This window comes from Mustelus asterias, chromosome 16 (assembly GCF_964213995.1).
Source record: "Mustelus asterias chromosome 16, sMusAst1.hap1.1, whole genome shotgun sequence".
Taxonomy (NCBI): Eukaryota; Metazoa; Chordata; class Chondrichthyes; order Carcharhiniformes; family Triakidae; genus Mustelus; species Mustelus asterias.
Window position 1 is genome coordinate 47,497,034 of NC_135816.1, and position 144,179 is coordinate 47,641,212.

The window sequence follows — 144,179 nt, forward strand, 5'->3', positions numbered from 1 at the left end:
GTTGGATAGGTTTGCTACTGGTCCTTGCCACTCAGCTGTAAGGTTGCATCTACTTTGTCCCATCAACTTTCCTTTCCCTGATTTACTAAAACATAGGGAACATCGCACATCATTCGAGGGGACGGTAAGGGAGGGTGGAAGCAAAGCATGATTATAAGCAGGCTGGGACCAAGCCGAAAACCTAGTCATTTCATAGCCAGGCGATTTCCAGTCTCTCATGTCTCCCCCCCCACCCTGTTCGATTTTGACGTAGAATCCATTCAACTGTCTCTTCTATAGGGAATGGGAGGGACTGGAGAGGTATTCCTTCCCTAGAATGGACAGGGATGTGGGTGCAAACCCAACATTGGCTCACATTCAACTTTTCAGCATAAATATATGACATATATAGATAGGTATTGGCATGCAGTCCTCGGGTAGTGCGTTTTTTCACTACCGAGTGGCCATTAAGGCCAAATAGTCCAGAAAGTCCAAAAATTATAATGACGATCTTCATCCTGTGTCTGTATCTTGATTGGAGACAACCTTTTTGAAGTCGGACAAATGAATCCAACTTGAACGTCCTTCAAGCTTGATGGAAGTCGGTGTAGTCAGCAATACTTGAAAGGGTCCACTCCAGCGGTGTCCCAACTTCTTTCTGTCCCAGTTCTTCAACAATACGTAGTCTCCGGGTTCGATCACCGGATATCGAGGGGTGGCTGTCCCTGCTGGTACTGGGAGATGGGCTTGTTTCACCTGTGAGTGGAGAAACTTCAGAGAAAGTGTTAATTGCTTCAAATAATTCTGCATCTGTTCCCCCATCACATGGATGTCTACTCCATCCAGGGGTTTTTCATGGGCATCCCAAGGAGTCCTCATTGGCCGACCATAGACTATCTCTGCAGGTGACAGTCTGGTCCGTGAATGTGGAGTCACCCGCATGTGAAACAGTGCCAAGGGCAATACCTTTAGCCAATTTAACCCAGTTTCTTCAGTCAACTTAGATAATTTTTCTTTTAAAGTCCCGTCGGTTCTTTCCACAATTCCTGCTGCCTGCAGGTGATACGCGCAGTGCAGTTGTTGTTTAATTACGAATGCTTCGCACAATTCAGTATTGATCCGAGCCACAAAATGTGGTCCATTATCTGAGCTCACCATTTTGGGTACCCCAAAACGGGGAATAACTTCTGTCAACAATAACTTCACCACTGTATGTGCAGTACAATTTGTGGTGGGGAAGGCTTCAATCCATTTACTAAACACATCGATTATTACTAAACAATATTTATAGCAATTTACTTTTGGTAATTCAATAAAATCAAGCTGTAAACAACCAAAAGGGCCATTTGGCAAGGGAGTGGTTCCGGGAGGGCATTTCATGCCTTTACCCTTATTATTTCTCATGCAAATGAGGCATCGATTGAGCTGCGTTTGTGCTGTTGTATTCAAATCTGGGTGCCACCAACTCTTTAGAAGTAGCTGTATCAGTCCCTCCTTGCCGAGATGGGTACAAGAATGCAAATAGTCAATAAGTACCGGCAATAAAGAATCCGGGATACAAACTTGACCAACTGGGGTAAGCCAGAAGTCCCGTGTCAAGGAGTGCCAACACCCCATTGACTTCCATAGCGTGCGCTCAGAATCAGAGGCGTCCCTCTGTAAATGTTGAACCTCAGTTATCTCTGGCATTCCCTTCGTCCCTAATGCAGGTATCCAATTTAGAGCCTGATTACCCCCAGTGGGAACAATCACAAACACCTTTTACTGCTGCCTTAGCAGCTGAATCAGCACGGGCATTCCCTAATTGCACGGGAGTGCCCCCCTTCGTATGCGCAGCACATTTAATAATAGCCAATTGACGAGGAGGCTGAACAGCATCCAGGAGATTTTTAACTCCTCCTCTTCCTCCGTATTGCCTGAATAGGGAAACAGCCGCATGCCAGAGCAACTGGGAGGATCCTCCTGTTGTTTAACGTGATGGGCTAGCCCAACCTGCCTATCACCCGATGATTTCGTACCCCAAAGTTCACATTCCAATTTTAAAGTTTCCCAATTCTTTGATTTCCCATCCACACATTCATCAATCCCTTTTTTGCAGGCGTTATCCCTCCAACTCATTAATAGCGATTGTTCGTGGCGCCTAGTCGACTCTTTTTTCCATTTTGAAATTAAAGTTTTCCATTTGCAACCTGCATTTTTTGTCCAAATAGCTTTTTCTGCCGAAGCACAATTATCCAAGTTCCATGTGCTGCCTAGTGGCCAAATATCGGTACCTAATTTACTATTTAGTGCGGCAGATAAGCGACGTAAATTACGTTCCTGAGTAGGGGACTCAGAACACATAAAAAGCAACGGAGAATTGCCCCCCGTTTTGTCTAAACTCTGTCCCATAACGTCAGTATACTGTGCCCCTGGCAAAAAACGTTAAGAAAAATAATTCCTGGTACCAAATTCAAATCACAGGATCCCTGACCCAAAGTAATCAAATCACAGGGTCCCTGACCCAAACTATTCAAATCACAGGGTCCCCGACCCAAACTATTCAAATCACAGGGTCCCTGACCCAAACTATTCAAATCACAGGGTCCCTGACCCAAACTAAGCCTGTGTAACCCTGATCCAGATGCAACACGAGATCAAGGGGTCCCTGACCTTAGGCTCGACACAATCGGGTCCCTGATCCTAAACACTCTATCGGGTCCCTGACCCTAAATACTCCACTCACAGTCACAATCGGGTCCCTGACCCAAAATACTCTACACACAGTCCAATTTAGGTTCGAATACCATCACCTGTTAGTGTCCTCTGCCAGGGATGAGGGGTCGTAGCACCGATCCGAGAGAGAGAGAGAGACCAAGGCGAATCTTACCTTGTGCCGGCGTCCGTCTCTTCCCTCTGGGTCGTGGCTCGATCACTTCTTCAGCCCCCCACGGAATTCACTCAGGGTATTGGTTTCTGCTCACAGCGCCAAATGTTGAAGTGGAAACTTTCCTGCTTCTTGACTGTGATTTAAAGACTCAAGCAAAATTCGTTCCGACAATATAACAAGCATTTATTTACGAATAACTGCATGCAGTATTTGGCTGAAACTTGGGGGTCAGAGAGCAGTTGGTACAACTGCTGATTCTTTCACAAGTCCGCAATTACACAGAGAAACAGTTCAGTATTTATACATAATCATTATCAGTTTTCGTGATCAGAGCATATTCAGGAATTCGATTAGTAATAGAATCATAAACAATATCATTAATCATATTTTAACTTGCTGACCTCCAAGAACTCTTTGTCTCATTATTATCTTGTCCTTATCTTGTCCTTTGATGGAACAGAAGAAGGTCGGTGACTCCTTCCTCCCTGACCTTATCTTGTTTTATTTACTCATACAGCCTTATTAACTCTTACAGGGGTCTGGCATTTTGAAATAGCTTTGGTCAGCCGCTCTTTATATTGTAACAACTAGTTTCCCATCATGCCCTTACTTAGTTCGTACAACTTCACACCTCACTACAACAATCTTTACATATCACCTACTAGTTTTCACTTGTACCCATCTCCTTAAAAAGGAATTCATAGCTATTAAACCCATTAACCGAATTTCATGAAAAGGTTAAATGTAACCGACCCCATACCTGCCACATAGCCTCGCCAGAAACTTTGATCCCTTGTTACCGACCTCATCCTTCTTCATATCAACTGTCTAAGGATGTACCGGACCATTTGCAACCTTTGCATCCTACCTGACCCCAAGATGAGTTTCTAACCTAATTGTCACTACCGCTGCATCAAGATTGTCTCTGTAACGTTGCCTGTTTCCACCCCCGCTGCAACTCATCTGCTGCTGAACCATTCATCCACATCTTTGTTATTTGTAGACTTGACTTTTCCAACATGAGGTTGGCCTCTTGGAGTATGAAGTCCCTGACTGAATCCCTACACCTTGGCGGGCCTTGTTGCCACTGGGTGGCAGAGGTCCCCAGTGGAGGTCCCTTTACGGAGGGATCTCCCCCAATTATCTTGGGGACCTGGGGTGGAGGGTGCTGCATGCAGCGGTCCCATACAACCGTAGGTTCTTTCGGTTCACGGGCTCCCAAGCTTGCCACTTCTGCGGTCTCGTGGAGTCCGTGGACCATGTCTACGTTTTGTGTCTTAGGTTGCACTCCCTTTTTGTTTACCTGAAAAACCTTTTACTGCTGTTTTGTTTGCACTTCAGTCCCACGCTCCTGATCTACGGGCACCTGGTGCGGAGAGGGGCGGGTCGGGATGGCGACCTCCTCGTGAACCTGCTCCTGGGCCTGGCGAGGTGAGCCATCAACAGGTCCAGGCAGCGGGCGATTGACGGGGTCATCCATCCTGACTGTCTGCCCCTCTACCGCGGCTATATTCATGGCCAGGTGTCCCTGGAGAAGGAGCATGCGGTGTCCATGGACGCAGTTGATGCCTTACGCGCCCCCTGGGCACCGCAGGGACTGGGGTGTATTATAAACCCCGAAAATCACATTATGATTTAAGTTTCCTTTTGACTTTGTTTTTTGTTCGGGCTATTCGCCCTCCTTTTGGGGAGCTGCCCCTTTTAATTTGTCCCTAAATTAATTTGAGTTAGTTTATTTGGTTGGGGAGAAAAAGAGTTCCCTGATTGAAGCCCTCCTCGCCTGTCGCCCGGATACACCTTGGCGGGCCTTGTTGCCGCCGGGCGGCGGAGGTCCCCAGTGGAGGTCCCTCTACGGAGGGATCTCCCCCAATTATCTTGGGGACCTAGGGTGGAGAGTGCTGCACGCAGCAGTGCCGTACAACCGTAGGTTTTTCCGGTACATGGGCTCCCGAGACTGCCCTTTCTGTGGCCTTGTGGAGTCCGTGGACCATGTCTACGTTCTGTGTTTTAGGCTGCACACCCTTTTTGGTTTCCTCAAACACCTTTTATTGCTGTTTTGTTTGCACTTCAGTCCCACGCTCCTGATCTATGGGCACCTGGTGCGGAGAGGGGCGGGTCGGGATGGCGACCTCCTCGTGAACCTGCTCCTGGGCCTGGCGAGGTGAGCCATCAACAGGTCCAGGCAGCGGGCGATCGACGGGTCCGTCCATCCCGACTGTCTGCCCCTCTACCGCGGCTACATTCGCGGCCAGGTGTCTCTGGAGAGGGAGCATGCGGTGTCCACGGGCGCGGTTGATGCCTTCCGCGACCGCTGGGCACCACAGGGGCTGGGGTGTATTATCGACCCCGATAATCACCTTTTGGTTTCACGTTTTAAGTTTCCTTTCGACTTTGTTTTTGGTTCGGGCTGTTCCCCCTTCCTTTTGGGGAGCTGCCCCTTTTACTTTGTCCCTAAGTTTGTTTGAGTTTGTTTATTATGTTGGTACCCGAAAGAGCTCCCTGATTGAAGCCCTCCTCGCCTGTCGCCCGGATACACCTTGGCGGGCCTTGTTGCCGCCGGGCGGCGGAGGTCCCCAGTGGAGGTCCCTCTACGGAGGGATCTCCCCCAATTATCTCGGGGACCTGGGGTGGAGAGTGCTGCACGCAGCAGTGCCGTGCAACCGTAGGTTTTTCCGGTACACGGGTCCCGAGACTGCCCTTTCTGTGGCCTCGTGGAGTCCGTGGACCATGTCTACGTTCTGTGTTTTAGGCTGCACACCCTTTTTGGTTTCCTCAAACACCTCTTACTGATGTTTTGTTTGCACTTCAGTCCCACGCTCCTGATCTACGGGCACCTGGTGCGGAGAAGGGCGGGTCGGGATGCCGACCTCCTCGTGAACCTGCTCCTGGGCCTGGCGAGACGCGCCATCAAGAGGTCCAGGCAGCGGGCGATCGACGGGGCCGTCCATCCCGACTGTCTGCCCCTCTACCGCGGCTACATTCGCGGCCAGGTGTCTCTGGAGAGGGAGCATGCGGTGTCCACGGGCGCGGTTGACGCCTTCCGCGACCGCTGGGCGCCGCAGGGGCTGGGGTGTATTATCGACCCCGATAATCACCTTTTGGTTTCACGTTTTAAGTTTCCTTTCGACTTTGTTTTTGGTTCGGGCTGTTCCCCCCTTCCTTTTGGGGAGCCGCCCCTTTTACTTTGTCCCTAAGTTAATTTGAGTTCGTTTACTTGATTGGTGTCGAAAGAAATACTTGATTGAAGTCATAATTGGCTGCCAATCAGGGAGCCTCACCTGTGTATAAAAATGGGAGTGTCAGGTCTTCTGACATTCTGGATTCTGACTGTGCACAAAAAGCACTCTAGGAGCGGAATAGAGTTTGTAAATAAAGAGAATCTGGTGAAGTAACACTGGCTTCTGAGGAGTTATTTCACTTTTTTTCCCTAACTATGTTTTGCTTTTGTTTTCTAGCATTTGCACACTTACAGTTCTTGTTGCTTTGCTCCCAAGGTGGCACAGTGCTGCCTCACAGTACCAGGGACCCAGGTTTAATTTCTGCCTTGGGTGACTGTTTGGAGTCTGCACATTCTTGTCTGCGTGGGTTTCCTCTGGGTGCTCGGGTTTCCTCCCACAGTCTGAAAGATGTACTGGTTAGGTGCATTAGTCATGCTAAATTCTCCTTCAATGTTCCCGAACAGGTGCCAGAGTGTGGCAACTTGGGGATTTTCATAGTAACTTTGCTGTAATGTTAGTGTAAACCTACTTGTGACAATAATAAATAAACTTTAAACTTAAGGAAGAGGTGAGGTGGCAGTAATTGTGTTTTAAGCAAGAAGTGGTGATCCAGCAAAGGCTGTGGAGTGGGGATGCTGATTGGCTGTTGTGGGGGAAATTTGCATAGGTACAGTCATTCCTTCCAGAAAGTGGTTTGTGGAGGAGTTGTTACAAAGAGACAGTTAAACCTCAAATACTACTTCAGTGTTTCCCTTCTTACCTCCTACTCCAACCCAAAAAAAAGTCCGGTGAGGACCACAAGCAAGGGAATGTTGCCAGGGAGCAGTTGGAGGGCAGAGGAGCAACACTGCGAGTATAAATCTAACTGACCTTGGATCCGTGGCTGAGCCTCCAGGGAGAAGGCTGGGGACGGAGCAGCAGCAGCACTGTGAGTATATATCGAACTTCTGGAAAAAAAACCTGAAAAGTGATGCTGTGGCCTGATTGGAAATCTGTGCTAAATTTGAAAAAGAACACTGCAAAACTAAAAAAACCCAAAACTAATTAATTTTAATCCCATTGTGAACTGTAGTGACCATATCTGCAGCAAGTGTTGGTTGCTTGAAGAACTTCGGCTCAGAATTGATGAGCTGGAGTCTGAGCTTCAGATGCTGCGGCACATCTGGGAGGGGGAAGAGCTATCTGGACACTTCGTTTCAGTAGGTGGTCACACCCAGTAGATTAGGTATTTCTAATTCGGTCAGGGATAGCAGGGTGTGACTGCAAGTGAGGCAGGTTGGGGGATCCTGAAGAGCCTCAACTCTTGACCTGGTCCAACAGGTACGAGGTACTTACTCCCTGTGTGGATGAGGAAAAGGGCTGGAGGGAAGATGAGCTAGCCGACCACTGCACTGTGGTACAGGAGGCCATTCAAGAGGGGGGAGCAAAAAGTAAACTAGCAAGTTGGGGGGAAGGGAAGAGTGAAACTACGGGAAATATTAACAGTTAATAGAAAGCAAAGCAGCAGGTTAGCATGTGGGGAGAAACTTCCAACTACACTGAAAATCAGGAAAAAAAGTTAAAAGGAAGGAGAACTCAGGAGATGTTACTGATCGAGGTGTCAGGATTCAAAAAGGTACAAAAACTAGCCTAAAGGCACTTTATCTGAATGCTCAAAGCATTTGAAACAAGGTAAATGAGTTGACGGCACAAATCATCGTGAATATGATTTGGTGGCCATTAGAGACATGGTTGCAGGATGGTCACGACTGGGAGTTAAATATCCAGGGGTATCAGACTGTTTGGAAGGACAGACAGGAAGGTAAGGGAGATGATGTAGCTCAGATATTTAAGGATAATATCAGGGCGGTAGTGAGATGATATAGGTTCTATTGAAAAAAAAGGTTGAATCCATTTAGGTGGAAATTAGAAATAGGAAGGACAAAAAGTCACTGACAGGCATAGTCTATAGGCCACCAAATAATGAAAGGATATGCTGGCACTGGAGGGGGTACAGAGGAGATTCACTAGGTTGATTCCGGAGTTGAGTTGGCTTATGAGGAGAGACTGAGGCTATACTCATTGGAATTCAGAAGAATGAGGGGATATCTTATAGAAACATACAAGATTATGAAGGGAATAGATAAAATAGAAGCAGGGAAGTTGTTTCCACTGGCAGGTGAAACCAGAACTGGGGGCATTGCCTCAAAATAAGGGGGTGCAGGTTTAGGATTGAGTTGAGGAGGAACTTCTTCACCCAAAGGGTTGTGAATCTGTGGAATTTCCTGCCCAGTGAAGCAGTTGAGGCTACCTCGTTGAATGTTTTTAAGGCAAGGATATATTTTTGAACAGCAAAGGAATTGAAAGTTATGGTGAGTGGGTGGGTAAGTGGAGCTGAGTCCACAAAGATCAGCCATGATCTTATTGAATGGCAGAGCAGGCTCGAGGGGCCAGATGGCCTACTCCTGCTCCCAGTTCTTATGACCCACGTCAGAAAATGCCTATCCCCCAGGGTGGAAAATAGAAATAGTTGCATCATCTCTCCACTGCAACTGATGATCATCCAGACCATTGGCAATCTTAGCATGTCACCTCATGCTGAGATGAATTTCCAAACCACCTCACAGCACCCTTTACAGCCAAAGTACAGTACTTTGAAGTGTGGTCACTGTTGTAAAGGAGCAAACTGTGGGTAGGGTGACGTGCTAGACCTGCTCTTAGTGTTCCTTTAAGGATTCTGCAGTGCAGACGAGAGCTCTGAAGATAAAACGAGCATAAGACAAATAGGGTAGTGCTGGAGTTTGTTGGCATCAGTCAGAGAACCAATCCCCTTGCCTAGTCTCTGATCCCTTGCACCCCCGCCCGTGGTAAACAGTTCCACTGCGCATGCCGGCTGACAGCGTCCGACTGCGATGAGGTCACTGAATCGCGGGGGGAGGAGGCGTTGATAATACAGTTTCCCGGGCCCCCTTGTCTGCCCTCTCTCTTCAACCAGCGCCGCGCGGTTCAGCATGGAGAATGCGCTGCCTCGCGCTTTGTTACCACCCCCAGCGTTTCTGTCTGAGGATGTAACGGTTAATGGAGGGGCCTGGCTGTTTAAAATCGCTGAGCGTGCGGCGGCAGCGTTCCAAATCAACAGGCGCGTGTTCTCGATGACGTGTTTACAACGGCTCCGGTTGCTATGGCAGCCAGGGGGGTTGGGGCCCAACGCCCCATTTGATTGGATGGTCTGGGGCTCTCGAGCCTTGAGCGTCATGGTTCGGGGATAAGGGGAAGGGGGAGGCCGGACAATAAAAGGCTGCAGCAACAACAGCAGCAGCGTCACCATTACACTGTACTGCGACTGAGGGGGGAAGGGAGATATAGTTGGTTACCTGATACCGGCCTTCCTCTGCCACCCACCGAACCGGCGGCTCCTGAACCCTACCTCCCAGTTTTACAACCCGTAGCATGTTTCCGCCTTATGGACTGAAGGCCCGGGGCGGCCCGTACCCAGCGCCGCTCCTATTGCGGTAGGACTTGCGGCTTGCACATTGGCCTGTCACCATTAAGTGCATCTCGGTGAGTCCGGCCCGTTAGCAGCCACTAGCCAAGTGTGTTGGTGAGTGGCGAGCAGGGGCAGGCAATGCTGCTGCTCCATGTCATTTTATTTTTATCGTGCTGCTCCTGCTTGGGTTGGGAGGATGCTGTTCGTTCCCTTTTCCAAGGCAGCAGGGATTTAATGTATGTACTGTTTCTTTTTAAACAGGTGGGGACGTCGAAAAGCTTCCCTGTTTTTGTTCCTACCCGAGAAACTAGCAGTCATCTCATGGCTTCAAACGAACATAACGTTCCTGGTAATATGTGCTCATTTCTCTCCTTTGTTTCCATCCTTTTTTTAAAAATATTTTTAAAAACCTTTTTAGATTTATCATCTCGTTGCTAAATCATGTAATTTCTAAAATAAAACAAAATACTGTGGGTGCTGGAATTTGAAATAAATTTAGAAGCCCATCAGATCTGGCAGCATCTGTGGAGAGAGGAACTAAACATTTCGAGTTCAATATTGTTTTTCGTTCCTAATGTGCATTAAAGTTTAACAGTACAAAATGTGTGTTTGGCTGTAGAGCTTCCCATTTAATTCAAGTGCAATTGAGTATGGCTTTATTTATCATTTGACATTGCTGCAAAATTACTGTAATATGAAAGATATATTCCAATAGGCTATTGATGCTTGTACACCAGTAAAATTAAATGTATTTGATGTCCTTTGCAGCCATTGAACATTCTTCAAGCTTATTGGAAAAGATGTCCCTACCACTAGGGATGCACCGTCGGGCATTCAGCTATGATGATGCCTTGGAAGATTTAACGCCAATGACTCCTCCCCCTTCTGATATGGGCAGTAATATATTGTGGAAACAGCCTGTTATCCCAGAGCGGAAATACCAACAATTGTCTATGGTAAATTTGTATCTATAACTAATGTGAACTTTGCAGAAATGTTTATATGCCCCCATTCCTGTAAGATATTAAATATTCTCCTGAGTGTGCTTTTGGGCATAATTTTTCTGAGGTTTTTTTCAGCTTTCATTGTGTTATGCAGCTAGCTCCCATTCCTGATTGTGGAGAGCAGCTAGACACTCAGAAATTATTTTTCCATAAGACTGTTGGTCAGTTTTGTAGATTGTTGATCCAGTAGTTTAATATTTGCTTTGAGTTTCCTTTTGTATTCTGTTACAAACTGTCTATTGACTGACAGGGGTGTCAGTGTGTTAGAAGCAGGGTGGCTGGCAGGCTTGTTTAAAAACAATTTGTATATCAACTGCAATAATAAATAGAACTTGGCAACTTCTCCCAATAAAAGCTGGGGATGATTTCTCCAGTGTTGAATGACATCCAGTCACTTGTAGCAATGCATGGTATGATTTGATTGGAGCATCGCCAATCATTCCCATTCTGGCAGGGAATAGTCGTGTCACTATATGCAGCCGTGTGTCACCTCCTTCAGTTTCTATACAGTCACATACAGAAAATCACCAACAGCTGTGGTGTCCCCCAAAAGTATTTCCTTGATCCCTTACAATTTGTCACCTACATGCTGTTCCTTGCCACTGTACACAGTTACACTTCACATGTACATTGATAGCCACCAGTTCCACTTTACTATCACCTCTCTCAGCCCCTTCTGCTGTCCCCAAATTGTCAGATTGCTTGCTTGACATCCAGTGCTCGATGCGTTGGAGTTTCCTTTCCTCCTTCCCAACCCTCTCCCTGGCGAATATCACTGAAATTAACAATCCTCTGAAATGAGTATACTAATGCTAAGGCCACCAGTTTTCCAATTTCTTAGTGTCAAAAATGCCTTTGTTACTTCCAGACTTGACTGTTCAATACACTGCCTAACCTCCCACACACTACCCTCTTGTAGACTTGAGATCGTTCAAAACTGTTGTTTGAGTCCCAACTTCCATCAAGTCCCTTTCAGCACCATTCTAAGATTATTACTGAAGAAGACATGTTAAAGCTTTTTTGCTTCATCAGGGTACTAATACCAATTAAAAGGGGGAGGTGTATGAGACGAAGGTATTGATTGGTTGGTATGGAGAATGTCCTAGGTGACTGACATTACTTGCTAAGCATTGTTGGAAATTTAAAATCGGGCAATTTGACCCTAACTGGTCAAGACATTGCCCTGAGGAATGAGTCAGTGAATGGCCGTCACTTATTTTGTTTGGCTGAAATGTGTACATGTGTTCTTTCTGTCTGCATTCTCTATGGCAACACCTCTACCAATTTGAGTTTACTTACCAACCAATCATCTCTTCTACAGTATAAATTGTTGTTTTGCCCTCGTATTGGTATTCTTTCCAAGTGTTTGGATGAGAACAAGATCAAAAGCTTCTCCATGTCTCTTTTCCAGTGTTTTGTACTATCAAATGACATCCTGTGATTGTTGGCTCTTGGCGAAGCTTGATTCTTAAAATTTTAATATTTGTTTACAAATCCCACTGGCTTTATCCCTCCCTTTTTCTGTAATCTCTCTGGCCTGGCATTTTCAGATATATGTTTTGCTCCTCTAATGTTGGCCTCTTGCAAATCTCTCGTTTTAATCAGCTGCTAAGGCCCTAAGCTGTGGAATTGCTACTCTTTCTCTTTGGTCATCTACCTTAATGTCTTGTTATGTGGCTTGGTGATATTTTGTCTTGTTGTCCTCTGAAGCATGTTGGAGGAAATTTTACCACATGAGAGCATGATATAAAGACATCTATGTTGTCATCTGAAAAATGGCTCCACAAAGGTCTTTGACTATTGTGCTACCAAGCAGTATCATGTATACTGGCTGGAGATAGTGTCCTGATTAACATACTCTGATGCCTTGTTAGTGAAAATTTCTTGCCCATGATATGGCATGCATCGATTGCAGTTCCAGTTTTTCCTTTGTCTTTCTCTCAAACAAATTCCCTGATACCCATAATTAATGGTATGTGGTCAGGTCTTTTATAGTGGCTGTAGCAAATCATACATACTCTGCTACTTACCTGAGGTTACTTCCTGGAAAGCAATTTGGATGCTGTGGGATTGTGAGAGATGATATGTAAATGAAAATAGTTCCTTTTGGGTTGAACAATTTCATGAATAGCTTTTCACAGGATTGTTAACTACGGTGATGTTCCGAACAACTGATCTATTGGGTTATAAAAGCTGAGGTCTAGGTGATTTGAGGGGCATATAATTCTACTGAATACTAATTGATGGATTGGTCAACATTGGTCCATGAGGTTATGTATCATTATTCTTTTGGAGATGTTTTGCGCGTTGAATTATGCAGTATCGTTTATCGTACAATTTTCTTTACCAGATTAGGCCTTTTAACCTATAATGTGAAGGATGACTTATTTCTTGAATTGTTCAATCTGTTTGTAACAGCTTAAATATAACAATTATGCTGCATGAGCACTTATTTAAGTTGATGCTCCTATATTTGGAATATGAACAGAACATTTGGGGGCAAATGCATTTTAATCAGTGACCTACTAAAATAATTCACAGTACAAATGTATGCATTATGTATAACATTTTGTAATAATTTGGGCAAAATTTTACCAAATTTGAGCTAACCCTACCATTTTTGTAACAAATGCAAATTTGTGTTGCCAATAATTGCTCAAATACCTGTGCATACTTTCTGACATTCAAAGCCGAAGAAATCACATTGATTATTCCCTTCTTCATCTCCAGGTGGAAGATGGAGAAAATGGTGTTCAGCCTTCAATCATGGCTCCATCGGTTGAAAGTCTGAACAAAATACATGTGGTGAAAGCCAAAGCAACTTCTGTCATCATGAATTCACTTATGACAAGTAAGAAGTCAGTTTAAATCACTGCATTAACATTGGTTGATTTAACAGTGATTATAATATTTTTTTTCAAGATGCTGCATAAAGCAACTAGACCAATAGCATAGTCTAGATACTTATTAGTTGTAGCTAAACTGTTTCCTTTTCAGACCCTAATCATGTAGTCTCAACTTTATTGGGATCACCTTGGGTTATGTTTTTGACATCCTTTTATGGACTGTACGACTGTATTATATTCTGCTGTTGTTTTCCTGGAGACGTCTAACATCCCCTGTCCCAGATAATATTGTTTCATCTAAATGCAAAGAATTTACGGATTTCATTAGAGCAGCATCTGCCATTACTTCCTCTGTCGGTCATGACTCATCTTGTCCAAGAAGCTCAACACCTGCTCCCTTGTGTCTCATCTCGTGCTTGCTAATGTAAAACTATCCCTATCTCCCTCAAAACAACACCATTTCCTCAATGTTAATTTGTTCCTTTGGTTTCAATTATCACTCTTGCATATCATCTTTGCCTTCAAACTCCAAGAATACTTTCATGCCTGGCAACTGCAGGCCCACCTTGCGCACACCTTCCTTTTATCCTCCTTGCTTGCACTGGCAATGTTGATTATCGTATCCTATCTTTTGTGCCACTGCTCTCTGGACTTGTCAACATCACTCTTTGTTTCTTCCCAGATCTCTATTCCCTAATCTTCAATGCATCCACATTTCCTGCAGCTTAATATAAACAAAATTAAAACTAGCCATTTCATATTTTATTTGTACACCATCAACTTCCTCAGCAGCTGAAGTCTGCTAGTGTTTTGCTTGATCCTGAGCTACATCCCAATGAAGGCCCTTGCCTTGGCCACTGCATTATCATCTTCCAGTAAGAGTTTTAACAACACCAGGTTAAAGTCCAACAGGTTTATTTGTAGCAAATGCCATTAGCTTTCGGAGCGCTGCTCCTTCGTCAGATGGAGTGGAAATCTGCTCTCAAACAGGGCACAGAGACACACAATCAAGTTACAGAATACTGATTAGAATGCGAATCTCTACAACCAACCAGGTCTTAAAGATACAGACAATGTGAGTGGAGGGAGCATTAAGCACAGGTTAAAGAGATGTGTATTGTCTCCAGACAGGACAGCCAGTGAGATTCTGCAAGTCCAGGAGGCAAGCTGTGGGGGTTACTGATAGTGTGACATAAACCCAACATCCCGGTTTAGGCCGTCCTCATGTGTGTGGAACTTATCAGTTATCAGTTCCGCACACAGCCTAAACCGGGATGTTGGGTTTATGTCACACTATCACCTCCTGGACTTGCAGAATCTCACTGGCTGTCCTGTCTGGAGACAATACGCATCTCTTTAACCTGTGCTTAATGCTCCCTCCATTCACATTGTCTGTATCTTTAAGACCTGGTTGGCTGTAGAGATTTGCATTTTATTCAGTATTCTGTAACTTGATTTTGTGTCTCTGTATGCCCTGTTTGAGAGCAGAAACTCACTCTATCTGACGAAGGAGCAGCGCTCCGAAAGCTGATGGCATTTGCTACCAAATAAACCTGTTGGACTTCAACCTGGTGTTGTTAAAACCCTTACTGTGTTTACCCCAGTCCAACGCCGGCATCTCCACATCATGATTATCATCTTCCACCAGCCTTTCTTGCCTCCACCAAGTTTTTAGCAATGCAAATATAGGTGACATTTCCTGTTAGACAAGCTGGATATTGAAAATCTGAAATAAAAACAAAATGTTGGAAACACTGCAGCTCAAGCAGAGAGAAACACTGGGGGTAATGTTTCGGGTTGATGACTTTTCATCAGAATTAGGAAATGTTATAGATTTTAAACAGGTGAAAAGGGGAGCTTGGAAAAAGAACAAAAAGGAAAAGTCTGGAAAACAGAAGAGATTAAACAGAGTTGATGGTGCAAGGCAAAGGACTGGTAATGGGACAAGTAAAGAAACAAAGGAGGTGTAAATGACCAAGTGGACAGCTGCATCTGGAAGCAGGAGCAAATGGAAAATGAGACTGAAATCTGCAAAACGCCAAACCAATTGAGGCAAAGATAATAATCTGAAATTGTTGAACTGGATGAGTCTGGAAGGCTGTAAAATGCCTGATTGAAAAAAATCAGTGTTCCTTTGAGCTGGCAGTGCACTCTATTGTAAACTTCAGGAGGCTGAGGAGAAGTCAGTGCAAGAATTAGGTAGAGAATTATAATGTGATTGGGAGCAATATCTTGCCTGTGGTCTGAATGGAGGTGTTCTGCAAAATTGTCACCTTTTGTGTTTGGATCCACAAAGTAGAGCATAATGCAATCTGAGCAGCAAATGCTGTAGACTAAATTGAAAGAAATAGATGTAAATTGCTGTTTCACCTGGAAAGAGTGTTTGTGTAAAAGAGCATGTGTTGCTCTGTGCTTGTGTGGCAGAGTGCCTTGAGGAGGGATTGAATGGAAGGTGGGGGAACCAGGGTGTCATGGAGTGTTTTGGAATGCTGAAAGGGGAGCGGGTGGGAAGATGAGGTTGGTGTTTTGCATCTGGTGTTGTGACACTTCTTACGGTGTTTGTACAGGCCTTCCCTTTTGTCCTTTCATCCTTCGACCTTCCGTTTCTGATGAAAGATCATTAACTTGATGTTAACAGGTATTTCCAGTTCTCTAAGATAAAAGCAAAATACTGCAGGAAATCTGGAACAAAAACAAAATGTTGGTCAAACTCTGATTTGGCAGCATCTGTGGAGAGAGAAACAGTTGAAGTTTAGAATCCATATGTCTCTTCTTCGGAGCTAAAGAGATGTGATGGATTTTATGCTGTATAAGGGGGTTGTTGTGAAGGAACTGGTGCAGTGATAGGTGTGAGCTGGGAGAGATTGCACAAATCTTTAGGGCACGTGACATGTTAATTGAAGTGTTAAGGATTGTAGAAGATGCAGATCATAGCATAAAGTTAAGAGCAGAATGTGTTGATAGGAGAACAAAGGTCAGTGCTCAGTGAAAGCAAAATGTGGGTGGATTAGGGGGTGTTGCATACAAACAAAGAAAATTTGAATTTTTTTATAAGATCAAGATGGAGGAGAGAGTTCAGTCTAAAGTTGTTGAATCCAGAAGGCTGTAAAATGCCTGATTGGAATGTTCCTCCAGTTCGCTTTGGGCTTCACTGGGACATTGCAGCAGTGATGTGGAGATCCTGGCGTTGGACTGGGGTGAACACAGTAAGAGTTTTAACAACACCAGGTTAAAGTCTAACAGGTTTATTCTCCACTTCGAGCCGGCAGTTTGCGGTGACGAAGGAGCAGCGCTCTGAAAGCTAATGGTGTTTGCTACCAAATAAATCTGTTGGACTTTAACCTGGTGTTGTTAAAACTCTTACATTGCAGCAGGCCAAGGGCAGACATACGGATTCAATGTAAACAATTTTTCTCTCTGCTGCATTTTTCCATCTTTATCTCCCGTTCTCTATTTCCATTCATTCAAAATTCTACCCCACACACCATGGCCTCCACTTACTATCTTTCAATGATTGGGCTGTTTCCTTCTCAAACTTTTGCTTTCAAATGCTGCCTGAAGAATTTTGATTCACAGCCACTCTTTTGACTCTGTCCAAGTTCATTCTACACGTTTATTCTCCTGTGTACTTTTTTCAACTTTCTGCAAAGTGCTCTTGAGGCATCATTCCAACTTGAGTGCTTTTATAAATATTGTTAGGAGTCTTCTAGTTAAATAGTTTGGGTATATTGAAATTTGTATTAAATATCAGCTGTGGTGTTAACTTGTGGTTCTGTAAAGTACATTTACCATTACCTGCTGGATACGCAGTCAAAGTATTAATGTTTTCTTAGTTTTCCTCTTTGTTTTTACATTTTAATTACCAGAGCAGACACAGGAAAGCATACAGCGATTTGAGAAGCAGGCTGGCCTGACAGATGCTGGTTACCAACCACACAAGGGCCTTGTTGCAGAAGAGGCCAGTTATCACCGAGTAGGGGAAGCTTTACAGGTGAGAATGGAACACCTTTTTCATGTATGTTTAAATGTCAGTGTGTGCCACCTTAAGTATGACAATATATCTGGTGAAGTAAATCCCTCTTGTTGGGAGTTATATCAATCATCTTAATAGATGCATTGGTGATTCCTGCTGTATTTTTCTGAAGAGCTATGCTGAAACCAGTAACCGCATTTTACTGACCATATGTACAGATGCAAAAGGAGGACTTTCATATGAAATCATGGACACATCAGCAATGGTGTATTGCTGGAAGCTTGCCTTTCTAATATGTACGAGTCTAGAGAATTGGTCTATTCAACTTTGAGAAACTCCTTGATCATGTCCTTGCCCGTTGTTCAATCATGCACTCTGCAGCAGGGTCTGCAAAAATTATTTAATTAAAATTTACTTATCTAAAATAGTAACCCTAGATATTTTCATCCCCTTTTTTTTGCTCGAGCAGCTTGTGTTTAAAATAAAAATGAAAAATGCTGGAAGCAGTCCAACAGCATCTGTGGAAAGAGAAACATTTCAGGTTGATGAGCTTCCTTGCCAAACTTCAGTAACTTGGGAATGAACTAAATACAACTTCTTGTATTGTGCCTTAACAATCCATTGCATTTTACAGCAACGTTATAAAGCAAATAGGTTGTATCGGGCTATTGACTCCCACTTTAGTATTTATGTTTGCTTTTTAAATAGAAATTGAAAGCACAGAGTGTGGATTTAACTAAAGAAGATCAACTATCCTCATCGGCTCAGTCAACTCCCTGTGGAACTCCACAGGCCTCACCAATGCCAAATCGCAGGTATAGCAATAATTGTAGAAACTGGCAAAAACATGTTCTTCCATTTAACTTGAATTGTCACATCCATTATCAACCAGTAAGTTAATTTCTAATTCAAAATAATGGAAATCATTCTGTTTAGACCTTGTATAACTAAATGTGTGCAAGATATTAATCGTAGCATACTCGCCTTCCCCAAATTTCAGTAACTAACTTCAATGGTTTCAACTACACTATTACTGCCACCAAGTGACAAAGAAATCTGAACAAGGCATGATAGATACACATGGATAAACTTCACCAAAGGAGAGCAACAATCTAAAATAGTTGGAGGACGTATTTCCTTTATTCCCCAGCTAAGATGCTGGGCTGTTGTTCAAAATGAATGATGAGCAATAGTGAATTGAAAAAGAAAACAACACAGTAGACAATAACATCCATCTGATTAGTAGCTGCATTTTCCCAAACAGAAAGCATCTGATTGTCTTGGCATGCTTCGGAGTAGCTTATGGTAAAAGTGTTCGTTGATCACATCTGGTTATGATCTTGATTCTATGCACCCCTTTTATGTTCCTTGATTGATAGTGGTTCCTGCCTCTCTAGTTCAGTTGGAACTGCTCTGATTGGTATCAGTTATGAAGGGACAGGTGTGGAAGGCTAGCAAATGTAATATATTGTATAACAACTAGCCATACAACCATCTTGTAGAAAAATGTGTTCCTGTTGATGTCATAACAAAATCATAAAACTGGTACATTCAATGTCTAGTTTACTAACTATGCAATAATGAGCCAAGCTTATTTTCTGGTTCATTAAGTTCTTCTACAAGATGGGGTAATTTTGTTCTGATTTTTATTTGTATTTGTCTTGTGATTTGAGGGGAAGAAATGTGTTTATTGCTTTTCTGGTGATGGTTTCAGATCTTTATTTGGCCAAGGAGCAGTTTCTGATTTAAGCAGTAGAAGCCTGGATGGAGATCCCACCACATTTGTCAGTGAAGCAACTGCAGCTGACAAATGGAGGCCTTTCATGCGTATACAGAATTATAGAGCAACTGAACCAGGTGGGAAGGTTAACGATCTCTTTGAATTTGTTCGGCATTAACTGAATCCTAACCTTCCAGTGTTGTCTTAATTTAATCAACAAGCCTTTTATGGAGCACTTTATCAGCTGCGTTTTGGAAATCCATATGAAATACCCAAGGCATTCCCTTTGGTACAGTTCATTATTTCCTCAATCTATTGCATTCCATTCAATCTGTCAAGCATGATGTGTCTTGTACAAATCTCTGCTGGCTGTCCTTGTCTTTTTAGCTGAGTATTAGTTTTATACTGTAAAATGAATTTTGGAACTTGCTTTCTGTCGCATGACCTTTGAAAGCTTGCTTATTATTGATTGACTCGCTCATATCAGATTTATCCCATTTTTATCTTTTGAGTTGAGGTGTTACGTTGGTAACAATTCTGTCCTCTAACACAATGGTCTGTGACTCTGAAGCCACGTACAGTTTTTTAACATCACGTTTGCAGCACCAAACCTCTTCCAGTTGGATTGCATTAGCATGTTAAATGTAAGGGTTGTGTTATTGTGGGGATAAAAAGTCAGTCGTCATGCTGCATTTAAAGTTTCAAATGATTATTTTAACATTTGAGTGGTATAGCTACACTATGATTCCTTTGGTTTGAGTAACAGGTTTTATGGTTGTGACCATTGTTTCCAATATAGCTGGTATTATAAATGATTAAGATGTGCTGTTTGAAACTTTAAAAATTTTAATTCCACAGATTTTTAATTTAAAATTTCTTTTTAAAGATAAGAACTGACAATTTTATAGTTGATCAAAAATGCAGTAATTAGAGTTGGGTCTATTTTAATTTTTTTTTTCTATTGTGTATATATGGAAATTATACATGCTACCAGAGCCAAGTATTTGGTGTAGAAGTGCTAATGTTTCATCTTGCGGCTCCCAATAGATTTTATTTTGGGGAAACTTTTTTAAAAAAAAGCTCTTGCATTTAAAAAAAAAGCCAGTGAATTGGTATCTCAAAGCTCTGAACAAAGTGACAAGTGCTGAGGAATGCTTTTCCCCCCGCACCAAGTTTTAGAATTTTTAAGTGTCTTTATTATCTGCTATTTAAGTTGACCTGATATCCCTTCAATTTTTTCTTTTAGTAAATTCATATATGGCATCTAGGGTTAACAAATTAATAATTTTTCTGCAGGTGCCTTTGCTGTTCAGAATTTCAAAGGTTTGCAGAAGCCCTCCCCTATGGACATCATGCGTACTCAGGGCACTGCTGTTCAAATGGCAGAAGATCATTCAAACTTGAAACCACCTAAAATGGACCTAACTTTGCTAGAAGAACAAAAAAAGCGCCCCATTCGTACTCACCATGTAAATTCCAGAGATCTAAATGTTTTTGCTCCCACAGGATTTTAATGCATTATATCATGGTTAAATAGTGTCAACTGTACGTCCTCTGCTTAAGCAAACTGATACATTAACTCCCTGCTCACCCATGAGATCTTTATTTACTTGTGTCTAACCACACTTAATTCTTCTAGCGATTTTTATTTTTTAAAATTGAGGGATGAAATTGAAGCCGGAAGTAGAGCAGTTTGAATTCTATTGTAGAATCAAAACAATTTTGAAGAAATTCGCAATGCTTATTTGCACCAAAAAGGATGTGCTCAAACATTTCTGTAGTCTTTTTTTACTTCCCACAGCCAAAAAAAATGCTTGTAGCAGTGTTGGAATATTAGAGTCAGTGTATGCTGAGGTTATATTCCAAATGGACCAGAAAGTTGGTTTCGAATACCCTTGTAAAACGTAACCGATAACAAGGTGTTACAGAATGATATTCTTCAGTTCACATGCAGTTAAGAGAGAGACTAATGAGGTAACAGCATAGTACTGCTGAGCCACCTGTATTCATTTATTTGTCGTATTGCCTAATATGTTAAATAAATTTGTGCACATATTTCTGTGACTATATTTCAGGCTACTTTTTATTATATATTCTGATAACGTTATTTATAATGGGTTACTGAATTGAGGTTGACAAAATGTGCTGTGGTCAAACCTTTATGCTTTTTTAAAACAAGAATGACCTAACTTTATATAAATTAGTACAGTTAATTGCAAATAGTTTTTTAAAATAGCTCTTGTTATGTAAAACTGTGGTACAAACTGATAGGAATTTCTAATGTCCAAATGTGTTTCTGAGTTTTGTCTAATATTATGCAATCTAACCTTGTTTCCTGAGATCAATAATGTGCTTCTTTCTGGGTTGACTTGAACTCTTGACAACATAACCCAATGCCAAGAAACACTTTAACTGCGTAATTGAAGCTTCTAATATGGTCCTGAAAGATTTTTTAAAATTTAGCTGTAATCTCTGGCTGTCTTAATCTGAAATACAGATTTGGATAATTAGAAGTGATAGTCATTTATTTTTAAACAGTAAAACTTGGTGTTTAAAATAAGTGGACTACTGTCAGTATTAAAATAACAATTGATTAATTTGTGCTTATTTTCTTGTTTCTTCATTGATGCACCTCTGATGGGAGGGTGACTGTTTTCAGAACTGGGTCTACAGTGTTTTTGGAATGAATCTCGTCCAACAATGACAGCTATGCCCAACACATGCAAGTCTGGTGATAAAGGCAAACTGATTTTAACAGTACCAATAGTTTTCTTTCCCATGTACAGAATTGTAAGCACAGTAAGAAGTCTCAACACCAGGTTAAAGTCCAACAGGTTTATTTGGCAGCACTAGCTTTCGGAGTCTCGAGCTCCTTCATCAGGTGAGTGAGGACTTGTGTTCACAAACAGGGTATATAAAGACACAAACTCAATTTACAAGATAATGGTTGGAATGTGAGTCTTTACAGGTAATCAAGTCTTAAATGTACAGACAATGTGAGTGGAGAGAGGGTTAAGCACAGGTTAGAGAGCTGTGTATTGTCTCCAGCCAGGACAGTTGGTGAGATTTGGCAAGCCCAGGCAAGTCGTGGGGGTTACAGATAGATAGTGTGATGTGAACCCGGTTGAGGCCATCCTCATGTGTGCGGAACTTGGCTATCAGTCTCTGTTCAGCAACTCTGCGTTGTCGTGTGTCGTGAAGGCCACCTTGGAGATGGCTTACCCTGAGATCAGGGGCTGAATGCCCGTGACTGCTGAAGTGTTCCCCGACTGGAAGGGAACACTCCTGCCTGGTGATTGTCGAGCAGTGTTCATTCATTTGTTGTCGTAGCGTCTGCATGGTCTCCCCAATGTACCATGCCTCGGGACATCCTTTCCTGCAGCGTATCAGGTAGACAACATTGGCCGAGTCGCAAGAGTATGTACCGCGTACCTGGTGGATGGTGTTCTCACGTGAGATGATGGCATCTGTGTCGATCGGCATGTCTTGCAGAGGTTGCTGTGGCATGGTTATGTGGTGTCGTGGTCACTGTTCTCCTGAAGGCTGGGTAGTTTGCTGCGGACAATGGTCTGTTTGAGGTTGTGCAGTTGTTTGAAGGTGAGGTGTGGGGATGGCCTTGTCGAGATGGTTATATTCATCGATGACATGTTGAAGGCTCCGGAGGAGATGTCGTAGCTTCTCCGCTCTGGGGAAGGACTGGACGACGAAGGGTACTCTGTCCGCTGTGTCCCGTGTTTGTTTTCTGAGGGGGTCGGTGCGGTTTTTCGCTGTGGCATGTCGGAACTGTCAATCGAGTCGAGCGCCATATCCTATTATGAGGGTGTCTTTCAGCGTCTGCAGGTGTCTGTTGCAGATCCTGTGTATACGGAGGGCTTGTCCATAGGGAATGGCTTCTTTAACGTGTTTAGGGGGGAAGCTGGCGAAGCAGAGCATCGTGAGGTTATCCGTGGGCTTGCGGTACAGTGAAGTGCTGAGGTGACCGTCCTTGATGAAGGTGCATGTGTCCAAGAATGCAACCGATACCAGAGAGTAGTCCATGGTGAGTCTGATGGTGGGATGGAACTTGTTGATATCATATAGTTGTTTCAATGATTGTTCGCCATGAATCCAAAGGAAGAAAATGTCATTGATGTATCTGGTGTATAGCATCGGTTGAAGGTCCTGTGCGGTGAAGAGGTCTTGTTCGAACCTGTGCATAAAAATGTTGGTATATTGAGGTGCGAATTTGGTCCCCATGGCTGTTCCGTGTGTCTGGATGAAGAACTAGTTGTTTAAGGCTGAAGACATTGTGGTCCAGGATGAAGCGGATGAGTTGTATAATTGCATCTGGAGATTGGTAGTTGTCGGCGTTGAGTACTGAGGCAGTTGCAGCAATGCCGTTGTCGTGGGGGTGCTGATGTAGAGTGCCGAGACATCCATTGTGACGAGGAGTGCTCCTGGTTCAATTGCTCGGTGCGTGCTAAGTTTCTGTAGGAAGTCCGTAGTGTCACAACAGAAGCTGGGGGTTCTTTGTACAATGGGTGTCAGGATGCCCTCGACATAGCAGGAGAGGTTCTCTCACAGGGTCCCCTTGCCTGAGACGATGGGACGGCCGGGAGTGTTGGCCTTGTATATCTTCAGGAGGCAGTAGAGATCTCCAACGCGGGGTGTACGTGGGATGAGAGCAAGGAGGGTGCTCTAAAGGTCTTGATCAGTCTGAGTTGACGAGTGTGTTCTTTTGTCGGATCTGGGGGTAACCGTCTGTAGTGTTCCTGGTTGTTCAGTTGTCGGTTCACTTCTTTGCAGTAATCCGTTCTATTCAGTATGATGGTGGCCCTTCCTTTGTCTGCTGGTTTGCTGACAATGTTGCGGTTGGCCTTGAGAGTGCGGATGGTGTTGCGTTGTGCTTGGGTGATATTCAGGGCTGTCTTGAGTGCAGCTAATGAATCTGGCATTGACGCACCTTCTCATGGCTTTGGCATACTAGTCGAGTCAAGGGCAACGGCCTTCCGGAGGCCGCAATTTCCACAAAATTGAATGTGTCTTTATATGCCCTGTTTGTGAACACAAGTCCTTACTCACCTAATGAAGGAGCTTGAGACTCCGAAAGCTAGTGCTGCCAAATAAACCTGTTGGATTTTAACCTGGTGTGAGACTTCTTACTGTGCTTACCGCAGTCCAATGCCAGCATCTCCACATCAGAATTGTAAGCACAGAGAAGCATGACCATTTGTCTGACATATTTCATCCTTCCATAGTATAGCATGATTTCTCCCTTTACTGCTACCACCCAAAGCATCAGTTTCTCCCTATGCATGTATAGGTGATTAGAACACTTGTCCTTTCACCACCTCCGTTCCCATTGTCCAAGTCTCGCATTTAGCTGAGTGTGGCGTCAAGTAGTCCAGCAAAACTGGAGTCATGGGAGAGGGGGGGAGAAACACTCTGCTGGTTGGAGTCATATCTGCCACAGACAAAGATGGTTGTAATTGTTGGAAGTGAATCATCTCAGTTCCAGAATATCACTGCTGGAGTTCCTTGCTGTAGTGTCCTAGGCCCAACCGTCTTTAGCTGTTTCATCAACGATCTTTCTTCCGTCATAAGGTCAGAAGTAACTCCTCAGCTGCTATATTTGGACATTGATTGCTTCGATTGGACAATATCCAAGCTAGGCTGACATTTGTGCCAAACAAGTATCAAGAAATACCCATCTCCAACACGAAGGAACCTAACTAATGCCTCGTGACATTTAATGGCAGTATCACTGCTGAATCCCTGGGGGTGACCATTGGCCAGAAATAGAACTGGACTAACCATATAAATACTGTGGCTACAAAAGCAGGCCAGAGGCTAGGAACCCTGTGGTGACTAACTCACCACCTGACTCCACAAACCTTGTCCACTATCTACAAGTTAGGAGTGTGATGGAATGCTCTCCACTTGCCTGGATGAGTGCAGCTCCAACAAGAAGCTCAAAACCATCCAGGACAAAGCAGCCTGCTTGACTGGCACCCCATCCACAAACATCCACCACTGATACAAATGGCAGCAGTATTTACCATCTACAAGATGCACTGTAGGAACTCGCCAGGAATCCTTAGGCAACACCTTCAAACCCACCAGCATCTAGAAGGGCACCAGGCACATAGGAACACCACCACCTGCGAATCTGAAATCACAAATACTCTAGATCAGGTAAGCTCTGCATATTTCCTGCCCTAAAGGACCTTGGTAAAGCAGCTAGATGTTTTTTGACAATCTTGCAATAAGTACCATGAAATTACATGTTTAGTTAGCTGACTGAATTTAAGTTCAATGTGCCCAGGCCTCTGGATTCCAGTAAAACGCCATAACAACCACTGGGCATTCACACTTCCACCTTCGGGAAAAAGATACAAAAGTCTCAGGTCACATACCAGCCAACTCAAGAACAGCTTCTTCCCTGCTGCTGTCAGACTTTTGAATGGACCTATCTCACATTAAGTTGATCTTTCTCTTCACCCTAGCTATGACTATAACACATTCTGCACTCTCTCATTTCCTTCTCCATGAATGGTATGTTTTGGCTGTATAGCATGCAAGAAACAATACTTTTCACTATGTTAATACATGTGACAATAATAAATCAACCACCACCCAGACTGGTTAGGCTTGGGGAGCTTCAGTTGCTGCTAATTGAGTTGATCTGTACAGTGAAGTACTAAATCTAACCATAATGGACAACCTTTTGGGCATATTCTTCATGTGCTTCAGTCACCTTCTGGAATGTACGTTCAGGAATGGTGCAGATAAATTCTTTCTTTGGCTATGTTATGCAGGGGTCTTGGAAAGCAGGTAACCTTGGTGTATTATGATTTGAGTCTTTACAGGCAATGGCCAAAATCGTTTCACTGTTCACACCGGTGGGATTTTCCACATCCCGCTGCAGTGAATGGAGATTTGGGTGGTCACCAAATTCTTTTGACCTTGCTGCAGGAGCATGATGTGAACAGCAGGTAAGATCGCTCCAATGCCTTTCTAGCTATTACAAATGTGACCAACAATGTCTTTGTTGGAGACATCTTTGCTAAGAGTCTGCTCTCTGGAACTTCCTCTTTATCCCTTTACCTTGCCTTCTTGCTGCTGGCCTTCTACACTGATTTAGATGATTTCTACTGTTTCAGTCCTGCATTTTACTCCATTCTGTTCCTTTCTCTCCCACTTGGTTTCATTTTCTAATCTGTGTAGCATCTGGGTTTCTAAAGACTAATGTATCTGAGGCACTAGAATGGGAATGATTAACCATCTGGCATGAGGGTACGACTATTCTTAGATGCTCACTATTTAAAGTGAGAAAACATGTAGGATTATTGAAGCTCATTTGACAGAGCTGCATAATTGGCTAACTCTTTCACTTATGCTTGTATCTAATAACTCCTGATGTCTGGTAGCTTTAACAGAAGATTTTTAATTTATTCCAAAAAGCCTACAGTATTATTCCATTATCTTAGTAGTAAATTGTGGATGTATGTTGTAGCAAGAACATCTTTATTCTTTGAATAATTAAATACTATGCAGTTTTCTACTTTGAGACAAAGCATATACTAGTTATTACTCTTAAACATATCTAGCCATCCAGATTCCATATTTGTGTTTAAATGTTTATCTATTCCACTTGGGAGAGGTAGCACAAAAATCATTTGGATAGCTAAGAAATCTAATTTTTAAATGTAATGAGGCTGGTGCTATATTTCATGGTTGTAATGTATGTTATCTGATTGCTGCAAAGATGCAGTCTTCTGGGGTTTCTACCAGTGTCACCGAGGAGTTATGCTACCAACACAAGTTACCAAAAGTTGTTTTAGATAATCTGCATGAATTGCAACCTTTAGGGTGGGAGCTTTGGAGAGACTGGTCTTGTGTCTCTTCCCTGTCAAAATTCTCTGGTCTAGAAAATATCTTGATCAAATGGGCCAGTGGGCTGACGAATGACAGATGGAGTTTAATTTAGATAAATGTGAGGTGATGCATTTATTGGACCAGGACAGGACTTGCTCAGTTAATGGTAGGGCGTTGGAGAGAGTTACAGAACAAAGAGATCTAGGGGTACAGGTTCATAGCTCCTTGAAGGTGGAGTCACAGGTAGACAGAGTGGTGAACGCATTCAGCATGCTTGGTTTCGTTGGTCAGAACATTGACTACAGGAGTTGGGACATCTTGTTGAAGTTGTACAAGACATTGGTAAGGCCACACTTGGAAGACTGTATACAGTTGGTCACCCTATTATAGAAAAGATATCATTACACTAGAAAGAGTGCAGAAGAGATTTACTGGGATGCTACCGGGACTTGATGGTTTGAGTTATAAGGAGAGGCTGGATAGACTGGAACTTTTTTCTCTGGAGTATAGGAGGCTGAAAGGTGATCTTATAGAGGTCTATAAAATAATGAGGGGCATAGATCAGCTGGATAGTCAAGATCTTTTCCCAAAGCTGGGGAGTCTAAAACTAGATGACATAGGTTTAACGGGAGAGATACAAAAGGGTCCAGAGGGGCAATTTTTTCAGTGGGTGGAACAAACTGTCAGAGGTAGCAGTAGAGGCGGATACAATTTGTCTTTTAAAAAGCATTTAGACAGTTACATGGGTAAGATGGATAAAGAAGGATATGGGCCAAACATGGGCAATTGGGACTAGCTTAGGGGTTTTAAAAAAAGACGGCATGGGCGAGTTGGGCCGAAGGGCCTGTTTCCATGCTGTAAACCTCTGACTATATAATTATGACAAACTTCAGCGAAGCAGCTTTTGAAAAATAGCCATTTAATAAATATAAAATTCCTCCTTGCAACTTGGATAGCATGACTACTGGTTTTAACATGGGTGTTCTGAAGAAGTTGGCAATTGCAGCAATTTACATTGAACCCACTCAAAGGCAAGACTTGTATTTTGGGATAACACTTTTTTTCCTCTGACTGTATCTGGTGGAATTTTGCTACAGAGATGCTTCCTCATCCATTAGTGATAAGAGGGTAGTGGCTCGCACCTCCCATATACCACTGGCATTTAACAATTTGTATTTAGCTGAGTGTCAGTAATGACTTAGCTGGATTTGTATAAATAATGCTCAGTCATTTCATATGAATATATGGAGGAAAGTCTTCCTTGTGTAGAGTGTATTATTTTTATTTTGCATTGACAATGTCAAGAGCTTTCACCTTTCAGGGGAAAGAAATGAATTAATCTCCTGGCTTTTCTAGCTGCAGTATGTTGTGCTGTACCTCCATTTTCTTCCTGTTCTTCCTTTTGGATGTTGTTGCTTTGCTGCCTTCAACTGCAATCCTCCTTGCATTGCAGGTTGTGCAAAGTACAACGTGCCACACTTTTATTCATTGATGGGATGTGGGTGTCACTTGCTAAGTCAGCATTTATTGCCAATCCTCAGTTACCCTTCAGAAAATAGTAGTGAGCTGCTGTTTTGAACTGCTGCAGTAGCTGAAGTGCAGGTACATCCACAGTGCTGTTGGGGAAGGAGTTTCAGGATTTGACCCAGTGATAGTGAAGGAATAGCAATATATTTCCAATTCAGGATGGTGAGTGGCTTGGATAGGAACTTCCGCCAGGATATATTGTACTGAGATTGCCGACTGTACATTTAATTTGATTTATTGTCACATGTATTAGTTTACAGTGAAAGTATTGTTTCTTGCATGCTATAGTCGTAGCTAGGGTGTAGAGAAAGCTTAACTTAATGCAAGGTAGGTCCATTCAAAAATCTGACAGCAACAGGGAAGAAGCTGTTCTTGAGTCGGTTGGTGTGTGACCTCAGACTTTTGTATCTCTTTCCTGACGAGAAGGTGGAAGAAGAATGTCCGGGGTGTGTGGAGTCCTTAATTATGCTGACTGCTTTGCCGAGGCAGCGGGAAGTGTAGACAAAGTCAATGGATGGGAGGCTGGTTTGCGTGATTGAACTATGTTCACGACCTTTTGTAGTTACTTGTGGTCTTGGGTAGAGCAGGAGCCATACCAAGCTGTGATACAACCAGAAAGAATGCTTTCTATGGTGCATCTGTAAAAGTTGGTGAGAGTCGTAGCTGACATGCCAAATTTCCTTAGTCTCCCGAGACAGTAGAGGCGTTGGTGGGCTTTCTTAACTATAGAGTTGGCATGGTGGGGGGGTGACCAGGACAGGTTATTGGTGATCTGGACACCTAAACTTGAAGCTCTCGACCATTTCTACTTCTACCCCATTGATGTAGACAGGGGCATGTTCTCCACTATGCTTGCTGAAGTCGATGACAAAATCTCTTTCATTTTGTTGACGTTGAGGGAGAGATTATTGTCGTCACACCAGTTCACCAGATTCTCTCATTCCTGTACTCTCTCTCGACATTGTTTGGGATCCGACCCACTATGGTGGTGTCATCAGCAAACTTGAAAATCGAGTTGGAGGGGTATTTAACTGCAGTCATAGGTGTATAAGGAGTATAATAGGGCACTGAGGACACAGCCTTGTGGGGTACCAGTGTTGAGGATGATAGTGAAGGAGCCTAAATCTTTGCCTGTCGTGTGCGGTATGTTTCAGGTGTACCCAAGGTTTTGACCATACCTGAGCTAATTGGGTGTGATGGATTACAGTGATATTATGAGGGGTTAATAACTTGTTTACAGCTGGTGAGGGGTTGGATGACTGTCACAAGCTGAAAGTATTCTGGCAGCTGCCAGTGCCGCTCACACACACTTGCATGATCTTTCTATAGTGATATCATTCTAGTTGCATTTTGATAGAAAGGAAGACTTTCTAGTTCAAAGGTTCCTAGCTTGTCTTCTCATGTCCTGATTATACCCTGGACTCCAGGGATCTCAGATTCATTCTAGATTTTAATTTTCATTGGTTAAAAAAGTGCAATGGTTGGTTCTAGCAGACAATGCATTGAGATCTGCTTAATGCAGTGTGCACTGCAGACTGGGAATTGCAACTAATATTCCCCATAGCAAATTGGAAAAAGCCTCTGGTGAAAGGTTAAATAGTAACTTTGGCAGCAACTCAGCAAGCTTTCTTTGAAAGCACCTTTCCAAACCTGTGATTTCTACCATCTAGAAAGACGAGGACTGCAGACGAATGGAAACACCACCACTGCAAGTTCCTCCCCAAGCCACATCATCCTGATTTGGAACTATGTTACTGTTCCTGATCATTAGGCCAAAAACCTGGAACTCCCTAACAGCAAAGTGGATGTACTTACACCAGATGGCCTGCAGCTGTTCAAGAGGCAGTTCACCGCCACCTTCTCGAGGGCAATTTGGGATGGGCATCCTATGGAAGACTTTTTTTAATGTGAGGGGTAGTCACTTTGGGCAGCAGACATAATACTGCTGGAGACTGCCGATGTCAATCAGTTCCTGGTGAAATGCAGTCTCCTGATACAATGCATTGGTCATATTCATAAATCAGAAATATTATTTTGGCCAATAGAGCCTGCAAGTTGAAGAAGGACTTGAAGCAACACCCAAACCCTGATAGCAGCTCCTGCAAGGGATCTCCCTCTTGGGAATTTCGTCCTGACACTGGTGGGAAGAGGACCAGTGGCATGTTTAATTCAACCTATGAGTTGAAAGAACCTGGGTCTCCAGTTTCTTTCAGCAATTTAGGTTTCCTCCCACCCTCCACTCCAAACATGTTCCGAGCCTAAATCAATAGAATGTCAGCACATAATATCTGGTGACAATCCAGAGCAGTACTGTAAGAGCACTACACACTTAAGCTGTTCGCTTGTGATTTAAACCATCCTTTGCTCCCCATTGTTACTAACCCCACCATCTCAAAGCAAGAGCCAAATTCTTTAAAAACGGGCTTGAAATGTTCATTAGTGGCTTGTTTAATGTAGGTTGGAGATCTTCACAAAACCTAGATTGAGATTATAACTGAAAAAACTTTACAATAAATTTCTTAATCCTATTTGTTCTCCAGGTGGCTAAACATCTCAGTTTGTGACAGTTCAGATGGCACAAACCTACTGCAGTGTTGTGCATTTAGCAATTTCCACTAAGTGTTAGAAAGGTTCACAGCAGCCAAGGCTTTTTTTTACACAAATAAAACTTTATGACCTCAATTGTACAGCGAAGTGTTTTTCCAGCTCTGACGAAGGGTCATATCGACTCGAAACTTTGGCTCTACTCTCTCCACAGATGCTGTCAGACCTGCTAAGATTTTCCAGCATTCTTCTGTTTTTGTTTCAGATTCCAGCATCCACAGTATTTTGCTTCTTTCTTGGTCTTTTTTCATGTTGCTAGTTCCATATTATCCTCATAAGTGTAGCAATCAGTTTTCAAAGGGTTGGGTACTGCTTTTCTTGTGTCCCTATTTTAAGATCCAGCACTTGCCCCACTACTGATCTAGTCTTGTTGCCCCAGATTGGAAATCGGGCAAGATCAGAATCTGAAATAAAAAGAGAAAATGCTAGAAAAATCCAGCAGGTCTGGTGGCATGTGTGGAGAAAAGAACAGTTAACATTCTGAGTCTGTATGGCTGTCCTTCAGAGTGGTTATTTCAGACTTCCAACATCTGCAGTATTTAGCTTTTAAGTTTAGAACCTATTTGCTTCTGGGTTCCACATTGTTCTCCAGTGGAAAACTACTCTTGCAATGTTTGAACTGGGAAATGTCACTTTTATAAGTTTTGTGAAATAATCTGCAAATACAATCAATAATCCATTTCTGCAGTGGCTTGGCAAAAAAGTATTTGGCATCTGTAACCTATTGGCCTAAAGTCTGCTGAACTGACGACAAAGCCTGTTATCTATTTACTACTGCATTTTTGAATTTACATACTTGTAAATTTCCAGGTGCTCTTTTTGAAGTTGTTTACTCCTGCATTCCCAATACTGATGTCCTTAGGACAAAGATAACATGATAACATGTTCAGTTGAAAGTCTGCTGTTTCTTTCATTTGTTGCTAAATTATCAGACTGCTTATCTGACACCCAGTACTGGCTGAGGAAAGTTCCTCCAATTGAATATTGGGAAGACTAAAGCCATTGTTTTCAATCCCCATTTCAAATTCTGTTTCCTATCGGCTGACTCCAAGCCCTGCCCCGGCAACAGTCTGAGATTAAGCCAATCTGTTAGGAACCTTAGTGTCACATGAGATCCTGAGATGAGCTTCTGACCTCGTATTCATGCCATCTCTGTCCATCTCAACTCATCTACTGTTGAAACTCATGTGTCTGCCTGGCCTCTAGATTTGATTACACTGTACTCCTGATTGCTCTCCCACATTCTACCCTTTGTAAGATAGAGGTCATCCAAATCTCTGCTGCTCATGTCTTAACTCACAGCAAGTCCTGTCAGTTCTGTTTGCTGACCTTCATTTGCTCCTGATTTAAGCAGCATGTTGATTTTAATTTTCATCTTTGTTTTCAAATCCTTCCATGGCTTTGCCCCTCCCTACCTCTGAAATCTCCTCTAACTCCACAACCCTTGAGATATCTACTCTCTAATTCTGGCCTCGTGTTCCAATATTGGTTTCAGTTGCCTAGGCTTTTGGTTATATGACCTACATCATCATATTTGGCTTGGTGTTGTATTTTATAATACTCCCTTGAAATTCTTTAGGATGTTTTGTTACAGTAAGGGCATTGTATACAGTTGCCATTGTTGAGCAGGATCTACACCAGTCTGTTAAAGTTTATTTAATAGTTAATTTAATGTCACAAGTAGGCTTATATTAACACTGCAATAAAGTTATTGTGAAAATCCCCTAGTCACCACACTCTGGCACCTGTTTCAGTACACTGGGAGAATTTAGCATGGCACACCTTTCTGACTATGGGAGGAAACCAGAGAACCTGGAGGAAACACATGCAAGGGTCCATTGACCTCCAGCAGGATTTTCTGATTTTGGGGCAAGCACAGCTAGAAAATCCCACCCAGGGCGAACAGACTTCCTGAGATCCGGAATCCTCTTGATGCAGTGTCTCCAGGTTGGAGGGACCACATACCTGCTTGGCTTCATTGGTCAGTTCCATCGATACCTGCTTGGTTGGTGATATTGTCCTCTTGCTCCCATCCTTGGGAAATTTTACCTCACTGCAATTCCTCAGACTAATTCCTGAGATGGCATGATTGTTATGGAAGGAGAGATTGGATTGACTGGGCATGTATTTGCTAGAATTTGGACGAATGAGAGGGTATCTAATTGAAATGTATAACATTCCAACATGACTGGACAGACAATGAAGGGATATTGTTTCCTCTGGCTGGGTGTTCTGGAACAATGGGCCAGTCTCATGATATGGGGTAGGCATTTAAGACTGAGATGAGGACAAACTTCTTCACCCACAGGGTGGTGAACTTGTGGAATTATCTACCACAAAAGGCTGTGGAGGCCAAGTCACTGAATATATTTAAGAGATTGACACCTTCAGAGTCTAGAAATCTGTCTAAGGGTATTGGGAGAGTGTAGGAGTGTGGTATTGAGATAAAGGATCAGCCATGATCCTATTGAATGGCTGTTCAAAGGGTTGCATTAGTCGTCCTCCTCCACCTGTTTTCTATCCTAAAGCAGCATCTACAGGTAAGAGAGACCTAAGAGGGAGCGAGCAGCTTATATCTTTTCTTCATTCCTCTGGTTGTTGCTGCCTCAAAACTCCATGTCCATTAAAACATTCTAACCCATAATGTGGTCCCTTTTAATTAAAAATCCTTCATTTGACAAATTCAGCGTGTCGTCACATCTGCTTTCCCTGATCTGTCAAGAAACCCAGAAGTGGGATGTTAATACCCACAGTTCAGTTGAAGAGCTTCAGCAAAGACCGCTGAAAAGAAAGCATCTTGCCAGAGGGTTCCTGACCCTGATAATGGTTCCTCTGTTTCAGCTTCATATATTATTTAAAGGTGAATAGAGAAGCTTTTCCAGTAATTGGCCAATATTTATCCTTTAATCCACACCACAAAAAGTTTGATCATTTTTATATTACTTTTTAGGCAATTCTGCTACTGTGTTCCTCTCCAATAGTGACTGTACAGTAACTTCTTTGAGCCCCAACAACACCAGGACATCAAGGTGGCATAGTGGTTAGCACTGCTGTCTCATAGCACCAGGGACCTGGGTTCAATTCTGGCCTTGGGTAACTGATTTGTGTGGAGTTTGCAAGTTCTCCCCAGATCTGTGTGGATTTCCTCCAGGTGCTCTGGTTTCCAAAGATATGCAAGTTAGATGAATTAGCTAAATTGCCCCTTAGGTGTATGTTAGGTGGATTTGCCATGATAGATGGGGGAGGGGTAGTCTTTTGGAGAGTCGGTGCAGACTCAATGGGCTGAATGGCCTCCTTCTGCACTGTAGGGATCCTATCGGAGGGGGAGGAGGTTGGGCTGGCGGGGGGGGATCCTCTCCTAACCACAAAAGCAGGACAAATTCAATCTGGCCAATTACCACTACAACAGTCTATTTTTAATCATCACCAAAGTGAATTAAGGTGTTGTGAACAATGCTATCAAGTGGCACTTCCTTAGTAATAACCTGATCACTGAAGCTCAGTTTGAGTTGTGCCAGGATTCTGCCATTCAGCTCTTGACTTCAGTAGTCTTGGGCCAAATATGGACAAAACAGCTGAACTCAAGACATGAAGTAACATTTATGGCCCACAAGTGCCAGGCAATGACCATCTTCTCTTGATGTTCAATGGCAACTGGGATTACCATTGATCAGAAACTTCACTGGACTCACCACAAATATTATGGCTGCAAGAGAACAGGCTGGGAATTCTGCAGCAAGTTAACTTGCTTCCTGACTCTCCAAAACCTGCCCATTATCCACTAAGCACATGTCAGGAGTGAAATGGAATGCTGCCATTTTGTCTGAACGAGTGCAGTTCCAACCACTTGAAGCTTGACACCATCCAGGACAAAGCAACCCATTTGATCGGCACCACATTCACCCACACCACTGACACATAGTGGCAGCAGCAGCATCTATAAGATGCAATTCAGTAACTTGGGTGTATTTTGACTGTGTGCTAATGTAAAATGGATGATGGCGAATTGGTTTCAAAGGAAACAAAAGTCTAGCGATGGGATACCAGCTGCTGATTCACCATTACCCGTTTTACACCATTATACACTCAAAACTACCCAGTGTGCTTATGAAACATCAAAACACCTGAACAGTAACGAAAAGTGACCTGAGATTTCCAGCAGAGCAACTTTACATTTTTTCCTAGTCAAGAAAATGAACTAAAGCTGCATTTTAACATTGTTATCTTGTATTGAGATGATCTCCCACGTGTCCATTAAGTACATTTTTAAAACAAATATTTTTCAAGTCTATTTTCTCTTCAGCAGGTTGTACCACCCAGATATTTAGAGATGCCCAGCAACTCCTTCGTATAGTGTGCTTTTCCAGATTAATGCTGGTACAATGTTAAATAGTTCAGAAAGCTTCAAACCTTTCAAAGTCCCAAATAATAAAATCCTATTTTTCTCCCACTCCCACACTGTAGACTGCAGAGACCTAGCCGTTTGGGCTCCTATGGGAATTTTGTCAGGTATCAACTTTATACCAACCAAATAAACAGCAGCAATATCTGTGTATGTGTTCCACCAAGGAAACCGAAAAAATCAAACTATTTAACAACATTTAGTTGTCATTTAAATCTGACTATAGTTGAATTAATACAGCCTTTTGTTCTTGTAGCTGCCTTTACTGTGTGCAGCACTATTGGAGATATTCAGACTGAACATTGGCTGCTGAAGAGAAAACTCAGCCTTGTAATAAAAAGTCAGTGTATTTATACATTTGACAGATTTGTTCATTGTTAACCAGCATATCTTTCACAGTGCCTATTAGAACATTTCACCAACAAAACATAGCAGGAATCCTTAGGTTTAAAATAACAAGTGCTTTTGATCAGTTTTATTTTGCTCTCTTTTAGAATCTTTGCATTCCCACCAAATCAAACTACAGTGCATTGGAGGTACAGAATGACACACCATTTTGTATAATTCTGTTTTTAAATACTGGTGGGGTATTGTTGCAAATGATTCATTTATACTGTTATTTCTGACAAATGGAACATCGGTCCCCCTACCACCAACCTTCCCCACTCATTGGTGCTCCATATGGTATATGGCCGTTACCTGCTAATTGGCACATGTTCTTTAGCATTGCCAAATAAAGTACGGTAGAAATGACAAGTTGAAAAACAGGCACAAGGTCCAAACCACATGGCCATGCAGGCACTCTCATTACATGAGTTTAGTTTGATACAAGGTGAGCTTGATAACTTATGGATATGAACAACAGCATTCTCAATGGTTTATGAAACAAGATCAATGTATGTTACTGAAATTGAATAGTTTTCTGATAGAACATTGAATTATTAGTACATACATTAAATAAACAAGTATAAAAAATACATTATTCAGCATTGTGGTAACTATTTCCTTGAATGAGTTTAGATTCAATTAATTTTAAAATGTAATAGTGCAATATTATGTTTCAGTGGAAGTACCATTATCTGCCATAGTGGGGGAACAAAGCAAAGGTGCACAGATAATGAAAGTTCCACTATTGTATATGTGTTTGCAATAAACCTGCAGAGAATAAGACCTCATTAACGTCAATTTTAAAACGTGACATGTTAAAGAAATAACAATGAAATCAATAAAATAAAATTCATAAGATCAAAAGAACACTGACAACATGAATGGGAGGCATAAAATTCTGGGTTAATTGCTCCCATTAATGTGACATTTGGTTACATTAAACTTTAAATAAAATATTTATAGAGAAACTGCTCTGACATACAGAAAGTGATTAACATGGCAAAGTGTGGATTCCAAAGCAACAGAAGGTACATGTGATGTGAGTAGCCATTTCAGCCACTGTATGAACTCAGGTCAACCTTGGACTGACTGAATGGATCACGTGATGACAAGAGACCCTCCCAATTCCATTCCAAGAAATATGGTCTTTCGCCCATATCCTTTATGGGCATTCTTCCTCTTCACACCTCACGTGGACAGAGTTTCACTTCAAAACATTTTGCTGAAGCCGAAGATCACTGAAGTCTGCATTTCAGTATCCAGTGGAAAAGTACCAAACCTAAAAGAAATACATTCAGTGGCGACCATGCTGTTGTGTGTTGTGGTGAGGAACATAGTTGAATCAGAGTACAAGTTTTCTCTGTTCACCATTAGGTTTGCATAGCTGCCTCACAATGGCAGAAATCCTAATGACATGCGTTGCACATTTGTCAAAGAACTGAGAGCTTGAAATGCTTTTCAAATTCCAGATGGTGCTTTGCTTTGTGCAAGAGATCTCTGTCAGAAGCAAGTCTTCGTCATATTATATATGAAATGATCTTTTTAAAATAAATTATAAGTTTTATGTTCCAGTTGCTGCACAAAGCAGCAGAGCTTTCAGTAGATTGATCTGTTCTTCCAGTTGTGGGTTCAATGGTGGTCCTAAATCACTGAGTACTCGATTATAGAATACCTCCATATCTGACTGAACTTCTTCAACAGTGATCTCATCATGAGTAGTGATTACTGGAGGAGTGTCCGCCAGAACACATTTGACCCGTTCTGAGATTGATTGCCTGAGGTGACCTAAAGAACATATTCAAGAGAGATAAAAGAAATAGCGAAAAATGGTCTTAGTTCAAAAAGTCAGGATGCAGAATCAGTACATGTGGAGCTAAGAAATAACAACAGTGGGACTGGGAATATTGACCCATTTACAGTATTCATAGTGCTTGACAAAATGTAAAGCAGGAAATTAAGGGGAGCACAAAACAAGAGTAATGCAATAATGCTGGGGGTCTTTAATCTTCACAGACTGGCCAAACCAAATTGACAAAAGTCACTTCATGGGCTGCATGTGAGAGTTTTCTAGAACAATATGTTGAGGAACCAACTGGAAACAGACTCAGAATTTTAACTCTGTTTCTTTCTCCACAAATGCTGCCAGACCAGCTGAGTTTTTCCAGCACATTGTTTTATTTCAGATTTCCAGCATTAGCAGTATTTTTCTTTTACCTGTGTGAATTACCTTTAGGACACTTAAAATTCTATGAAGTAACTGAAGTAACACAGACATGATAAAAATCTTTCTTCGATTACTGATTTACAAACATGACGCAACATAAATCACTCTTTACTGTTTGTAAATGGTAAATTTACTGCAAGACTGTTATATTCTCATTGCTATAGTACTTAGGTAGAATTTCTGCTCTGGGTGAAATCAGGAAGTTGTGTCGAACCGGTTAGAATAGGTTGCAAATTTTCACAAAAATCATTTGCACAAACACAGGGTGCGGAATTTTCCGGCCACGCTTGCCCCAAAGCCAGAAGATTCCTCTCGAGGTCAACGGACCTTTGCATGGTCCATGTCCCGCCCACTACAATTCCCGTGGCGAGTGGGATGGTAAAATTCAGCCCAAGATCTGCCATGAACCAGTGCAATCTGACAGCTTAATAGAAGGTAATCATTTATTTTCCTTTCCATTAAGAAGTATTCTTTTTTATATATTAAGATTTATTGAGCAGTTTTATTAACATAACTGAAACTGGTACATGTCAGTGTTTATATCTTGTCACTTTTCTTCATCTAACTCCATCAACATATCCTTCTATTCCCTTTTTCAGTTGTGTGGTAGCACGTTCCATATTCTAACCAATCTTTGGGAAAAGACCTTTCTCCTAAATCTCCTACTGGCAAATATCAAAATATCATTCCAGCTATGGCTCCTATGTTCTGGTCTCGTCCACAAAAGGAAACATCTTCTTTACATCTACCCTACTGAACATTTGCGTGATCTAAAAGACATGTCTCAGGTCACCCCTTCAGTTCTCATTCTTCACTGGTCCAGCTGATAGCACCCAAATTTGAGCTTTGGAATCTGAGCACAAACAAGTGGAAACTTTGTCTATGTTTTTCATATCTATTTCATGTTTGAAAATGGGCATAAAACCGGAGTTATATAAGAGGGCCGTGGAGAAGCAATTTTTTATCTGTAAGCATAGGCCAAGTGCACAACATTAGATTAAGCTCCCATTATGTAAAATAATACAAAAAAGAGCCTTTATGTACGAGGGCTGACCTCTAATAACAAATGTTATTGGCACGCTCGTTTCCAGTTTTACATTTGTGTGACCATTGGATATCTAGTTCTCTTGAACAGCCTATAAATTAGTAATTTACAGTATTAATAATTTTGAATGTGATCTCTGGCGCCTTGAAGGCATTATTTGATCTGTAGCGTCAACATTTATTAGGAGATAACAAGTGAAACTCTCAAAACCAGAAGTATTTTCTTGACTTACGTTTAGTCACCTCTTGGTAGCTCAGAAGCAGTAAACAAAGAAGGTTGACAAGTTCCTCCCAACATTGCCATTTGCTTGAACAGTGCTCCTGAGAAAATGAACATAATAAAGGCACTTGCACACCCTTAACAGATTCTTCCAAACCATAGGAACATTAGGAATATGAGTAATCCATTTAGTCCCTTGGCCTGATCTGCACCTCAACTCCATTTACCCATGTTTGCTCCAGGTTGCCTCAACCAACAAACGTTTCTGGGTGGAATTTAACATTTGAATGAATTTAATTCCCACTCCTTAGCTGGTGAGTGATGCCCGCTAAGTGCCAATCAACTACTTAACTGGGTAGCGTTGGGACGTAGCTGGGATCCGGGGTAGAAATCCCATCTGCTGAGAGCTGCTGGCTAATCAGAGGCTGGTAGCTTTTCCTGGAATGGATGCTGCCCTCAATGCATTCAGAGGCCCAGGTCAGAGATATGTGATGGCAGGATAAGGGGCTATGGGGTGAGAGTTAAGTAGTAAAGGCAGGGGCTGCCGCTCAGCAAGGCTTCCCCTTTCTGATGTCAGTCCTCTGATTACCTTTGAATGAAGGAACCCCCTTCCCATCTTTCTGGAAGTTCCCAAGTGACAGGGTTTGTCTTTTGGGCATCTCACAAAGCAAGATGCCCACTTAGGGGCCTCAACTGGTGACAGGCAGAGAAAGCTTTCTCCAATCTTTCCTCCCACATACTTAATCGTGACAGGGGCAGTGGGATCCCACCAGCCTGATTAAATACCCTTGCCACCAAACTTTCGGGGGGAGGGGGAGTGCATTAAATTCTGCCCAATTTATCTATATAACTTTGTACTTTGCAGCTCCCAACTGCAGTATTTACTGTCTCTCCTAATTTAGTAGAATTCAGCTTTAACAACAAGATTAATCCATTACCAACTCTTTGTTTATTCCCTGGTCTACTAAAATAGGGAACCAAATACTCTGGGCAGACTTTTATGGGTGGCAGGCTGCCTTAGGCCTCACCCTCTCCCTGTAAAATAACACATAGGTCAAGGGCAAGCTGCAGGGTGAGTGATGGGATGGCCACCCAGGGAATTTTATGCCCCCCCTCCAGCAACCACCATCCACCCCCCCCCACCCTGAAAACCACTGGTGGGGGATTGAAAAATTCTGCCCTGTACCTTCAAATTTAACTAATTAAAAAAAAATCCACAGCTTTAAATATAAAAACGTGCACATTACTAATTTAAGCATTATAAAGGATAATACATCATTTCCACTTTATAAAGGATATACAAGATAAAATTCTGTAACATGTTAATGTATAAAGTTATAACATGTTGATCTTAAAGCAGATTAAGCCATCATATGGCTGTTAGATGAAGAAAGAAAATGTACTCACATCAGTTTCTAAGGTAAATTTAGCATATTTAAGGAAATGTAGCACTTTTCCCAATGACATGGGCAGAATATTTTGTTTCTTGGTGCAATGGTGGAAGACAAGTTCTAGTAACTTGCAGCGCAAGAGTTGGCTCTCCATACTTCTTAACACTGTTAATCTTTAAAGTTGTTGGGGAAAAGAAAAGAAATGTAAGTGAGCAACCGACAGGTTCAGGCTACAGAGCACAACAATGTGCATCATTTCAAAGCATGAATTAATAATGACATTTCGCATCTCACCTCTGCGATCTTTTTGAAATGTACAGAAAAGGCTGACATATCGCTTCTGCAATTTTATTTGAACTGCACATTGGAGAACGATCCACTTCTACAGCCAAGGTCAGCATCTTCTGAAGGAGACAAACAACGCTAGAGAACAAAGCAGTGCAAGTAACAAGTATTCATTAGTTTTGTAGAATAAGTAGGGATGTGACACAACAGAAATACTTTCCTCAACGCCTCTCAGTAACACTGCTAACCACCTCCAATGCAACACTACAGAAGACAGGGTGCCCATTAAAGCGGTTTAGAATGCATAATTGACTAGTGTTAATATTTATTTTAAATTTTTAAAACGTCACTAGATCAAATGAATCCGACACACTTAAAGTAAAAGGTACAACATCTTTTTCTTCTTGGGCAGTGCCCTCTAATTAAGGATAACTTGCTTCTTCACTATAAATGAGTTCTCAGGTGAATGAGGAGTCCAATGTGTGACCTACACAGGTGGGCAGACAGTGGGAGGAGTGGATGGGTGGGGTGCCCAGGTTGCCACGTGCCCCTTTCACTGTCGTGCTTGACTTCAGCTTGCTCTCGACAATGAAACTTGAGGTGTTCAATTCCTGCCCAGATGTTTTTCTTTCACTTTGGGTTGTCTTGGACCAGGGGTCCCCAGGTGTCGGTGGGGATGTTGCATTTTTCATATAGGTTTTGAGGACTTGAAGTGCTTCCTCTGCCCTCCTGGGGTTCAGTTGCCACGTTGAAGTTCAGAGTAGAGTGCTCGCTTTGGAAGTCTTGTATCAGGCGTGCAGATGGTGTAGCTAGTCCAGTGGAGTTGACCGAGCATAGTCAATGCTTTGATGCTAGGTTGTTGCCTTGAGCGAGAACACTGACATTAGTGCGCCTATCCTGCCAATGGATTTGCAGCATTCTTCAGGGGCAGCGCTGGTGGTACTTCTCCATGGTTTTGAGGTTCCTGCTGTACGTAATCCATGCCTCTGATTCATGTAGAAGGGTGAGTATCATGACTGCTCTGCAGACCATGAACTTGGTGCCAGGTTTGAGGTCTTGGTCTTCATGCATTCTCTTCCTCAGGCGACCAAAGGCTGAACTAGCACAGTGAAGATGGTGTTGAACCGTGTTGTCAATGTCTGCCCATGTTGACAGTAGGATCCCAAGGTATGGAAATGGTCCACCACTGAGAAACTGAAAAATCTCAAAGACACTATGGTGTATGTGATTACAATTTGGAGTATTTGTTCAATCGTATGACCAGATATCGCTTGTGAATAAAATGGCACATTACTCACACACAAATACATATGCTCAGCAGCATGAATATCACACGCACATATATCACACACACATATATACAAGCTCTATATCTGCTGCCAGAAAAAATAATTTACCTTGGATACCTAGAGTCCTGTACCTGAGGACCACCAGATGATGCTGACATGGGACCATTTTTCTGCTGTATATCTTCAGAGTCCTTGGAGATGGTATCAATAAGCCACTTGATGACACTTCTGTAACAGAAATTAATTACATAAAAAATACAAAAGTGAAGAAAGTTCTTCATCTCAGTGTTATGTGGCAGCCCCTAATCCTGAGAGTAAGCACGGAATTCTCCCAAAAAATTTCGAAGTGTCATAACAGTGAGAATAATAGTGATCCGCACCGGTCTCTAAGGCACACGCCACACTGTACTTTTACTTTTCTTTTTAATGGGCTTTTCTCTTTGGAGCGGAGGAGGTTGAGAGGAGACTTGATAGAGGTTTATAAGATGATGAGGGGGATAGATAGAGTGAACGTTCAAAGACTATTTCCTCGGGTGAATGGAGTGGTAACTAGGGGGCATAACTATAGGGTTCATGGTGGGAGATATAGGAAGGATGTCCGAGGTAGGTTTTTTACTCAGAGAGTGGTTGGGGTGTGGAATGGACTGCCTGCAGTGATAGTGGAGTCAGAAACTTTAGGAAATTTAAGAAGTTATTGGATCGGCACATGGAGTACTTCGGGATGATAGGGAGGAAATAGCTTGATCTGGGTTTCAGACAAAGCTCGGCACAACAACGTGGGCCGAAGGGCCTGTTCTGTGCTGTACTGTTCTATGTTCTATGTACCACAATCCTCCCCCACACAATCACTTTCTTTGGAGAGTTGGGAGTCTCATGCCAGTACTGGGGGGGAGGGGACCTAAACTATGCCGGTAATGGGCATGTTCCCTCATCCTATCCCCATATGGGTCACCAGCATCGGGGCCTTCCCGACCCCTCACATGCCTAAGGTAAGATGGTAGAAAACCAATAGCAGGCATTTAAGAAGATATTTCATAACTCTTGACAAAGAATTAAAAAAGGAAGGCTCTACGAGAATGATGCATCATCCATGGCCAACTTGGGAAGTTAAGGACATTATCAAATTGAAAGAAAAGATGCACAGTGCTGCAAAGATTAGTGATTGGGACAATTTTAGAAACAAGCAACGGATGACTGAAAAAGAGGGAGATGTTTGGGTATGGGATAAAACTAGCAAGACAGGAAAAATAGTCTCTCTCAGCATCTTCTACGAGGAGCTTTAGTGTCATGGTATGTCACACTCATCTGTCTTGCACCATCCTCACACATCCATTGTTGCTTGTCTACAACCACTCTTGTGATGTTTATCATCCAGCTACGCCTCTGTCGACCTCTCTTTCTACAGGCCTTTAGCAGAAATCCCAGTAGCTTCTCAACTATGATCAAATCTCAAAATTGTTATGGCACAGAAGGAGGCCATTTGGCCCTCAGCAATTCACTTAGTGCTGATCCCTAGCCTTTGCCCTGTAACATTGTACCTCCTTCCTTTTTAGATAGCAACTTAATTCCCTTTGAATACCTTGATTGAACCTGCCTCCACCACACTCTGATGTCTGTATTCCAGATTTTAAACACTTGCTGTGTGAAAAGGCTTTTCCTCACGTCACTTTTGCTTATGACTTTAAATCTGTGCCCACTTGTTCTCAATCTCATCACATGTGGGAAGTTTTTTTCTTAGCTAATCTGTCCAGAGCCCTCATGACTTTGAATATCTCTATTAAATCTTCTTTTCGTCAAGGAATAGCTCCAGTTTCTCCAATCTATCTTCTTAACTGAAGTTCCTCATTCCTGGAACCTTTGTTTCTGCACTCTCTCTAATACCTTCACATCTTTCCTAAAGTGCAGTGCCCAGAACTCTAGCAATAATCCAGTTGAAGCCAAATTTGTGTCTTATATAAGTTCAACAAGACCTTCTTGCTCTTGTACTCTCTGCCTCTTTTAATAAAGCCTAGGATAGTGTATGTTTCCCATTTAAGATGAAGAGGAATTTCTTATCCCAGAGGGTTGTTAGTCTTTGGAATTTTCTTCCAGTGAACCATGAAGGCTGGGCCACTGAACATATTTGAGGCTGAGCTGGACAGATTTTTGATTGACAAAGGAGTCAAGGATTATGGGGACAGGTAAGATCTGATCCACTGTGATTTATCAAACAGCAGAGCAGACTCAATGAGCCGAATGGCCTATACCTGTTTCTATTTCTTATGATTTTTCTCAACTCCAGAGAATATAGGCCCACTCTACTCAATCTCTCTTCCTCCTCTTCAAAAATGAAGTGGGATCTTTGACATCCTCGACGTCACAAACAAGGTATAATAGAATCATAGAAACCCTACAGTGCAGAAAGAGGCCATCTGGCCCATCGAGTCTGCACCGACCACAATCCCACCCATGCCCTACCCCATATCCCTACATATTTACCTGCTAATCCCTCTAACCACGCATCTCAGGCCACTAAGGGGCAATTTTAGCATGGCCAATCAACCTAACCAACCTAAAGGTATCTTTGTAGCATTCCATCCAAAGACAGCAGCTCCCAACAATGTAGCACACTGTCTATAATGTAATGCAATGTCAACTCCCACACTAGGGCTTGAAGTCACAACCCTCAGACTCGAAGGCAAGACAAATGACAGTGAAGCAAAGTTGTTATAGTGGGGCCAATATTCTAAATGAGTTCAATCGCAATACCTACTTCCAAATGCATCACACATTATAGATCCCGTCACTAATTTAATGTACTTAAAACACTCAAATTATAAAATTCTCTCCTACTTACTGAAATAAAACACTGCAGATTCAATAAGGTTTAGGTTTCTGTACCTTACATTCGAAAACTTTTCATCACATGATAGAACTGCCTTGGCTATGGTTTGCTGGGGTGCATCACGTTTCAGTTGAAAATCATCTTCAAGCGTTTGAACAACATACTGTAGGAACAACAGCCGATCATTCTTGGTCAGAGAATGCTTCCTGTGAGGATCCTTGAAGTGCACACATACAAAAATCATGCAAGATTAGATTAGTAGAGAAGAAAAAGATACACCCAATTCAGTTCATAAGCTGTAAAATGGCACAGTACAAAGGTTTCCACTGCTGTTTACTAATTGGAAGGGTGTTATCATTGACCATGCTAAATTGCCCATTAGTGTCCCAAGATGCGTAGGTTAGAATTAGTCATGGTCGATGTGTGCGGTTACAGGGATAGGACTGGGGAGAGGGCCTGGGTAAAATACTCAGGAGAGTTGGCGCAGACTCGATAGGCCAAATGGCTTCCTTCTACACTATTGGGATTCTACGATATATGTGATTCCAGACCTACAGTGGTTGACTTTGAATGACCCTCTGAAATGGCTGAGCAATCGACTCAGTTCAAGGAAACTTAGGGATGGGCAACAAATGCTGACCTTGCCAGTGAAGCCCACATCCCAAATATTTTTTTTTTAAATCGGGAGATCAATCATTATTCAATTCCAATGATTGGGACCAAATGCTTTAGAAGGATGTATAAAAACAAACCATAGGATCCCAACAGTGCAGAAGGAGGTCATTTGGCCCATCAAGCCTGCACCGACAACAATCCCACTAAGGCCCTAACCCCTAATACCCCACATATTTACCTTGCCAATCCCTCTGGCACTGAAGGACAATTTAGCATGGCCAATCAACGCAACCTGCACATCTTTGCACTGTGGGAGGCAACCGGAGCACCCAGAGGAAACCCACGCAGACACGGGGAGAACGTGCAAACTCCACACAGATTGTCACCTGAGGCTGGAATTGAACCCAGGTCCCTGGCACTGTGAGGCAGCAGTGCTAACCACTCTGCCATCGTGCTGCCCCAAATATAAAGGAATATTTTCATTTACGGAAGTGTGCAACAAAAAAAAAACTGATTATGTATAGCAATCCTAAAAATAAGTACTCAGCTCTCATTTTTTTCGAGCATCTTTAAAAGAACTTTATGGAGACTGCATTTTTAAAAGCTCCAGATCAATGTTACCTTGTTCTCCACATGATAAGCTAATAGGTCCCAGTCCCACTGCACCGTGGAAACATTTGCAGGATGCAGCCTATTTCAATATAATAAAATATTTATTAGATTATTTAAAAATTTGTCCACAGGCCAACAGTTAAAAGCGATAATTTGCACATTATATAACACAACAGTTAGTTCATACAATAGATCACAGAATTCAAAATTGATTCTAACACATTTCTTCGAATGGTTTAATGGCTAAATATATTGCTGGTGAACTACAGCCAGAGCATCCGCACGTCCTGATTTTTTAAATCTCCTCCAACTCCATAACCTTCCAAGGTAACCATGCTCGTCTAAGTCTGCTCTCTTGAGTATCTCCAATTTGAGTTGCTATCAAGGAATAGACACCTGAGTGATGAACCAGAAGATTCTCAGTAACTTAGGAAGCATTTCCAGTGCTTTCAGGATATCAGAGGAAAAAACTGGAAGAAGAAAAAGTGACTTTTCTATCAATTTTTCTTTACAATATTCAGCCCTGGATAATGCTGAAATGATTTTTTTTTAGTCATAGAATCATAGGATCCCGACAGTGCAGGAGACCATTCGCCCCATCGAGCCTGCACCGACAACAATGCCACCCACACCTTATCCCCTTAACCTCACGGATTATCCTGCTAATCCCTCTGTCACTAAGGGACAATTTAGCATGGCCAATCAACCTGACCCGCACATCTTTGGAGTGTGGGAGGAAACTGGAGCACCCAGAGGAAACCCACGCAGACCTGGGGAGAATGTGCAAACTCCACACACAGTGACTCGAGGTTGGAACTGAACCCACGTCCCTGGCGCTGTGAAGCGGCAGTGCTAACCACTCCTCCACCATGCTGCCCGAACATTATCATACGTAAGATTATCATAAGTAATTATAATGATCATTATCATAAGTAATGTATTTAATATTATAATTAAAATGTAAAAAAAACCTCAAAGAATCAAGCAGGTTTTTAATATAATCAAGCAGCTATTTTTGCAATGATGTTCTAGTTCTATGGATATAGAAAATATTGTAAGTTAATATCAGGAAGATGTCAATGGAAATCAGGTGTGTGGAAGAGTGGCAAATGGTGCTCAAGGGGAGGCAGTGGCATAGTGATATTGTCACTGGACTAGTAATCCAGAGACCCAGGGTAATGCTCTGGCAAATCCTGTCATGGCAGATGGTGAAATTTAATTTAACTGTGATGATGATCATGAAACCATTGTCGTAAAAACCCATTTGGTTCACTAATGTACTATAGGGAAGAAAATCTGCTATTCTTACCCAGTCTGGCCTACTCAGACTCCAGATTCACAGCAATGTGGTTGGTTGACTCTTAAATGCCCTTTCAAAAGGTCTAGCAAGCTACTCAGTTCAAGGGCAATTAGAGAAGGGCAATAAATGCTGGCCTAGCCAGCGACGCCCACATCCTCCTGAACAAATTTTTAAAAAATGTATTCGGGGAAGGCTAACAAGGCAAGGGAAATGCAGAATAAATAGTAGATACTGTGAATCATAGAAGAACAGAGGGAGCATGCAGTGCATGTCCAAAGATCCCTGAAGGTGGCTAGACAGGTAGATAAAGTGGTAAAGAAGGCATGCGGGATACTTGTCTTTATTAGCCAAGGGAGAACTGGAAGGTTATCATAGAAACACTACAGTGCAGAAGAAGGCCGCTCGGCCCATCAAGTCTGCACCGACCACAATCCCACCCAGGCCCTACCCCCACATATTTACCCGCTAATCCCTCTAACCTACGCATCTCAGGACTCTAAGGGGCAATTTTTAACCTGGCCAATCAACCTAACCCACACATCTTTGGACTGTGGGAGGAAACCGGAGCATCCGGAGGAAACCCACGCAGACACGAGAATGTGCAAACTCCACACAGACAGTGACCCGAGCCAGGAATCGAACCCGGGACCCTGGAGCTGTGAAGCAGCAGTGCTAACCACTGTGCTATCGTGCCGCCCAGTTATACCAGAACTGTTGAGGACACTACTAATTAGGTTACAATTCTGGTTATGATAAAATTGGACAGGGTAGAGTTGTTTTCTGTGGAACAGAGGAGGCTGTATTGAAATGTATAAGATCATGAGGGGTCTGGGTAAAGGATGGCTCTATTCCCCATGGTTGAGGAATCCACAACCAGAAGGCATTGATTTAGGGGAAAAAGCAGGAGATTTAGAGGGCATTTAAGAGGAAATGTTTTCACCCAGAAAGTGCTGGGAATCTGGAACTCACTGCCTGAAAGAAGCAGAAACCCTCACATCTTTGATGTTGTTGCCCCACTGAGACTTTCTGTAATACATTATTAAACAAACAGTATTACACACTTTCAAACCAGACGCAACTGCAGCTCTGAAATAAACTACATATCAACTGAAAACCTTCAAAGTTACAAGTGGTCAAGGTTGTAAACTGGTATAAAGTCTACGGCTGTAGCAGTATTATTTAATAAGGTATATAATACCTCCCAACTTGGCAGAATATGTTATAAAGCACTTTTTCAACAACTAATTATTTGAGTGGATGGCTCATCGTGTCTAATCCAAATGAGCTGTGATGATAATCTATTTTTGTGAAGCTGTGGTCACACTGCTTAGCTGGAATAGATTCAGTCTGCCCACACTTCAAAAGGCAATTTTCTACCATTAACCAAATAAAAACTTACATATTTTATTTGAAAGGTGATATAAAATCTCAACAATGATAATCCTGTTTACCAACATCAAGTTGATACTTGGCTGCCTTCGAACTGAAATGTTACTTGATTTCTGAAAGCTTTTTTGAGATGCAAACTCAGAATCCTGTAATAGGAGGGGCTGTGTTAATTCTTTTAACTCATTGCAGTTTTGAGAGCCAAGATGAAATGAGGACATGTGGATTCCCTTACATTGCAAGAAACCATTGTCAAATAAAACAGCCTGGTGATTTGTGTGTGTATCTGTCAAGATGAGATATATCCTAGGATTCCTTGGGAGGCAAGGGATGAGATTGCAGAGCCTTTAGCTTTGATCTTTGTGTCCTCGCTGTCCACGGGGATAGTGCCAGAGGACTGGAAAGTGGCGAATGTTGTTCCTCTGTTCAAGAAAGGAAATAGGAATGACCCTGGTAATTATAGGCCGGTTAGACTTACTTCGGTGGTCGGTAAGTTAATGGAAAAGGTCCTGAGGGATAGGATTTACGACCATTTAGAAAGATGCAGCTTAATCCGGGATAGTCAACACGGATTCGTGAAGGGTAAGTCTTGCCTCACAAATTTGATTGAATTTTTTGAGGAGGTAACTAAGTGTGTAGATGAAGGTAGAGCAGTTGATGTCATATACATGGATTTTAGTAAGGCGTTTGATAAGGTCCCCCATGGTCGGCTCATGAAGAAAGTAAGGAGGTGTGGGATAGAGGGAAATTTGGCTGATTCGATAAGTAACTGGCCATCTCATAGAAGACAGAGGGTGGTGGTGGATGGAAAATTTTCAGACTGGAGACCAGTTACCAGCGGTGTACTACAAGGATCAGTGCTGGGTCCTCTGCTATTTGTGATTTTTATAAATGACTTGGAGGAGAGGGCTGAAGGGTGGATCAGTAAATTTGCTGATGACACCAAGATTGAGATGATTCATTTTGGTAGGACAAATTTGAATGCAGATTACAGGGTCAAAGGTAGGGTTCTGAGGAATGTGGAGGAACAGAGAGATCTTGGGGTTCATATCCACAGATCTCTGAAGGTTGCCACTCAAGTGGATAGAGCCGTGAAGAAGGCCTATAGTGAGTTAGCGTTTATTAACAGGGGGTTTGAGTTTAAGAGCCGTGGGGTTATGCTGCAACTGTACAGGACCTTGGTGAGACCACATTTGGAATATTGTGTGCAGTTCTGGTCACCTCACTATAAGAAGGATGTGGAAGCACTGGAAAGAGTGCAAAGGAGATTTACCAGGATGCTGCCTGGTTTGGAGGGTAGGTCTTATGAGGAAAGGTTGAGGGAGCTAGGGCTTTTCTCTTTAGAGCGGAGGAGGTCGAGAGGCGGGGTTAATAGAGGTTTATTAGATGATGAGGGGGATAGATAGAGTGGATGTTCAGAGACTATTTTCTCGGGTGGATGTAGCTGTTACTAGGGGGCATAACTATAAGGTTCATGGTGGGATATATAGGAGGGATGTCCGAGGTAGGTTCTTTACTCAGAGAGTGGTTGGGGTGTGGAATGGACTGCCTGCTGTGATAGTGGAGTCGGACACTTCAGGAACTTTCAAGCGGTTATTGGATAGGCACATGGAACACACTAGAATGATAGGGAGTGGAATAGCTTGATCTTGGTTTCGGACAAAGCTCGGCACAATATCGTGGGCCGAAAGGCCTGTACTGTGCTATATTCTATGTGTATGCATATGCAATTCAGGGGAGTGGAGAATTGGAGTGCATCACATTCAGGGAACAGAGCCATACTGACTCATGATTTAGTGCAGTTGCTCCTTCATAGTAATACTAACATAACAGCCTTATCCTAAAGGTTTCCTGAATACATTAGATTATTTACAAGTGATAAACTGGGTGAAAATAAGCCATCTTTGATTAATTCCTCATTTGCATGGATCAACACACTTAACTCCCAACCCAATGATCAATAAAAAAGCACTCAGCCAGCAAAAGACTGCCAGGCAACAACTTTCATCGCATTTCCTAGTGCAAGCAGCAACTGTAGAAACACAGTTTTTATGTGGTCCCTTCAATGGACGACGTTGCAATTGTTTCAGAACAATTACTGCAAGAGTGGCATCTATTCTGATAACAGAATGAGAATGTACAATACTATCATTAAGTAATTCTGACTGTTCACTTGCCCAAAGAGTGGAACAGTGTAAGATTCTGGAAGAAGTCAACAGCCATACTAATATGAAATATATCTGTCATACTATGTTATGCTATGCACCTCCTGCATCAACTTGTACATACTGTTGGATCTTCATCAGGGTCATGTAAGCAGACATAATGGTGCTGGAGGATTCATTGCCCAGCAGTATCTTCTTGATTATATACTCCACAATTTTTTGAGGTGGGTAATGTTGAGGAGATACAAAATCCATCAGAAACTGAAGGGTCCCTTGGGGAAAGTTTTCATCAATAGTGCTGTTTATCATGCTGCACTGTCTTTGGGAGATAAGTTCCTTGGGCTTATATTGGTGAGTCGTTGATGAATGAGAATGTTGATTCACCTGCTGGAACAGAAAAAATAAATAAATGAACAAATGCAAATGAAATAAAAACAAAATAAATGTTGGAAATACTTATGTCAGGCAGCATCGGTGGAGTGAAACAAAGGCTGGAATTTGCTGATCTTTCACGTGGTTGGGATTCTCCGGTCCTGCTGCAATGAAGAGAGATTTGGCTGAGCACCAAATTCTTCGTTCTCGTTGGCCGCAGTAGTGGGGTGTACGAGATCAGAGAATTCTGACTAGAGTTAACATTTCAATCAAATTTGTTAGCCATGACCTCCCTCTGATGAAGCCATGCTGACTATCCCTGATCAAGCCTTGCCTCTCCAAGTGGAGATAGATGCTCTCCTTCAGAAGTTTCTCCAATAGTTTCCTGACCACTGACATGAGACTCACTGGTCTGTAGTTTCCTGGTTTATGTCTACAGCCCTTTTTAAATTGCTGAACCACATTAGCTGTTCTTCAGTCATCTGGCACCACCCTCGTGGCCAGAGAGGAATTAAAAGTTTGGGTCAGAGTCCCTCCATTGTCTCCCACAACAGTCTGGGGCACAATTCATCGAGACCTGGAGATTTATCCACTTTTAAGCCTGCCAACATCTCCAATACTTGTTCTTCCCAATGTCAATTTGCTCAAGAACCTCAGTCTCTCTCCCTGAATTTCATACTTTCTTCCTCATTCTCTCGGGTGAAGACAGATGTGACGTATTCATTCAACACTCTACCAATGTCCTCTGGCTCCACCCACAGATTGCCCCCTACGTCCCTAATGGGCCCCACTCTTTCCCTGGTTATCCTCTTTACATCTTTGCTTTTTTAAATTCATTCATGGGATGTGGGTGTTGCAGACTAGGCTAACATTTATTGTTCAACGCTAATTGCCCTTAACAAGGTAGCGGTGAGCTGCCTTCTTGAACCATTGCAGTCCATGTGGTGTAGGTAAACCTAAAGTGCTGGTAGGGAGAGAGTTCCAGGATTTTGACCCAGCGACAGTGAAGGAATAAAGCTATATTTCTAAGTCAGGGTAGTAAGTGGCTTGGAGGGGAACTTCCAGATTGTCTGCTACTCTTGTCTGTCTAAATGATAGCAGTCATGGGTTTGAAAGGTGCTGTCTAAGGAGGCTTGGTGAGCTTTCGCAGTGCAGTGCATCTTGTAGATGGTATGCACTGCTGATATTGTGCGTCGATGGCTTTATTTCTGTCTGTCTGACTGAACTACTGTAACCTAAATGTCAGGGATGAAATGTGTCCTAGTGATTCAATCCCCTTCTTTAAGTTATTAAGTATTCAAAACACAGATGGACCTGATAGATTAGGGTGTAAGACATATGAGAGTCCATCCACGATACCTAAGCTTCATCTCAGTTGATGATTTTCTAGTGCATTCCATTATTTATGTAGCTATTCAGTTGCAGTGTGTTTAGTTTTTATTGTTGATTACTGAAATTTTACTTAGTCAGCTATGATGTTCCTGTCTACTCCTGTTGCTCATCAATGTGAGTGCAGAAAGGGGAGCTCTCCTAGCTCACGCCTATCACTGACCTCCTATTGTGCTCTGCCCGCTCCACCCCTTCCAACAGTGTAAAATCCATCACTTTTCTCACTCTCTTTAACTCTGAGTCTCTATTTCTCTCTCCAGATGCTACTAGACCTGCTCAGTTTACCCAGCATTTTATTTCAGGTTTCCAGCATCCAGAATATTTTGCTTTTATTTTATGGGAAAAATATTGTTCTTTTCCGCCTCAGTAATTTGGATAAACTCTTGCAAATAGATGTTAATACAAGTAGCAAACTTACCTGATAGGCTGCACAGTGCAAAGCTTTTTTGTACTACCAGTTTGAGTCAGTGTTAAACTATATGTTTTGATCAATAGCTGTAATTTCACTTCCCAGCAGAAAGTGACAACGTAACTTCTGAGAATTTTAAAAATGTATTATCATAGAATCCCTACAGTGCAGAAGGAGGCCATTCAGCCCATCGAGCCTGCACTGACATCAATCCCACCCTATCCCTGTAACCCCACATATTTACCCTGCTAATCCCTTCAAAACTAGGCTCAATTTAGCATGGCCAATCAACCTAACCCACACATCTTTGGACTGTGGGAGGTAACTGGAGCACTCAGAGGAAATACACGCAGACACGAGGAGAATGTGCAAACTCCGCACAGATAGTGACCCAAGCCGGGAATTGAATCTGGGTTCCTGGCGCTGTGAGGCAGGAGCGCTAACCACTGTGCCGCCCCAGTATTAAGTCATTGCAATCCGTAATACTCTGGCTGAAAGGTGCTGGAAGTAGATTCAATTGTAATTTTCAAAAGGGAATTGGAGAAAAACTTGAAGGTGAAATGTTTTCAGGGCTAGGGGAAAGAACATGGGAGAACGACAACTCATGTTCAATGAACTGAATAGCTTGCTACCATGCTTTATCAGCTGTAGAATTAATATTTTCAAAAGACCTATTCAAAGGTTATAGGATAGGAGCATTTACTCCAAAGTGTTATTGTGAGATAGGAATTAATCAGTAGCATTTAGATCTGAGCAGCATGTGTGATGACAATATAGATTCACTACAAAAGGAGTGCTGGGGCATCATCGAAATCCCATACCAATTCCAAGTCAGAGGCATCATATACATAATTTCCTATCCAAGAGCTTGGTTACAGATATTAGTAGGTTTTAATTTATTGGAGTGACAATGCTTCAAGCAATTTCTGCCTGTTCCATTTCAAAACAGGAACCAGGAATCTTATGAAGAGGCTTCGCACATAAACATTTACCAAAACATTTAGATACTGAAATGGGGAATTAAATGGTTGATGTTCATGGTGAGATGGCCTGATGTGCAGATCTATATTCGAACATGCACTTGTTTTTGACCATAAAGGAGCACAGGAGACAACACCACATGTAAGTATTGCTCATACCGAAGCATTACATGTGGGATATTCTGGCTCTGCTGTGGCAGGCTTTCCGCGGTGGGCAGTGCCGGAAACTTTTGGCTTATAGAATTGCTTGAAACTCTACCCCTTTGTGACCTGATTTGAAGGAACTTACCTTGTGCCTAGGATGATTAACAAACAGATGTTGAACCGGTGCTCCAATAAGATATTGAAAATTTTGCAATGGCTCTTTATCCACTGAGCAATTAGGGCTTGTTTCCTTAGCTTCATTGGTAAGTACCTGGTCTTCAGTCTCCTCTGATGACAGAACTTGACTTCCAGACTGATCTAATGCCAGGACAGGTTCCTGTGCTTGGTTTTTAATTGGAAAACACTTTATTTCACTTTCAATTCTCTCACTGTGACTCTGCAGCTGATCCGAAGGTTTCAGCAATGGCACGCTTATACCAGGAGGAGAGGGCTGAAAAGCATGATCCAGTTCAAACTCCTTGCAGTTCTGAGGTATCAATGATGGTATATCTTCAATATCTATATGTAAACCATCTTTAGGTTCATCAACTGTATCATCAGTTATTTCTTCAAAGTTGCTTTTAAGGTGATCTCCAAAAAAATCTGCAGCACTACTTGGTGAAGAATATGGAATGGGTGCATCCGGTGAAAATGTTTCCAGAGATTCCACGTCACTATTTATACAAGTGTCACTCACTGAATCTGAACTGCAAACAGAACTGTAACTTACTTGTTTTGATGGAACAAGCAAGTTTGGTTTTGTTTCAGTGACGTGAGAATCTTGGCTTTCATCAAGACCAATGAAGTCCAATTCCGGCAATAGCTCTTCATCAGTAAGGTCATCGGAAACGGGCTCAAGTGAATTGTCCTCAGTTGTGACTTCAACTGTCAAAACAGGTGGAGATTCGAGGTCAGGTTCATCTTTGCCCATTGTCCAATCAGACTGCAAATCAGGAATCCGGCTCACCCCATTACTATCTGACAGATCTTCCTCAGAATTGAGTACAACATTACTCAAATTACTGGAAACGGAAGCCTGTGAGCTTTTCTCTTCTTGATTACAGTTTGTTGAATTGTCCTGCATATTTCCTGTCCCTTCTTCAGCACTATTCACTTGACTCTGCACTTCATTTTCTTCAGCTGTCAAATCAATATTGTCCTGAAAGAAGAAGAGAAACATCAAGTGTTTCACTTTAGGCTTAAGAAACATTTTTGCAGGAATAAAACCAGAAAAGGCTGCAAATACTCAGCAGGGCAGACAGCATCTTCAAAGATCTAGGCTGTCATCAACCTGAAACATTAACTCTGTTTCTCTCCACAGATGCTGCCTAACCTACTGAGTTCAGATTTCTAGCATCTGCAATATTTTGCATTTGCATTACCGTTTTGTGGGGTTACGTCAGACTGAATGTTCTTGATATTGCCAATTTTCAGCCAATCTGATTCACTTCAAATGATATCAAGAAATGGGGAAGGCAGTGGATACTGCAAAAGCTACGGGCCCTGACAACATTCCAGCAATAGTACTGAATATTATTTAAATGGAGAAAGATTGCAGAAAACTGCAGCGCAGAGGGGTTTGGGGATCCCTGTGCATAAATCACAAAAAGCAAGTTCAACAGGTAATAGGGAAGGCAAGTGGAAAGTTGGCCTTCATTTCAAGGGGATTGGAGTACAGAAATAGGGAAGTCTTGTTAAAACTACACAAAGCACTAATTAGACTATACTTGGAATACTGTGAACAGTCTTGGTCCTCCTAACTAACGAAAGATATACTGGCATTGAAGACAACCCATTGAAGGTTCACTTGGTTTATCCTGGGTATGGAGGGATTTTCTGATGAGGAGAGGTTAAGTTGGTTGGGCCTGGATTCATTGGAGTTTAGAATGAAAGATGACCTAGCTGAGTCATAGGTTTTTCAGGGGGCTTAACTGGGTAATGCTGAGAGATTGTTTACTCTTGTGGGAGAGTCTAGGACCAGAGGGTATAATCTCAGAGTGAAGGGTCACCCATTTAGAACATAGAAACAATACAGCACAAACAGGCCCTTCGGCCCACAAGTTGCACCGGTCATGTCCCTACCTACCTAGGCTTATATATAGGCTTACCTATAACCCTCAATCCTATTAAGTCCCATGTACTCATCCAGAAGTCTCTTAAAAGACCCTATCGAGTTTGCCTCCACCACCACTGACGGCAGCCGATCCCACTCACCCACCACCCTCTGAGTGAAAAACTTACCCCTGACATCTCCTCTGTACCTACTCCCCAGCACCTTAAACCTGTGTCCTCTCGTAGCAGCCATTTCAGCCCTGGGAAAAAGCCTCTGAGGATCCACCCGATCGATACCTCTCAACATCTTGTACACCTTTAAGACAGAGATGAGGAGGAATTTCTTTTCTCAGAGAGTAGTGAATCTGTGGAATTCTTTACCGCAGAGAGCAGCAGAGGCTGGGTCATTAAGTATGTTCAAGGCTGAGATACACAGATTTTTTAATCAGTAAAGGAATCAAAGGTTATGGGGATTAAGCGGGAAAGTGGAGTTGAGGATTTATGTATCAGATCAGTCATGATCTCATTAAATGGCCTACTTCTTCTCCTACGTCTTTTGGATTTGTGCTCCAGAACTAGATGCACCCTTTGCCAAGCTGTTACCGTACAACTACAACACTCTCATCTGCTGGGCAATAATACTCTTTTTGTCTGCAACATTTGTGTGAACATACAGTTTCTCGCATTGTGACGATACTGCGCCTTTAAGAAATGCATTTGTGTCATGTTTCTTGTGCAGAAGCATAATTGGTCCTAATTGCTTGAATGCTTGTTTTAATCTGGGCTAATGCAGATCTACTATTTTAGTGTTTTCCCCTGGAGTCTTTCAGAATGGGGCTTGATTAGGTTGATTGACAGGAAAAGTCATGTGACTGGGCAGTGCAAGGCTCACAGAGAGAAACAAATTGAGCTGCAACAGAGAGTAGTTGTTCTTTTCCCTCTTTGAAGATTGGAGTCTGGTATCTGTCAGAAAATAGGTCTCTTTCTGAGAAGTTCTGCTGTTTGAAGTTAGATCTTTCTCTGGACACTGCTGTATGGGAGTCAGAAGATCAGTGTCTTTCTGAATCTCTGTCCAGAGGTGTTAAAAGGCTGGAAAACTAGCACCTATGTGGGCTATATGTTTTGTGCTAACTGATTCTGAAGAATGATATATATTTGTGCTTAAATTGGAACTATAGAGATAACTAGTTGTTAAGAGTCATTTCTTGTCATGTTTAAGTACTTCAATTGGTAAAAGTTATGCTAATTCTGTTTTATTTTAACTGTGTTGTTAAATAAAGTTTGTTTTAATAAAAGTTTCCTAGTGGGTTAATCGAATCATACCTGGAACAAAATACCTCACGCTAATGCCAAAATCAAAATAGTTGGGATCTAGGCTAACTTAATATACCTTGGAGTTTCTGATCTGGTCCCTAACAGCCTATACAAATGAGCCACACCGAGACTGACTGATAATCATTAATTGGTTTTCATTGTAATTCTTAACACAGTCAGGATTGTTTAGCAATGTTGTCTAATCGTGGAATCACATCTAATGTTGGACACTATATTTTATGTTTTTGCAAGCACAGGCTGGTTGGGTACAGTCTGTACATTGCCAGTAGTGAACAGCCAAAGAGACGTGCAGAAAGAAGGAACATGTCCATGCATTGTGTCTTTTTCAACGAAATAAAAGCTTGGAGGATAGCCATTCCCTAGTTCTTACTCTAGACCAGAATTGATCTGCGTGGCTTGAATCTGAATGAAGAACTTGGCAGTTAACTGTTTCCTGCTGTATTCCCCATGGCAATGCATCTAACCATCAGAACCCACTTGCCAATTAATCAGCGCACTCTTCTCATGCAACAAAAATTATTATTCCCTTTACTGTTGGCATTTGCTTGCGAGCTGTCCTAGGATAGGGACTGACTAGCCCACTTTCTTTCTTGCATCGTTGGCAGCCACACCTTCTGCTCCTAAGTCTTAAGTTCTACAATTTCATCCCCAAGCCAATTCATCTCTTGTATGTGACTTAAAACCTATCTCTGCCCAACCTTTGATTACCTAGCCAAGTGTCACTTTCTTTGGCTCACTATAAATTTCAGTCTGGTTATGCTGCTTTACATCTTTAAAACAAGCTTCATAAATGGATTTTTTTTGTAAAACAAGCAAATCATTGCATATTGTTAGGGATCTGGATATAATTTTAAGTGAGTTATATTTGTGGGTGTTAACAAGAAAATTTAAGTTTAATTTATATATTAGTATGAATATGAAACCTGGATTTGGTTTAGTTTAGAGTTTTGTGAGATGGAGTCAGCAAGCCTAAGGCCCTGTTTGTATACATCCATTTTAATGAGATTTTATGACTCTTGTAGTGAAGAGATGGGGTTAGTAGTTTAGGGAAGTTAAGACAAATGCAAGAAGTAGAAAAACAGTGCTGTTGCCTAGTAACTGGGAATCAGAAAAAGGAATTACACAGAAACGGGGAGACAAAAGTAGCAGTTTAGTTTCAGTTGACATGGATATACTAGAGAAGTCCAAGAGTCTAGCTGAATATGCTGCCAGACTGCTGAAGAAATTAGTTTCAGCAACTCATGTTGTATTCTAATGTTAAAGTAATAGTGATTTAGAATGAGTTTTCTGGATTTCAAGAGAACTGCAGAAAGACTGTTCAGAATCTGGAAAAGAAACCTCCTTGCAACTGAATCAGTTCTAGTGTGGAAATAATGGTACCTCTTCACTGGAGTGCTGAGTCTGTAAAGATATTGCTGGGATAAAAGGGATAGAGTTGAGTTTGAATCTTATTTTTTCTTGGTGTCTGTGTTGAAATCTTTCCAACCTTTTTATTGTCTAGTGTAATATAGTTAATGTTTTTTCTTTCCTAAATGCTTTATCTTTTTGTTAAAATGTCAACAGCAGACTCCAATGAATCGGTTCAGTAAATACCCTCCGTGGTTTAAAAAATCAAGCCAGGTTCCGTTCTGAGATCGGACTGTCCAATAATATCAGCTGGAACCACAACAATATTCTGGCCACACTCTTTCCAGCTGGAAAAGAGCTGATTGGCTAATTGCCCCATCAATCACACTTGGGAAGCACACCGCTGTAGATCCGGAGGATTGACTTTGCTCACAGACGTTATCATTATTCTCTACTCATTACATTTGCTGGAGAACCCAGCTTGGTTTATTGGGAGATGTTGTCGTAGTTTTGATCATGCGTTCTGTTCAATTGGTTTGTACAGACTCTTTTTATTCATATGTGTAATTCATTAGCTTCCATATATTTTGTAGTTTGCCACTATTGAGATGGATTAAGTAACCAGCTCTTCTCTCCTCGCACAGTTTAATGCTTTAAAGACTCTGTAAATTTTGTTTACTCTACAACAGGTTGTATGATGCAAGTTTAGCTGTAATTCCTGCCCATTTTCAAATTATTAGCTGATAAAGTGGAGTCAATAGACAGTGTTCACTAGCTGACACAGAAAAGTCAACAGACATTCTGTGTTCATTGGCTGTTATTGGTAAAATCAAGAGACACTCTGTACTCAGTGGTTGATACAGTGAAGATCATCTTTTCATTCTGTGTTTGACATGAGGCAGAAAAACTACATATGCGTATTTCTGTTTCCACAGCTAGCTTTTCCTGGAACAGGCTGCTAGTCAGTCATCAGAGAGTATAGCCTGAGGGGCACCACTCCATATTATGACTGACCAGGCGACACTCCCACTCTTACCACCTGCCACAGGCATATTGGAATGTTGTACAGGATGATAATCAACCTGTTTGGCCACATTGTGAATGCGTCTTGTGTGGTCATTTAGTCTTGGCGTGGGAATCAAACCTGTGGGAATATCTGGCTCAGAGGTAGGGAGGCTACACACTGCACAAGACCTTGGGGCACCCGGTGGCACAGTGGTTAGCACTGCTGCCTCACAGTGGCAGGGACCTGGGTTTAATTCCAGCCTTGGGTCACTATCTGTGTGGAGTTTGCACATTCTTCCCGTGACTGCATGGGTTTCCTCCCACTGTCCAAAAATATGCAGGTTAGGTGGATTGGCCATTGTAAATTGTCCCTTAGTGTCAAGAGGACTAGCAGGGTAAATAAGTCGGGTTACAAGAATAGGGCCTGGGTTGGATTGCAGTTGGTGCAGCTTGATGGACCAAATGGCCTCTTTCTGCACTATAGAGATTCTATGATTCCTTGTGAATTTAACAGAAACTCTGTATATCTTCCAGAGCCAGAAATTGAGAGGGTATATGCTGAGAGATTATTTCTATTAATTGGGGGATCTAAAACATTGGAGGTGGGGGCATATTCTCAGGATAAGGGGCTGATCATTTAGGATCATCCAAAGATGTGCAGGTTAGATGGATTAGCCATGTTAAAATGACCCTTAGTGTCCAAAGGTGTGTAGGTTAGGTGGATTAGTCATGGTAAATGTGTGGGATTATAGGGATCGGTTGAGGGAAGAGGGCCTGGATAAGATACTCTTGTCAGAGCGTTAGTGCAGACTTGAAGAGCCAAATGGTCTCTTCTGCACTATAGGGATTCTATGACTCAGCTGAGGAGAAATTACTTCACTCAAAGGGCGGTGAATCTTTGGATTGTGGATAGTTCCATTGCTGAAGACTATCCAATATATGAGAATTAGTTGAGTTTGTAATGCTTTATGCTTGCTAGGAGTCACAGGTGTTTATGCATGGACTCATTCTCTGTAAACAAAGGGAATATGTTCAAGTCTTGCACCTTTTTTGGTTACCAAGGAGCTTGGGGAGTCTACAGTTCCCCATTGCTTTCTCCATGACAATGCCTGAGCCAATCCGCACCCTTTTCTCCTGCAGCATAAACTGTTGCAACCGTTGGAAATTTGGAATTCTTGCAGCTGTCCTAACTGATATTGTTCAGTCCAAACATCAGAGACAATCTTACATAGGCTTACCGACTGTGACCAAATGTATTCCTGGAGTCATCACACAACTTGTCCCCACACTCCAGCCGCTCGTCTGCCAACAAATCCATCCTTCAGATGTACTGCAGTCTTATGCTAATTGGAGAGTAAAAAACACTTGGCATTGTTGATGCCTTGATGTGGAGATGCCAACGTTGGACTGAGGTGGGCACAGTAAAAAGTCTCACATCACCAGGTTAAAGTCCGGAGCGCTGCGAAAGCTCGTGATTCCAAATAAACCTGTTGGACTTTAACCTAGTGTTGTGAGACTTGTTAACGTTGATGCTTGACTGTGAGCCAAACAGCCTCCCCCCTCCACATTTTCAATATTTTTTATATATCTGACGGAAAGAAATGTTCAAGGAATATTTTTAAATATATACAGGTTTAATGTTCCTCTGATTTGTCTCCAAGCTGCAGGTTGATCTTTGATTCCTGGAGGGTTGACAACCCTATTTCCATTTATTTAGACCATGACTGCCAGCATCAAACATGGCGGCAGCACCCCGCCCATCACAACCGCCATGCACACACACAGCTACTTCCTGTTTGTATTCAAACACTGTTTTGAGTTATAAATGCTGCCCGCACTCACTCACCTGGTGCGAGTACAGCAGTTTCTTGATCCGCTGATACTGAACAGAGGCTAAGCAGGAGCGCTGGTGGCGGCAGGCTGTGCGGGCCTCGGGATCGGAGCCCGGGGCCACCGCCACCACCGTCTCCCCAATAATCTCAATGTCCGAGTCTGACTCATCGCCTGAAGTGATCTCGATCACGTCAGCCATAGCTCCCCGCTTCAGAGATGTCGCGCCCGAGGCTGGGTTCGGGCCCTGGCCGCCCGGTCCTTCTGCGGTTTTAAGGGAGGCTCACAATGGGGAGGAAAAGCGGTCCCTCGGCCGCCAGCCACCCTCGATCCGGCCGCCATTTTTAACACTGGCAAAAAGCGCCGACCGGCAGGCAGCTGCTCTGTCTCGCCCCCTGCTGCAGGAGGAGTTGCAGTGCAGTCCAGGGAGAGTGCCCAATCCTTACTGTTCACTCATTGTAGATTACACTGAGTAAATGGGTACGATGTATCTGACTTTGTTAGTCTTAGCCCTATGGTAAAATTCCCTTCACTGAGTTCCCTGCTGCCATGAGACACTTGAATGGACCTATCTTTTATTAAGTTGATCTTTCTCTACATCCTAGCTATGACTGTAACACTATGTTCTGCACCGTCTCCTTCCTTTACCCCATGTACTCTATGAACAGTATGTTTTAGCTGTATAGCACACAAATAACAATACTTTTCATTCTGTACCAATACATGCAAGGTTATAATTATAAACTTAGTATTCAGTTACACCTTGTAGTATAAAGGGTTACAGGGTTAATGTGGGACTGAGTACAGTACCTCACACAGAGTTATGTAAGACAGTACATGACCTGCACCCAGGGTCAGTCCGGTGTTGGACAGAGCTGTGAGTACCAGCAAGCACGGAGAGAGGTTCTAGCCGGTATCTCTTACTGTATATTTGTAAATAGTTCAAATAAAGACTCACAATTAACTGATGTATGACAAAGATTTCTTCAGACCAACTGAACTGTTTCCAACACTCTACAACACACATCATTTAACTGGGTGTAATATTCAAGGGTTTTACAGTGAAACTAATGGGGTTGAAGTGAAGTTCTTGCAAATTCAGTTGATCTTCCATGTGATTTGGGGGATTCAGCAGTGAACCCTCTGGAGAAGCTCTGGGTTTTCACGTTATTTTTCTGCCTGTGTCGACTCCCAAAGTTTTTGTGGAGTGAGGCCACTTTTAATCTTTTAATCTAATACTGCCTTTAATTTCCTAAATAAGCCACAGGTGGACCTTTCTCGCTGACTTTTTAAATGGGCTGCATTTTTATTGAACAGTTTGAATTATTCCTTTAAATGTTTACCACTTTTATTTAAACTACCATACCTTTTAATCTATTTACCTAGTCAACCATAGCCAACTCTCCCCTCAATCTTATATAATTGGCTTTAAAGCTGGAAATCTGAAACAAAAGAGAAACTGCTTGAAACACTCAGCAATTCTGGCAACATCTATGGAGAGAAACAGAATTAACATAATTCTCAGTTCTGATGAAAGGTGACAGACCTGAAATATTAATTCTCTTTCTCTTTCCAGACCTGATGACAGTTTCCAGCATTTTCTGTTTTTATCCCACAGTCTGATACACTTGAGGAATTTACAATTAAGAGGGAGGAGGTGTTAGAAACACTGATTTTACTTAAAACTGATAAGATACCAGGATCAGATGAGATGCATCCAAGGATATTGAGGAAGGTGAGGGTGGAACTTGTAGAGGCACTGGTGATAACCTTCCATCTTCGTTAGATGCAGGGGTGGTGCTGGAGGACTGGAGAATTGCAAATGTTACACCCCTTGTCCAGGAAGGGGTGCAAGGATAATGCCTGCAACTATCCTGACCAGTCAGTTTGATTTCAGTGGTTGTCAAATTTCTGGAACTCTAGTGCAGGGTAATTAAGGAAAGCCAGCATAGATTCATTAAGGGAAAATCAAGCTTAACTAATTTTCTGGACTTTTTTGAGGTGGTAACAAAGAAGGTTGGTAGGGTCAATGCTGTTGATGCAAAGTATATGGATTTTTAAAAGGCATTTGATGCAGTGCCACACAACAGACTTGTGAGCAAAATTCTAGCTCATGGAATAAAGGGGAAAACAGGCAGCCGAATAAGAAACTGGCTGAGTGACACGACTCACTCAACCATGATAAATGATTGCTTTTCAGACCAGAGCAAGGCTTGTCATGGAGTTCCCCAGGGGTCAGTGTCGGGATCCTTGCTCTTCGTGATATACATTAATGATCTAGACTGTGGTGTGCAAGACATGATTTCAAAATTTGAAGATGATACAAAGATTGGAAATGTTGTCAACTTTGATGAGGATAGTCTTGAACTTCAAAAGGACACACATACGGTGAGATTCTCTGGACATTCATGCCAGCGGGATTTTCTGGTCCCGCTGTAGTGAACGGAGATTTGGCTGAGCGCCAAATTCTCTGCCTTTGCTGGCAGTGTGGTGGGGCATGAACAGCTGGAGAATTCCAACTATATTGGTGGATTGGGCACACAAGCGGCAGATGAAGCTCAATGCAGAGAAGAGAAGCAATTAATAAAGCCAATAGTGTCTTAGGCTTTATTGATAAAGGCATTGAGTACAAGAGTAAGTAGGTCATGTGGAACTGGTTAGGCCTCATTAGGAGTTCTATGTTCAGTTCTGGGTGGCATTCTTGAAGAAGGATGTGAAGGAGAGAGTACAGAGGAGAGTCACAAGAATGATTTAATGGATAAACAACTGTAGCTATGCAGATGGATTGGAGAGGTTGGGCCTGTTTTCCTTGGAAAAAAGAAGGCTGTAAAATAGAGGTATTCAAATTCCTTAGTGGTACGTACAGAATAAATAGTGAAAAACTATTCCACTCAGAGGATGAGAATCAAAATAATTGGCAAAAGGAGTAAAGATGACATAAGGAAAATCTTTTTCACCCAGAGGGTGGTTGGAGTATGGAACAACCTTCCTGAGAGGGTGGTGAAAGCAAGTTCGATTGAGGTATTTGAAAGGAAATTGGGTTACAATCTGAAAAGAGAGAATGTACAATGTTATTGGGATTGGGGAGTGGGCTTAGGTCGAATGCTCTTTCAAAGAGTCACTGCAGACTTGAAGGACCAAATGGCCTCCTCCTGTACTGTAAAGATTCTGGGATTCTGACTTCATCCTTTGCATGCATTCTCCTGAAATCAAGCTCCAAATTCTAAAACCTCAGCAGGCATAATACTGAATGAAGGTAAAATAATTGAGATTTTGATAAGTATTTTTAAAACGTTGGTGAAAGCATTGCAATGTATGTGTATTTTGTATTTATAAAAAAGCGCACACTCAATCTGCTTGGAGCCCAGTACACTTGTATATATTGTGTGGTCCTAATTCTGCCCTTGGTTATGATTTTGGATTTATCCATTTTTTAGGCAACAGTACTTTCAAAAGCTCAAACCCATGAGTTTAAAACACAAAAAACCAACGAGTAACAATTGTTAGTATGATCAACTTATCTGGATTCACAGGTTAAATGACAGGATTTGATAGGCCAAATACAGTCTCCAGGTCAATGCAGGACTTGGGCCCCACACAAGATCAGATCACAGTATTTGCTTTCCTACTATATCCATGACTGAAAAGTATGAAAATAAATCTGATCAATATCGAATAATCTTGCTGATACAAATTAATTGGTTGAAAAGATTTTTGTGCCAGAAAAATGGGTGAAAAAAAAAGATATTATAGAAAATAAAGCAACAAAAACAATCTGTGGCTAGGTTAGATAAATCTTCCTAACTGTAGATAATGGAGTGCTGTATATTACCAATGGTATTACAAACTGAGCCTTCAGTATAAAATAGTCATTCAGTATTGTTATCTAAAAGGTCTATAATACGTAGACAAGGCTAAGGGTAGGTCTCGCTGGCACAGAACAGTATTTTTGACTAAAAGCAATTAGTCATCAATTTGCTATAACAATATGTAAATACACCACATGGTGTAGTAGAGAGCCATTTGACCAGGGAGGCACCCTCTTGATCCTTAGACTACGTGGCCTCACCTAATTTCATTATTTGGCAATAGTATATTTGACTTCAATATTTACATGGTAGAAAAATGATTGATGATTCCAATTCGGTATAGTACAAGTGCGTGCATGAGACTAGGATTGAGCCCAGAGTCAAGCCATTTGAGGTTGGTATGGGACAACTGGCTCTCTTGCATTCCAATCCCTCTCCTGTTCATCTCAAAATATGCAATTCTCCCCATTGTAAAACTGACATTGCTACCAATTTCTGCTGAGTAGTTCTCTTCCAATGCAGGACTTAACTCTGCCACCATTTGGTGATATATTGTGATGAATGTCCCTTTAAGGGCAATATGGTCATATGAACCTTACTTGCTGTGTTACCCTAAAGGAACAACCACCACATGTTGGGGGAGGGGAGGTGTCACTTGACTTGTCAATTGGCACTTCAGTATAGAACTCAGAATTGGAGCCCTATCCTTGGGAAGTGTGCTATGGCCACCATTCTAAGGAAATATTGTAGCTTGTCATTGGGCAGTGGTACAGTCACACCATAGCAGTCATTGAATTCGGAAGTGTGTGTGTCAAGGGTTAAATGTTGACCAGCAATCATTGGCACTAACAGACATAGGTGCTGTTTGAGTGGGCACAATTGTGTAACTAGTCCGACTCCAAACATGTCAATTGAACCGAAGCTCCACAGTCTCAGCTGCAAAGGGATCATTGAAATGTTTTTCCATTGGCCTTGTCCTTGTCTACATCCTGCCTCCATAAGCACATCCCCCCACTCCTTGTGATTGCATGAAACCTTCAGTCATTTTTGACAAGCCACCACCATCCAACACCCACTCCCTCCCCACCACACTGAAGCCATGCCCCAGTCTTCCCTTCCTTCTCTCTAGCCCTTCAAAGAAGCCCACCGCACCACACCCAAGGCTGCTGTTCAGATTTGCCTGTGACCTCCCTGTCATTGAAGGCATGGAGCTGTTCCGCGAGTATTGCTCCAGCTTGAGTATATTCATCTCTGAACTCCCCTCAGAATTTGGCTCACCAGGGCAAACCTTTTGAAACCAGTCGTACATTACAGCATCCTGACATCAAGCTGCCATGGACACTTTATTTGACATGGAGGGTATGGGCCCAATAATGATAGACAAATGTATAATAACGAGTTCCTGATGTTGAACAGGGGGAGGGGACGATCTCATCCTGCATTTACGCCACCGGGTCATGCATCTAAGATCTTCTCGCGATATGTTCTGCTCACGCTGCCAAACCCACCCACTGCAAACACGAGAGGAAAATCCTTTGAATAACATAATTTCTCTTCATTACAGTTGCAAATGATTGATCCCTTATCCTGAGAATGTGCCCCCATGTTTTAGACTACCCAACCTGTGAAAATAATCTCTTAGCATCCACTCTACCTAACCCCTTCAGAACTTTGCAGGTTTTAATGAAATCACCTCTAACTATTCTAAACTCCAGAAAATATCAGCCCAATTTACTCAGCTTCTCAACCCCCTCATCCCAGGGACTAATCTAGAGAACACACTGTACTGCCTCCAATAGCCTTTCTTAAATGTGGAAATCAAAACTGTGCACAGTATTCCAGACGTGGTCTCATCCAAACTCTGTACAATTGCAGCAAGACTTCTTTATTTCTGTACTCCAATCTCCTTGCAATAAAAGCCAAATGGAATTTGCCTTCCTAATAGCTTGCTGTACCCGCGTGTTAACTTTCAGCATTCCTTGTATGAGCACACCTGAGTATCTTTGAACATCAACACTTTCAAGTTTCACACCTTTTAAAAAATATTATGCTTTTCTATTCTTAAAACCAAAGTGTATAACTTCACACTTCCCACATTATAATCTATCTACCATCTTGTTGCCCACTCACTTAAAACATCTATATCTGTTTGCAGCCTCTCTGTGCTGTCCCCACAGCTTACCTTCCCACCTGGCTTGGTATCATCAGTGATGGCGATGGCTTTGTGGTATTATCGCTTGACTATTAAACCAGAAACTCAGCTAATGTTCTGAGACGCGGGTTCGAATCCCACCATGGCAGATGGTGGAATTTGAATTCAATAAAAAATATCTGGATTTAAGAATTTACTGATGACCATAAAACCATTGTCAATTGTCAGGAAAAGCCCATCTGGTTCATTAATATCCTTACCCGGTCTGGCCTACATGTGACTCCAGAGCCACAGCAATGTGGTTGACTTTCAACTGCCCTCGAGTAAGTAGGGATGGGCAATAAATGCTGGCCAGCCAGCTACAGTCATGTCCCACAAATGAATATAAAATAAGTTGAAGGTAAGAGAAGAGCTGTGATAGCAAACTATGGAACATGTGTATTGAGGGAGACAGTTGGAAGTGCAGCGTTCTGGATTTAAGCATGCACTGAAGGTGTGGCCAAGATAATCATGGATGACCCGAGTTTTGGATACAAATAACTCCATGGGTGAAGCCCTCACACATCCCACTCCAGGGAACTGTTGTTTCAACATGCCGATGGCTTGCTCTACAACATTCCTTGTGAAAACATACTGTCTAGGTATGGTTGGGTGGTGAAAAGATAGCCCTTGTGACAAAGCAGCTGATTATTATAAACTCTCCCCACTCCCTGGTTTGTCATGGTGGCTCAAATCTGGCCAGAATGGCTGACAAGATAAAAGCATTATACTGCTTCCAACAGTGTCGGCATTCATCAAAACAATGCTCTTTGCATAGTTGCACACCAACTGCGTGCTAAAGGAATAGCTACCACTTGTGATCAGGTACAACTCCCTGGCTCCCTGAGTCATTGGGAATCCTACTATACCCTGGAAAGGCACATGCTTACTCATCCTGCTTCTCTCTGGTTAGAGAGGAGACTATGTTGCTCCCTTCTCTTGTACACAGAGCCTCTGGTATCGAATGAGGATACAGAAACGCTTAGCTTTGCATACTTTGCCACCGAACCAAAACAATCTGATCTAACTTGTTCAGACATTCATTTGCCTTTACACAGTCAAATATTTCAGATATTCAAACGCTGAATGTTTCACAATGTAGCATTTGACACATTATAATATGAGTTGACAAAAACAGAAATAAGCTTTTAGAGATAAGGGTTGTTATGAACTAAAACAATTAGAATCATAGAGAGTCATAGAGATATACAGCACGGAAACAGGCCCTTCGGCCCAACTCGTCCATGCTGACCAGGTTCCTAAACTGAACTAGTCCCATTTGCCTGCATTTGGCCCATATGCCTCTAAACCATTCCCATCCATGTACCTGTCCAAATATCTTTTAAATGTTGCATTTGTACCAGCCTCTACCATCTCCTCTGGCAGCTCATTATTGGACTGTTCTTACTGCTAACTACAGGATTATCTGCTCAATTTCCTGATCACTGTGTGTCTGGTAGCATGAGAATGTAATGAGTAATTCTACTTTGAGTAAACACATAAGTTAATGATTGGTAGCGTGATGTAAATTATTATTTCAATGAACAACAAAGCATAGCCTTTGAAAAATTTAACAGAAAATTGCTTCATGGATTTTTTTAATTTTAAAAAGATGCACATGCTGTAGACAATACAAAAGGCACTCACCATTTGATGTTTAAAAGCTGTAATTCTAAAGTACATACTTCTTCTTCAGAGTTCTGGATATAAAATGAAGTGGTATAAATCGTGTCATTTAAATTTCAATGCCCTTCGTTATTTGTGTTAACATGTTAGTTATTGTAGCATGTATTCTAAATGAAAGTATTTTTCTCTTATAAATTTTAACACATTGTTGTTTTCTAAATATAATAGTAAATATATTCCTGCTCGCTCCTTCCATGTTGGTCAAGCATTACTGACCAAGATTACCAACCAACAAAGATTACCAACCAACAAAGATTACCAACCAACAAAGATTACCAACCTGCACAATATGGTGATGAGGCCTGAAGATTAATTTCCTTCCAACCTTGGACCTCTTGGTGCGTGAAAACTGGATACAACTCATGCAGTGCCGAGTCTGGGCTCAAAGCTGAACACAGATTAAAAAGTACCTCACAAACTCCACTTTCTAGACATTGATAGTCTGCTTTATTTATTGTTTAATGCACAATAAAGCAAGTCCTGACAGTTCATAGTGGCAGCCAGCAAGTCCTGACATGATTGTCTCTTCATTGCCAGTGAATACGACTAAGAAAAGCAGCTTGTTAAAACTTCGTGCACAGAAGCTCACACCCATGAAACATGCCAAATTGTTTACTTTTACTATTTAACATTTGCAAACATTGGTTTAAATATTTGCGCTTTTTTTTAATCAAGAAAAATGAACCCAAGAATTTGACTCACCCATAAAACTAAATGTTGTCAAGATGATAATCGTAACAGCGTTTCTTGTAAATGAACTATTGTTCCCTTCTTGGGTGCTTCTGTTTTGTTTCACGTCTCCACCTATTTAAGTGTACCTTGCACTACTCAAAGAAACTTTACATCTTTACTGATCATACAATGCCTGCAGCTTGCTGGTTCCAAAAGCTTAAAATAAAATTAATGATTTTCCTGACTAGTTTCAAAGCTTTTCACAATGTCATTGCAGCACACAACTACACCACAATTGGCACTTTCAGATGGAATAGCAAATAATATTTTCAAATATTCATCTGAGATTTTTGGTTAATATTGCATCATGATAATAATAATCCTAAATCTATATTTTAGAAGCTAAACAAAATATTTAACAAAGAATTCAAAATATTACCTCAAAGACAGCTTTTTTGTAATGTGCTGAGAGAGAACAATCCTGGAAGAGGGTAACAATTTCTGATCTACAACAGACCTCTGTGTCTATTAATGCTGCTCGCTCCTTCCATGTTGGTCAAGCATTACTGACCAGTCCTAGAAAGACAGTAGGAAATACTCACGCAGATCACAGAGGGACAGGAACTAATCTTGCCACGGATCAGTCAAAAACAAGTCATTTCCTGCACCTAATGCAATCTCGGAACTTTCTTTGCCTAACAGTAGTATATGTACATTGGTCTGGGGTAGGAAAAGGAGGAAGTTGCTATGGGATTCAAAACTTCAAAGTATCAGAGGTAAAAGCCAGTCAGACCATAAGTTTTTAAGTTTCTTATTTTCCCATATCACCAGAGAATGCCAAAAAGTTCCCTTCTCCAATTTATAATGCAAAGGCCTGGATTCGCTCTTATTCTCTATATTCCTCACTTTGTCAATTTATTCCTCTGCTTGCCTTAAGAAATTCCATATTTGATCCACCTCAATAATTCAAATTCTTTAAAATTCTTTGTTCAAATTCATTTATTGCGAATCTTCTCAAATTCCGATGTGAATATGTCTTAAAGGCTGTCTGTTAAAGCATCTTTATAATTTTAGTGTTAATATCTGGCACTGCACAATCTAACCATCTCAAATGCTATTGCCAACTAATCAATGAAACTGAAAAATTAAAATTTTAATGATTTTAAAACTCAAGTATTAACTTTATTGAAACGTTTTGTCATCGTAGATCATAGAATCCTATTGTGCAGAAGGAGGCCATTCGGCCCATCGAGTCTGCATCGACCACAATCCCACCCAAGCCCTATCCCCATAACCCCATGCATTTACCCTGGCTAATCTCCCTGACACTAAGGGGCAATTTTAGCATAGCCAATCCACCTAACTCGCACATCTTTGGACTGTGGGAGGAAACTGGAGCACCCGGAGGAAACCCACATAGACACGGGGAGAATGTGCAAACTCCACACAGACAGTGATCCAAGCTGGGAATCGCACCCAGGTCCCCGGCGCTGTGAGGCAACAGTGCTAACCACTGTCAAATGCATTTTAATTATATTCAACAATCAACTTTGTGGATACAATCCATTCAGTGAGTCACGTATTTTAATCAATTTAATTAGCCCTTTTATCTCCTTATCAGAGGGTAACTACATCTGCTGCTTCTTTTATCACAAGCACTTAGATGTGACAAAAGGTCATTAAGATGACTTATTTAATTGAGACTAATGAGTTGAGAGTTTCACATAAATTGGCTCTTAATGATTTGTGACAGTATCTTTCCAGGTGCTTTATGTAAATTGGTTGTTGAATGAGGTAAATCATTTCCTACATCTATCAATTGGCAGACTTGAAAATCAAGCCCCCATATTCCAAAAATGTGAATAAATATTAAAATTAGGTTCAACTTTTTTAATATGTGCAACTCCATAAATCTTCAAAGAATATTGGGTGGCATGGTTGCACAGTGGTTAGCACGGCTGCCTCACAGCGCCAGGGACCAGTGTTTGATTCTGGACTTGGGTGACTGTCTGTGTGGAGTTTGCATGTTCTCTCCGTATCTGCATGGGTTTCCGCCGGGTTCCCCAGTTTCCAAAGTCCAAAGATGTGCAGGTTAGTTGGATTGGCCATGCTAAGTTACCCGTTAGTGTCCAAAGAGTGTAGGTTAGGGGAATTAGTGCGATAAATACGTGGAGTTACGGAGATAGGACCAGGATAAGATGCTCTGTCGGACAGTTGTTTCTTCACATGTGGTCTTGCAGTCCTCACAGATTGATTTAACACTGAAATTAAAGCAATTTCGTGAAGCTGGGGTACTCACTCACTAGTTCCCCATTAAAGATTTGAGAAAAAGTTTTTCGCTTTATACCACCCCATTTCCACTCAAAACCTGGACAGTGGTATCTGGAAGATAATGCCCTTTGACCTAGCTTTCACTGATTTTACATTTCACCAGACTTTCTGGGAAATCTTGATATCTTGTGTGAAATTAGGCAGGAGCTTTATCACTATATTCAAATGAGGTTTAAGAGTCATAATCATAATGCAACACCAGTTCCAACTTCACCGCATGACTACAAACACTTCGGGCCCGATTTTCATTCTAAGTGCCGAATCTGGGCGTAGTACAGATCCGACTTAGAAATCTGTTTTCAGGCGCCCCCATACGCTCTCAGCCATCTCCAGTCCCATTCACACTGTGGGCGGGGCTAAGTGCGGCCGGAATGATCGGAGCTCTGAACTGTGCATACACAGTTAGAAAAAAATTGGAAAAAGCGCGACCGTGTCAGATCGCTCCCGAGCCGCAGAAAGCGGAGAAAGCGACCCGAGAGCGAAAAGCGGGAGCGAGGGTGTATCTCGGGGGTGGGGGTGGGGAGGAGGGAGGCGGGTAAGGGGGGGCAGATGGATCTCTGGTGGGGGGACAGATGGATCTCTGGTGGGGGGGCAGGGGGGTCCACTGCCACTCTGCGGGCTATCAATGGGGGGGGAGGGGGGCAGGGGTGACGATCGGTCTGGGTAGTGGGGGCGTGGATAAGGGGGGCAGTGATGTGTGTGGGTAGCGGGGGGGGTGGATAAGGGGGACACACACACATCACTGCCCCCCTTATCCACCCCCCACTACCCACCGCTGCCCCCCTTCCCCCCCACCGATCGCCCGCAGAGTGGCAGCGGACCCCCCTGCCTCCCCACCAGAGATCCATCTGCCCCCCACCAGAGATCCATCTGCCCCTCCCCCCCCGAGATACATCTTTCCCGCCTCCCTCCTCCCCCCAAGACAACGATCTGGCCTCATTCCCCCCTCCCCCGACAACTAACTTGCCTCACTCTCTCCCCCCAGAGAATGGTCTGGCCTCACTCCCCCTTCCCTCCAGAAGAACATCTGACCCGCCTCCTCCGCGAGGCAATGATCGTCCCTCCCCCCCACCATCAGACAACAATCAGCCCTCCTCCCCCACCACCAGACAATGATCGGCCCTCCCCTCCCGCCAGAGATACATCTGACCCGCCTCCTCCTCCTCCACCCCCCCAAACCAGACAAGAATCTGACCTCACTCCCCTCCTGCCCCCTCCAACTAGAGAATGATCTGACCCGCCTCCCTCCTCCCCCGCACTACTGATCTGAGCCAGAGAGCCGTTGGAAACACTGAATACGCTCTTCAGAGGCTGGAGCACCCGACTCAGACTTTTATTCAGCAGGTCCCTAAAAGCGCGGTTCCGGATTGGTAAACGCGGTGGTAAAGGGGGAAATGGATCATCCAACCAGGCTGCTTGCACCTCACTTGATCAACAGGAGGGTGCAGCTAGAAATGGTTACTGCACCGTCACATACAGAGACCATCAGAGCAGTGCAGAGGCAGCATGCATAACAAAATTCCAGGCATCAGGAGAGCAGAGGACAGCTGTGCTTGCACTCCGTGCAATCTTGTCATCACAGAGGTCTAGACTACTGCCTGGAGTCCTCATTGTCATTGGTGAGGAGTTGATACCTTGTTCACTCACTGTTACTACCTTTCAGCACAGAGTTAAGAGCATCACGCATCTCATGTTGGCGACACATGAGTTTATTAACAAAGTGAGCTTTACTAAGAGGTTACATAAACATCACACCTCAGTTTCCCACTTAGTACTAAGACTGAAGTGGTGCCGTCCACGCTCAGAAACTCCTATGTAGTGCTCCCATGTTGAGTGGGTGGAGGTGGTCTGCTTTTGTCTCTGGCTTTGTGGCTATGATGTGGCACTCATCCTCATCTTGGAGGTATCCCTTGGGACTGGTCTGCCTGCATCTCTGCAGGGACAGCCGCCGTCACCAGGGCCCTCACCACAGATGCTCCTTCAGTGAGAGGGGCTGAGGAAACAGTTTGATAAGGGTGGGACAAGGAGTTTGTACCCTCATCCTCCTCAGGCACACCCTCAGCACTTGGTTGGCACATCAGTTAGCTTGAGGGAGGCTAATGTCGGGGCGCAACTGGTGCAGCCTCTAGCTATCTTCAGGCCACGAGTGACTGAAGTGTCCAGGCTGCAAAGTGTTTCATGTATTCCACGGACATCAGTGCTTAAATTCTGAATTGACTGGTCCAGGTTGCATAAAGCATCAAGTATTTTGTGCAGGACAGTATGCTGCTCTTGCATGCACATCATGTACTGCTGCATAAGACTCTCTGTCGTGTTTGTCGTCTTCTTGTCGGAGGAAGTCGTGCACTCATGGACCCAAGACATGGTCAATCTCATCTGCTGCAGTGGACTTCTCCATTCATAATCCATGAGCCTGCACAGCCTCGGGGAACTCCTATAGATGGAAACACATCTGCTTCTCCAAGAATCGACCCCAATCTGTGATTCCTGTGGTCCCCCATCATTGCCCAGCAAAGCATCACCATGACTGTCCTCCTCCCTCTAAGGGGGACTATCTACAGATGCCTCTGCCTCAGACACCTTAAATTTGAACTTATTTCTTATCATGGTTTTTATGGTATTTTATTTTAAAACTTTTAATTTTTTAGTCTATTTCAACACTTGTTATTTTAACATAACATTTTAATTGCAATATGTTAGTCATAATTTTTTTTAGATATATTTAGTTTTTATTATATTTTATTCTTATTATGCACAATCAAATGTGATGAAATCAACTGATGATATTAAATCTAATGATGAATATTCTGGTTTTGCCCCAGTGTGTTATCTAGACTGGGGAGATTTTGCAGCTTAAATGACAGTTCCCTTATTTCCACTTAATCCCTTACTAGTTATATAATATTCTATCATATCTGACGTTGTGGATGAGCCACCTAAAAACTTATAACATACACTATATATTTTTTAGACAAAAGGTTGCGAGTCTGGAATGTATAACTGAAGTTAGTGAATGATGCAGTGGTTTCATCAAGGTTTCTCCTGTAACCTCCGACGCTACGGCGGAGGAAAGGAAGGACTCACAAGAAATTTCCTAGCACAGATCAACATTTAACATAGGCAAGTGAAGGAAAGGGGGAATATAGGGATATGGAACCTGGATGGTTATCACAGGATTGAGTCTGTAATATTAGGGTTGTCAGGGTTAATGAGAGACATATGGCTAAGAGTCAAGGGGAAGAATGTTCCTCGCTTCAGCAGAGTAACATCTAATCATGTATATCTGTATATGGTTCAGTAATATCAAATAAACAAGTTTTTTTTTAAACATACAAATGTCCTGTCAATAATATTCCTCAGCCAGAGCAACTAACATGCAATATCGTGGCAGCAGTGATGCCCCCGCCCCCCAAAACCCTGTACAATCAATTTTAAAGAAGATTTAATGTTTGACTTAGAAGTGGGGCAAAACTGCAGAGCTCTGCAAGGTACAACTGATAGATAGATTTTTGAACAGTAAAGGAATTAAGGGTGGGTGGGTAAGTGGTTAAGAGCGGGTGGGTAAGTGGAGCTGAAGCCACAAAAAGATCAGCCATGGTTGTATTGAATGGCGCAGCAGGCCCGAGGGGCCAGATTGGCTACTCCTGCTCCGAGTTCTTATGTTCTTATGATGTGCTCCAAAGCTGCTCCATGGGCAAAATGGAGGCAGAAAGGTCAGAAATTCAACTGCGCAGGTCATTCCGGGCTGAACCACAGCATGTGGTAGTCTGCAAAGAAAATCTTGGCCCAGTGATCATAGGCTTCGAGTTGGAGAACCAAACAAAGATTGTGGAACTGGTGAGTAAGTTTTAACCCCTAAAAAGGATAGAAACTTGATTTTAATGGCGCAGTAGGCAGGTTGATCTTATTGATAAATCAAAATCTGCTGGATTTTGAGGGAAACCAAGATATTGGTCAGTTGGATTCCTCAAAGCTTCCCAGCCTGCCCAAAATAATACTTCCAGGGATAGAAGTGCAGGGTGATAGGAGAGTTCAAGAATGAGAGATTGCAAGGAGTCATGCAAAAATAAGGAAAGACAGGAAAATCATTCAAATGAATGAGGGCAAACTCAAGAGGCAAGAGTAGGGAACATGTGAGATGCAAAGAGAGGGATAGAGCCTCAAAAATAAATCAAGAGCGAGGGACAAGAGATGGAGAAAAGTAGAGAGGAAGAAAAGAATCAAGTCCATATCCAAAAGTCGGACCAAGGCAAAGAAGGAGTAATAGTTCAGAGAGATGACAATCAACAGAGTAGATATTTAGTACATCTTCAGGAGATACTATATGAAGAAACCAGAGAAATCATATTCCCGTTCCTCAAAGATGACGGTCAGTCAGACATTTGGAAGAACCAAATGTTGAGTCCGAAATTAATGAAGAACCAAATACTACAACTCTCAATGGAGACCAGCCAAGTCGAGGAACAATATTCAAAAGAGATCATTGAACTTCTAAATCTGACAAGAACTTGATCAGGGAGAATTGCGAAGCCGCCTGGCAGATGGAGTCAGGAAGATGGGGTAGTATATAAACATTAATGTGAAAAAAGGTATGGACAAAGACTTGGGGGGGGAGGGGGGGAGAGATGTAGTATTAGGGTAGTAAGGGTTAATGTATGGGACTGTGTAAGTAGCACCTCCCATAATGATGATGATGTAAGAGACACTTGACTAAGAGTTGAAGGGGAGGAGGAAAGAAGTCACGCCCCTGGTTTTCACGGGTCAGACACTTAATGAACTGAAGGATGGCATGGGTGGCCAATTAGCAGCCACAAGGGTGGAAATGGAGTCAGAACTAAATATAAGTGTGGGTTCGCTTTTAACAGATTATGACAATCATTACTATAGGTGCTGTTTGACTTTAAGGATGCAATCATCAGTGGTCCCAGAAGAGAGGCAGAAGGCTGTCACCTGGGACAGGCTGCTCTGCATTTTGAAGATGCCATCTGAGATGTCCTTCATGACACAGTGGGGGGAGGTTCTCTCTCCAGAAGGTTGTAGGAAAAGAGCACATTACAAAACCAACCAGGCCTAGTTTGAAGTGGCATAGACAATAAGCAAATGGCATGTGATCAGGAAGAATTCCGTGCAGTGCAGGAAAAGGATTACTGGTGCTGAGTAAATAGCACGCCTGTCTTGGGAAGTAGTGCCCTGAATAATGGGAACTTTGTCCTGGGAGTAAGGGTGCATGCTGGGGTTGGGACTGCTGTCCTAGATTCATAGGTGTATACAGAACCTTCCAGTCCATTGCATCTGTGCCAAAGACAAACCACCTAACTATTCTAATCCCATTTACCAGAACTTGGCCCATAGTCTTGTATGCCTTGGCATTGCAAGTACACATCTAAATACTCCTCGAATGTTATGAGGGTCTCTGCCTCCACCACCCTTTCAAGCAGCAAGTTCCAGACCCCACCAGCCTTTGGGTGAAAAGGTTTTTCCTCACACCCCTCTAAGCCCCCTGCCCCTTACCTTAAATCAGTGGTTCCCAAACTTTTTTCACTGGGCTGCACTTTCGGAATAAAAATTTGCTCGCGCCACACCAAATTTTTTACTGATAAGAAATACATTCAAAAACAAAAAAAAAACAACTCCTAGCAGTGCTTGATTCATAACATAGAACACAACTACTTTATAATATGATCATGGGACATCCAGAAAGTATAAAACAATGCTTGTTTAAACCATGTTTAAATGTTTCTTTGATTGTCCTTGAATCTTCCCGCCACACTTGCCGCACCAGTGTGGCGCGCCGCACCCTTTGAGAACCACTGCCTTAAATCTATGCCCAATATTTATTGATCCCTCCACCAAGGAGAAACGTTTCTTCCTGGCTACTGTATTTATGCCCCTCATAATTTTATACATCTCAATCATGTCCCCCTTCAGTCTCCTCTGCTCCATGGAAAGCAACTCCAGTCTACCCAAACTCAATGGCCGTAACTCTCCCAAAAAATTCTAAATGTTGAATTCACATGTAAACTGGAGTAACTCACCCTCGTTTTTTCAGTGGGAGTTCAGAGAAGAACTCTGTGCACTGCAGAGGTCACTAGCATGAATAGCATTAAAATCTGTGGGCAGGGCCTATTCCCGCTGGAGAGCTGACAGCATAGCGCTGAGCGGACCACTGTGCATGCTGTGATCTGTCAGTGCCGAGATCGGCGCATGCGCACTGCCAGTCACCCGATTGCTGGCCAACCCCGCGATCCCCGCATTGCCAGCTCACCGAGCCCCCCACACTCGATTGCTGGCCTCCCGACCATTCCCAGGCCAGCCCCAAAACCCTCCCTCCCAGCCCACCCCGATCTCCAACCCCGCCACCCCCTAACAGTTACCCCTCCCCCCCAGCACCAACCCCCCCCCCCCTCCCTCCAACACCCACAGTCCCAGCTTACCCAGCAGGCTGACCCCCCCCCCCCCCCCTCACCCCATCACTCCCCCCAGCCCGCCCCGATCGCTGGCTTCCCAAGAGGTTCTAGTGGGTCTAGAGATTTCAGTCCTGGGCCTGCTAATCTCATTTAAATGAAATGCAGATCCGTGTTAAAATGCCTCTCTGCTGATTTCTAGCGCGGAGCTGACGCTGCCAGAAATCTGGCGCTGGGAGATACTATCGCGTGCGAACCCCACGAATCGGCTGACGTGAGAATCTCCCGGCCCGCTGTGCTAAAAAATTAGCGCAGCGGGATGGGTGAATTGCAGCCTATGCCTCAGCTAATAAAGGCAAGTATACCATATGCTTTCTTAACCACTTTATTTACCTGTCCTACTACCTTAAGGGGGTGCTGTACATGCTGTCTCCAGAAACGGTTTGGAGGCAACCACAGGGTCTGCCAAGTGCTGAGGCTAGACGGTTAAAAGGCCCACCTCCGTGCTCTGGCTTCTCAAGAAAAGTCTACTAAAGTTTCCTTTGTTCTTTTGATGATTATCAGCGATTTAGTTACAATCCACCAACCACTCTTAGTGGTATGATCAAAGCTTCCAAAGAGGAAACAGATGTATAATAATATCAAGTAAACAGCTGCACGATGTTGAGGTTGAACTCAGATTAAAATGCGATCTAGTTTACATGGCAGTTACTGATGTTTAATAGTTTCCACGTAAAGTCCTGGGTGAAATTTGGAAGAGAAGACAACCCAAAACAATTCTGCCATCAGTTCAGTGCTGCTGGAGAATGGTTCCCCTGGATATTTTACAGATCATTCAGCGCAACAGATCCATGCCAGTGTTTATGCTCCTCTAAAGCTTACTCCCATTCTTCTTCATCTAACTTAATCTTTCCAGTCCTTTCACCCTCATGATTTTTTTCCAGCTTCTCCTGAGGTGTGCCTATATTGGTTGCCTCAACTACTCCTTGTGATAGTGATTTCCGCGTTCTAACCATTCACTGGGTAAAGATGCTGCCCTTGAATTTCTTGTTGGATTTATTAGTGACTATCTTATGCTTACAGTCCTTTGTTGTGGTCTTTATTGTGAGTGGAAACATCTTCTCTAAGTTTACCCTATAAACCCCTTTCAGAAACTTAAAGATCTCTATCAGGTTACCCCCTCAGTATTCTCTTTTCGAGAGAAGGAGCCACAGCCTATTTAGTCTTTCTTAATGCTAATTCTCAGTTCTGACATCTTGTAAAGCCTTTTTGCACCTGTTCCAGATCTTCTTAATATTTTTTATGGCACTAGGACTATTCGCACTGCTTCAAATGTAGTCTAACTAGGATTCTATAAATGTATTACATAACTTCACTGCTTTTACAATTCTCAATTCAATTTTCAATCCAGGCAAAATTCTTGGCGTTACTCTGGAGTAGTTTTCTGGAGGCATTGTAATAAGTTTCTGGATGCGGCAGAGAGTGTTGCTGCATCTTCACAGGGAGGGCAGAGGATTAGGTGACCTGCTCACATAAAGGCTATGACAGGTATGGGAGCAGCAGTAGCAGTGCCACTGGGTCTGTAGCATAACAGGGAGATGGCTACAGAGAGGGAACTGTGTATGATGCTCTGTGTCAACTTGGAGCAAGACACTTCCATGCTCCTTTACAATGACGGGAGGCTGTCTGGCAGGTAAGTATGCATGTGCATCAATACTTCCCCGTATGTTGTCCCATTGATGCGTTAATCTGAGTCCATGACACAAGACCTTGTCTGCGATCTTGCCCTCTGGTGAACTGACAAATGAACTCTCTTTTACCCCTGGTCTGGCTGCAGCCCACTTATGCCCGCTGACTCACCACGTGTTAATTACAACTCTATAGTGGACTCTAAGGTACATGCAGTGCCAGTATTTGAGCTGGTGGCTTCAAGTGCCAGATCAAGTGTGGGGCTTCTTCATTGGTGCTGTGCTATTGTTCTCTTTTTGCTTCCAGGGTGTTCTCTGACTGGGTTAGTGGCAGTTTTTGAGTGTCTGAAAGTAAAAGTCAGAAGGGGAAGGTGGATGTGAGGGAAGAGTGGGGTGAGAAGCAAGATGTTCATGGTCACACCATCTGCAACTTACTTGTCATGTCAGATCTCAGGATGAGAGTGAGACGGAAGTTGAGAAGGGACATAAGGCAGGAAAATATCCTCATGCTCTATCTTCCCAACAATGCTGGATAAAATGGGCTTTGACAGAGACAGCCCCATAATGCTGAGAACCATTTCCTCTTTAGGGTTCAGGAGGTGCAGACGTCCTTGTTCCCCGTCAGTTTTGCTGTCAGTTTTGCTCTATTCCCTTCTATGATATGCCATGTGTCCTGCAAGTGAGAGGGAAGAATGGCAGTGACCGTCTTGCATTATGTTTGGGTGATGTCCTAGCCGTAGCTGAACAATTGGAAATATGTGGAAGCAGAAGGAGAGGTGGATGTGAAGCAGACAGATATGAGAGAGTAAGCTGGAGTATTTTGAGGTCAGGCATCAGTTCTGACTGCCAGGGAGTGCCGCTGGGTGATTGATAGGGTTTGTCGTGGGAGAAGCTTGAGAGTTTGCTATGTTGTATATTCAAGATGTCCTGATTGTGCCTTCACTGAGCTCGGTAACCTAAGGTCATCTGAGATTTGGTGTCACTACTGCCACATCCTTGACCAGCTGCTCCAACTCTCTTCTGAGGGTGGTCCTTGAAGGTCTCCTGGTCCTCTGCAGACTGACTCATGCCCACCTCTACCATGAATGCCTTTGGTCCTGCATCCCTTGTCCTAGAATCCTTTTTCTGCCTTGGGGTTCCATTTTCCATGTTTTACTTTACACCAATATTGTTCCATGAATTTTCCCTCTCAGAAGAGCAGGCTAACTGCACCTGCTGCTTGCAGCACATTGCTGCTGACTTCCTTGCAAAGCACAGAGACAGCAGGAACGCGGCAGATAGCTCGGCCCTACGCTATGATCACAGCAATGAGCAGGCAGCACAAATTAGAGTACTTCCTACCTCCAATGAAACTTGTGTGAGTCAGGGTCCCTCAGCCAATTCTTAACCCTTAATGTCTGCAGCATTACCTTCACCTATCCTTTCTGATATTTCACAAAATTCAGTAATCTTCTCAAGTGTGACTGTACCTTTTGAGAGGCACTTTAATACATTTTTAGTAGTTGTTCCTCGTATTTCATTTTTAACAGTCATTTTATCATTTTGTTTTATTACTGTATTTGTTCCCTAGCCAGCTATGTTACCTTTGTTCCGTACCTGGGTCAGAAATTTACTCTCCTCTATTCCTTTTATCTTCAACTTATGTTATTTTTCTCAGATCACTCCCCCTCCTCTCGCATATTTCTAGTTTGAAGTCCTATTGACAGCCTTATTTATTCTTTCCCCCAGTGTTCCCAGTGTTCGCACTCCAGTTCAAATGAAGCCTATCCCGGCGGTTCAGAATTTCCCTGTACAAGTATTGGTGCCTCCGCCTCATGCTGGGGAATAAAATCACCTGGGAGGTAAGTTAAGCAAAAACAGTTAACACCATAAGGAACAGGAGTGTGCAATGTTCTTTGAATCTGTCTTCTTAAATTTAGAAGCCTATGGGATTCTAACTTTCAGATTAATTGATACTCCAATTATGACAGTATTTCAAGTCCGTGCATGCATTACTTGAAACACCTAATTTAATAATGCAGTCATGCTAGCTCTACTGGTACCTCAGTTTGATCTAAGTTAATAAGACAGTATTTCCTGAATGGACTAGGCATGTCTATGTTTCGTAAAGCTGATGAACATAATGTTAAAATATTACCTTAATGCTGGAAAATGGGAAGTCGCTCCACAGTGCTTGGGATTTAACCTCTCAGCTCAGGATACGGTGCAGATCTACAGCAATGTAAAACAGTACAGCTTCAGTTCACCATCCCTACCATAACCACTTCCTGTAACAAACACGTTAACTATTTCTTTCCCCTTACATCACACATGAAAACAAATGTGTGTTTCGTCACATGACGGACTAAATTTGTATGGTTGTTTTCTCATGGTGTAGTGAACCACAATAGGGCGGGTTTTACTGCTTAAGGTAAAAAATAGTTTAGCCCTAAAATATAAAACAAGCTAAACATCATTCTTTTGTTTCAGGTAAAGAAGTAGATTCCAGTAAATTTAGCTCAGCTGAAGTTCATCTCATTAAATAGACTGTAGAATTGCTTCAGCATTGGTACATCCCGGGTGGAATTCTCTCATGACCTGGCAAGGGGGTGGGAGTGGGGGTAGAATTTGGCAGGGGCCCAAAAATCAGTTTTACCCTGGCGTGAACTCATAGCGGGATCTTCCAATGGTGCCCACCATGGTGGATCAGAATTCCTGTTAAAGGCCGGTGTGAAACCAATTTGCATCCCACTAATGTATTAATGCCGTCTCATCATTGTCCCAAATCTAGGAACAGCTGAAAGAGGTTAGGCTAATTTGTTAGACCAGTTTTTAAAGAATATGTTTATATTCTGTTTTGAAACTTTCATTAAAGAAACCCTAAGATAATCCCTTTTTGATAAGCTTTATTGGTAAGTCAAATATTCCACAGCCAAAAAGAAGTTGTAGCAAAGTCTTCCAAACAAATTACCTTCAATAACCCAAAAAAATCATGCATTACCGATCTGCAAACGTGGGATAATTACATCTTAATCTATTCTCCTGTAATTTGTACTGACTTGAGCTGCTTAAAGTCTCCCTTTTTAAAGTCTAAGGCACCAAATGTGTATGATCAGCAACACATCTGCCCAATAAATGATTGTACAATTAGGGTTTAAAACAAATCATTCTTTTTGAATTCTCTGCCTGAAGGCAGGTTCAACCTACAGTGTCACGACCTCCATCAGTTAGGACAAGAAGCAGGTCCTGAATCCACCGCTGCTGAAATGTATATCAAACCCTGTGCTGTTAGCACCAATTTTATTCACATCAATCATCCAGTCAGCTGAGTTAACTGGCTCCCTATGGAGTCTACTGTGGCAATGTTGGAGCCAACACAGTAAAAAGTCTCACAACACCAGGTTAAAGTCCAACAGGTTTATTTGGTTGCACAAGCCACTAGCTTTCGGAGCGCTTGCTGCTCCTTCGTCAGGTGAGTGGGAGTTCTGTTCACAAACAGGGCATATAAAGACACAAACTCAATTTACAAAATAATGGTTGGAATGCGAGTCTTTACAGGTAATCAAGTCCCAAAGGTACAGACAATGTGAGTGGAGAGAGCATTAAGCGCAGGTTAAAGAGATGTATGTTGTCTCCAGACAGGACAGTTAGTGAGATTTTGCAAGCCCAGGCAAGTCATGGGGGTTACAGATAGTGTGACATGAACCCAAGATCCCGGTTGAGGCCGTCCTCATGTGTGCGGAACTTGGCTATCAGTCTCTGCTCAGCGACTCTGCGTTGTCGTGTGTCGTGAAGGCCGCCTTGGAGAACGCTTACCCGAAGATCAGAGGCCGAATGCCCGTGACCGCTGAAGTGTTCCCCAACAGGAAGAGAATACTCTTGCCTGGTGATTGTCGAGCAGTGTTCATTCATCCGCTGTCGTAGCGTCTGCATTGTCTCCCCAATGTACCATGCCTCAGGATATCCTTTCCTGCAGCGTATCAGGTAGACAACGTTGGCTGAGTTGCAAGAGTATGTACCGTGTACCTGGTGGATGGTGTTCTCACGTGAAATGATGGCATCCGTGTTGATGATCCGGCACGTCTTGCAGAGGTTGTTGTGGCAGGGTTGTGTGGTGTCGTGGTCACTGTTCTCCTGAAGGCTGGGTAGTTTGCTGCGGACAATAGTCTGTTTGAGGTTGTGCGGTTGTTTGAAGGCAAGAAGTGGGGGTGTGGGGATGGCCTTGGCGAGATGTTCATCTTCATCAATGACATGTTGAAGGCTCCGGAGAAGATGTCGTAGCTTCTCCGCTCTGGGGAAGTACTGGACGACGAAGGGTACTCTGTCCACCGTGTCCCGTGTTTGTCTTCTGAGGAGGTCAGTGTGGTTTTTCTCTGTGGTGCATCAGAACTGTCGATCGATGAGTCGAGCGCCATATCCTGTTCTTATGAGGGCATCTTTCAGCGTCTGGAAGTGTCTGTTGTGATCCTCCTCATCTGAGCAGATCCTGTGTATACAGAGGGCTTGTCCGTAGGGGATGGCTTCTTTAACGTGTTTAGGGTGGAAGCTGGAGAAGTGGAGCATCGTGAGGTTATCCATGGGCTTGCGGTACAGTGAGGTGCTGAGGTGACCATCCTTGATGGAAATGCGTGTGTCCAAGAATGCAACTGATTCCGGAGAGTAGTCCATGGTGAGTCTGATGGTGGGATGGAACTTGTTGATGTCATCATAGAGTTGTTTCAATGATTGTTCACCATGAGTCGAAAGGAAGAAAATGTCATCGATGTATCTAGTGTATAGCATCGGTTGAAGGTCCTGTGCGGTGAAGAGGTCTTGTTCAAACCTGTGCATGAAGATGTTGGCATATTGAGGTGCGAATTTGGTCCCCATGGCTGTTCCGTGTGTGTGGATGAAGAACTAGTTGTTGAAGGTGAAGACATTGTGGTCCAGGATGAAGCGGATGAGTTGTAAAATTGCATCTGGAGACTGGCAGTTGTCGGTGTTGAGTACTGAGGCAGTTGCAGCAATGCCATCGTCGTGGGGGATGCTGGTGTAGAGTGCCGAGACATCCATTGTGACCAGGAGTGCTTCTGGTTCAACTGCTCCATGTGTGCTGAGTTTCCGTAGGAAGTCCGTAGTGTCGCGACAAAAGCTGGGGGTTCTTTGTACAATGGATTTCAGGATGCCGTCGACGTAGCTGGAGAGGTCCTCGCACAGGGTCCCATTGCCCGATACGATGGGACGGCCAGGTGTGTTTGCCTTGTGTATCTTCGGGAGGCAGTAGAGATCTCCAACGCGGGGAGTACATGGGATGAGAGCACGGAGGGTGCTCTGAAGGTCCGGATCAAAGGTCTCGATCAGTCTGTTGAGTTGACGAGTGGGTTCTTTGGTCGGCTCTGCAGGTAACTGTCTGTAGTGTTCCTCGTTGTTCAGTTGTCGGTACGCTTCTTTGCAGTAATCCGTTCTGTTTAGTATGACGATGGCCCCTCCTTTGTCTGCTGGTTTGATGACAATGTTGTGGTTGGTCTTGAGAGCGCGGATGGCGTTGCGTTGTCATTGGGTGATGTTCGGGGCTGTCTTGTGAGTGCGGTTGATGAATCTGGTCTTGACGCACCTCCTGACGGCTTGGGCATACATGTCAAGTCGAGGGCAGCGGCCTTCCGGACGAGTCCAATTCGACTCTTTCCTCTTCGGTTGCTGCACTGCGGATCTCTCTGTTGGCTGTTCCGGTTCATTGGCTGTCTCATTGTGTTCGCTGTTGGCCTCTTGGGGTTTATGGAAGAATTCCCGCAGCCTCATTCGCCTGATGAATTCCTCTGTGTCTGCTGCGAGACTGATGGGGTCTATTTTGGTGGTGGGGCAGAAATTGAGCCCTCAGCTGAGAACTTCGATTTCATCTGGCTGAAGCGTGTAGTCCGACAAGTTGACAATGGACTTACCCTGCAGTGGTACTGTTTTCTACTGTGGTACCGGGGGAGGCTTGGTTGCTGCTGGTGGTGATGCTGAGTTTCTCAAGTTTCCTGTTCTTGGTGTGCATGTAGATGGTGTAGTTCCTTTGTCTTGGCCGCTTGGCAGAGTTTCGCAGCTGGTCTGCGTCCGGAGCGCAAGTTGAGAATATGGACTCTATCTTAGTTTCCAGGATGCGGTGTTTGCTGTAGGGCTGGTGTATGAGGTGGTTGAGGAGTGTGAGAGAGGTGCGACGGCAAAGTCTCTCGGCGTAGCCTGTGTTATAGGTTGACCTGAGTGGGTTCGTGATCTGTAGTCCTTTCGGTATCTTGTCTGCTTTCTTGCATCTTTGTAGAAATTTGATGTCTGTGTCAATATGCGCGATCTTCTTGGAGATCCTCTCCACTTGGCACCGGCAGTTTGCGGTGTCGATGGTAGTCATGATGTGGAGATACCAGCGTTGGACTGGGGTAAACACAGTAAGAAGTCTCACAACACCAGGTTAAAGTCCAACAGGTTTATTTGGTAGCACAATCCACTAGCTTTCGGAGCGCTTGCTGCTCCTTCGTCAGGTGAGTGGGAGTTCTGTTCACAAACAGGGCATATAAATACACAAACTCAATTTACAAAATAATGGTTGGAATGCGAGTCTTTACAGGTAATCAAGTCTTAAAGGTACTGTCTGGAGACAATACAGATCTCTTTAACCTGTGCTTAACACTCTCTCCACTCACATTGTCTGTACCTTTGGGACTTGATTACCTGTAAAGACTCGCATTCCAACCATTATTTTGTAAATTGAGTTTGTGTCTTTATATGCCCTGTTTGTGAACAGAACTCCCACTCACCTGACGAAGGGGCAGCGCTCCGAAAGCTAGTGGATTTTGCTACCAAATAAACCTGTTGGACTTTAACCTGGTGTTGTGAGACTTCTTACTGTGTTTACCCCAGTCCAACGCCAGCATCTCCACATAATGTTGGAGCCTGCAGCAATGGATAGTGATGGTAGTGGCTCATGGAAACATAGAAAATAGGAGCAGGCATAGGTCATTCATCCCTTCACACTTGCTCCTCTATTCATTATGAACATGGCTGATCATCAAACTGAATAGCCTCATCCCGCACTCTCCCTGCCCCCACCCCCCTTCGCCCCAAGAACTTTATCTAATTCCTTCTTGAACAATCTCTCCTGCTCTTACCATTGGCACTGAGTGCTAGTGAGTTTTAAGGTTTAATTTCTATCTAAAGGACGGGATTTTCTGGCCCTTCCTGCTGGCGAGATCATCTGGTTCTGTTTAACGTAACCTCCCCCGCTCTTCCCCCCACCCCCCAGCCCCCGTGGTGGGGTGGGTGAGACATACAAAACACCGTAGACTTCAGCGGGACAGGAAATTTCTATTGGCGGCCAATGGTGAGCTGCCTCTGCTGTCGGAAAACACATCGTGGGGGTGACTGGTAAATACAGGCCAAAGTCTTTTTGTTCTTTAATTTAGCAATTGATTAAAAATTACTCTATATGTGTAATTTGTGTAATAAGTTTTATTCCAGCCTTAAAACAGGAGGAGGCAAGCTCTCTGAGAGCAGCTTCAGCCAGCTAATTAGGTAGCTAAGTTAAACTGGTTTTCAGAAGCTTGAATTAGTTTCTTTAAAGAAATAGGTCTTCCTCAGAGCTGCGTGGACTGCACTGAGAGCTGCCTGAAGTGCACAGAATGTCAAACTGGGAATCTGGTGTGTGAGGGAGTTAGGGAAGAGGCAGCTCTCCTTTCTTTTTCAGCCTCCAGTTGTTGGCTCTTACTTCAGTATTGGGGAACAATCTGATTGATGAGTAACTGGGTAAGCTATTCTACTTATTCTAATTGTAGCAAACACTTTTTAAAGTTAGGGTGCAATCTACATTCCTTGGTGTGTGGGAAGTCATGAATGCACCATGTGACCTGGACGAACACATCTGCAGGAAGTATCACCAGCTGCAGAAGTTTGAGCTCCAGGTTTTGGAACTTGAGCGGTGGCAGGAGTCACTGTGGTGCATTTGCGAGGCAGAGAACCACATGAATATCATGTTCAAGGTGGCGATTAGGAGTGTACAGGCCTAGAAGGAATTGGAGACCACCAGGCAGTCTAGGAGAACCAGACAGGTAATTCAGAAGTCCCCCGAGTCACTCTTGCTTGCTGATCAGTTTTCCATTTTTGATACTGGTGAGGATGATGGCTCCTCAGGGAAGTGCAGCTGATGCATGTGGCTGAGTCACATGCAGCTACATGCATATGACTCACATGTGGCACCATGTGTGGCTCAATTGCACAGGAAGGAGGAAGAAGAGTGAAAGAGCAATAGTGATAGGTGATTCAATAGTCAGAGGATCACACAGATGTTTCTGCAGTCGTAAACGTGACTTCAAGATGATGTGTTGCCTCCGCCTTTTGGGGGAAGGTGAACAGCTAGAGATCATGGTTCACATTGGTATCATTGACTTAGTTAGGAAGAGGGATGAGATCCTGAAAGCAGATCTTACAGAGTTAGGAAGGAAATTAAAAGGAGGACCTAAATAGCAGTAATCTCAGGATTACTCCTTGCTAGTGAACATATGAAGAGGACAATTGAGCAATAGAACACATGGCTAGAGAATTGGTGTCATGGGGAGGATACCATATTTCTGAGGCATTGGAACTGGTTTAGCGGCAAGTGGGACATGTACAAGGAGGATAGATTACACCTTAACAGGACCAGGACTAATATCCTCACAAGGAGATTTGCTTGTGCTGGTGGGAGGGTTTGAACTAGCTTGTTAGGAGGAACGGGAACCTGAGGGATAGCTCAAGTTGGAAGGAAGCAAAGCTGGTACCAGGAACAAAGAACAAAGAAAATTACAGCACAGGAAGAAGCCCTTTGGCCCTCCAGGCCTGCACCGACCATGCTGCCCGACTGAACTAAAACCCCCTACCCTTCCGGGGACCATATCCCTCTATTCCCATCCTATTCATGTATTTGTCAAGTCGCCCCTTAAAATTCACTACCGTATCCGCTTCCACTACCTCCCCCGGCAATGAGTTCCAGGCACCCACTACTCTCTGTGTAAAAAATCTGCCTTGTACATCTCCTTTAAACCTTGCCCCTCGCACCTTAAACCTGTGCCCCCTAGTAATTGACTCTTCCACCCTGGGAAAAAGCTTCTGGCTATCCACTCTGTGGATAGTCCAAGGAAGTGGAAAAGTAGCAAGTGAAATGAGACGGCAGGCAGAATGAAGGCGAGCTTCACCGAGGCTTAGAATGCAAAACAATGTTAAAAAGACAAAGTTAAGAGCACTCTACCTGAATGCACACAGAATTCACAACAAGGTCAATGATTTAAAGGCATAAATAGGGGACAATGGATATGATCTAATTGTTATCATGGAAACATGACTACAGGGTGACCGAGACTGGGAACTGAATATTCAAGGAAATTCGACAGATAGGAAGGACAGGCAAAAAGGAAAAGGAGGTGGTGTTGAGGGATTAGATACGTACATTAGTAAGAAGGGATCTCAGATCTCAGGAGATTAGAGAAACATATACAATGGGTAATACAGTAATCGTGGGTGACTTCAATCCACATATAGAATTTTACCAGCGATCATAGAATCATAGAAACCCTACAGTGCAGAAGGAGGCCATTCGGCCCATCGAGTCTGCACTGACCACAATCCCACCCAGGCCCTACCCCCACATATTTACCCACTGATCCCTCTAACCTACGCATCCCAGGACTCTCAGGGGTAATTTATTTTTTTTTAACCTGGCCAATCAACCTAACCCGCACATCTTTAGACTGTGGGAGGAAACCGGAGCACCCGGAGGAAACCCACGCAGACACGAGGAGAATGTGCAAACTCCACACAGACAGTGACCCGAGCCAGGAATCGACCCCGGGACCCTGGAGCTGTGAAGCAGCAGTGCTAACCACTGTGCTACCGTGCTACCGATGGGCGGAGCGAGCCAGTAAAATCGCGCGAGAGGCGAGAAATCAGGATCACGCCCGCTTTCTCGGCTCTCGCAATTTTCCGAGAGCTGGATTTCTGGCGAGGTTCGCCTCTCGCTGGAAACGGGTGAGAGGCTGAATTTTTTATTTCAAAAATATACTTTATTCACAAAACAAGACTCTCCAATAAAACATTGCAAAATGACAGATCCAAAAGTCATAAACAGTGCAAAAAAAGATTCATTTTTACAGTACAATACAGTGAGAGGCTGAATAATTTATTTAAATGTATTGTAATATTCATTTGAATGTCTTTAGTGAGCCTGGCGCTCAATCATCCGGGCTCGCTTCCCTTTATGGCTGCGCTGGAAAAGGTTCTCTCCAGCGAGGAAACCACCTGCTCCCCATGAACGGGGAACAGTCTTATTGGTCTCGCTGGTGGAACCGGAGGTCATTGAGGCCCCCCCAGGGAGCCCGAGGGCAAGGGGGGGTGCTAGCTTGTCTGTGCCAACCTGGCACCTTGGCACTGTCAGCTTGGTACCTTGGCAATGTCCAGTGGGCAGCTTGGCACTGCCCACCAGATAGGCTCATGGGGCAGGGCCTAAAGGGTGTGGCATGAAGGGGACAGCCCGATCTGTAGGGGGGGGGGGCGCAGCTACCACTCTACAATGGGACTAGATCGGGGGGGGGGGTGCGGTGGGAAGGGGTATTGCTGCCACTCTGCAATGGGATCGGAATGAGAGGGGCAATCGATCTGGGTGGCGGGGAATACATGCCTATGTGTTGTGGGCCTCACGACCGGCTGCGGGGGAGATTGGTCAGGCTGGCTCCAGCAGCAGGAGCCTGACAGCTCTCTCTCTCTTTCTGTCAGACCCCTGCTGCTGAAACTGCACATATGCAGCATCAGCGGTCTGCACATGCACAGTAGCTCCCTCTACAGACAGGCTGGCAAATTAAGCCCAGTCCACTGTCTGCAGCAGCTAGAAACAATCTACAGCGTTTTTTCAATGACTAAGTATGTAAGATTGGACGTGAAAACTGATCCAAAAAAACAGATCAGGAACTGTTAGCGGGGTTTTTCCGACGAGGTGGCAAATATACTCAGGAAACCAATGTCACAATATAAAGGTAAAACTTTATTAAAAATGAGTGATCAATGGGAGAAATGATGTCGATGATCTCGAATACAGCGTACCCGGAACCCTCAAATACGTTCTGAGATTATCAGTAAAAATCAAAACAGTTATACATTTTCTTAATCTGATTCTCCGCCTTACATTAGTATAAAAGTAATTTTATTTAACGTCAATATATCAATATAAAGCTTTGTCAGACACTTCAGCCAATTGCTTAGTACTTTCCAGCATAATGGTTTCTTATTTCTCCATTACTCATCGGACGTTATACCCACTCTAGCCCTGTCTACTTCTTTGTTGCCTACATACGGCAGCCATTATTGTAATGGCCAACGTGGAAGTTCCTACCAGCTCACCGTCAAGTTTGACTAGACATCTGTCCCTGCGTCCAGGGTTATGTCAAATCTATGCCAGGGCTGCGAACAACCAACTATTCATAAAAGTTGCAAAATGTGTTCCCTTGTAATGATCTCCCAGATATAAGTTACTAGCTAAGGTTCCCAGGCCTTTTGTTCTTAAACTATTCAACTTTCTCATTATGCCTTTCTGTACCTTGCATTGACTGAAAGTTAAATCACAATAAAATATTTTAAATGCATTTAAAATATCAACTTTTATGCCTTTAAATCATAGTTACTTGTTCTAATTATCTTACTGCATTAACATGTGGGTAAATCATCATTCCTCTACCTACTGTTAGCTCTGTCTGAGTCTGTATTCTGTCTAAACTAGAGGAAATCTAAAATAATCGTTTTCAGGAACTCTTGCATTTTCACGCTAGCTGGACACAGAATCATTCTTGTAAAATTCCGCCCATAATCTGGATAAATTTAATGAGCACTCATGGTGTGGAGGACGTGTTTCTGGAGGATGATAGAGATGGTTTTCTAAGCCATATGTTGAGTAGCCGACTAGACAACAAGCTATTTTAGATCTCATGTAATGAGAAAGAGCTAATTAATAATGTTGCTGTAAAAAAACCTTTAGGGATGAGTGACCATAATGTGATACAACTTTACATTGTTTGAATGTGAGGTTGTTCAATTTGAAGTCAGGATGTTAAAATTTGAACAAACTAAATTATGAAGGTTTGAGGGGCAAATTGGGTGAGGTGGATTGGGAAAATATATTAAAAGGTATGACGGTACATAGACATGGGTAGTCTCTAAATAATTATTACATACTTTACAGTAATTATACACTCCTGCAAGGCACAAAGACCAAAAAAGAAAAGTCAGTCAACTGTGGTTAACAAAGCAAATTAAGATTGTATAAGATTACAACGAATGTTCTATAAAGTTGCCAGAAATAGGAGTGGACCTGAGGATAGGGAGCATTTTAGAATGCAGCAAAGGAGGACCAAGAAACTGATAAGGAAAGTGAGGATAGGATATGAATGTTAAAATCATATAAATATTATGGCACAGAAAGCGACCATTCAGCCCATCATGTCTGTGTTGGCTGCAAAAGGAAAACAGTGAAAAAATAAACTAGCGAAAACTTTAAGATGGACCTCTATCGGTATGAACATGGGAAATGTTTGCTGAGACAAATTTGGGTCCATTACAGAGAGTCAGGAGAATTAATAATAGGGAATACAGAAATGGAAGAGAAGTTAAATAATTACTTTGTGTCTGGCTTCACTGAAGAAGAACTAGAGATCCAAGAGATTAGGGAGAATGAGGAACCGAAGAAAAGTAGTATTAGTAAGAAGGTTGTATTGGAAACATTATTGGGACTGAAGGCTGATAAGTTTCTGGGACCTGATATTCTACATCTCAGGGTGTTGAAAGAGAAAGCCATAAAGATAGTATATGCAATGGTAATCATCTTCCAAAATGCCATAGATTCTGGAATGGTTCCTGCAGATTAGAAGGTATCAAATGTCACCCCACTATTTAAGAAGGGAGGGAGAGAGATAATGGGGAACTACAAACCTGTTAGCCTTGCATCAGTCGTAGGTTAGTGATGGAAGCAGTTATAAAGGATGTAGTAAATGGACACTCACAAGATCATGACCTGACTGGGCATAGTCAACATGGATTTATGAATGAGAAATCATGTTTGACAAACCTGTTGGAGATTTTTGAGAATGTTACCAACATAATTCATAAATGGGAGGGGTCGGTGAATACTTGGATTTTCAGAAGGTTTTTGATAAAGTTCCCCACAGGAGGTTGGTTAGCAAAATTAAAGCACACGGAATAGGAGATAATACACTGGCATGGATCAATGATTGGTTAACAGGCAGAAAACGGAGTAAAAATAAATGGGTCATTCTTGCATTGGCTGGTTGTGACTAGTGGGATACCATAAGGATCAGTATCAGTGGGGACCAAATGTAATATTTCCAAGTTTGTGGGTGACACAAAACTAAGTGGGAATGTGTAATGTGAGGAAGGTGCAAAGTAGCTCCAAGGGGATTTGGGCAGACTTACGAATGGGCAAGAACATGGCAGACTGAATATAATGTGGAAAAATGTGAAGTTATCTACTTGATAGAAGCAGACATGCAGAATATTTCTTCAATGGTGAGAGATTAGAAAGTGTAAATGTACAAAGTGACCTGGGTTTTTTCGTCAATAAGTTACTGAAAGCTTACATGCAGGTGAAGCAAGCAATTAGGAAGAATTAACGTTAATTGCAAGAGGTTTGAGTACAGAGTAGCAAATCTTACTTTAATTGTGTAGACCACACCTGGAGAACTGCGTGCATCTTTGATCCCGTTACGTTAAGAAATATATCATTACCACAGAGGGAGTGCAACAAGGTTCACCAGATTTATTCCCAGGATGGTGGGACTGTCCTGTGAAGACAGATTGGGGAAACTGGGCCTGTATTCTCTAAAAGACAGGGTAGATGCTGGTAAGATGTTTCGCCTCGATTCTAGAACCAGGGGGCACAATGTCAAAACAAGGGGGTAGACTGATATTAGGGCTGAGATGAAGAGAACTTTTGGTAAATCTTTAGAATTCTCTACCCAAGAATAGAATCTCAGTCAGTGAGTATGTTTAAAGCAGAGATTGACAGATTTCTAAATACCAATGACACAAAGGGATATGGGGATAGTGTGGGGAAAAAGGCACTGTAATGGATGATCAGCCACAATCGTATTGAATGGTGGAGCATGCTCAATGGGCTGAATGGCCTATTTCTGCTCCCATGTTCCTGTCACTGGCATATGTTGGAAAGATTTACCAGCTGATAGTCAATTTGTTAAGCAGAATTACGAACACACCTTCTTTGACCATCAAGTCCCGAAGTGGGACTTAAACCCAGAGCTTCTGGCTCAGAGGCAGGGATGCTACCCATTGCACCACAAGTCCTTCCAGAACAAATCCATATGAGGCAATTTAATTTCAATATTATTATTATCCACTAGTTTGTTATTTAAATGATTAACATTTTATTACAACTTACCATATCATATTGTTGACTGTTCCAGTTTGGAAATTTGTTGACTATCTGGGTCCGTATTTAATTCTGAGTTCGTTCAATGCATTGAATCGACCTTCCATTTATAATCCTATGTTTTAGTATCTTCATTCTATAATCCATTGCAAATTCAATATCAAAAGAGAACAAAAGACAAACAAAGAACAATACAGCACAGGAACAGGCCCTTCGGCCCTCCAAGCCTGCGCCGCTCATGTGCCCACTAGGCCATTCTTGTGTATCCCTCTATTCCCAATCTGTTCATGTAGTTATCTAGATAAGTCTTAAACGATCCCAGCGTGTCCGCCTCAATCACCTTGCTTGGCAATGCATTCCAGGCCCCCACCACCCTCTGTGTAAAATACGTCCCCCTGACATCTGTGTTGAACCTTGCCCCCCTCACGTTGAACCCATGACCCCTTGTGTTCGTCACCTCCGACCTGGGAAAAAGCTTCCCACTGTTCACTCTATCTATGCCCTTCATAATTTTATACACCTTTATTAGGTCGCCCCTCATCCTCCGTCTTTCCAGGGAGAACAACCCCAGTTTACCTAATCTCTCCTCATAGCTAAGACCCTCCATACTAGGCAACATCCTGTTAAACCTTCTCTGTACTCTCTCCAAAGCCTCCATGTCCTTCTGGTAGTGTGGCGACCAGAACTGGACGCAGTGTTCCAAATGTGGCCTAACCATCGTTTTATACAGCTGCAACATCATATGCTAACTTTTATATTCTATGCCCCGTCCAATAAAGGCAAGCATACCATATGCCTTCTTCACCACCCTCTCCACCTGTGCTGCCACCTTTAAGGATCTGTGGACTTGTACACCCAGGTCCCTCTGTGTGTCTGTACTCCTGATGGTTCTGCCATTTATTGTATAGCTCCCCCTTACATTAGATCTACCGAAATGCATCACTTCGCATTTATCTGGATTAAATTCCATCTGCCATTTCTCCGCCCAATGTTCCAGCCTATCTATATCCTGCTGTATTCTCTGACAATGTTCATCACTATCCGCAACTCCAGCAATCTTCGTGTCGTCCGCAAACTTACTGATCACACCAGCTACATCTTCCTCCAAATCATTTATATATATCACAAACAGCAGAGGCCCCAGTACAGAGCCCTGCGGAACACCACTAGTCACAGACCTCCAACCGGAAAAAGACCCCTCCACTGCTACCCTCTGTCTTCTATGGCTAAACACAGTAAGAAGTCTCACAGCACCAGGTTAAAGTCCAACAGGTTTATTTGGTAGCAAATACCATAAGCTTTCGGAGCACTGCTCCTTTGTCAGATGGAGTGGAAATGTGCTCTCAAACAGTGCAAACAGACAAAATCAAGTTGCAGAATACTGATTAGAATGCGAATCCTACAGCCTGCCAGGTCTTAAAGGTACAGACAATGTGGATGGAGGGAACATTAAACACAGGTTAAAGAGATGTGTATTGTCTCCAGACAGAACAGCTAGTGAGATTCTGCAAGCCCAGGAGGCAAGGTGTGGGGGTTACTGATAATGTGACATAAATCCAACATCCCGGTTTAGGCCATCCTCATGTGTGCGGAACTTGGCTATCAGTTTCTGCTTAGCGACTCTGCGCTGTCGTGTGTCGTGAAGGCCGCCTTGGAGAACGCTTACCTGAAGATCCAAGGCTGAATGCCCGTGACTGCTGAAGTGCTCCCCCACAGGAAGAGAACAGTCTTGCCTGGTGATTGTCGAGCGGTGTTCATTCATCCGTTGTCGTAGCGTCTGCATGGTTTCCCCAATGTACCATGCCTCGGGACATCCTTTCTTGCAGCGTATCAGGTAGACAATGTTGGCCGAGTAGCAAGAGTAGGTACCGTGTATCTGGTAGATGGTGTTCTCACGTGAGATGATGGCATCCGTGTTGATGATCCGGCACCTCTTGCAGAGGTTGCTGTTGCAGGGTTGTGTGGTGTCGTGGTCACTGTTCTCCTGAAAGCTGGGTAGTTTGCTGCAGACAATGGTCTGTTTGAGGTTGCGTGGTTGTTTGAAGGCAAGAAGTGGGGGTGTGGGGATGGCCTTGGCGACATGTTCGCCTTCATCAACATGTTGAAGGCTCCGGAGGAGATGCCGTAGCTTCTCCGCTCCGGGGAAGTACTGGACGACGAAGGGTACTCTGTCCACCGTGTCCCGTGTTTGTCTTCTGAGGAGGTCGGTGCAGTTTTTCGCTGTGGCGTGTCGGAACTGTTGATCGATGAGTCGAGCGCCATATCCTGTTCTTATGAGGGCATCTTTCAGCGTCTGGAGGTGTCTGTTGCGATCCTCCTCATCCGAGCAGATCCTGTGTATTCGGAGGGCTTGTCCGTAGGGGATGGACTGTTTAACGTGTTTAGGGTGGAAGCTGGAGAAGTGGAGCATCATGAGGTTATCCTTGGGCTTGCGGTACAGTGAGGTCCTGAGGTGACCGTCTTCATGGCTAAGCCAGTTCTCCACCCGTCTAGCTAGCTCACCTTTTATCCCGAGAGATTTAACCTTTTGCACCAGCCTGCCATGAGGGACCTTGTCAAACGCTTTACTAAAATCCATATAGACTACATCTACGGCCCTTCCTTCGTCAATCGTTTTTGTCACCTCCTCAAAAAACTCAACCAAATTTGTGAGGCATGATCTCCCTCGTACAAAACCATGCTGTCTATCGCTAATGAGATTATTCAGTTCTAAATGCACATATATCCTATCTCTAAGAATCTTCTCCAACAACTTCCCTACCACGGACATCAAGCTCACCGGCCTATAATTACCCGGGTTATCCTTGCTACCCTTCTTAAATAACGGGACCACATTTGCTATCCTCCAATCCTCTGGGACCTCACCTGTGTCCAAGAGACAAAGATTTCTGTTAGAGGCCCAGCAATTGCATCTCTCGCCTCCCTGAGGAGTCTAGGATAGATGCCATCCGGCCCTGGGGATTTGTCTGTCTTATTGTTTCCTAAAAAACCTAACACTTCCTCCCTTGTAATTGAGATTTTTTCTAACGGGTCAACACATCTCTCTGAGACACTACCAGTCAACATGTCCCTCTCCTTTGTGAATACTGATGCAAAGAGAAGAAATTTTTTGGGTTATACAAAGTCATCAAGGTAAATGTGGTCACATATTGAATAATTTAACAACGTTGTCTTACAAGCATTATATAGCGCTTTACATTTTAGCCACAAAATTCATATTTGTATCACCTTTGGAGGTGACACTACTAAAACTGATCACCCTCCTGGAGATGCGCTGTGATATCAGCTGCTTTCACTGGGTCCTGCCTGGCATGGCCTCTTGAAGTTTGCTCAGACAGGTGTCCTCGTCATGCCAGAAGAAGCTGAAACAACGCATCCTGATATCACACAGCCCTGATGACAGATGTGATGCTCACTGTGCTAATTTGGACAATGAATGTCCATTTTATGGATTTATAAGTTACTCACAATAGTTCAAGCATTTAGCTATAGGAAAGTCCCAGATTAGTATTCTTTAAAGGGTCAGGCATTCAACTTGCAAATAAGATGAATGTGAAGAGCTTTTGCTATTACCAAGTTTCTAGACGTCCTCTGGAGTGTTGGTTTCTGAGAATTGGGTTTTATGGTCATGAAGAGCAGAGGAATTCCTGATCCAGATATCAGAGTCGTGGCAGCAGTGCCTTTTGCTCTGCAACATGACCAGAAAATGGAGCAGAGGATGCAGAAAGGGGAACTTGGCAAAGAGGGAGGAGCAGGAGCAGTCAGGGATGAAGCATCTTGGATGTTTTGTAACTGAACAGGCTAGCAGATTATCAGGCTCAGTTTTCAGTTATGCAACTTCCCTTGAACAAAGAACCACGATTCCCCGCTGTTACATGCAAAGAAGACACTCCAGCACAGTACTACCTTGGCTGCCATCCAACAATAAAAACCACCAACAGAAACCTTTACATTATATTTTTATCCAACAATTCATTAAAATATCCAAACATAAAAATGAACTAATCATCTTTGAGCAATCTCTTGGTGCTTCTTTTGCATGTGCCCTTATTCTAGTGGCTGCAGCATGCTTGATGGAGGCTGCTAATATTCACTGGGGAAAGATTGCAGATGACGTTGCAGCACTTCCTCATGCAGCTCTCAATCTGTAGGCCCAGCTTCTGTCTCCTGCACCTTGGCAGGGGCAACAGAAATCTGGGCTGGCTGGTGGACAGGCAACATCAAGGGCACTGGCTGAGTGGCGGTGATGGGAGCTTGAATGCTTTCTTCCTGAGAGAGGACAGCAGGCTCATCTGGTGCCATTGTTACTCCCACAGAGTGACACATTTGAAAGCTTAGTGATCTGCTTCAGCATAAATTGCTGAACTGCTGAGAGCTTACATGACCCCTTTGAGCACCGAGATCTGCAACGAAGATGGCAGCAAACTGAGCCTGCATGGCAGCAAGCTTGGACCTAATTACTCAGCTTACTTTGGCACTGAGATGATAGATGGCTTCAGTCCCAACAACAGTGGAAGCTGAGACAGCGACTACCGCAGACATGGTTGCATCTGCCACTGCTGCCATGGTGCTGGACTCTAAGCTCTGAGTAATGCCTTCAGCTAAACTGGAGCCAGACTCTTCCATACTGTTAAATAAGCAAAATACTGTGGATACTGGAATCTGAAACAAGAACAGAGAAGGCTGGAAAAACTCATCTTAAACCCTTTCTTAAAAATATCCCATACGTATATTTTCTCAATGCAATATCCCTCCCTTCACCCTCCTCTTCCCACATCAGGCCATCTCTCTTTTGTTCTTAAAGTTGTTATATCTTGTTGCAATCTCTCATAGCTAATATCTGTTTAATATCTAACACGTTTCTCCCTCTTAATTCTGATGAAGAGTCAAACAGATTCGAAACATTAATTCTGTTTTCTCTCTCTACGGATGCTGTCAGACCTGCTGAGTTTTTTCCAGCATTTTCTGTTCTCCTTCCATGCTCTTGCTTGTCTGACAAGCCTGTCAATACACCAAGCATCTTATTGTGCATGCTCATCCGGCTTCTCCTGTAGACTGCTCCATTGGAGTCCTCATCATTGCGGCATAACTTCCTTGCAACATTGCTCTCCTAATCATGTATGGTGACTCACCACATGAAGATCCTAACTCTCTATACCATCTGAGTGTCTGAACTAGTGACTGCAAATGTGAGATCAGGTGATGGGACTTCATCTTCACTCATGTGTGGTTGCCTTTCCCCTTCCTCCCATGTGTTATGGCAGACCAGGCAGCATAAAAGCATAAAGCAGATTGGGGGATTGAAATCAGGGAGTATGGGTGGGGAGGACAGCATGAGGCCCATGATTACACCATCTGTAGCTTGCACTTCAGGCTGCAAGGATCAGTGTTGTGCTCAGCTATTTCACACCTATATCAATGAAGAGGCAGGGCGTAATCTATCTAAATTTTTGAAGATACAGAGCTAGGTGGAAACGTCAGCAATGAGGACACAATGAGGCTGCAAAGAATTCGCTCAAATTCTCTTCCGCAGAGAGTAGTGGAGGTTAGATCATTGGATATATTCAATGCTGAGTTAGACATAACTTTGATCTAAAAAGTTGGGGAGGCGGGTGGGGGGGGAGGGGGGGTGGGGGCGTCAAGCATTATGGTGGGGGGGAGGTCAAAGAAGAAAGTAGAGTTAAAATCCCAATCAAATCAGATGTGATCTTATTGGATGGCAGAGCAGGCTTGAGGGAATGGCCTATATGTGTTCCTATTTCTTGTGATCTCATGATCTTCTGAGATTATAGATGGGTTAAGTGAGTGGGTAACAGGTGGTAGATGGAGTATACTGTGAGGAAGTGAGGTTATTCACACTGGTCGTAAGACTAGAAAAGCAGGAAAGTCATGAAACCTGTAAATGTTGATGTTCATGGAATGTACATTGTGAATAGCAAGAATACTTCAATTGTATAGAGGCACCTCGGAGTGAAACATGTTGTATGGAGAAAAGATGAATTTTATTGCACTTTCAGTAATTTTCAATTTGAAATGTTTTGTAATGTAATTTTACAAATGTTATGAATAAAGTATAATTTTGGAAAAAATATGTTGATGTTCAGAGGGACTTGGGTATACTCACACAAGGAGCACAAAGTTAGCATGCAGATACAACAAGAAATTAGGGAAGCAAATGGCATGTTGGGCTTTGCTGCAAGGGGATTAGAATACAAGAATATTGAAGTTTTGTTACAATTGCACAGGGCTTTGGTGAGACCACAACTGGAATACTTCACACAGTTCTGGTCTCCATACTTATGAAGGAATATACTAAACTTTCATTGGAAGCAGTATAATGAAGGTTCACTAGATTGGTCCTGGGATGAGAGTGTTGTTCCTACGTTGAAATGCTAAGTAAATTGAGTCTACATTTTCTGGAGTTTAGAAGAATGAGGTGGTCTTATTGAAACATACAATTTTCCTACTTTCTCATACAATGTTTCAAGATGAGGATGAGGAGGGAATTGAGAAAAGGCTTAAGGCAATAACATCCAATCATCGTTGATGGCCTTGGAGACACTGGATCCCTCTCTTGTGGATTTCCCCAAGATTTGCATCACCATTCCTGTATGTCTAGCTGCATGGCAACCCCCACCTGCTAGTCCTCTGGTTCTCCCTTCTGTACGTATGATCTTGTCTTGCAATTGAAAGGGCAGAATGTCAGTGATTGTGCAGCATTGTATTTGGGTAATGTTCCTCCTGCAGCTGTTGGTAAGTGGAGACAGAGGAAAGTGTGTGCGAGACGATATTATTGAAAGGTGTGTATGGATGAGGTAGAGTTTGTGAATGTTAGGTAAGAATCCTGATTGCTCGTGAGTGCTGCTGGCTAGTGATGGCAGCTCAATAGGCTAGTGCTCTGGTGGGGATGAGAGGTGATGTGAAGACGTCTTGGCTGACCTTGACTATCTGTGTGAGGTCTGTCAGGCACTTCTGTCAGGTCGTTGATGCCATACACCAGGCATTGACTTCCTTTGCCCTCAGCTCCCATTCACTTTGGAGGGCCTCACAGGAGGCTCCTTTAGACCCCTCAGAAACATGCAGCAGAATCCTATCAGGCAGGGAGGGTGAGAATATAGCATGGGAAGGATATGGATATGTGCCGCCTGGCCATTTTGCCAGTTACAGGAAAGTTGGGAAACATTCTGCTGCTGGGAACCTAATTGAGACATTTTAGGCATTAAGAGCCATTTCCCACCTCTGAACATTTTGCCTGCACTGTGGGATGACTGCCGTGAAGGGAAACTGCCAAGTAAAAGCTGGCTAGTTTCCGGGGGACTGGACCCTCCTTTTTGGGTATTCCATTGCCCACAGAGGGGCCCTCGAAGGCAATGGCCACCCAATAGCAGCAATGTTTTAGTTTCTAGGCACCCTAATGCATGTGCAGCCAGCAGTGTTGTGCTTGAATGTGCTGCCTTTTGATACATTTTGCATAATTTTTCCATTGCAAATGGCCAGCAGGTTCCAGAGAATATTGCAGTGGCCGTCCCTCTGAGGGTGCACTGTGCCAGCCCGCATTCCTCTTCTCAATGCCCACCCCCCCAAACACGCCTTTCCCACTGGCGGTTCATTAATTGAGCCAGCCAGCTCAAATTGTGTTTGGGGCTGCTTGCAGTCAAAAGTACCAACCAAGTGCACGCGCCCGATGGACAAAAAGTTCAGGAATTAAACTATTTGGGAAATACTTGCAATTAACTCAACTTCAGATTTACAAAGCTAGACCGAAAACATCATCACATCAGATTTTGGTGTTGAAATAAGGGTGATGCTTTTAGCGCTCCGCATTATTAGAGTATAACTCAAACAACAACTTTCAGTAACTATGCTTTTGCAGTTAGACATGTAAATCAGAAGGTTGCTTCCCGAGCTGCTCAATAACAGTATCTGGCTGAGACACTTGGCTTTGAAATACATGGAACTGCATTGAGATGATACATACCATCTAAACTCACAGGAAAGGTCAAGCCTTGTCCATTCCACAGTATACTTTTAATGCTCTATTAAGTATAAATTACTGCCAAACAAATCCACAGGGACTGAAATTTAACTTTTACAGGTGTGGACTCGCAGACTTTCAGATTTTTCATATTGCCATAGATTTTCATAGTATAGAACATTTTTTCTTTGTCTCTTTTAACACTCACTTTCTTAATTCAATTATCTTCTTTCTCCCTTTATTTCACTTTCTGTACCTGATCTGACATTGAATTAAATATTCTAAATGATATTTTCTTGTAGCCATCCAAAACACTGCTCTTATTTGTACCAAATCCTGTTCACCTATCACTCCTGTGCTCTCTGACCTGCAGTGCATGGTTATCAGTCAAGTAAAATCCTAATTTTAAAATTCTTATCCTTGGTTTAAAATCTCTCCATGGTTTCACCTATCTCTCTCTGTAATCTTCTTCAGCCACACAAACCTCCTAAGATGTCTGCTCATCCTCAATTTTAATGGCTCCACCATTAGCGGATATGCCTTCAACTACCTAAACCCCAAGCTCTACAATTCCCTTCCTAAACCTCTCTATCTTCCAGAAAAATGCTCCTTTAGACCAAGTCTTTGGCCATCTGTCTAACATCATCGGTATGGCTATTTGTGTAATTGTGGCACCCTGGGATGCTTTACTCTGTTAAAGGTGCTAAAGGAATATAAATTACTGTTGTTATATTTTAATATGCATATTGTTCAAATTTTGTACAGAGATCACAAAACAGAATACATACCATTATACATTTATGCAAAGTATTTCTTCCCAAATAAACCCCATTCCCCCACCACTTCTGTTCTCAATGCCTACATTGACTTTCCACCCCCTCTTCTTTATATTCAAATCCCATACAAGACCTCACCTCATTCTATTATTGCAATTTATATCTTCTATCCCCTAACCCCGTTATCTTCTGCACTTCCTATTCTTTGTCCCATCACTGATAACAGACACTTGGCATTCTCTTTTGGAATTCCATCCTTAAATCCATTCTCCTCTCCATTTCTCTGTCCACACTTAAAAATGTTTTTCAAACCAATCTTTTCAACCAAGTTTTGGTCACTTCACTTTCATGCTAAAACTTGTTATTCATTCATAGAACATTAGAATGATACAATTCAGGAAGACATTTTATCTACCGTACCTGATTGAAAGAGATGCTACATTAGTTCCATTCCCCAGACCTTTCCCCAAAGCACTGAAAACTTTTTTCTTCATTTCCTTTTTTACTTGTCCCATCATGAAGCAACATTGGCCATTTTCTACATTAAACGTGCAATAGAAATATATGCTGTGTTTGATATTGAGGGCAGAATTTACCAGTCTCCCATGAGGCAAATTCAATGGTGGGCAGGGAGGGGAACAATGCAGCAGCAGCTGAAAAATTGGTGTCCCACTGGTATAAAATTACAGCATGAACTTGCGCTTCCACCCATCATGGTGGATCACCAAATCCTGCTAGACGCCGGCATGAAACCATTTTGCACCCTGTTAATGGGATGCAGGCGAAGGCCTGACTGGAATTGTCCCTCTCTGTCTGATTTTCCAGCAGGATGTAACAATAGTCCAGAACATGTCCAGACAAAAGTGGCGTGCACACACCAGACTTATCTGCAAGAAGGCCTAGGCTATCTTGTGGAGATTGGAAGAGCCTCCAGCGACCGAGGACCCTGGAACAGCATGTGCAGCAGAGGGTGGGTGGAGCATCTACCACATGGACCTTCTACCTGCAGGAGATTCCAGGACGTGGATCTTCTTCTTCAACCGTGGGTAAGTTCATGTCCAGGCACCTTTTAAATATTGCACCAAGATATGATAGCAATTGCGAGCCATCCAGCCTGCCCCATGATGCAAAACATTGGGAAATCCTCAACTGCCTAATTAATGTCAGTGTCACGCAGTATGGCACAAATTTCCACTTCCCTTCGTGGCGGTAAACACCCCCAATTCCTGCCCCCCACCACAGAACCTAGTCCTGGAATGGAAAGTTCTGTCTGGAACGTCTGGGCGGAATTTTCCAGTTTCCCCCATGGTGACTTTAATGGCAGGTGGGGGATGGCAGGTCAGGGGTGGAGAGAACCCACAATGCAACAGAAGTTAGAAAATCGTTTTCTTGCTGGCTTCTGGAGCTCCTGCCCTAATGGCAGGTCACCATTCTTGCCAGAAGCCTGCATGAAACCATTTGCATCCTGCTAATGGGATGCAAATAAGGGCCCAACCAGAATTGTCCCACCTGTCCGATTTTTCACACCATCAGATACCACACCAGTCTGGAACAAGTCTGGACCAACATGGCGTGCACATGTCAGATTTACCTGCAAGATTACCTGAAATAACTTGCAGAGAGAGTTTGGAAAGGAAGATGGAGGCATCCAGTGACCGTGGACCTCGGAACACCACGTGCATCAGAGGGTGGTACACCTACCACGTGGATCTTCTAATTTCTGGGGCTTCTAGGAGGTGGACCTTCTCCTTTAATGGTGGGTACATTGATGTTTGGGTACCCAGCTCACCAAGCTGTGCAAAATGCTGGGAAACACCCGATTGCATAATTAATCATGCTAGTGTCATGCGATATGGCATGAATATCCACTGACCTCTGCAGCTAGAAACACCCCTGCTTCCCGACCCAGCCACGAGATTTAGTCCTGGAATGGAAAATTCCACCCTCTATATTTCAAAAATTTACAACTGTAGTCTTTTGCGAGTCAACAATACCACTCCTCTAAAAACTTCTCGCCAAGTGTTAAGTTTCAAAGAAATTGTTTTGTAAGTTTTAAAAACATGTGCGTGTCAAATAACAACAATAACATCTTACATTTATATTTGTAACATTTATACCCACAACATGATACAGAAGAAAAAGATTCCAACACAACAATAACAGAGTTGGGATCTGTGGTTGCACTTAGTAAATATGACATTTACTGATACAGAAATAAATTATTTAACTATTTTTAAAATATCACCATTAAATATAAATACATACAGGCTTTAACATATTGCAGTCAGCAGTAAAAAATAATTACAATGTGGCCATACAGTGCTGAGTACTTTTATATACTAAGCATCAAACAAAATATTCAGCCAGGAGAAAAATTGACCTCTAATATAAAAGCAGAATACTATGGATGCTGGAAATTTGATAAGAAAAATTGATCTGGTGGTAATTGGAACATAAAGATTCTGAAATGTTATACTTGTATATCGGGTTCCATAGCTCAATTAATGCTCTAACATCCCTCCTTGTGGGCTCAGCAAACAACGACTAACTCATCAAACAAGAGAAATTTTCAAGGGAGCCCCACAGTTAAAGTTTATTTATTACTCACAAGTAGGCTTACATTAACACTGCAATGAAGTTACTGTGAAAATCCCCTAGTCGCCACACTCTAGCACCTGTTCTGGTACACTGAGGGAGAATTTAGCATGGCCAATGCATATAAGCAGCACACCTTTTGGACTGTGGGAGGAAACTGCAGCACTCGGAGGAAACCCACACAGACACGGGGAGAACATGCAGATTCCGCACAGACAGTGACCCAAGCCAGGAATCAAACCTGGGTCCCTGGCGCTGTGAGGCAGTGGTGCTCACCACTGCGCTACCGTGCCGTCCTGAAGAATAGCTGCATGCAAAGCTTTGCTCCTGACATTCCATATAACGTACTTGTATTAATAGAGAATGCACAGCTAAATCAGACTTTAACATCCGTTGTTACTAACATGTAAAAAAATTCAAGATTAGATTTTATCCAGTGATCAATGAAAAGGTAGTTAAAACATGATCACCAACACCACAGCATTCCCTCATCCAGAAAGGCCTAATTTTAAACACTCCACGATGGGTAGCCGTGCCATCAGCTGCCAATTTCTAAGCTCTGGAATTCACTCCCTAAACCTCTCCACCTCACTCTCTTGTTAAAACCTACCTCTTTGTGCAAGCTTTTGATGATCTGCCCTAACATCTCCTTAGATGGCTTGCTGCCAAGTGTTGTCTCACTGAGCTTCTGTGATGTGCCTTGGGATCATGTATTATGTTAAAGAAGCTATATAAATGCAAGTTGTTGTTGTCAGATTTTTTCCAATATTTAAAAAAATAGATTCAGTAATGGGGGAAAATGCAGAAACATGCTGAAATGGTCTGAAGTACACAACTGCCGCCAGTAAAAGAACTGTGCATGGGCAGCTTTAGACGTGACTTAAAGGGAGGGACACTGCTCCTTTAAAACAGCAGCTAAAATGTGAATGCCGTCTGGCCAAACCATTTCTTCATCAGGGATGCAATTAGTAGGTAAACATTGACAAAAATAGAAAAACGACTGTATTGAGAAAAATTCTTCGAATTAAATTTTGATTAATGTCTAGAGAAGCTATCAGGGGTGGTCGGTGGTCTGTGTCTCCGGTTACCGGTTTTCCCTGGGCCTCTCCTTTCCCCCCCTTACCCCCCCGGGCTGTGAGAGGAGTTGGTTGGGACGCCGGCAAGATGGCGGCGGCCGGGTATCTGCTGGAATCTCAGGAACATTTCAAAAATAACGGCCGCACCAAGGAGTTCTCGGCTCACACGGCCAAGGTGCACTCTGTGGCCTGGAGCTGCGACGGCCGCCGGCTGGCGTCCGGCTCCTTCGACAAGACAGCCAGCGTGTTCGTGCTGGAGAAAGACCGGCTGGTGAGCGCGTGGGGGGAGAAAAATGTACAGAGACATCCCCTTCACCGTCCACTGGCTCTCACTGCCTCTCCCTCCATATCATCTCCCCCAGCACATCTCCCCCCTCCCCACCATCCCTTGGAAAGTGCTCTCCTCTGGCCCCTTGCATCTCCCTTTATCTTAACTCTCTATTAGTATTCTGCATTGGCCTCCATGCCACCCTTTTGGGGTTAGTCGATTAATGCCCTTCTGAAATACATTTTGAGTTATAGATTTTCAGTATCCATGGTTCTGCTAGTTAACTAAAAGTATATAATGTTCCCCCACATAGAGTCCAGATAGTAGGTTAGGCTCGCTGCTAAATACTGGATCTAATACATGGTTACTTGATTGGATCATAGAATCATAGAAACCCTACAGTACAGAAAGAGGCCACTCGGCCCATCAAGTCTGCACCGACCACAATCCCACCCAGGCCCTACCCCCATATCCCTACATATTTTACCCGCTAATCCCTCTAATCTACGCATCCCAGGACACTAAGGGGCAATTTTAGCATGACCAATCAACCTAACCCGCACATCTTTGGACTGTGGGAGGAAACCGGAGCACCCGGAGGAAACCCACGCAGACATGAGGAGAATGTGCAAACTCCACACAGACAGCCCAAATTGGCCTTGGAGGGAGTGCAGAGAAGGTTCACCAGGTTGATACCAGAGATGAGGGGTGTTGATTATGAGGAGAGACTGAGCAGATTGGGTTTGTATTTGTTGGAATTTAGAAGGCTGAGGGGGGATCTTATAGAGACCTATAAGATAATGAAGGGGCTGGATAGGGTAGAGGTGGAGAGATTCTTTCCACTTAGAAAGGAAACTAGAACTAGAGGGCACAGCCTCAAAATAAAGGGGGGTCAGTTTAGGACAGAGTTGAGGAGGAACTTCTTCTCTCAGAGGGTGGTGAATGTCTGGAATTCTCTGCCCACTGAAGTGGTGGAGGCTACCTCGTTGAATATGTTTAAATCACGGATAGATGGATTCCTGATCGGTAAGGGAATTAGGGGTTATAGGGATCAGGCGGGTAAGTGGAACTGATCCACTTCAGATCAGCCATGATCTTATTGAATGGAGGGGCTAGATGGCCTACTCCTGCTCCTATTTCTTATGTTCTTATGGTACGCTGCGTCAGAAACTGTCTTCCATATTTTCAACAAATTTCCACTGCACCTTCTACCACAACAGGGGCTAAGCAATTGTGGTACGACATTCCAGGAAAAATGAAGTCAACTACCACGGTGGCACAGTGGTTAGCACTGCTGCCTTACAGGGCCAGGGACTTGGGTTTAATTCCAGCCTTGGGTGACTGTCACTGTGGAGTTTGCATGTTCTCCCTGCCTCTGCGTGGGTTTTGTTTGGGTGCTCCAGTTTCCTCCCACAGTCCAAAGATGTGCGAGTTAGGTAGATTGGCCATGTTAAATTGACCCTTAATGACCAAAGATGAATAGGTTAGGGGATTGGCTACAGTAAATGTGTGGGGTTACAGGGATAGGGGATGGGGTGGGCCTGGGTAAGATGCTGTTTTGGAGAGTTGGTGCAGACTCAATGGGTTGGATGGCCTCCTTCTGCACCGTAGGGATTCTATGATTCTACACCTTTGAGATTTTTTTGACATGTCTGAAATATGCATGCTTCACAGCAAAATTAATTTTGTACATTCTATTTTTGTATTTTTCAGGTCAAGGAGAATAACTATCGTGGTCATGGTGACAGTGTGGACCAACTCTGTTGGCACCCTACCAATGCTGATCTCTTTGTGACTGCTTCTGGTGATAAAACTGTTCGAATCTGGGATGTTCGAACTACAAAATGTGTTGCTACTGTCAACACTAAAGGTACATCATTTCAGAAATGTTTTCTGGTTGTACTATCTCAATTATTATATAGAAGTATGGAAATTTAGTTCATATGACGAACAAAGAATGACTGGATTCGCTACACTGAGAGTGCCATCTCTTATCAGTATAAGTAGTTGAATCCTGAGTTGCTCTTACTAGAGTTTGTACGTCATGATAGTTTACTTGAAATATACTGCCATTCCTTGTTATATCTCATGCTATCAAACCATCTATATCTTGCAACTACATATCAGTACAAATGTATCCTCATTATTTTTTTTGGAATGTCTATGTGATTTATTTCTGTGCACCCTCCTCTTAATTTTTTTACCCAGCCATGCTTGTGTGGTAACGAAGAGGCCAACTTGTGTGCAGAGTTTCAGGTTGTTGCACAGCTTAGAGGGAACATTGATCACTACCAGAGTGGAGAGCTACTTGGGCATATGTTGTGAAGGCCAACAATATACAAATCGACAATCCAGAAGATATCTGGAATCCTTCCTCTCCAAATCTGCCTTCATCATCATCATCCCTCTGTTCAAAAGTCTACCTTTGCCTCTCTGCATTTACAAACCACGAGTTCATCTCCATCCTCCCTTTCGTCTCCAAATTCATTAAATTTTGCATTGCCTCCCAAATCTGTTCCCATTTTTCCTACAAATGTCCAACAGTATCTGTCTCTGTGCAATACCAAGTGGCTCTTATCAAAGTCATAAGTGACATCCTTTGTGACTGTGACAAAGGTAAACTATCCTTCCTCATCCTTCTCGATTTGTCTACAGCTTTTGACAGTTAAACACACCATCCTCCTCCCAACATTTCTCCCCTGTGATTGGCCTCACCTGATTCCATTCTTCTTATCCAGTCTAGTCAGAGAATCATCTGCAATGACTTCTGTTCCCACACCAAATCCTTACTTCTGAGGTCCTGCAAGGATCTATCTTGCCCCCTTCTCATCATAGAAATCATAGAAACCCTACAGTACAGAAAGAGGCCATTTGGCCCATCGAGTCTGCACCGACCACAATCCCACCCAGGCCCTACCCCCATATCCCTACTCTATTTCTCATTACATACTGCTCCTCAGTGACATCATCGGGAATCATTGCATCAGGTCCCATTTATATACCGACATTACTCAATTCCACCTCACCACCACCTCTCTCGACGACTCCACTGTCTGCTATTTCTTGGTCAACAGCAGAAAATTCCTTCAATTAAGGATTGGGATGACGAAAGCCCATTTGTCCCTGACACAAACTCTGTTACCCAACCATTAATTTCATCCCACTCCATGCCAACTGTCTGAACCAGATAACTTGCAGCATTAATGTTGTATTCAACCCTAATCTGAACTTTTGACTACATGTCTGCTCTATCACCAAGACCACCTACTTCCATCTCATAGAAATCATAGAATCCTTACAGTGCAGAAGGAGGCCATTGAGTCTGCACTGACTCTCTGACACCATCTTACCCAGGCCCACTCCCACCCTATCCTTTTAACCAATACATTTATCCTGCTAATCCCCCTAACCTACATACCTTGGGATTCTAAGGGGCAATTCAACATGGCCAATCCACCTGACCTGCACATCTTTGGACTGTGGGAGGAAACCAGAGCACCCAGAGGAAACCCAAGCAAACATGGGGAGAATGTGCAAACTCCACACAGACAGTCATCCAAGGCTGGAATCCAACCTGGGTGCCTGATGCTGTGAGGCAGCAGTGCTAACCACCGTGCTGCCCATCTCTAGTGTTATCCAACTCTGTTCCGCAGTTCAAATTGCCATCCTTGCCTTTGTAACCCCTAAACCTGACTATTCAAATGCTTTCTATGACTGACCTCTCATCTTCCTTAAACTTAAACTCATCCAAAACTATACTGTCCTACTGAGTTCTAATCCTATACTTGTAATAATGAAAAGATGCAGTGTGTGCATTATTTTTGACCTTGAAAAAGAGATGTTTATTGTTTTGTGTTTTAGGTGAGAATATTAACATATGTTGGAGTCCTGATGGCCAAACAATTGCTGTGGGAAATAAAGATGATGTAGTAACTTTCATTGATGCAAAATCGCACCGATCAAAGGCTGAAGAACAGTTTAAGTTTGAAGTGAATGAGATCTCCTGGAACAATGATAATGATATGTTCTTCCTAACCAATGGTAATGGCTGCATCAACTTACTCAGGTAATATAAACTTTAAACTTCTCTGAACTTCGTAAAGGATGAATGTATAACTGGTTTATTGAAATAGCATTTTTGTACTAAGAAGTTACTTCCTCAAGACATAAAGTATTTTCTTATTATGGACAGTTTTAATAAAAGTGCAGCTTTAGAAACTGGAAAAATCTATTTTTAAAACTAGTCACCCTATTTGTTGGTCGAGAGGCTTAATTTCATCATTATGTGCGCTAGTGTAGGCATTACCCCAAACATATAGATTGTTAAGCATTCAATCATGCTGCACCTTTTAAAGCCTTTGGTTGAATATTTGACTGTCGTGATTTTAAAAAATTACAAATAATTATTTATTTTCTGTTGGCTAACTTTCAGTGATTTGGCTGAGTAGATAGCTAGGTTACAAGCACCTAGCTGCTTGTACTACAAATACCACTGATGCTTAATCTAGTATTGTGCAGTATATGAGATAATTGGGGTGACTTGTTTTACTCCTCAATAAGAGTTAGAAATTCCAATTTAGTTGCCTATCATGGTTATTACAGGAAGATATCAGATGTGTGGGAAAACTGTAAATGTATATCCAATTACTTTGTTGTCTGGCCGACTGGTGTTTCAAAAACAATATAGTTTTAACTATTCATATCACAGAATCCCTACAATGCAGAAGGAGGCCATTCGGCCCATCAAGTCTGCACTAACACTCTGACAGAGCATTCCACCCAGGCCTTATCCTCATAACCCCACATATTTATCTTGCTAATCCGCCTAACCTACACACCATTGGACATGAAGAGACAATTTAGCATAGCCAATCCACCTAACCTGCACATCTTTGGACTGTGGGAGGAAACCGGAGCACCCTAGTTTATATCTGGTTTCATAAACTAGTTTCTATCCTGTGATAAACAACAAAAGTATGACGATCTTTTCAAACTAGGGATTGAGAAGAAGAAAAGACAGTTGAAGCAGTTTCTGTGTGTGGGTCAGAATGGCCACTTGATGTGAAATTCCATAGAATTGAGGACAGGAAACAAGTGCAGGTTATGCATAGTTTGCCTACAAAGTTGTACATTTAGTATTAAAAACCTGAACAGTGGTTCTGTGTAATCTCAAGTATTTGTCTATTCTGTGTACAAAATTGTTGTCAACTGTTGTTTAAGCTTTTTTTTATTAGTGTCAAAAATAGGTTTACATTAACACTGCAATGAAGTTACTGTGAAAATCTCCTAGTCGCCACATTCCGGTGGCTGTTTGGGTTCACTGAGGGAGAATTTGGCATGGCCAATGCACCTAACCAGCACATCTTTCAGACTGTAGGTGGAAACTGGAGCACCCGGAGGAAACCCATGCAGATACTGGAAGAATGTGCAAACTCCGCACAGACAGTGACCCAAGCCGGGAATCGAACCTGGGTCCCTGGCGCTGTGAGGCAGCAGTGTTAACCATGCTGTCATCATGCTGCCCAGGTGTCTGATCTCATTGTGCTTTACTGCAATGGAGTGAGCTTTGCACAATAACCATCAATTATAAAATTGGTCTTAATTTTGTTGCAGTTGCTGAGTAATTTTTCAATTTGTTTTTATATTCCAGTTATCCAGAGTTAAAACCCATTCAGTCAATCAATGCACATCCTTCAAATTGCATCTGCATTAAATTTGACCCAACAGGCAAATACTTTGCTACAGGGAGTGCTGATGCACTGGTCAGCCTTTGGAGTGTCGATGAACTCGTCTGCGTAAGATGTTTCTCCAGGTGCGTACCAAGTAAACACTGTACATTTAAAGATTGGCATGTGTTTAGAATATTGATTGTTAACCAGATATTGGGAATGGAACATGGATGCTGATCTCATGTCATGTTGACTACATTTCAAACCAGTAAATCTATGGTGAGAACTTTCTTATTAATGATATTTGTTATTGACTCTTCACGTATTCAAATCCACAATGAGGATTCTTATTGCAGACTGAATTAATGCAGGTTATTTTATACATCCTTGTTCTGCATGCATATAGCACAGATATTGTTGTTTGAAAGCTGGCAACCATAGTTATAAAATCTATGTAGTCTAGCTTTCATCCCAGCAACCCAATTTCACCCCAGTAGGTTTGACCCAGTTACGTTGTCTCTACTGAGATCAGGTTATTTATTTGCTGCCTTGAGGTCCAAGACATGTGAGTTAGCTTAACTGTTAATATTGCTGCAGTTATATGCATGTAAATTTTATGTTTGAAATATTATTCATAGTTTAAAATAAAATGCTATCTACACATTTGTAAGGCGGCATGACGGATTGAGGATAAGGAAAGAAAGCCAAAACACTTTCTGTGTGTGGGTCAGAATAGCCACTTGATGTGAAATTCCATAAAATTGAGGACAGGAAACAAGTGCAGGTTATGCATAGTTTGTCTACAAACTTATACATTTAGTATTAAAAACCTGAACAGTGGTTCTGTGTAATCTCAAGTATTTGTCTATTCTGTGTACAAAATTGTTGTCAACTATTGTTTCAGCTTTTTTATTAGTGTCAAAAATAGGTTTACATTAACACTGCAATCAAGTTACTGTGAAAATCCCCCAGTTGCCACACTCCAGAGCCTGTTCAGATACACTGAGGAGACTTTAGCATGGCCAATGCACCTAACTGGCACAGTGGTTAGCTCTGCTGCCTCTTGGCACCAGGGACCCAGGTTCAATTCCGACCTCGGGTGACTGTCTGTGTGGAGTTTGCACATTCTCCCTGTGTCTGTGTGGGTTTCCTCCCACAGTCCAAAAATGTGTGGGTTAGGTGGATTGGCCGTGCTAAATTTGCCCTTTAGTGTTGGGGGACTGGCAGGGTAAATCCGTGTGGTTACAGCGATAAGGCCTGGGTGGGATTGTTGTCGGTGCTGGCTCGGTGGGTGAATGGCCTCCTTTGGCACTGTAGGGATTCTATGAAGACTTACAAGGGGAGGCAGTGGTATAGTGGTATTGTCACTGGACTAGTAATTCAGAGACCCAGGGTAATGCTCTGGGGACTCGGGTTTGAATCCCACCATGGCAGATGGTGAAATTTGAATTCAATAATGGTGACCATGGAACCATTGTTGATTGTCGTAAAAATATATCTGGTTTACTAATGTCCTTCAGGGAAGGAAATCTGCCATCCTGGCCTACATGTGATTTCAGACTCGCAGCAATGTGGTTGACTCTTAAGTGTCCCCTCTAAATGCTAAGCCACTTAGTTCAAGGAGCAATTAGGGATGGGCAATAAATGCTGGCCCAGCTAGTGATGCCCATATCCCATGTAAGAAAAAAACCCCTCATATTCTTAATGTAACATTATGTGACCTGGAACACAGTAAAGGCAGCAGCAATGTATTACTGGATGGGAAATGTTACTGCCTACGTTTTCAGGTGAAGAAAGCTTGAAACCTCTGCTGACACAGAAAATTGAGGATTCGGAAGTTGCCACGTATTGCTTCATTTTATTCTTTCCATTTGTCTATTTACTTTTCTGCTGGTCAGTTATCATGAGCTGCACTTGGGACATTTCTGAAAGAGAGACATCAAAATAAATGGTAGAAGACATGTCTGTGACAGTGGTAATAATGGGCAATGGAGATTACCAATTTGGCAATGAATAGTTGCTTTAAAGCAAGATTTAAAAATTGTTTCTTGTAGTTCCAGTCAAATTTGGAAAGGAAGTGAAAATGAGGAGATTGTTTCAAATATTCATTTTACCCTTTATGTTTCAGTCGTTAGCTGGTAGATAAGGCTTTAGAAGCAGGAAATGAAAACATTTGCTGTTTTTGGGTTATGAAATTTTGTACACATTTCCCATTCCTCCCTTCAGACTTGACTGGCCTGTGAGAACGTTGAGCTTTAGCCATGATGGAAAAATGCTGGCATCAGCTTCAGAAGATCACTTCATTGACATTGCAGAAGTGGAAACCGGTATGAAAATACAATCTTAACTGGCCAGTGCTTTGGCTACACAAAACGTTTATATTTTAGTAAACTTAATATTTTCACTTAAATGGCATTTTGGAAACATGCTTTGATAAATGCCTGTGGTACCTGCTGTTTAGTTGCACGCACAAAAGGTACTTAGTGGCCTTTCGCAAGTTTATTTATGAGCATATATTCTCTAACCCTTCCTGGCAAAATTCTAGTGCAGCTTATTGATTTGGAATTAAATGTAGATGTGCATAAACTTTGTTTAGTTTTGTCTTCAGTTGTGAGGAATGTTCTTCTCGAGGATGAGGAGAATAAAACACCTCCCATTTTAGACACCCAGTGCTACTGTTTAGCACATTTAGGTCAATTATGTGATTTAATGCCTATGCTATTACTTAACAATGCACTTCCATTTCAAACATAGGAAGGCATCCAGTACTACGTTTGAGACATTCCATTTTTGACACTAGACCTCATTTGGCTTCTGTGAATAGCATTTCCAAAGTAAGGACAGTTTTGTACCCTACGGCCATCCTCACTAAGAACTGATTAAGGCTGCCCATACAGATAAGATTCTCAACCAACAGAGGAGATTTTATACTGTCAGTTTAGGGCTAGTTTGACACTTGATTGGAGGTGAAAGGTCACTGTCAGACTCACTGGAACTCCCCCACAATCTCCAATTTTCAGGTGCATAGAATGGCGCAGAAGGAGGCCATTTTGCGCAACCCTAGGCCCAACCCTATCTCCCCCACCCACATTCCACACCCTATCCCCATAACTCCACACATTTAGCCTAGTGCACTAAATGAGTAGGGTCCCTACCCATCTTTGGATACTAAGAGGCAATTTAGCATAGCCAATCCATCTAATCTGCACATTTTTGAACTGTGGGAGGAAACCAGAGTGCCCAGAGGAAACCCATGCAGACACAGGGAGAATGTGCAAACTCCACACGTATGTGCTCTGGAAGATGGTAAACTTATCTAATGTATCTTTTCCTCAAGCGCAGAAAAACTTTTATTTCCTGAACCTTGGTGCAAATCTAACACCTAGCTACTATATGTGAAAGGGTGACATGGTAATGCGTAGCCTAGACTCGTAGCCTTGTAAGTTATAGAGTGCTGTTGATTACAATGTGGCAAAGTTGTTATGTTCCAATCTTAGCTTAACAAGTTTAAATTCTGTACTCAAAACTAATCTTGCAAATATGTTATTTTGCACTGCTGCACTGTACTCAATCTGTATGCTCAAGGCGTAGATGATTAATGACATTGGTGCTGCATTTAAAGATTTATTTCTGTTAATTAAACTCTTAATCTTACATTTAAACTTTATTCCTTCTGCTTCTGCAAAACTGTTTGGGGTGTGATAGGGCTTTGCAAGATTCTAATCAACTTCCAGGTACTTTCTGAAGTTGTTTAACTTTCATCAACCTCTGTTTTCTTTTTAACCTTTACCTTTCTGTCTCTGGCCCATTCTCCTATTCACTTCTCTTTTCTTTTAATTTCTGGTCAAGGTGGAAAGGTATGTATTTTTATGTCAAATAATTTCTGAAGCAACCTTTTAGTTAGGCATATGGTTGAAATTACGATGTTTTGATGACAGCCAGAGCCTTCCGGCCAGCTTAGATGTCCGAACACTTCAGTTAGCAACAACTTGAGGGCTATGACCTCTCGATTTCATACTTCCCTAAAGAGCTTTTTCTTTATCTCTTCTTTAGCATCTGAAGTATGTCCACCTTGTATTCCTTCCTGATCATAGAAAATACCTTTGATCTTAGTGGCTGCAGACCACCTCAGATGTTATTTGTGTGCCTTCAGTTTTTCGAGGATTTGAGTTTCCCAGAATCATAGTATTAATGCTTTAGGTTGTAAGCATGTGAGGCCCCATATTTTACAAGGTTTAGTTAATGAGCCATCTTACATAATTTGAAATATGAATTAAATGAGTTCTCTGTGATAAAGTATCAGCAAAGACTTTAAGGAGAGGTCTTAAAAATGGAAATATTGAAATTATAACAAGCTTTGAAACATTGAATACTGTGTACGTAAAGATCTTGTACAAATACCCCTTTAAGTTTCTTAAATAACATCTTTTTAACTTGTGATTAGATAGATGGTATCAGTCTTAGTCATGTGATGGAAATTTAATTGGAGTCAAGCATGGTACTGAATATCCAAAACTATAGGACTATTAGGAATTTTGTTTTCAATTTGTTCTGTACACAAAAGCAGGACAAATCCAACCCGACCAATTACTGCCCCATCAGTCTCTTGATCATCAGCAAAATAAGGGAAGGTGTTGGCAACAGTGTTATCAAGCGGCACTTACTCAGAAACGACCTACACAGTGATGCTCTGTTTGGGTTCCATCAGGGCCACTTATCTTCTGACCTGATTACAACCCTTGTCCAAACATGGACGAAAGAGAAAAGGTGAGGTGAGAGTGACTGCCCTTGACATCCAGGCTGTATTTGACTGAGTGTGGCATTAAGGAGCCCTGGCAAAACTGAAGTCAATGGGAATTGGGGAGGTCCAGTATATCCTAGGCTTCATCAATGATCTTCCTTCCATCCTTTTCTCGTTTGCACTGTGGTTCAGTTCTGGCCTCGGATCACTGTCTGTGTGGAGTTTGCACATTCTCCCCGTATCTGCATGGATTTCCTCCAGATGCTCTGGTTTCCTCCCACAGTCCAAAGATGTGTGGGTTAGGTTGATTGGCCATGCTAAATTACAGTGGGACTGGCGGGGTAAATACGTGGGGTTACGGGGATAGGGCCTGGGTGGGATTGTTGTCGGTGCAGGCTCGATGGGCCGAATGATCTCCTTCTGCACTGTAGGGATTCTATGATTCTATCGTAAGTTCAGAAATGGGGATGTTTCGTGATATTGTACAATGTTCAGCACCATTTTCAACTCAGATATTGAACTGGACCAGCCATATAAATACTGTTGCTACAAGAACAGGATGGCGCTGGAGCTCGGCAACTTCTTGCAAGCTGTGCCCAGCATACCTTCTAATTCTTTTAGTCTCATTCTATGCTTCCAAAACTTTATTCTAAGTCTTTTAAATTCTCGAACAATGCTTTAGTTAATATTACATTCTGCACTCGCCTTTCCTTCTCTATGTACGGTATGCTTTGTCTGCATAGCGCGCAAGAATCAATACTTTTCACTGTATACCAATACATGTGACAATAATAAATCAAATCAAAAAGGTCAGAGGCTGGGAATTCTGCTGAGAGTAACTCACTTCCTGACCATCCCCCCCCACCCCCACCAAAAAGCCAATCGACCATCTACAAGGCACAAGACAGTGTGACGGACTACTCTCCACTTGCCTGGATGAGGGCAGCTGCACCAACACTCGACTTGACACCCTCCAGGACAAAGCAGCCTGCTTGATTGGCACCCCATCCTCAAACATTCACTCTTTGCACCTCTGACACAGTGAGCAGCAGGGTGTACCATCTACATGTTGCAGTGCAGCAACTCAGCAAGGCTCCTTCGATTGCAGTTTCCAAACCAATGAGCTCTACCACCTAGAAGGACAAGGGCAGCAGATCCATGGGAACACCACCACCTATCGGTTCCCCTCCCAAGCCACACACTTGACTTGGACCTATACTGCTGGTCCTTCACTGTCGCTGGGTCAAAATCATGGAACTTCCTCTCAAACAGCACTATTGGTGTACCTACACCACATGGACTTCAGCAGTTCAAGGTGGTGGCACACCATCACCTTCCCTTGGGAAATTAGGGATGAGCACTAAAATGCTCACCTAACCAGTGACGCCCACATCTGTTAAAGAATTTTTAAAAGCTTTTAACCAATCGCCTTTCTTTTACAAAGTGGATTTAGCATTGGCAGTTGCGATGATGCATTCCATCTCGAATTGAGCAACTCTTATTGACAGAGTAGATCAGTTTGAATGTTCACTGGGGATATAGATCCAGTTTGTGATTAGTGTAAGTCCAATGTTTTAGTATGTGGTCATTTGCCTATCTCAGCTGTAGTGGACAATTGACTGATCATTTTTCTCTGGATTATTTAACCTTCCAGCCATAATGTAATATTATAAAAAGTGTTTTATTTTGTTGCTTATTTTAAGTTATTCTTCTTCCCATAGGTGAGAAGCTATGGGAGGTGCAGTGTGACTCGCCTACTTTTACTGTCGCGTGGCATCCGAAGCGACCACTCTTAGCTTTTGCTTGTGATGATAAGGATGGCAAGTATGATAGCAGTCGGGAAGCTGGAACAGTTAAACTCTTTGGACTCCCTAATGACTCCTAATATTAGATTTCAGAAAATGTGTGCCACGGAAATGTATACAGCAACATCATGCTGAGCAGAGCATACTAAAACTGCATTCATCGTGGACCCAAATGTATGGATTTCATTTTTGATGAGACTTTGTAGAAATGGAATTGTTATTTTTAATTTTTTTATACTTGCAATGTGTTTAAACTTCAGCTGATGGAGAACTAGAATACCAGCATATCTAGTTAAAGTGCAAATATACTGCTTAAAAATGTACTTGGACCAACTTAGTATGAATGTAACATCTGCAGGTTTTGCATACTATCAGTAAAAATGTTAGCTATTGAAAGTTAAGGTGAGTTCTTTGATATTTATTTCACTTGGGACTCATGAAACATCTGGTCTGTATTTTTAATATGTAATTAATTCATTAGCTTCATATTCAATTTTGAAATCTTTTAAAATCCAAACACTGGAGAAAGGAAATTTCACAAAATTGTATATAGGGGCGGCGTGGTGGCCTGAATATCTAAAACTGATGCACTATCACAGCATGCACAAAAGACAGGAAACAGAATCCTTTTACTCCCAGGTTTTAATACTTGGATGGTAAGTGTAGTAATGATACATATATGCAGGCTGCATATTGCCACCTTTCTCCGATCAATACAATCAATGGGCGACACAGTGGTTAGCACTGCTGCCTCACAGCGACAGGGACCCGGGTTCGATTCCTGGCATGGGTCACTGTCTGTACAGAGTCTGCACATTCTCCCCATGTCTGCGTGGGTTTCCTCCGGTTTCCTCCCACAGTTTGAAAGACTTGCTGGTTAGGTGCATTGGCCATGCTAAATTCTGTGTACCTGAACAGGCACCAGAGTGTGGCGACTAGGGTATTTTCACAGGAACGTCATTGCAGTGTTAATGTAAGCCTACTTCTGACACTAATAAATAAACTTTAAAACTTAGGTGAGGGAGGCCTTTTGACCCATCTAACTTATCATTGTGTTAAAAGCCAAGCCATCACAGTTTTGAACTGTTTCTTGAGTCACTTCAAAGTTTTTACCTCAATTACTCAGAAGACCATTCAATGTATCTGTCACTGTGGGGAAAAATGTTACTGATGTCAGTTTTGGCCTTGTCTTTTAAAGTTGGTGCCTGTGGTCCTTTGTCCTTCTGTCGTGCTTTAACTTGAATCAAAGTATTGAATCTAATTTATTTTAGAAAACAGATTACATTCATTAATCATTCCTTATATCTGAATCCTTGTCTCCAATTCATCTTTGATATCCTCATTCAAATGCAATTTCTAACTTTTCTTGTAGCCAGTGTTTATAGCATCAGGCAACATTCAGCTTTTTAAGACCTCTGTAAATCTTTTTGACTTTCGGGTGGGATTTTTTGTTGCAGGGAGAGTCACATGCCTCATCGCTGGGAAAAGGGAGTTGGAATTTTTGGAAAATTGTCATTAGCTTTAGAGATGGGGGCCAGGATTTTCTAAGAGAAAAACCAAAGACGTGTTTAGTGGTTACCAGCAGCATAGTGAGTCAGATAATGTTGGCTTGAAATTACCTGCTTGTTGCTTAATGTGGCATTGAATTAAGAAACCAAAGTGTTTTTGAAATGTTGGCACTAAACTGAAGTTTCATGGTCCACCATATGGCTCACCATTAAGGAGAAGTGTTATGACTTCTTTGTCACGACAGTTTATCTCAGTTTAGGTTCTCAAATCTTCAGAACTAATCACATTGACTACCTGCTTCCAAAAGGTTCTGAAATATTTATAAGTGAAAATGGTTTGAAAAACAAATATTTTCAATAAATTTACTTAACCAGCCTTAGTCTTGGCTTGTTTTGTATCAAATGGCTTTAATACAGTCAAAAAAACCCTGAATTTGACTGTGATTTTGTTTGTAAAAGTGTGGTATTGATAGTGTAAAAATCCTATGGTCAGGTAAGTTGATTACAAAAGGAAATATCAGATCTTCACCTTTTATTGTCATAAAGTAGAAATTTCAATCATAAAGTTTAATTACAACTGCATTCAAACATGCTGATGTTTGCATATTTAACTCTTGCATTGGATGAATGTTGTAATTTTAGTGGTTGTCTACTGTGTCTGATTCCTTCACTGAATAAGGAACTGTTCAACATTTTGTTCAAAGATAATACATATCATTGAAATTCTGACATCTATTACTGTTGAAGAAACATATTACCTTGTTATAGATGGGGTAATGGCAATGCTGGGACTATATAAATTTATTTGCTTTCTTGAACTTTTGGAACTTTAATTACATCACCTGTCAGAAGTAATTAATGTCAAAGCTGTCACGAAAACAGTTTTGAAAATTATGGACTACATTCAATCAGATGCACTGAATTGCATGAAATTCAAAGTCTGAGGAGCAAATGACAAATCCCCGTTGCAGGTCATGCATCATTCTATTGTGTTTGTTATAGGGAAAATAATTCTGTATGCAAGAGGGAAGGAAAAGGTAATCCAGACCTTAAATTAATAGAACCACAGGATTTTGTTTTTGACCTTTCTAGTAGATGTTACATTTGGATGAATGAAATCTACAACTTTGAGAAACAATTACATTGTTGCCTGAACTAATGTGAAGTGTGTGTGTGATATTTATAAATCCGTTTAAATTGCTTTGGACTTTGTTGGAGAGGTGACCTGACACACTTCGTATTCATAATTAAGGCTTGCACAAATGATAATGCAGAAACCTTGTAGTACTGTTTTCTGCGTTGCATTTCACTGCTATGTATTGATTTTTGTTTTAGCTGTTTGGTTTATTAAAACATTTTGGGTTATTTGAAAAATTGCTCGAGTTAAATTTAGAATCCAAGGTGTTAATTTGGTATTAGCAGTGCTAAGTCTACTTGCAAATGTGCCTGTTGATATTAATCCCTGGAGAATGGCTTGGGATGACCTCAAATTTGTAACATGTTCACATTGAAAACAAAGAAGGTGCTGGATTAGAAATAGTTCAATTTTAATTTGTTAGAATACTGTCAGACCCAGTAATGTGTGATGACGTAAATGAGATATCAAAAGTGCAGTTTCTATTCTGACTGGAAGCTGAAGGGGTGTCAAAGGCTGATGCTCCAGGATAAATGAGGTTTTAAATAGGCATACATTAGAGATTGGGGAAAAGAAAGAAAACATTGTAAAAGTATAGAAGAGAAATTAGGAACATTAAGGGAGGAAGACTGGCAGTCTGCATTCCTGTGGGATGAGACTAGTGAGACCCCTTTGAGGGGAAAGCTGACTCTTGATGACTTAACCTGAGGATTACCACATCTCGGGAGAGGGGGAAGGTTGAGAAGGCGGGCCTTCATGAAAAACCTTAACTGGCATGGGAATTGAACCCACATTGTTGGCATCGCTAACCACTTGTCCAGTCAACTGAGCTACGTGCATCCTATATGGAAGTAATAGCGATATAAGAATAGAGATGTTAAGGTGCGCATACAGATCTTCAAAATTTAGTGCATAAATAGAAAAAGCATGAAAAGACAAAAAGGATTTTGGAGTTTATACATAGACCATTGAGTATAAATACATGTCATTGATTCTAAATTTCTGCGAGGCATTATTTATATATATCATTGGGATATTGTATGCAGTGCTTCACATCAATGATCTTCGATCAAAAGTAAAATAGTGCACTAGAATCATAGAATGGTTACAGTGCAGAAGAGACCATTTGGCCCATCATGTCCTTGCCAGATTTCTGCAAGAACAACATGATAGTTCCACTCCCCTGCCCTTTTCCCATAGCCTTGCAATTGTTTTCCTTCTGATAATTACCTAATTTCTTTTTGAAAAGTTGCATTTTGATGGAGTGCATTCCAGATCCTAATCTTGCTGCCTAAAAAAGTTTTACTGATATTACCTTTGGTGACTTCTCTTACTTCTGCCAATGGGAACATTTTCTCCCCATCCACTCTGTCCAGATCCTTTATGATTTTGAGCACCTTTGTCAAATCCCCTGTCGACTTTCTCTTCACTGAGCAGAATATCCCTGGCATCTCCAATCTATCTGTCACAATCTTTCTTGTGATTCCTGCATATTCCAATTCGCCGAGGCTGATTTCCTCCTCATCCACTATTCTAGCTATATTCATGGTTTTCTCCTCCATTGGGAAAATATGCTGAAAAAATGGCACTCCTGTGGGTCTGAGGCCCTCTCCCGGACAATGTATGCCCTTTTCTCCTGCAAGGTTGATAAGGAGTGAGATAAGGCATTGTGTTCTCTGTGTTGGCTGTTAACTTCCCCTATGCATTTAAAGCTGTATGTCTATGGTGACTGGTCCTCAGCAGCACTGAACCATTCTGAGGGGTGAATAAGTAGCCTGTATGTACATCCCTTCCATGTTCAGGAGCAACATGCATTCTGAGGCTCCTCAGCTGATGTTTCTGCTGAAGGGTGAATGTCCTGAGGTTTGGGACAGCTCTTTGCCAGAGTATTATCACCTCATTGAATCTCTTTTGACACTAGCTCTAGGTCCTTTTTAACCAGATTCTGGTTGCTCACTGCAGCTGCTACCTATTCCCACACCACCTTGGTCTGGATGGGTGACTTCCTCTGGCCAACCTCCACCCTCTGAAGAGGATCTATTCCCTCTCCTTGATGAACTTGACCAGGACTTCAAAGTCTGCATCTGAGAATGGATTTTAGGCCACTGGATATCTGAATCCACTCCAATACTGTCCAAGGTTTTGCGAAATTCTACAGCTTTCTTCCTCTGTTAAATGACAGTAGCTATTACTGAGGCTATGTGAGGAAATTATGCATGCTCATCGTCTGACCTGTCTCTATTCTCAACTCCACAGCTTCTAATTGGGCAACAAACCCATCTCCATGTAATCACAGGGTTATCTGATGAAAATTGTGATATAAATGAGATTCCCCATGGGGGCAGGTTTGGCACCCTGCAACGGTTCCTTTCCTGGCCCAAATGTGAAAATTCACCCCTGTGCTTCTATGTGCTTGAATGATTCTGCCCCAGGAGCGTCATTATAATTGTGCTACTTCCCATCAGTTTGTCCTTATAGTTTACAAAATATTTATGCAGCCATTGTTTGGCAGCCCATATTTCTCACCTGGGCTTCTGGATTACAAATGCAGTGACATTACCACTATGTCACCATTTTCCTATGGGTCAGGTATTCTATTTTATATACTGAAATTGTCTGAAGTAAATCCTGATTCTCCTGCACTTGTGTCCTTAAAGCATAGGAATATGACTGTTGTGTAGTTCCTTACATCTCTTATTGAAACAGTTTGTTCTAGGCCTAGCAATTTTCACGGTCCTTGAGGCGATCTTCTTTTGCCTCTAATCTAGCATGCACCCCTGCAGAGTCTTTCAATTTTAATTAACTGCCTTTTCTTTGAAGTAAAATATTTAATGCTTTATCTTTAGCCTTTGTTCAAAGGGATATATTTCTGAAAACAGAAATCTTGTATAACTTGTATCTGAAGCCAAGACATTTGGAGGATTGAGCAGTGCAACCAACAATTATTAACTACAGGTGGCTTCTTTTAATTGCTGAAATGTTCCTAGGTCAGCTGCTTATTATGCTTCAATGGTCCTATCCTTCATGTGCTTATTGTAAGATTTACTGATTTTAAAAATTCATTCACAAGATAAATGTGTCGCTGGTAAGGCAAAGTGGTTGTAAGCCTCCATCTTGGACTGCTGCCGATCATCGGGTGTAGGTCCACCTACAGTGCTATTAGGAAGGGAGCTTGAGGATTTTGATCCAGATGCAGGCTGACCTTCGAGGGTGATTAGGGAAGAGCAACAAATGCTGGCATTACCAGTGACGCTTGTTTCCATGAAATAATTTTTAAAAGTTAATGTTTCTGGTCGATGACATTTCATCAGAACCCCTCTCCTTGCTATCCATAGTGCTTCTTCCGAGTGCTGTTTGACATGGAACTGTATTGATTGATCAACTGAGTGAGGGTTTTAGATAACCTATATCTATACTTGCCTTGGAGGTGGCACATCTGTGTTTATTGATACAGCTAGAGTGTTATTCTGTCACGAGACGCTAGATAAATTGGTCCTATTGTTATAATTCAGGTCAGAAACTCCAAAGTTTTTTATGAAGTCCATCATTAGTTTTGCAGTTTGAATTTGGCTAGGGTAAGCATGAGATGTTTCACTTCAGGTATGATTCAAATGACCCACTAGGGAGCTTTTATCAAACAAAATTTACTTAAGAATACAGAGAGCATATAGCAATAACTTCTATCAATTACAAATAAGAAAAGAAAAGTGATATTGTATATACCTTAACAACTATATGAAATGTTCCAATCAAACAAACTTCCCCACAAACGTACACCTGCCACAGGTTTATAACAGAAAACAAAATGCTCACCCGAGCAGTTAGAACCTAGTCCTTTGGTTGGAGAATTGAAACTGACTTCCCAGTTTGAAACTTCCAGCAGCCCTCGAGGTAGAGGTAATGCCACTGTTGACCTCTAGCTTTCAACTAGTGAACCACTGCAAGGGACAGAATTCTCACTCCAGGAAAACAAGAAGACCTGCTTCCAGCTAGCCAGCAGAATTTACAATACCAGAGAGAGAGCGATAGAACACTGCTTTTCAGTCTGATGCCCAAACAACTTCTAAACTAAAACAGCAGCCCAAAAAGTGAAAATGAAAAAACCTTCTGTCACCTGACCTGTCAATCATTCTTCCCCTTAACAATGAAAAAAGGTTGTAAAATCCCAGACAATGCATGAAGCCAAGTAAAAATAAACAAAACCTAACTTAAACCATTGAAGCAGCAATAAAAGGACTTCTAAGTAGACAGCTCAGCAACAATGCAAAAAACCAAAGCTGCTTATTACTACAGAGCATATGATTTAAAAAAAAAACATTTCTTAAAGGCACACTAGTGCCACACTATAGCGTGGAATTTTGAAGACTGAGAAGGTGACCTCACTGAAATCTGCAAGATTATGATGTGGCTTGAAAGGATATACATTGAGAGATTGTTTCCTCTGGTTGGGGAATCTTGGACACCATCTCAGAATAAGGGGCTTATCGTTTAGCACTGCATTGAGAAATTTCTTCACTCAAAGGGTTGTGAATCTTTGGCTTTCTCTACTCCAGAGGATTGTGGATGCTCCATCATTGAATATGGTTAAAGCTGAGATAGATGGACTTTTCACCTCTCTGGGAATTGATGGATATGAAGAGCAGTCAAGGAAATGGAGTTGAGGCAAAAGATCAGCTGTGATTGTACAAACTGGTGGAGTAGGTGAGAGAGGTTGTATGGTCTTCTGCACCTCCCAATTCTTAATCTTTGGCAGGATTTCCTTGCCTACATTTGACCGGATGCTACAAGACTTCCTGGAGTCTGGAGTCAATGTTGAGGCCTCCCAACTTTACACCATTGTGTGGTCACCTCTGGTGTGTCTATCCTACTGGCGAGACAGGACACACTGTCAAGATCTGGGTAGAAAAGGAAGATTTAAGAATTCAGTAAAATAAAGATGAAAAAAAATGGATAAAATAAAGTGAAGTATGGAATTGATAAGAATGCAGCTGTTTCAAGGTGTTTTTGATATGCAAATTAGCTTAGCAGCAGGAAAACGTGTTTACGTTTACTTAAATGACCAGGGGAGGGGGGAGGGTTGGTGGTGAACAATGGTGTATATAGGTGTTAGAACTATAGAAAAGGTGAGTTTAAAGTGGACAGATACAAATATAATTTACACGTATATGCTAAAAGCCTGGTCCAAGTGTTGTTGAGATAGAATAGCATTAAAGGGAAGACACTATGGGTGCGATTTTATCTTCTTGCTCGTTCTGAAACTGTAAAATCCCGCCCAAGGTCAATGGACCTTCCCATGCTCCGTCCCTCGCCCGCTCTGATTCCCGGGGCGGGCGGGTCAGTAAAATTCCGGCCCATATATCCACAGCAGGGTAACTGAGCACAGTAGGAGAGAAAGAAAGGTGCAGTAGTAACCATAGCCAGGCCGAGCTGGAGAAGGCAGTTTGACTCCCAGAAAACAGTTGGTGCTGGAAGTTGCTGTTCTTAAAAACTCCGAGAAGAAGACACTACGTTGAACTGAAGAACGGTTTTCCCAAACTGGAAGATAACTTACGGGTAGTAACTATATGCTGCATTTAGCTCAGATGATATTGGCCATTGTTTGAAAAAGAGATAATTCTGAGTTCAGGAGCGTAGATATCTGGGAACAGGGGTTAACCTCATGAGATACCATGTGTGTATAGCCATTATTGTAGTTAAGTGTACTGTTATGGTGTATTGTCTTGTTGCGTGTTTCTTTTAAGTTAATAAATATTTATTAATTGATAGCAGCAAGACTGCACTGTTCCTCACTGGTTTGCATATCTTTCCAAACATTATACACCACAAATAACCTGTTTTCCAAGTTACTCTTCTGGATTTTGGGATAGCCTCGCATTTAACATCAGTGGGGGTTCTTAATACGCAGGTGTGGTGATGGAGGAGTCTGGACATTGGTTGGAAGATAAAATTCGATGACTATAATCAGGCTGTTGCTTGACTAGTCTATGGAAAGTTCTTGCAAATATGACAAAAGTCCCCAGATGTTCATGAGGCGAACCTTAGAGGGTCGACTTGACAGACCGTGTTATTTTCATCTGCGGTGCCTAGGTTGAAGCCAGGTGGGCTGTCTGTTTTCTTGCAATTTTCTGCAGCAGTTTGATACAACTGAGTGGCTTGATAGGCCATTTCAGAGGACGGTTTAGAATTAACCACATGATTCTGATCCTGGAGCCATTCCGATCAGGTAAAGATGGCACAGCCAGAAGGGTTTTTATGAGAATCCAGCAGTTTCATGATCGTTACTGAGACTAGCTTTTTATTGCAGATTAATTAATTAATTGCAATTCCTCCAGCTGCTCTGTCCTTGGAACATCGAGTTCTCTTGATCACTAGTCCATTTTAGGGATGGGCAATAAATGCTGGCTGAGCCAACAATGCCCACATCCAGTGAAACATTAAAAATAAACATTATTATGCTACCATTCCGTATTGAACATTTGAAAATGGCAGTAAATTAGGTACAAGTCCAGTCTATTAACTGCCATGTACTGTCATAACTTTGTTTCCAGTTAATTTCACAAGCTCAGAAAAGCAGAAATTAAACTGGATAGACCAATTTGGTTAAGTATATAAGCATTATCATTAAAAGGGTTCAATCTTTGGAAAAACAGTTTGTCCCTGTCAGAGTTCTGATACCTATTATCAAAATTAATAAACTCTTAGATGAGAAACAGGCTAATTATTTCTGCCTTATTATATTGCTCTGGATCTTCTGTGTCACTCTTACTCAGGGAACGTGCCCCGTTGATAGTGAGAAAAACCTTTGCAGAAAGTAGGCTGTTTAAATGGTTTAGTGACAAATTGTCAGCTCAATTTGAGCTCTGCCAGAATAATGATGCTGCCATTTTTAAAAATAAGATTAGTGTTTGTTACATCATGAAATGGAGTAAAGTAAATAGAAATATCGTTGCGAGAATGATGAGCAAGATATCTTTGTGTGCTCTGTCACCAAACTTAAAAATCAAAGGAGGCTTGCCAGGTGACACGGTAGCACAGTGGTTAGCACTGCCGCTTCACAATGCCAAGGACCCGGGTTCAATTCCTGGCTTGGCTCACTGTCGGTGTGGAGTTTGCATGTGCTCCCCGTGTCTGTGTGGGTTTCCTCCGGGTACTCCGGTTTCCTCCCACAATTTGAAAGACGTGCTGGTTAGGTGCATTGACCCGAACAGGTGCCGGACTGTGGTGACTAGGGGAATTTCACAGCAACTTCATTGCAGTGTTAATGTAAGCCTAGTGACTAATAAATAAACTTTTCTTTTACTTGCTTTATGGTTGAAAGCTGGGATGAAATCAAAATTATGTTCTCACAAGCTACAGGTAAAATGAATACCAAGCAAAAATGTACATTAGATTAGCACTACATTGCAATACAAAAGTGGGGGGGAGTGGGGGGGGGCAGGAAATGTGTTTTGTGGTGGCATCATGCTGGAGTGGAAATGATGGGGGATGATTGTTTGATAGCGGATGCTGGTGGGATGAAAAGGAAGTCCCTATCATGGTTCTGGGTGGGAGGGGAGAGGATGAGGGCAGAGGTACGGGAAATGGGACAAGCCCAGTCTACATATTTACTTTCCCCTTTTTAACCCTAACTTTTAGCTCTCATGTTTTGCTTGCTGACTTTTGTTTGGGCATCAAGCTGAGCATTTCCTTGTACATAAAGCAAAAGATTCCTTGACAACTTCAAATGTATAAATGAGTCACACAAATCCCACATTTCTTTCATCATATGCACTTTTGCATCGAACGGTTAAATGGCTGGTATGTTGATTCAGATTGTACAAGTTCGCTGCTTTAGGGATGGAAGCAAATTGATATGTCATTAGTTTGTCAGTAGATGGCAGTATGTCCTTTATAATCAACAGCAAAGAGACCGCACTTAAAGCTATTCAAAGAATATCTCATTCTCATCATTCATTTATTGTTACGACTGGTTTAATTTTGTAAGTAAGAGGTTTTGTTCTTTGGCACTGAGTTGTCCTCATTGACCCATCGCTGTTGTTTGTCGTATTTTGTATTTATTCGTGGGATATTGCTGATAAGTTTGAAACACGTTGTGAAACAAGGCCCACATTACCAAATTAGAAGTAAAATACTGTTGATCCTGGAAACCTGATGAAAGGCCACAAACCTGAAAGGTTAATTCCGTTTCTCTCTCCACCGAAGCTGCTAGACCTGCTGAGTATTTCCATCATTTTCTGTTCTTATTCCCCATTGCTGACTAATGGGCAACAATTCTCTTTCTGAATTTCCATTCTGAAAATCACTGCAGTACATTATCACATCTCGTGACTGTTTAGGAGCAGTGTTCCGTGCAGCGGTTTGTCAGGAAGCTGTAAATGCTTGGCGTTTAAGGCCAATGGTTTTGTCACGGTTGACGCTGACTTAGTAATACTGTGCATCATAAGAGTTGAAACTCGTTGATTGTGGATACTGGCAGTCAGTAGATACTGGTAATTGGTGGTTTGTAGCACAGTAGTGATGTTTAGCTGCCATCAAGTTGTTGTCCTGTCCTGTTCAAGTTGCTGCTTTGTGCAAAGCAGATCCATACAATTGTATCTACTTTAATCCTGCTGCGGTCCACCAGAAGGTAATTGTAAGTATCTGCAAGTTTTCAGCTTTGAGTCAGTAACATCTGGCATGTGTCAAACATATGCTGAATGCATGACTTGCCTTTGCGGAGCTCTGTTATCCGCCCCATCTGAGGACGTTGAGGCCATGTGTAGCAGTCATACAGTGGCCTTGATTAAGATCAGCTAATTCAGGACAGACTGGAGGTAGAACCAGGGAAAATCTTAGCCTGTTGTTTTATTCTCTTAATCAGCTTTTATCTCACAACACCAGGTTAAAGGCCAATAGGTTTATTTGGAATCACGAGCTTTAAGACTGCTGCTGCTCCATCAGGTGAGCAGTGCTCCAAAAGCTTGTGATTCCAAATAAACCTGTTGGACTTTAACCTGGTGTTGTGAGACTTCTTACTGTGCCCACCCCTTGCCAATGCCGGCATCCCCACATCATACCTTTTATTTGTTTTTGATGATATTTGAGGGCCTGAAGCAGACGTCTCAAAGTATATTGTTAAATGGTAGGTGCTGGAAAGTGAGTAATTTGACAAGAGATGCGATTGGGATTTATTTTACAGGATGATATTATAGCTCCAATGTCGCTACATTATAAAATACTTGTGTGTTTCATGTAGTGCCTTTAGCACATAAGGCACACAAATATATTGCTTTGTTCAAGAACAGATAACACTGATTATGGTAGTTGGTGAGAGTGATGAAGTCCATAATTCCTACACTAGTTTTTATCAGTGACACTAACGCTTGTTGTTGGTGTCAGATTAAAGTTGAAAATGTAATTTTGTGAAGTGCAAATTTATAAATATAAAGCTGAATGGACCAGTGGGTCTTTTCCTATCAGTCATTGTCACAAAATCATTTTCCATAAGAATATATCACTATTTAATGTGCATTACCCATAAACAATCACGTTATCTACAAATTTAGTTGGTAAAATTGAAATCATAGAATTTTACAGCACAGAAATAAGCCATTTGGTCGATAGTAGTATTTATCTTTCATACAAGCATCCTTCCACCTTATTTAATCTCACACTATATGGTTATATCCTTCTAACCCCTTTTCCCTGATGTGCTTATCGAGCTTCCTGTTAAATGCATCTGTTCTATTTACTTCATCCACTCCATTTGGTAGTGAGTTCCACATTCCCGCTGATCCTCTGATTAAAGGCATTACTCCTGAATTCATAGACTCTCAACAGTGTAGAAGAAGGCCATTCGGCCCATCAAGTCTGCACCGACGACAATCCCATCCAAGCCCTATTCTCGTAACCCCTCATATTTGCCCTGCTACTCTCTGTGACACTAGGATAAATTTACCATGGCCAATCAACCTAACCCACCCATCTTTGGACTGTGGGAGGAAACCGGAGCACCTGGAGGAAACATACGCAGACAGTGGAAGAATGTGCAAACTCCACACAGACAGCGACCCAAGGCCGGAATTGAACCCAGGTCCCTGGCGCTGTGAGGCAGCAGTGCTAACGGCTGCGCCACCGTGGCATAATTCCTTATGGATTTATTAGTGACTGGCTCATGTTTATCTCTCTATCTTCTCTACCTGTATCAAAACTTTCAGTAGTTTTAAAGACCTATTTTCAACATCAAATAACTGAACCGGTTTGTAAATAAGCATTTGATGAGGCATCACGTGGGCGCAGCATGCATTTAAGGAAACATGGCTAGAAATTTGGCTAAAGGTCTGAAAAGAAATTAGTGGCTTATGAATGACTTTTGGATGAAAGCAGTTGTTTCCAAGGGGGTTGTGTTAGGAACGTTGTTATTAATATCTGTAGAAATGATATGGACACATGTAAGATTTGTGAAATCAAAATTTGCACATGCCACAATAATAGAGGCACAATTTACGGACTCAGAATTTATAAAAAAAGAAGCAGTTAAACTTGTTAAACTTTTACAAAATCCTTGGCGAGAATAAACTAACCTGTTTGGGCATCCTAATGAAGGATGACAAAGCTATGGAGAGATTATGTAAGAAATGTGAGAAACGGAGTCTTTTTTCACCAGAACAGAGATGGCTGGAAAGAGATCTGATTCAACTGTTCAAAGCAAGGTGTTTTCATGAGGTAAATAGGAATCATAGAGTCATACAGTGCAGAAAAGGCCCTTTACCCCATCGGGTCTGCACCGACAATAACTACCACTAAAGTCACGCTGATCCAATTTTCCTGCACTTGTCCCATATCCTTGGATGTTCTGATATTTCAAGTGCTAATCTAAATTTTTTAAAAACATTGTAAGATTTCCGGCCTCCATGACCTTCCCAGGCTGTGCATCCCAGATTCCCACCAACCGCTGAGTGATTTTTTTTTTTTCTTAAGCCCCCTCTGAATCTCATGCCCCCTCGTGATTGACCCCTCAACCAAGGGGAACAGCTGCTCCCTACTCACTCTGTCCATACAGAAAACATGCTCTAAAGAAAACATTCCAAGCCTATCTAGTCTCTCCTTGTAGCTCAAATGCCATCCAGGCAACATCCTGGTGAACCTCCTCCGTAGCCCCTCTAGTGCTAACACATTCTTCCGATAGTGAGCTGACCAAAACTGCACACAGTACTCCAGCTGTGGCCAAACCAATGCTCTGTACAACTCAAACATTACTTCCTTGCTCTTATACTCAATGCGACGACTGATAAAAGCAAGTGTCCCATATGCCGCCTTAACTATCCTATTCACATGCTCTGCCGACTTCAGGTATCTGTGAATAAGTACCCCAAGATCCATTTGTTCCTCTGAGCTTCCCAGTGTCCTGCCATTCATTAAATACCTCCTTATCTTGTTTCTTCTTCCAAAGTGCATCACCTCACACTTATCAAGCTTAGATACCATATGCCACTGCTCTGTCTATCTGACCAACCCATCTATATCTTCCTGTAACCTACAGCCATGCTCTTCACTTAACCACCCGACCAATTTTCTTTGCATAGTTTGAATCAATAATTAACGAGCTTATTGAAGAAAATTTTGTTTTATGCACAGATTCTAGACAGCACGGGGTACAGTGGTTAGCACTGCTGCCTCACAGCGCTAGGAACCCAGGTTCGATTCCTGGCTTGGGTCACTGTATGGAGTTTGCACGTTCTCCCCGTGTCTGCGTGGGTTTCCTCCAGGTGCTCCAGTTTCCGCCCACAGTCCGAAAGACTTGCTGGTTAGGTGCATTGATCATGCTAAATTCTCCCTCAGTGCACCTGAACAGGTGCCGGGGTGTGGCGACTAGCGGATTTTCACAGCAACTTCATTACAGTGTTAATCAATATAAACCTACTTGTGACTAATAAATAAACTTTACTTTTTATATTTTAATGTAAATTTTTTTTTAAGTAAGGAGGGAGTACAGGATATAGCTAAGTATTTTGTTATACAGCCCTCTCCACTGCCCTGTCTGTAAGGGATAAAGAAAGTTAGTTCAATAATGTTTACCTGCAGTTGAGCATGTGTTAGCTTTATTTGATATGTAAGCATTGTTAGGACATAGATTGACGTATTTGAAGAAGTGGCTGCGTTAAAATTCATAATGGCCTTTAAAGAGGAAGTTGATACATCATTGATACAGACTAAACAGTAACCGGTGCAGGCATCTGTGCTATTCAAGTTTATCATTCTAAAGGCGAGGGATGCACAGAATACTGAAAATGTGGTTGTTAAATATATTTATTGCACCAGTTAAGGTGACTGCTAATTAATGAGTGGAAGTGCTTCGCAACAGTCATCAATGTGTTGCTTGTGACGCCAATTGGCATTATTGTGTTGAGGAGGCTGCAGCAATGGTGAACATTTGTGTGCTGTTTCACTTGACTCTGCAAACAGATTTATTTGATTCTCTGTTATTTCCTTATTGTTTGTACAGGGTTTTTATGGATTGTAGCAGATTCTTTGAGTCAGCAGTGTAGCGCCAGTAAATACCTTTCTCATGTCATCCACTTCAGAATTTCAGTGAACTGCTCTAGTTTCAACTTGTATTGATTGTGGGAACAAGAACATTAATGCATGAGTAGGATATGGAAGTATTTGATTTCACAAAAAAAACAGACAAATTAACTTTCCCTTGGGCTTATTGATCTGAAACCTTAACTCAATTTCTCTCTCCATGGCAGCTGCTGGAATGCTGAGTATTTCCAGAATTTTCTATTTAGTTCAGATTTCCAACATTTACAGTATTTTGCTCTTGCGTTGATGTAGAGAGAAGACTTATGAACTATTAAAAACCTTGCATTTAATTCCTGATTACAAAATCTTCCCATTGTCACACTTGTCTTTTCCATTATAATTTCTATGTCGCCACTTACAATGAAGGTAGAGTAAGTAAACTTGCACTTTTACACTTGCACTCTCTGATCCATAATGATTCCTTAATGTCTCGATCTTGCATCTCCCAGCTCCTTGGTTTCTGTTGCAGAGAGAGGCTCTTTTAACTTCTCTGATTCCCAACTTTCTGTTAGTTTTGCTAGTTAGTTTGTGAGGCTTTGAATATAATATTTTTGAGGGAGATTTTACAGCTGGGATAATGCAAGTCACATTCTCCCAGAAACTCCCAGAAAGGTCTTGTGCCAGTTGTTGTGGACCTTAGATAGGGTGTGCTGACCAGTGCCAGCTTGGTTCCAAAATTACATTCATGCCGAAAGCTAGTATAACGGTTTTTAGAATAGAATTCCTACAGTGCAGAAGGAGACCATTTGGCCCATCAAGTCTGCACCGACCACAATCCCACCCAGGCCCTATCCCCATAACTCCACTTATTTACCTTGCTAGTCCCCCTGACACTAAGGGGCAATTTAGAATGGCCAATCAACCTAACTCGCACATCTTCAGACTGTGGGTGGAAACCGGAGCACCTGGAGGAAACCCACGCAGACATGGAGAGAATGTGCAAACTCCACACAGACAGTGACCCAAGCCGGGAATCGAACCCAGGCCCCTGGCACTGTGAGGCAGCAGTGCTAACCACTGTGCCACCATGCCGCCTTCATGTTGGTTTGGACTTAGCATTCAGCTAACCTGACTGGTTTGAGGATGGTTAGTTCTGTAATAGCAAGAAGACAGCCTGGCCATGTTTTCAATTCTGTTAATGTGAAGATACTCGATTGTTTGACTGTTATTATGCTGAATGTCTTAGCAGTTATAAAAATACAGGAAATCTGTAAGACATTTTTGGAAATATCAACAATCTTCAGGAAAATGTGGTTTACTTTTCTTGTCTTTTGCCGCCTTTTGAGTAAACCTGCAATGTTCTCATTTAGTCTGCATGTGGCTGCCAAGAAATGGTTTCTGTGTCACAAACTGGAAGAAGTGTGAGGCACATTGGATTGAATCCAACTGTTATGTGGTAATGCTGTTAGCTTTTTGTTAAAATAGCTATGGTTGTACTTTTCCACGGATTGAGAGGATAAGTGAAACTTTCAATAGATTGCTTTTTTAAATATTGAATTAAAATGGGCCTGAGCTTCGGCAGACGATCGGAGTTGGCTTGCTACTCCACTCCTAGTTTGCTACCTCAATATCTAGCCGATCCTTTCTTGCACGAGCTTCTGAGTCAGGCTGGGTGGAAGCTGTGCAGGACAGTGTGCTCCTGAGGCTTTCAGTCAAGGGTTGCAGAGTCTAAGATAAGAAAGCAACACCTCCTTTCTAACGCCGCTAGTTGCTGTGAAGCAGGCGAGTTTAAAGAGATAGCCACTATCAGAAGCCAGGAGGAAGGTGGGTTTGTGAGGCAAGTGGCTAGGATTGATGGGGGGGGGGAGTGAGATGGGGGAGGTCAGTTCAGGGAAGTGGGGTCGGGTGTTTAGTGGGGGAGAGGAATGAGATGGGAGGTCGGTTAGGGTGCGGGGTGGTGAGGTGGATGGTGGGGAGGCCGGGTGGTCATTGGGGAGTGTGTGGATTGGATGGTCAGTGGGGCAGGTGGGGGTTCGTTCTATCAGGAGGTATGGGGCAAAGGGGTGAGTCAGTTGGAATTGGCGGTTAGGTGGTCAGTGAGGGGACATGGTTCAGTGGTGAAGCTGGGTGGGCCAGTCAGGGAGATGTTGGTCAGGGGGGTGAGTTGGATGGTCAGTGTGGAAGGTAATTTGGAGGTGGGGGTTTGGGTGGTTGAGGGATGGTCAGCAGGTCCCCTTGGTAACTATGGTTATGACTGTGAGAACTATTCGAATTCTATGATCTAAATCATATTTTCAGATGGTTCCAATTGAGAGCAGTTGCCAACAGAAATTTGAACTTCCCGGGCAACCTTTAGCTGGGGATATCCGGGGGTTCTGCAGTGCACCTTTGGGTATCCCCCCACCCCTCCATTTACGATGCCACACAGTCTGGAAATCAGGATTCTCATTCCTCCTTATTGCCCAGTGATGTTAGAAAGTACAGGTGGATTGATGTTGGGCTACGAAAGCATTAAGCTTGGCTGTGATAGTTACAGTTAAATAGCTTCTCTGGTTGTCTCACGTAGGAAGGATAATCACTTGTTTGTGGTATCCGTGAATACAACATGGATTTCAGAGAGGAGGGAAAAGGCATGCCACAAATAGTGAATGCAGGAAACTTTCCATTTATTTTATTCTTTGAGTTATGAGAGTTTCTGGATTTACAACCTTGTTGTTGTGTCCAGTAGATGCTATGCTTAACAAAACATGCATTTGTCCCTAGACTCAATCCCCAAATGTGATCTGGATTATATCATGGACTAGTTACAACGTATCTAAAGGGACATCATAATGTGGATCACAAGTTTTGTGAAAGAGACATTTTGTCAATTTGTTCTGATTAATCTGCTTATTATGTAAGCATCTATTGATAGTGGTAATTACTGAGAGCCCTTGGTAATCTAAAGGCAAGTACAATACTTCAAGGCATTGTTTAATTTGCATTTAAAGGAGCATTATAATTGGATTATGAGAGCTTGAAGACAGCTAAGTGACAACCTATTACTTTGGCAGAAGCTCATAAACCTGTATGACTATATCATGCACACCATAAATTGTTTTCTAGTTAAAGTTTTCTACAGCTACTCTTGTTGAGTGGAAAATAAAAACCTTTCATGCTTCTTGCTCGACTAAACCTTGCCTCTTGCATGTTACAATGTAACCAATGGTAACATGCTGTGGTGGTCAGCTGACCTGGTATAAATAGAAAGCAGATGGGAATTGGGGGGAACATTTGTGGCCCTCGTGGGGACGTAACAAAGTTATTAAAGCTTTACTTTGATTTACTTTGTGAAGTTCATAGAAATCATCATAGAATCCCTACAGTGCAGAAGGAGGCCATTCGGCCCATCGAGTCTGCACCCACAACAATCCCAACTAGGCCTTATCCCCGTAACCCCAGATATTTATGCTGCTAATCCCTCTAACCTATGCATCCTGGGACATTAAGGGACAATTTAGCATGGCCAAAGCACCTAACCAGCACATCTTTGGACTGTGGGAGGACACTAGAGCACCCGGAGGAAATTCACGCAGACACGGGGAGAATGCGCAAACTCCACACAGACAGTGACCCGAACTGGGAATTGAACCCAGCTCCCTGGAACTGAGAGGCAGCAATGCTAACCACTGTGTCACCATGCCGCCCGTTGTTTTTCTATTGCTTGCTACTGGAGTATCCTTACTGCTGGATAAACATTGCAATTTCCACATTTTCCAAATTGTGGTCTCAGCTGAAGTTCAGTCATTGTTAGTTAGGAAATGGATTCAGTATAGGGTTAACTGCATTTTCATCTCACCAATGACTACTTCACTTCAATAGGTCTAAAATGGTTCCATAGTTTTCACCATCTGTTTCAGTGTTTGGTTGAAATGCAGTTTGCTTTTATGTATTGTTCACTGCTACCTTCGCAGGAAAAATAAAGGGGGAGATAAAGCACAAACTTTAATAATGGCGATTCTAAATGGTGTCACAAGGCACTGGATGGTCCATTGGGTTAATAAATTACCCCATCCAGCTTCGAGTCCAGCCTACACCAATGGAACGGAAGTCTCTCTGCTAACTGGTATGAGTTTGGGTGGACTCAACCTTTCTGCCACCGGGCACCAGTTCACAGTTGCCTAAAAATTCAGCATAAATCCCCTTTCTAGCTTAAATAGCTCACATGGAAGAGTGATGTCAAAATAGAAATATGTTTGTGCACAAATATCTCTTGGATGTATTTCTGATGCTTAAATTAAAATACATTTCTGGGACGGAGTAAAGCCAGGTCCATTACATGACAAACCTAATCCCGAAGCATTTGATTTTGATTCTGAATAGAAAGAATGGAAATGTGTTCCCTTCTGCAGCTTGCATATGGTTTGTTTATCCTGTCCCAGCCAGGAGACAGGAAGAAAAAATGTATATATATTTCCATTTGCCTGACTATGTTATGATTTTTTTTTCTCTGCTTTGTGAAATGGACAATTGCTGATAAAATAGCTCCAGCTCATCACATGCTGGCTTTTGGAAGTTTCTGAGCGGTTTGAATGAGCGAAGGCTAACAGCTCATACTCCCGGAATGTGACTTTCCTTACATCATATAAACATTCCAGCCACACCAACACAATAGATTAGCAGACGAGTTGTGGACAAAGGCAGCTATTTGTGACTCTTAATCTCCAATGTGGGGGATAATGGCCCCACGTTACCTGCTCCAAAACACCATGTGTTTCAACCAGAGGGTTCTTTAGCCAAATTGCTCAACCTGCAACCACCCTGTCACATGACTGAGAATTGAGCTGTCTGAATTCCTTTAATTACACAGCTTTTAGATTTTATCTTCCATCATGATTTGACCTCAGAATAGAAGCAGGACATAAGTCGAGCTGCCTATCCCCTACCATTTACCATCTAACAGGTAGCAGCAAAAAGAGCTCTTCGTATTTAAGATTGACTGGACATTATCTAAACTGTGAATTACTGGCGCATTGGAATTTTTGTATCTGTACCTGCAAGACTAATTCAATTCTATGCACCTTCTCCCCTCGTGGAAGTCCTCAGTTGTGGAAAGACAGATCACCCTTCAACAATCAGCCTGCTGCCCTCTGAAGGAATACACCATCATGGTCTGGCCTTATACTGCTTTATTTTCCTTATCCCCTTTTACTGTATGAATGCAAAAAGGGGCAGATGTTGCGAAAACCTCTCCCCATGTTTTAGTGCGAGTGTAAAATAAACCAACCCTCTAACATTACCTTATCTTGAATTTGCTGCAGGATTATTAATAGAGGTTTGAATCATGTCAAACTGAAGGGTTGGGGAAAGTTTGCTGCCACTTACAAAGGGGGGGGCACCAGAAATCACAACACCCTTGTTTATGGATGGGTAGTGAGAGGAGAAATCAGGGCTGTATAAATTAATCCCTCTCCTGTCCAGAACAATCCTTTTTCTGTTATCCTCCCCCTCCCAAAAAGAGAACTAAGGTGCTTTAGTTGGATTACAGTAAATTTGAGTTGCAGGGCTTAATACTACATACATTTTAATGATCTACAGTGCTAAATCGAACAGCCTTCAGTAAGGCTGCTCAGTGTAGTGATATTTCTCTTAGATTTAAAAAGGAAATATTGCCTGTTTGCCTTATAGCAATCACATATAATGAGAAATGGCATTGCCCATCAAGTTAGCTCTTACCACAGATTGTGTGTAACTTGCAAACTATGAATCAACTTGATCTCCTCGGAAAGCATTCAAATGTAGGTAAAGCCTCTAAGATAATAAACCCTGCAAAATTCCCAGCCCCCAAAAGTCAATCAAACACGACTGCATGCTTCTTGTCAGCAGTTTTCAGAGCTGTGCAGGTACTGCGCATAGAGAAATTCCTGTACTTGACGTCCTTTCCATCCCAGCTGAAGGGGACTTTATGGAGGCAATCTGCTTATTTAGCAGAAAAGTCAATAAAATTATGAAATATATTTATAGTAGTTTTCATTCCTTCTATACTTGTGGTTGTACTCGGTTGAATAATATGAGAAATTGCAGTTCAATAATAGCTGGTGAACTCTAAAGTTTTTTTTTATTAGTCACAAGTAAGGCTTACAGTAACACTGCAATGAAGTTACTGTGAAATTCCCTTAGTCGGTACACTCCGGAGCCTGTTGGTGTCAATGCATCTAACCCTTGGGTTGAATCGTTCCATTCCAATGTGGGTAAAATCCACATTGGGCAGCTTTAAAAATGGTGGGCAAGAATCCCCATTCCCATCACCAGTAATTTTGACTGCTGTAGGATAAGTGTGCAGCTATCCTGATGTTGTGGAGGTAAACATTCCAGACCCCTGAATTTTCATGGAGTCAGGTTCATTTTGATGGATGACATGGTTCACACCAGCTCAAAGGTATCATGAACAACTTGAGAACCAGGTTCTGGAGTTGAACCTTTTGAAAGATAAGTTCAAAAGGTGTTGTCAACTTCACTGGTCATAATGATATGTTGTGTGATGAGTTAAATGTGTTTTTAACACAGAGTTTGATAGTTTTCTTAAATGATAAGTGACCATTAGATTGACCAGCATTGTGAAAGTGGAAAAGTCTTCAGATGTATTAGAATAGATTATCTACTGAATAAAACTATATTGAACAATATTGAAAATTGTCCCCTGTGCTTTATTTTATAAATTTAATTTCACTTAGACATCTGCTACAAAACTAACAGATTAATGAGCTTTTTGAATGAATTCAGATGCTGTGCTGCATTTGGCTCTGGAGGTTTTGTTTACACAGTTATACAATAGCATCTTATTATGAATACTTGGTTGAGCTCCAAACACATTAATGAATTCAGCTCAACACGATTACTGTTACAGTTGTCAAAGAGACTGACTTAATTTTTTTCATGAGCTCCTGAAAGGATATCTTTGAAGGAGCTTTTGAATAACTGTTTATTTCAACAGCTTTATGAGCACCTCAAAAGATTTCCCAAGGTTATTATAGGTATTTAGGTTACTATAGGTATTATAGGTGCTTTTCTGGTTGGCAGATGGTAACTAGTGGCGTGCCGCAGGGATCGGTACTGGGGCCTCAACTATTTACCATTTATATAGACGATCTGGAGGAGGGGACTGAGTGTAGGGTAACAAAGTTTGCAGATGACACAAAGATAAGTGGAAAAGTGAATCGTGTGGAGGGCGTAGAAGGTCTGCAGAGAGATTTGGACAGGCTGAGTGAATGGGCGAAGATCTGGCAGATGGAGTATAACGTTAACAAATGCGAGGTTATTCACTTTGGAGGAAATAATAGCAAATTGGATTATTATCTAAATGGAAAGAAATTACAAAATGCTGCTGTGCAGAGGGACCTGGGGGTCCTTGTGCATGAGACGCAAAAACCCAGTCTGCAGGTGCAACAGGTGATCAAGAAGGCAAATGGGATGTTGGCCTATATCGCAAGGGGGATAGAATATAAAAGCAGAGATGTCTTGCTGCATCTGTACAGGGTATTGGTGAGGCCGCAGCTGGAATACTGTGTGCAGTATTGGTCCCCTTATTTGCGGAAGGATATATTGGCCTTGGAGGGAGTGCAGAGAAGGTTCACCAGGTTGATACCGGAGATGAGGGGTGTTGATTATGAGGAGAAACTGAGAAGATTGGGTTTGTATTCGTTGGAATTTAGAAGCTGAGGGGGGATCTTATAGAGTCCTATAAGATAATGAAGGGGCTGGATAGGGTAGAGATGGAGAGATTCTTTCCACTTAGAAAGGAAACTTGAACTAGAGGGCACAGCCTCAAAATAAAGGGGGGTCGGTTTAGGACAGAGTTGAGGAGGAACTTCTTCTCTCAGAGGGTGGTGAATCTCTGGAATTCTCTGCCCACTGAAGTGGTGGAGGCTACCTCGTTGAATATGTTTAAATCACGGATAGATGGATTCCTGATCGGTAAGGGAATTAGGGGTTATAGGGATCAGGCGGGTAAGTGGAACTGATCCACTTCAGATCAGCCATGATCTTATTGAATGGCGGGGCAGGCTCGAGGGGTTAGATGGCCTACTCCTGCTCCTATTTCTTATGTTCTTATGTATTGTGAGTTCTATGCACAGTGGATACTGAGTGAGTGGGAATGGAGGGATGAGGGGGATATGGGGACATGGAGGAAGTAAGGGGATGAGGGCAAAACAGGGGTATGGAGCATATGGTTGGGGAATGGAGATGTGGAAGGGGTTAGAAGAGGTGAGGATTAAGTAGCCTTGCATTCCTCTATGAGAGGAGATCTAATTGAGGTATATAATATAATCAAATTTATTGATGAACAAATTTATAGTCTAGAACAAGCGGTCATAGTTTCAGAATAAGGAGGTAGGAGATTTAAAACACAGATGAGGAGAAACTACTTCTCTCAAAGGGTGGTGAATCTGTAGAATTCACTCCCCCAGTGTGCAGTGCGTGCGGGGACATTGAGTAAATTTAAGGAGAGGATGGACAGATTTTTAATTAGTAATGGGTTGAAGAATTATGGAGAATGGGCCGGAAAGTGGAGATGAGACTGAGACAAGATCAGCTACAATCCTATTGAATGGCGGAGCAGGCTCAAGGGGCTGAATTGCCTACTCCTGCTTCGAGTTCTTACGTTCTTATGAACTGGGCAAATGTTTCCATGAGTAGAGAAGGGTCCTTTAATGTGCCCGCCTTGGCATCTGCCCACCTCCATCTCTGCCTTAGACCTAATGCAGGAGACAGTGACCCCAACTTTAGCCCACAGCCTACCCCGCAGCATGAAAATCCTGGCATCAGGCAGTGCCGGGCAGGAGGTGGGAGCATGATGTCAGAAAATCTCCTGACTTCCTTTCCCCGC

At 42.6% G+C, this 144,179-nt stretch overlaps 3 protein-coding genes across 9 annotated transcripts; 2 read left to right on the plus strand and 1 right to left on the minus strand.

The window, feature by feature from the left end:
- Nucleotides 1-9,254: 9,254 nt before the first annotated feature.
- On the plus strand, nt 9,255-70,672 carry kiaa1191 (KIAA1191 ortholog). 6 transcript variants are annotated; one of them, XM_078231056.1, is made up of 9 exons: nt 9,300-9,606; nt 9,794-9,881; nt 10,301-10,488; nt 13,267-13,387; nt 17,249-17,373; nt 18,064-18,170; nt 19,070-19,212; nt 38,341-38,511; nt 69,925-70,672. In XM_078231056.1, exons 2-9 carry the CDS (start codon nt 9,854-9,856, stop codon nt 69,969-69,971), a joined length of 930 nt encoding a protein of 309 aa, XP_078087182.1. In that variant the 5' UTR covers nt 9,300-9,606; nt 9,794-9,853; the 3' UTR covers nt 69,972-70,672. The 6 variants fall into 6 exon arrangements, with proteins under 6 accessions (XP_078087179.1, XP_078087180.1, XP_078087182.1 ...); XM_078231058.1 differs by lacking the exon at nt 69,925-70,672 and adding an exon at nt 38,676-39,233; XM_078231055.1 differs by having other exon boundaries at nt 9,320-9,646.
- Nucleotides 35,221-62,422, minus strand: simc1 (SUMO interacting motifs containing 1). 2 transcript variants are annotated; one of them, XM_078231051.1, is made up of 10 exons: nt 62,087-62,422; nt 54,647-55,660; nt 51,332-51,594; nt 46,366-46,435; nt 45,186-45,346; nt 42,414-42,533; nt 41,026-41,154; nt 40,748-40,904; nt 39,354-39,441; nt 35,221-37,637 (listed from the first exon to the last, which is right to left on the minus strand). In XM_078231051.1, exons 1-10 carry the CDS (start codon nt 62,270-62,272, stop codon nt 37,414-37,416), a joined length of 2,412 nt encoding a protein of 803 aa, XP_078087177.1. In that variant the 5' UTR covers nt 62,273-62,422; the 3' UTR covers nt 35,221-37,413. The 2 variants fall into 2 exon arrangements, with proteins under 2 accessions (XP_078087177.1, XP_078087178.1); XM_078231052.1 differs by having other exon boundaries at nt 51,332-51,591; nt 62,087-62,395.
- Nucleotides 70,673-107,749: 37,077 nt separating the features above from the next.
- thoc3 (THO complex 3) lies at nt 107,750-123,043 on the plus strand. The gene is made up of 6 exons (XM_078231059.1): nt 107,750-107,954; nt 109,665-109,821; nt 111,813-112,017; nt 113,602-113,763; nt 115,847-115,947; nt 120,083-123,043. Exons 1-6 carry the CDS (start codon nt 107,772-107,774, stop codon nt 120,244-120,246), a joined length of 972 nt encoding a protein of 323 aa, XP_078087185.1. The 5' UTR covers nt 107,750-107,771; the 3' UTR covers nt 120,247-123,043.
- The last annotated feature ends 21,136 nt before the right edge of the window (nt 123,044-144,179 follow it).

What these genes read in the sequence shown, in the direction of transcription:
- kiaa1191 (XM_078231053.1), top strand. Translation starts at nt 9,854, where the DNA reads ATGGCTTCAAACGAACATAACGTTCCTG. An exon ending in AATACCAACAATTGTCTATG is followed by an intron (nt 10,489 to 13,266) that starts GTAAATTTGTAT and finishes CTTCATCTCCAG; the next exon opens with GTGGAAGATGGAGAAAATGG. An exon ending in TCACCAATGCCAAATCGCAG is followed by an intron (nt 18,171 to 19,069) that starts GTATAGCAATAA and finishes TGATGGTTTCAG; the next exon opens with ATCTTTATTTGGCCAAGGAG.
- simc1 (XM_078231051.1), bottom strand. Translation starts at nt 62,272, where the DNA reads ATGGCTGACGTGATCGAGATCACTTCAGGCGATGAGTCAGACTCGGAC. An exon ending in CTTATCATGTGGAGAACAAG is followed by an intron (nt 45,347 to 46,365) that starts GTAACATTGATC and finishes GTGCACTTCAAG; the next exon opens with GATCCTCACAGGAAGCATTC. An exon ending in AATTTACCTTAGAAACTGAT is followed by an intron (nt 39,442 to 40,747) that starts GTGAGTACATTT and finishes TCATTTTCTCAG; the next exon opens with GAGCACTGTTCAAGCAAATG.
- thoc3 (XM_078231059.1), top strand. Translation starts at nt 107,772, where the DNA reads ATGGCGGCGGCCGGGTATCTGCTGGAATCTCAGGAACATTTCAAAAAT. An exon ending in TGCTGGAGAAAGACCGGCTG is followed by an intron (nt 107,955 to 109,664) that starts GTGAGCGCGTGG and finishes TGTATTTTTCAG; the next exon opens with GTCAAGGAGAATAACTATCG. An exon ending in TGCTACTGTCAACACTAAAG is followed by an intron (nt 109,822 to 111,812) that starts GTACATCATTTC and finishes TTTGTGTTTTAG; the next exon opens with GTGAGAATATTAACATATGT.